The 144179-nt window shown below is 35.6% G+C and overlaps 9 protein-coding genes across 12 annotated transcripts; 5 read left to right on the forward strand and 4 right to left on the reverse strand.

The window, feature by feature from the left end:
* Positions 1 to 21353: 21353 nt before the first annotated feature.
* On the reverse strand, positions 21354 to 42182 carry LOC117327926 (glucose dehydrogenase [FAD, quinone]-like). The gene is made up of 12 exons (XM_033885172.1): positions 41844 to 42182; positions 38358 to 38518; positions 33722 to 33930; positions 31555 to 31744; positions 30097 to 30225; positions 29701 to 29822; positions 28687 to 28854; positions 27848 to 27998; positions 25799 to 25962; positions 25265 to 25442; positions 24665 to 24893; positions 21354 to 24082 (listed from the first exon to the last, which is right to left on the reverse strand). The coding sequence occupies exons 2-12, from the start codon at positions 38476 to 38478 to the stop codon at positions 23914 to 23916; spliced, it is 1830 nt and encodes a 609-aa protein (XP_033741063.1). The 5' UTR covers positions 38479 to 38518; positions 41844 to 42182; the 3' UTR covers positions 21354 to 23913.
* Positions 42183 to 49145: 6963 nt separating this feature from the next.
* On the forward strand, positions 49146 to 55604 carry LOC117327927 (amino acid transporter AVT1J-like). The gene is made up of 8 exons (XM_033885173.1): positions 49146 to 49227; positions 49424 to 49529; positions 51511 to 51679; positions 51776 to 51964; positions 52055 to 52296; positions 53204 to 53410; positions 53826 to 54072; positions 54987 to 55604. The coding sequence occupies exons 1-8, from the start codon at positions 49210 to 49212 to the stop codon at positions 55141 to 55143; spliced, it is 1335 nt and encodes a 444-aa protein (XP_033741064.1). The 5' UTR covers positions 49146 to 49209; the 3' UTR covers positions 55144 to 55604.
* A 5568-nt stretch (positions 55605 to 61172) lies between these two features.
* Positions 61173 to 68740, forward strand: LOC117327928 (amino acid transporter AVT1I-like). Its single transcript, XM_033885174.1, has 8 exons — positions 61173 to 61281; positions 61451 to 61556; positions 62860 to 63028; positions 63120 to 63308; positions 63393 to 63634; positions 64014 to 64220; positions 64528 to 64768; positions 68273 to 68740. Exons 1-8 carry the CDS (start codon positions 61264 to 61266, stop codon positions 68427 to 68429), a joined length of 1329 nt encoding a protein of 442 aa, XP_033741065.1. The 5' UTR covers positions 61173 to 61263; the 3' UTR covers positions 68430 to 68740.
* A 674-nt stretch (positions 68741 to 69414) lies between these two features.
* LOC117327930 (amino acid transporter AVT1A-like) lies at positions 69415 to 75529 on the forward strand. Its single transcript, XM_033885177.1, has 8 exons — positions 69415 to 71300; positions 71443 to 71548; positions 72370 to 72538; positions 73027 to 73215; positions 73578 to 73819; positions 74121 to 74327; positions 74707 to 74920; positions 75100 to 75529. The coding sequence occupies exons 1-8, from the start codon at positions 71283 to 71285 to the stop codon at positions 75254 to 75256; spliced, it is 1302 nt and encodes a 433-aa protein (XP_033741068.1). The 5' UTR covers positions 69415 to 71282; the 3' UTR covers positions 75257 to 75529.
* Positions 75530 to 77758: 2229 nt separating this feature from the next.
* LOC117327929 (amino acid transporter AVT1I-like) lies at positions 77759 to 84616 on the forward strand. 2 transcript variants are annotated; one of them, XM_033885175.1, is made up of 9 exons: positions 77759 to 77961; positions 78062 to 78121; positions 79405 to 79510; positions 80231 to 80399; positions 81023 to 81211; positions 81471 to 81712; positions 81898 to 82104; positions 82533 to 82776; positions 84441 to 84616. In XM_033885175.1, the coding sequence occupies exons 2-9, from the start codon at positions 78104 to 78106 to the stop codon at positions 84583 to 84585; spliced, it is 1320 nt and encodes a 439-aa protein (XP_033741066.1). In that variant the 5' UTR covers positions 77759 to 77961; positions 78062 to 78103; the 3' UTR covers positions 84586 to 84616. The 2 variants fall into 2 exon arrangements, with proteins under 2 accessions (XP_033741066.1, XP_033741067.1); XM_033885176.1 differs by having other exon boundaries at positions 77759 to 78121.
* Positions 84617 to 103999: 19383 nt separating this feature from the next.
* On the reverse strand, positions 104000 to 120666 carry LOC117327932 (malonyl-CoA decarboxylase, mitochondrial-like). 3 transcript variants are annotated; one of them, XM_033885180.1, is made up of 11 exons: positions 120198 to 120320; positions 118611 to 118718; positions 114336 to 114491; positions 113780 to 113920; positions 113356 to 113496; positions 112668 to 112820; positions 112092 to 112256; positions 110798 to 110942; positions 110077 to 110235; positions 109019 to 109252; positions 104000 to 106113 (listed from the first exon to the last, which is right to left on the reverse strand). In XM_033885180.1, exons 2-11 carry the CDS (start codon positions 118665 to 118667, stop codon positions 105905 to 105907), a joined length of 1560 nt encoding a protein of 519 aa, XP_033741071.1. In that variant the 5' UTR covers positions 118668 to 118718; positions 120198 to 120320; the 3' UTR covers positions 104000 to 105904. The 3 variants fall into 3 exon arrangements, with proteins under 3 accessions (XP_033741071.1, XP_033741070.1, XP_033741072.1); XM_033885179.1 differs by lacking the exons at positions 118611 to 118718; positions 120198 to 120320 and adding an exon at positions 120561 to 120666; XM_033885181.1 differs by lacking the exon at positions 118611 to 118718.
* A 233-nt stretch (positions 120667 to 120899) lies between these two features.
* LOC117327933 (decaprenyl-diphosphate synthase subunit 2-like) lies at positions 120900 to 125841 on the forward strand. Its single transcript, XM_033885182.1, has 6 exons — positions 120900 to 121327; positions 121809 to 121946; positions 123270 to 123468; positions 123970 to 124218; positions 124566 to 124703; positions 125066 to 125841. The coding sequence occupies exons 1-6, from the start codon at positions 121047 to 121049 to the stop codon at positions 125219 to 125221; spliced, it is 1161 nt and encodes a 386-aa protein (XP_033741073.1). The 5' UTR covers positions 120900 to 121046; the 3' UTR covers positions 125222 to 125841.
* A 1209-nt stretch (positions 125842 to 127050) lies between these two features.
* LOC117327934 lies at positions 127051 to 131499 on the reverse strand. Its single transcript, XM_033885183.1, has 3 exons — positions 131172 to 131499; positions 127804 to 127984; positions 127051 to 127268 (listed from the first exon to the last, which is right to left on the reverse strand). Exons 1-3 carry the CDS (start codon positions 131340 to 131342, stop codon positions 127156 to 127158), a joined length of 465 nt encoding a protein of 154 aa, XP_033741074.1. The 5' UTR covers positions 131343 to 131499; the 3' UTR covers positions 127051 to 127155.
* A 3298-nt stretch (positions 131500 to 134797) lies between these two features.
* On the reverse strand, positions 134798 to 139595 carry LOC117327935. The gene is made up of 3 exons (XM_033885184.1): positions 139136 to 139595; positions 135820 to 136000; positions 134798 to 135070 (listed from the first exon to the last, which is right to left on the reverse strand). The coding sequence occupies exons 1-3, from the start codon at positions 139304 to 139306 to the stop codon at positions 134958 to 134960; spliced, it is 465 nt and encodes a 154-aa protein (XP_033741075.1). The 5' UTR covers positions 139307 to 139595; the 3' UTR covers positions 134798 to 134957.
* Between the last annotated feature and the right edge of the window lie 4584 nt (positions 139596 to 144179).

Consider the following 144179-nt stretch of genomic DNA (forward strand, 5'->3'; position numbering starts at 1 on the left):
CTGTCATTCATGTTTCGTTCCGCATGGAAGAGATCCAGAAAATTAAAGTAAACGGTTTTAGACAACTGGTCACATAGTTTTTAAGTTAAAAATGTTTGACAACTGATAATATAGTTTTTAAGTAAACGGTGTAAGACAACTGGTCATATAGTTTTTAAGTTAATAGTGTTAGACAACTGGTCTATAGTGTTTAAGTTAATAGTGTTAGACAACTGGTCTATAGTTTTTAAGTTAATAGTGTTAGACAACTGGTCTATAGTTTTTAAGTTAATAGTGTTAGACAACTGGTCATATAGTTTTTAAGTTAATAGTGTTAGACAACTGGTCATATAGTTTTTAAGTTAATAGTGTTAGACAACTGGTCTATAGTGTTTAAGTTAATAGTGTTAGACAACTGGTCTATAGTTTTTAAGTTAATAGTGTTAGACAACTGGTCTATAGTGTTTAAGTTAATAGTGTTAGACAACTGGTCTATAGTTTTTAAGTTAATAGTGTTAGACAACTGGTCTATAGTTTTTAAGTTAATAGTGTTAGACAACTGGTCTATAGTTTTTAAGTTAATAGTGTTAGACAACTGGTCTATAGTTTTTAAGTTAATAGTGTTAGACAACTGGTCATATAGTTTTTAAGTTAATAGTGTTAGACAACTGGTCTATAGTTTTTAAGTTAATAGTGTTAGACAACTGGTCATATAGTTTTTAAGTTAATAGTGTTAGACAACTGGTCTATAGTTTTTAAGTTAATAGTGTTAGACAACTGGTCTATAGTTTTTAAGTTAATAGTGTTAGACAACTGGTCTATAGTTTTTAAGTTAATAGTGTTAGACAACCGGTCTATAGTTTTTAAGTTAATAGTGTTAGACAACCGGTCTATAGTTTTTAAGTTAATAGTGTTAGACAACCGGTCTATAGTTTTTAAGTTAATAGTGTTAGACAACTGGTCTATAGTTTTTAAGTTAATAGTGTAAGACAACTGGTCATATAGTTTTTAAGTTAATAGTGTTAGACAACTGGTCTATAGTTTTTAAGTTAATAGTGTTAGACAACTGGTCTATAGTTTTTAAGTTAATAGTGTTAGACAACTGGTCTATAGTTTTTAAGTTAATAGTGTTAGACAACTGGTCATATAGTTTTTAAGTTAATAGTGTTAGACAACTGGTCTATAGTTTTTAAGTTAATAGTGTTAGACAACTGGTCTATAGTTTTTAAGTTAATAGTGTTAGACAGCTGGTCTATAGTTTTTAAGTTAATAGTGTTAGACAACTGGTCTATAGTTTTTAAGTTAATAGTGTTAGACAACTGGTCTATAGTTTTTAAGTTAATAGTGTTAGACAACCGGTCTATAGTTTTTAAGTTAATAGTGTTAGACAACTGGTCTATAGTTTTTAAGTTAATAGTGTTAGACAACTGGTCTATAGTTTTTAAGTTAATAGTGTTAGACAACTGGTCTATAGTTTTTAAGTTAATAGTGTTAGACAACTGGTCTATAGTTTTTAAGTTAATAGTGTGGAATAACAGGTAATGTGTTTGTTAATGTCGTTTTTTAAGCGTGTCTTAATAAAATTGAAATATATATGAACATCTTGAATATCAACACGAAAGCTTAATTTTAAAGAAACATATATCAACAGTTTGTTATTTGTGTATTGATCAAACAAACGTTCGCATCACTGTTTCAAAATGAACGCATTACACGTACGGTCACGTGATATATCAGAGTGCCATTACAACAGGTGTGTATGTAATAGATACAACACGAATTCACCCTCGCAATCCTGAATGATTCTAAGGTAGTGTTGTAAAGTGGTTTCATGGCATATACATACTTTATAGCAGTGTCAACAACAAAACAAATTTCACTGTCAACATAGATATAAATCAGAACAAGACACACTGACGTGTTAACACAGATATAAACTACCACAAAACACGCCGCAGTGTCAAAACAGATATAAACTACCACAAAACACGCCACAGTGTCAACACAGATATAAACTACCACAGAACACGCCACAGTGTCAACACAGATATAAACTACCACAAAACACGCCAGTGTCAACACAGATTTAAACTACCGCACAACACGCCACAGTGTCAACACAGATATAAACTACCACAAAACACGCCACAGTGTCAACACAGATATAAACTACCGCAAAACACGCCACAGAGTGAACACAGATATAAACTACCACAAAACACGCCAGTGTCAACACAGATTTAAACTACCGCACAACACGCCACAGTGTCAACACAGATATAAACTACCACAAAACACGCCACAGTGTCAACACAGATATAAACTACCGCAAAACACGCCACAGAGTGAACACAGATATAAACTACCACACAACACGCCGCAGTGTCAACACAGATATAAACTACCACAGAACACGCCACAGTGTCAACACATATATAAACTACCCCAAAACACGCCACAGTGTCAACACAGATATAAACTACCACAAAACACGCCACTGTCAACACAGATATAAACTACCACAAAAAACGCCGCAGTGTCAACAGAGATATAAACTTCCGCAAAACACGCCACAGAGTGAACACAGATATAAACTACCACACAACACGCCGCAGTGTCAACACAGATATATACTACCACAGAACACGCCACAGTGTCAACACAGATATAAACTACCACAGAACACGCCACAGTGTCAACACAGATATAAACTACCACAAAACACGCCACAGTGTCAACACCGGTATAAAATACCGCAATACACGCCACAGTGTCAACACAGATATAAACTACCACAGAAAACGCCGCAGTGTCAACACAGATATAATCTACCACAAAACACGACCCAGTGTCAACACAGATATAAACTACCACAAATCACGCCCCAGTGTCAATACAGATATAAACTACCACAAAACACGCCACAGTGTCAACACATATATAAGCTACCACAAAACACGCCACAGTGTCAACACAGATATAAACTACCACAAAACACGACCCAGTGTCAACACAGTTATAAACTACCACAAAAGACGCCACAGTGTCAACACAGATATAAACTACCACAAAAGACGCGGCAGTGTCAACACAGATATAAACTACCACAAAACACGCCACAGTGTCAACACAGATATAAACTACCACAAAACACGCCGCAGTGTTAACACAGATATAAACTACCACAAAACACGCCGCAGTGTCAACACAGGTATAAACTACCACAAAACACGCCGCAGTGTTAACACAGATATAAACTACCACAAAACACGCCGCAGTGTCAACACAGATATAAACTACCACAAAACACGCCGCAGTGTTAACACAGATATAAACTACCACAAAACACGCCACAGTGTCAACACAGATATAAACTACCACAAAATTAGCCACAGTGTCAACACAGATATAAACTACCACAGAACACGCCACAGTGTCAACACAGATATAAACTACCATAAAACACGACCCAGTGTCAACACAGATATAAACTACCACAAAACACGCCACAGTGTCAACACAGATATAAATTACCACAAAACACCCCGAAGTGTCAACACAGATATAAACTACCGCAAATCACGCCCCAGTGTCAACACAGATATAAACTACCACAAAACACGCCACAGTGTTAGCACAGATATAAACTACCAAAAAACACGCCACAGTGTCAACACAGATATAAACTACCACAGAACACGCCACAGTGTCAACACAGATATAAACTACCACAAAACACGCCGCAGTGTCAACACAGATATAAACTACCACAAAACACGCCACAGTGTCAACACAGATATAAACTACCACAAAACACGCCACAGTGTCAACACAGATATAAATTACCACAAAACACGCCAGTGTCAACACAGATATAAACTACCACAAAACACGCCGCAGTGTCAACACCGGTATAAACTACCATAAAACACGCCACAGTGTTAACACAGATATAAACTACCACAGAACACGCCACAGTGTCAACACAGATATAAACTACCACAAAACACGCCACAGTGTCAACACCGATATAAACTACCACAAAACACGCCACAGTGTTAACACAGATATAAACTACCACAAAACACGCCGCAGTGTCAACACAGATATAAACTACCACAAAACACGCCACAGTGTTAACACAGATATAAACTACCACAAAACACGCCGCAGTGTCAACACAGATATAAACTACCACAAAACACGCCAGTGTCAACACAGATATAAACTACCATAAAACACGCCAGTGTCAACACAGATATAAACTACCATAAAACACGCCACAGTGTCAAAACAGATATAAACTACCACAAAACACGCCACAGTGTCAACACAGATATAAACTACCATAAAACACGCCGCAGTGTCAACACAGATATAAACTACCATAAAACACGCCACAGTGTCAACACAGATATAAACTACCATAAAACACGCCGCAGTGTCAACACAGATATAAACTACCATAAAATACGCCACAGTGTCAACACAGATATAAACTACCACAAAACACGCCGCAGTGTCAACACAGATATAAACTACCATAAAACACGCCACAGTGTCAACACAGATATAAACTACCATAAACACGCCACAGTGTTAGCACAGATATAAACTACCAAAAAACACGCCACAGTGTCAACACAGATATAAACTACCATAAAACACGCCACAGTGTCAACACCGGTATAAACTACCACAAAACACGCCTCAGTGTCAAAACAGATATAAACTACCACAAAACACGCCTCAGTGTCAACACAGAAATAAACTACCACAGAACACGCCACAGTGTCAACACCGGTATAAACTACCACAAACCACGCCACAGTGTCAACACCGGTATAAACTACCACAGAACACGCCACAGTGTCAACACAGATATAAACTACCACAGAACACGCCACAGTGTTAACACAGATATAAACTACCACAAAACACGCCACAGTGTCAACACAGATATAAACTACCATAAAACACGCCACAGTGTCAACACAGATATAAACTAGCACAAAACACGCCACAGTATCAACACAGATATAAACTACCGCAAAACACAGCACAGTGTCAACACAGATATAAACTTCCATAAAACACGCCACAGTGTCAACACAGATATAAACTACCATAAAACACGCCACAGTGTTAGCACAGATATAAACTACCAAAAAACACGCCACAGTGTCAACACAGATATAAACTACCATAAAACACGCCACAGTGTCAACACCGGTATAAACTACCACAAAACACGCCTCAGTGTCAACACAGAAATAAACTACCACAGAACACGCCACAGTGTCAACACCGGTATAAACTACCACAAACCACGCCACAGTGTCAACACCGGTATAAACTACCACAGAACACGCCACAGTGTCAACACAGATATAAACTACCACAGAACACGCCACAGTGTTAACACAGATATAAACTACCACAAAACACGCCACAGTGTCAACACAGATATAAACTACCATAAAACACGCCACAGTGTCAACACAGATATAAACTAGCACAAAACACGCCACAGTATCAACACAGATATAAACTACCGCAAAACACAGCACAGTGTCAACACAGATATAAACTACCACAGAACACGCCACAGTGTCAACACAGATATAAACTACCACATAACACGCCACAGTATCAACACAGATATAAACTACCGCAAAACACAGCACAGTGTCAACACAGATATAAACTTCCATAAAACACGCCACAGTGTTAACACAGATATAAACTACCATAAAACACGCCACAGTGTTAAAACAGATATAAACTACCACAAAACACGCCGCAGTGTCAACACAGATTTAACCTACCACAAAACACGCCACAGTGTTAACACAGATATAAACTACCGCAAAACACGCCACAGTGTCAACACAGATATAAAATACCACAAAACACGCCATAGTGTCAACACAGATATAAACTACCACAAAACACGCCACACTGTCAACACAGATATAAACTACCACAAAATACGCCGCAGTGTTAACACAGATATAAACTACCACAAAACACGCCACAGTGTTAACACAGATATAAACTACCACAGAACACGCCGCAGTGTTAACACAGATATAAACTACCACAAAACACGCCACAGTGTCAACACAGATTTAAACTACTACAAAACACGCCACAGTGTTAACACATATATAAACTACCGCAAAACACGCCACAGTGTCAACACAGATATAAACTACCATAAAACACGCCACAGTGTCAACACAGATATAAACTACCACAGAACACGCCACAGTGTCAACACAGATATAAACTACCACAAAACACGCCGCAGTGTCAACACATATATAAACTACCACAAAACACGCCGCAGTGTCAACACAGATATAAACTACCACAAAACACGCCAGTGTCAACACAGATATAAACTACCACAGAACACGCCACAGTGTCAAAACAGATATAAACTACCACAAAACACGCCACAGTGTCAACACAGATATAAACTACCACAAAACACGCCACAGAGTGAACACAGATATAAACTACCACAAAACACGCCACAGTGTCAACACAGATATAAACTACCACAAAACACGCCACAGAGTGAACACAGATATAAACTACCACAAAACACGCCACAGTGTCAACACAGATATAAACTACCACAGAACACGCCACAGTGTTAACACAGATATAAACTACCACAAACTATTCCACAATGTCAAAACAAATTTAATCACAGCAAAACACGGCTCAATGTCTACACAGATAAAAATCAGAAAAACACACCGAATTATGAACACAAATGTCAATTAGAACTAAACACATCTAGGTGTCAACACAAATATAAATCAGAACAAAACACGACTCAGTGTCAACACAAATACAAATTAGAACAAAACACGTCTCGGTGTCAAAACAAATATAAATCAGATCAAAACTAGACTCAGTGTCAACACAAATATAAATCAGAACAAAACACGTCGTGTCAACACAAATACAAATTAGAACAAAACACGTCTCGGTGTCAACACAAATGTAAATCTGAACAAAACTAGACTCAGTGTCAACACAAATATAAATCAGATCAAAACACGACTCAGTGTGAACAAAAATAAATTATCAGAAAAAAACACGACTCAGTGTGAACAAAAATAAATTATCAGAACAAAACACGACTCAGTGTCACCACAAATATAAATCAGAACAAAACACGTCGTATCAACACAAATGTCAATTAGAACTAAACACGTCTCGGTGTCAACACAAATGTAAATCAGAACAAAACACGACTCATTGTCAAAACAAATGTAAATCAGAACAAAACATGTCGTGTCAACACAGATATAAACTACCACAAAAATTCTACAGTGTTGATACAAATACCTTCTTCTGAAGATTAAAACAAGTTGCCAATGATTCTTAAACGAAACACTGCAAACAAGGATTCATACAGCACTATCGACAAACAGGAACTCAAACTATACACGAGAGAAGGATATCTGTGTAAGTACGCACCAGGCGTCACGAAGGAAATATATCCCGGTCGTCTCGTCCTGTCTCGATCGTCTTCCTACACTTGGCACATGTCCATTATAAAAGTAGACGTTGATATACTGACGATGTGACAATGCTCATTCAGCTAGTACATGCGATTTATTTCAACAAATTTTATTGACATGATGATAATATCAATTGGATCGAATAACAGGCAAGCCTATATAAATTCTTTCCATGGTGGATTGAGTGATCGAATATAATTACAATCTTTTAAATTAATTGGTCTAAATATTTTGAAATGAAATACATAATATAAACAAAGGAATTTAAGGGAAGTAACTATTTTTCAGCACAAGATAAACACAGAATATGTTACATAAAGCACTTGCACACACACACACATACACACTTTAATATAAATATAAACAAATATAACAGTGATTCAGTTCCGAATGAAATAAATAACAATTGTAGACATCAAAGTTAATTAATATAGAGACAGTAACAGGTGGCTAGACCTAGTACATGAGATCGGTATGTCACTTACTTGTTGGATTGTTAAATAACAGTCCGAGAAGAAGTAATGTTAGTGTTTGTCAGCGATCCTCACAGTTCATCAGCTGTTGTCATAGTTTGTATTCTAAGAATACGTCAGCTAAACCCAATGATTTTAATAAGCTAATGATTACATTTAGAAAAACAACAATATACGTATGAATATATCTATATTAGGTAAATACTAGGTATCAGGACTAATGGAATATAAATATTATAGGCAACTTTTTATTTTCTTTTTGGATCTTCTCAGTCTTAACCTGAAATACTAAGCGTAAAATTCTTGAACGAATTAGCGCATAACCAAAGAAGGGTTTCTCACAGTATATATAAACTATTTACATTCTCCATTCTGTTGTCATGGGAATAAAGATAACTGTAATTTAACTACGACATCGACCAAGCAGTCACGTAAAACCAGCCAAACATGTTTGACATTGTAAACAAAACAATAGGACTTAATGCTATTTGTCGACGGGAATTTATGTAAATGAACATAATTAAAACGTCATTTCAATGTATTGTTCCAATAAAAGTATTTTGCTTTCTTGTCAGAACGAATATCATTTTACACTGTAAAGCTCTGACATAAGTGATCCTTACTGTAGCTCATTCAAATATTGCATAAGATGTTCCTGGACTAAGATTTACTGACAAAATTTCATGAATTCGTAATTGAGTCTATAAGTTGTATTGAGAGCCATTAGATTTATTGCAAAACATGCATCATGTATGTAGGATATGGGTCGATAGGGAAATTCAAACAATCTTTTATTTTATTTTTCTGTGAAACAGAAGAAACTATCAATTTAATAAGATATTATACCTGAAAACTGAGCCGCCACTAGTGATAATATGTCTTATTGACCAATCAGAGCGGTGCTTTCTATTATCTTCAAAGACTAGGTATTGATTGCTGTGATGCAGATGGGGCGGTAGTTAAATAACTTGTGGCTTTCCTTTATAACTGCCCGATGCAAAACGCTATTACAGCGTGAAGTGGTTTGTAAGTAGTTCTTACCACATAGAACCGTAGACAATGGTAATGCTGCATCGCACTCTTCGCCAAATGGCATGGACTTGTTAAACGTATTGTCATGGAATTGGATGTCTATTATTATACTACAAATACAATTAAAACGGGGTTAAACTTTAAAATCGTAATTACTTCAAAAATGAAATTAAATGAAGTACAGTCGATTAACCATTCTATACTATATGTAATACAATATATATATATATATATATATATATATATAATATATAAAGATAAATTATTTTATATTGAGAGAAATATTAAGATATTTAGAGAACAGGTAAACAGAAGATAAATATGAGTACAAAGGAAGTAAATCTCTGTCAACCCCTTGGGTGTGATTTCACTGTTACCCCCAAGGGTATGACAGAAAGCATGTACAACATCACAATGACGTCACTACGGCAACGTGTTGCATTGGTGCAACACCAACGTTAGATACATGAGAGGAGAAATAGAGTAAGTGAAAATATCCCCTCCCCCCCGGGAGTGAGACATAGCACAGGAGATCTCAACCCTCGGGGTAAGATTCTTATTCTGCTACATACACATTAATAACTACAAATTATGCTCAACATTAAATAGGATATTTCAAAAACATATATTGGATGATTTTTGAGGTGTCATTACGCTGATCATTATTTGAACAGCTTGAACCTGCGTAATGTGATAATGTGAGGGAGAAATCTCTAATGCGAGGGTTGATGTTCCTGGTTTGTTGTCACACCCTTAAGGTAGGGGAATATCCTAATAATCATGGATCAATGACATTATCAATGACGTGGGGATGTCAGCCATCATACAGTCTTAAAACCTTCCCGTAATAAAATTTAAAGTGGGTCAAATGTAAGTGACAATTAAATTGTACCTGTGACACGCCGCTGTGCTGCCGTCAATCATGTTTGGCGGCCGTCTTAATATTAAGTACATTTTTGGAATTAAGATTTTTTTTGTCTAAGCCGGATCGGATGACACATCCGCTTCAACTCCTTTCGTGATATGGCATTTGGATATCTCTTAGCGCGAATGTCCCCGTTTTATACGTCAGGAATAAGGGTAGTACACATGTCTCTGTCCTGTACAAGATGGACATTGCACAGTTTGGTAGTTATATTTATATAATATGACCCCATTCTGTACGACATGGCCATGGGGCAGTTTGGTAGTACAAATATCCCCGTCCTGTACGACATGACCTTGAGACAGTTTGGTATTACCAACATCCCCGCCCTGTACGATATGACCTTGAGATAGTTTGGTATTACCAAGGTCCCCGGCCTGTACGATATGACCTTGAGACAGTTTGGTAATACCAATATCCCCGCCCTGTACGATATGACCTTGAGACAGTTTGGTATTACCAATGTCCCCGCCCTGTACGATATGACCTTGAGACAGTTTGGTATTACCAATGTCCCCGCCCTGTACGATATGACCTTGAGACAGTTTGGTATTACCAATGTCCCCGCCCTGTACGATATGACCTTGAGACAGTTTGGTAGTACCAATGTCCTGCCCTGTACGATATGACCTTGAGACAGTTTAGTAATACCAATGTCCTGCCCTGTACAATATGACCTTGAGACAGTTTGGTAGTACCAATGTCACCGCCATGTACGATATGACCTTGAGACAGTTTGGTATTACCAAGGTCCCCGCCCTGTACGACTTGGCTCCGAGACAGTTTGGTAGTACATATGTCCCCGCCCTGTACGACATGACCTTGAGACAGTTTGGTATTACCAATATCCCCGCCCTGTACGATATGACCTTGAGACAGTTTGGTATTACCAATGTCCCCGGCCTGTACGACATGACCTTGAGACAGTTTGGTATTACCAAGGTCCCCGGCCTGTACGACTTGGCTCCGAGACAGTTTGGTATTACCAATATCCCCGCCCTGTACGACATGACCTTGAGACAGTTTGGTATTACCAATGTCCCCGGCCTGTACGACATGACCTTGAGACAGTTTGGTATTACCAAGGTCCCCGGCCTGTACGACATGACCTTGAGACAGTTTGGTATTACATGGACAGGTACACGTTTTGAAATTGATAGACATAGTTCTCAGAGAATTTTGTAATGTTTGCCCCGAGATGAAAATAATCATTATGCAATTTTGTTGAGCCTTGCAGAAATCATGACCGTACGTGATTCGAAAAAAAAGTGTTATAATGAACTTTTAAAGTTAAAACAAAACAAAACAAAACAACCACTTAAGTTTCAAGCGAAATGCTGGTTAATACATGGAGGGAAACATTCCAGTTGTTATTGGCAAAAAGTCTTGGCATAATGGCATACAGCCCTGAATATATCCTGAACACGTTTTCTTAAAGAACACATGTTTAGACGTAAGTAAAACTAGTGCATGAAGCAGGAAAGAAAAACGATACATTATGCTGTTCTTTGTCAAAACATGACATTTGAATGGATTAAAAACCGCTAAACGAATTGGTTGGTATGCATTGACGTTCACCTGTGTAACTGATCCGTTATTAGAGAGAGCGTTGCGTTTCTGCAAGAGTGTATTTGAAACAATATTTAACTTTATTTCGTATGATGTCCATAGAATCACTGACAAGTCATCGTAGGACGAAATATCTGTATGATGTCCCAAGCATCACTGACAAGTCATCGTAGGACGAAATATCTGTATGATGTCCCTAGAATCACCAATAAGTCATCGTAGGACGAAATATATGCATGGTGTCCCAAGAATCACTGACGAGTCATCGGAGGACGAACTATCTGTATGATGTCCCTAGAATCACCGATAAGTCATCTTAGGACGAAATATCTGTATGATGTCCCTAGAATCACTGACAAGTTATCCAAGATGGAATATATGTATGATTTTAGTTTGACATACATTAATCGGATCAAAATGTATGTACTGTGTTAATGGAATCTAATTCAATATCTTTTCACTTATTATGGTAAATACTATAATGTTTTAAAGCATTGATCAAAACCTTATACATTTCAATAAACAGTTCCCGTTGTAGTGAGTATTAATCAGAAAAATGTACGAACTGACTGTTTAGCATCAAATTGATCAAACGACCTCGTTGTATTCCGTGATATCACCCAGAAGTAGCTGATACGGAAAGGTCAGGCACTCCAATAACACTTTGAACATGTAACAACACTAATTGTTTTTCTAAAACGACTTCCTGTTTAATTGATTATCGGCGGTGACGGAACAGGTTTATGATGGGGGTGAGGTCATGACAAGAGCATCGGGATGGTTCAAGGTATATCAAGGTAAACTAGATGCTGGTCAAGGATCAAGGTAAACTAGATGCTGGTCAAGGACTGGACAGACACACAAGTGGACAACATCCTTGAGTAGGAATTGAGCTATGGATACAATGTACCGCTGAAGAATGCTTTTAAACTGACATCAAACAGGTCCCTTTATGAACCATCAGTGATGTTTAGGGTAAAAGATGTGGGAAATCCAGTATATCGAAAGAGGACATACACAGATTATGTTTGTTATTTGGATTCTATAAACATATAAAATTTGAATATTGAATCAAGACGTTTCATCATTTAACAGCATAGAAAATTACAAGAAGAAAAAGTACTCCCGTCAGCATGAATCGTTTTGGCGTAAGAGTTTAATTGGCATCACGAATCATTTCTCTCCTGTTTCGAAAAATAGTAAAATCGACTTAACATCAAGACTCGTCAACTTCAACGTGCTAGTGGTACATTATAAACCAATGTGGATGTGGATAGGTATTGTAATATGAAATATAGACAAAATGTTAATTTTTTTCGTCAATGAGAAGATTTCTTCTTAACTTAGTTATACAGGTATGAAGAGCAACGCGACCACTATACTGCCGATTTTAAAATGAAGAGATCACGTTGGTAACATGTCGCCAGTAATGCGTGATGATATGTGAATATCAAGTAAAGATGTGTTTATATTATCTTTATTCGTGATTTGTTTTTATTTCAACAGGATTAGTCACTAGAATAACCCTTATGAAAAACAAATCTGTAATTTGGGTAATGTCAGATAAAGGGATTGTATAAGTGTCACTTTGACTGTATATATAATTCTCTCTCGCATAATTGGTAAATTTTCAATTATTCTTGTTTTTTTGTGTGCTGTATTTTCGACAACTTCAACGGTTTCTTCTGTGATATAATAAGTACAACAGAATTCCGTGTAATTATTCCCCGTCCATTGATAAAATGATTCACACACTGATACAAATGAGGTCATTTATATATTTTATATATTCTGACCATAACAGTTCTCTTGTGCGAACGTCCTCATGTATAGGAATGAGATGTTTGACACAGCCATATTAAGAGGAAGCCCTTTTATTTTCTATATTCTTCTCGCCAAGAGGATTTCTTCACCAAACCCACAATTACTAGAACCCCTTTTCAAATTGTCTGAATGATTTAATTATTAGAGGGGGGGGGGGGGGGGGGGGGGGGGGGGGGGGGGGGGGGGGGGTAACAGTTCAGGCCAGAATCGGTCAGTACCCCTAGTAAGAGGACGTACTGATATCTTGTAGTCATGATAGCAAAACATTGAAACAGAAATATGACCGAGTCCAATATGAAGGTTGTTATGCTCAGGAGATTCCAATTTTGTTTTTTTTTCACTAGAGAATAACATCTAGAACAAATTAATACTTTAACAAATGGAGAACATTATGATTCGATCTCAAGTTTTTATTGCTTCGAGGATTTAGTAAATTCACGGAAGTTTGAACCTTGACGGTGAGTTGTTTCCCCGGAGAATGAATTCCCGTATCGAGGTTGAAGCCGACCTTGCGATTGTGGGTAATTTATTTTCTAATATCATTGATTTGAATCTAATTGGTTGTATTGGGTTGTTTATGCTGCTGTCGTTGGCGTATCTCCCAAACACAGTATTTGCACTTCAATATCCAACAGGTTTACACGACATTTAGTTCAAACAGATATCAAAGTCCAGTATTACGGGGAACTATTCCAGAGATCTACCAGGGGCGATCCCACACCGCTATCTTTACCTTTGATGGTTGTTATGTCCACCTAATGAGTTTATTTTGGTTTATGACTAAAGTGATTATTTGTAGTTGTGTTTAATGAGCTACGTTCCTACACTAAGTCCTTCTTCTTTCGGCAATGTTAACGATCCTATTGTCCATTCATCTGAATCAAGGACATACCGGAAGTCCAGTGGAGTTGTTTTTACATTAAAGCTAATATATTAATGTAAACAAAATTGAAAAAAAAAAAAAAAATCACCATGGTTTTGAGAAAGATGGGAAAAATGATATAAATGATGATTTATAAAAACAATGCCGTAGGTAAATTCATTGTAGATAAATTACGCACAAGGAAAATAACTAGTTTTTAACCGGATCAATTTACAAGATGTACAAAAGGTCAGAACACACCAAATCCGATTTTCTAGTTAATTTGACTGTTGTTATAGCCTATTCTAAGCTAGGGGTATTCTAGATCAGTTCGTGTGACCATCATTGACCACTAAGTGCTGGAATGGCCAATTGATTGTTTCTGTAGACGTACTTTGTTCACAAGAGTTCTCCGTTTTGGTGTAATAGTCATTGATTACTACAACACGACATTCATATTTCCCACGGTTTTCTCATCATAAAGAGCGATTTTTCTCTCTAATGCTCCAAGCGATTAAAGAACAATACATTTTTTTTCATTTGTCTCGATTAGCTTTCTACAGGTTTTATGTTTTGAAGACTCTAAGGACAGAATTAGATGAGAAACGCTAACGGCAGCCGCGTGTGATAGCTTTCTACTATGTACTTTTGAATTACATGCACCTAGCACTCTTGGTGATTTATGGTTGAGCATGATGTTTTCATTCACGGTGGGTATTCTGTCCGTTATACATATAAAACAGTTTCTGACATATGTCGGAAAAGGTATGTAAAACGTTATATATATGATGTATGTTCTTGGCACAGATTGAAGCTCTCATGGAGGTCAATTTCGGAGGAAACCGGAAAGCCTGTAGAACAATCATGTTCGAAAACGCGACCCATACCCTCGGTCTTGGTGAAAAGAGAGCAACGTGTTTTCCACTGCCCTAGGGCCGCGGTGGCCGAGTGGTTAAGGTGTCCCGACACTTTATCACTAGCCCTCCACCTCTGGGTTGCGAGTTCGAAACCTACGTGGGGCAGTTGCCAGGTACTGACTGTAGGCCGGTGGTTTTTCCCCGGGTACTCCGGCTTTCCTCCACCTCCAAAACCTGGCACGTCCTTAAATGACCCTGGCTGTTACTAGGACGTTAAACAAAAACCAACAAACCAAAATTCCCACTGCCCCGCCCTGCCAGACAGGTACGGTACATTTAAAACATATCAGCATGATACTATCGCTTATATTAAATACATATCACGAGCATTGCAGAATACCTATGTATATTGGCCACGAGCGGTAAGCATAAGTGAAAAGTGTCAGTAAATCTGTAATACGAGTAAAATAGTCAATACTTTTTTCGGGACGTCTTCACATTCATTTTCTATTGACATCCCGCATATTGTCAGGAAAACGCGTAGGCTTTTTGGAAATTTTTGACTAATTAATGATGATATATATATACCAATTATATATATGTTAATTTCAACGTGAGAGTCCAGTGCCGTGCACCGAATTGACAGTACAAAGGAAACGCAAACGAAGTCGAGAGTGCCCAATCTGCAATCACATAATTTAGGCCTAGGCCTTTCATACTTGAAAATTAAAAATGATGGAAAATGGCTTATTATGCTTTTGTCATAAAGTTAAAATAAAATGCTTATTTATACGATTAACTCTTGTCAGTTTGCTGAAATCACGTCAAAAGAAAGAAAATATATCATTAATAAGATTATGATCAGCTAATTTATATTAGGGAAAGTGGAACGTATACCAACAGCCTGTTCCATTTATTTCGCGATTATTTATAGACATGGAAATAAAGGGCAAGTAGCGATCAAATCTGAGTTTAAACCTAAACAGAACTTTAACAAACTAGTTACCCTTAAAAAAACACCTGGAATAAGTTGCTCAAATAAACTAATCAACAACCTGGCAACTCACAGATAAACAATTTGAGTAAACTCCAAACGTTTCTTCTCAACATATCCATCCTTGAACTTCAACGCTTCAAGGTACCATGACGTTCCCAACACCGATCGTTAACAGTGGACCTTGTTGTCATAGAAGCACCTAAAGCGCATCGAATACCAACCTAGTTTGACAGTGCTACCACATACTTCCCTTAACATAGCAATGATTACCTCCCTTGTCCTCGAATAACTGAGATACTTATTCTTATAAATAATACCTAAAACAAAAAAAACCCTTAAGATGTAACATCAACCTCTACAGCAGAAATATAACGCTGTAGTATTTTCAAAGGACAAGTAGCTGTTTCACCCTTGGAAATTAGCATTTCATGTACTACCTTTCCGATACTTTTTGTTTTTTAATTTTGCAAAATACAATGAAAGATGTCTTTCTTTTAAAACAATGTCTGCACATCTAAGGGAGTTTAACCTCGTCAAAACGCAAAAGACATGCCAATCATGGCCAAATCTCTCAGCAATAAAACATCAATCGAACTATCATATTTCTCACATAATGTAACAATCTGATCTGCAGTCACCATATCTTCTTTCACTACAGGTGAATTATTTTGCCTCCTAGCCGATTCCAATAAAGATTTCGCAAAAGTATTACAAGTAATATCAGCAAGATTGCACATCTTGTGAGCCAACTGTATCCCGTAATATGCGGACTGTACAGAGTTAAATGAATGCTTTATTCTTTGTCTTATAACCAAGTCAAATCTACCGTGCACTTGGTAGTGCACATGTACCCTCTTTGTTGATAAAGTCCCCCATTCTGCGAAAAAACTCTAAAATTGATTGTGTTATCACTTCTGACTCCTAAAAGATCTGTGACCATATTCTCTGTCAGGTTCGCCATCCCTGTAGACACGGCTCCAGCTCTAAACATCTCCACCTTCACCGCCTCACGAAGACTCAGGTCTGTAATCAATAACATTAGCATTCATAGGCAAAGCCATCAGCTCAAAATCATTTTTTTCTAGACCAAAAATTCCATTATTACAACGATAATTTTGAATTACATCAGAATTAAACATTATGTGATCATTCACAAAAGAACAGATCCAAACAGGCGTAATGTCATGATGATTTGCTTCACAACATTCATGGGTTTCCATCGCTAATTCCCGTAAATCTACACTTTTGCTGCCCTTATCTATAATGCTTACCATATTCCTGCCCTACTTACTGTTTCAAGTTCTCTCTACGTGGAGCTTTTCCTTTCCACCACGTCTGATCACATCCCAAATGCCTCTGAAATTTCACTTTCAACTATACAACAACCATAGCATCCACTCGAATCAAGAGAATATACTGTGTATGGTATTCTAACATATCATAAAATTTGATACCATTAAAATGTTTGATATTTTTCATCCAAAAATCCATCTTACATGTAGATATTGCCATCTCGCTTTCCACAACAGGCGCATCCCATCTGTAACGTGTATTCATAACTTGTTCCAGATCACTTGCACCCTATTGCCATTATCTAAAATCATTATAATATAGTCCCCTTGTGATTTCTAGTGCTTGAAAACAGGCCTGCATTTGAAATGTCAAAATGCAATACATTAAATGTAAAATACATTGTACCTTGGACCTTGCCCGAAATTCCATGAAAACCTCAAATAGGTCATGTGATGCTCAAATATGATGGAACGCAGATTTGGGGTCAAATCCAAATCCATAAAATCCCTGCTTGAATACATCTTTTGCCTGCATCAGATCTTCGTATTTGAACTTGATTTTAAATAGATGTAGGTTTATGTGTTGGCAATGCGATACAAACCTTAATTCCTCATTGTTTCGTGCAACTGTGAGTGGATTTATTACCTTGGGCCTCTCTTACAACTTGGGTATACAACCTTTCTCCAAAAGCCTACCTATCTCTTCCTGAACATACATTCCGTTATCCACTGCAGGTTTATCATTTGTCAAATCTGCATCATCAGGAAACGTGAAAAACGGTATTTTATAACCCTCTTTTATCACGTTCAATAGTACCTCTCTTGCTTCTACTTCAGCTCTTCAACGACCAATGGGAGAAATTATATCCCTTTGCGAATCTAAATTACTCTCATCCTTATGTTGACACATATCTTCTATCACTTTTCATTTTTTTCCCTCTTGCCTTCGTCCATCGTCGTCTTTGCACTCAAATCCCCAGTATTCTACACTGGAAACATGTGTATAGACGGACGTTGACGACCGCCTGACTGGCCGTTCGTGTCTGTCGAACTGCGAACTTCCGGCGAGTATGGAAGCGTTCGATGAGCGCTTCCTTCGTAGGTGCTCTGTCGTTGTATTTTCTTTCTGTTGGTCCTATTCTCTGCATGTATCATCTTCTTCTGAACCGCAGTCATCTGCCGAAGACCTTGTCTCGTTTTCCGCCAACGTTCGCCATCAAAGTTCCTACTATCGGCAAGTTTATTTAACTTTTGCTGGTGTTCAATAAAGTGACTTCATCGACGTGGTTTTCTTTCAACAAAGCTTCGGCCTCCTTTAAAAATGACTCTGGTATTCACTTTAAACTGCTCTTCACTGCCTTTTCTATTGAACTTGTAAAACCTTCGTCGATATAACCTCTATTTATTTTAGCCACTTGTATCTCGCTAATTCTCTGCGTTTAGGAAATATTTTGCCGAAACTTAATTCATACGGTCAAATAATTCATTTTGCGAATACCACTCCATCATGAAACCTGACCAGGCACTCCGAGGTCGCAAGTTAGCATAAGCTATTTCACCTGTACACAACACTTCCTGCTTACACACCGTGCAATTAACGTGCATGAGTTACCTTATACTCGTTAAAAGAGACATACATTTCCTGCTTCATTACGAATTACATGAAATTTCCATTGACTACTTCAAACCTGTTTATCTATTTTCATTTATATTATAATTCATGATAATTTCGTCGTCAAATACGAAGATGATACTTAAGACCTATTTATTTATTAAACAATTATTAGAGCTGAGGAAAACAAGCCTGTATCCAGTTTCATTTAGTATTTAGTATGTATTTTATTATTTTCATTTTGTTCATTTTTAGCCACCGAATTAGATTTGAAATTAAAACAGCGATAATATCGTTGAATTGAAAACTGTCGAACGATTTGTACGTTATTTGACAAGTGATCAATCTACAATCCTATTTTCAGGCGACTTTTTCAGTCGTGTTGCAAAAAAACGATTAGTCACCCGATGTTAAATTTAAGCATTCACAGAAATTATTTGAGAACATACAGGACTTGGGACTGGCATGTAGATTTATCACTGTGTGATTATCGAAATATTGAGGACGAGTTACTTTTATTTTGAACATTTTAATTTTCAGATTTACGCATTACATATTTGAAAGTGTAGTCATTGCTGACTAGATTTCGTATACACTTAATATGTTAAACAGTTAACACATTATAAAGTTTTCTTCGGAATATTGTTTAATTATGTAATTCCACTATCCTGTATATCACACAGTTACCTCATACCCAAAATATATAGAGAACACAAATCAAATGAAAAAGAAAGGTAAACAATCACTCATTGCCAACAAAATTAGCCTGTTGCGAAACGCTGATTTTCAAACTAGTCAATTTTCTACAATGCGTAGAAAAATAAACCACCAATTCTTACGGTATGTGATGCGTGTAGGTGTCCGTAAGAGGTCCTGTTAAAATGTCGGAGACCGCTGAGCTAGTCTGCATTATCAATTGATACTTGCCACGGACATCCGGTATTTTGTGTTAGCTATGTAATATTAACTAGTTATGCAGTTGCCAATGTTTTTTAATTGAAGGCAGGTATAACCAAATATAGTTAAAAAACTCAATTTGTAACCAAAATATCATGCAAGTATCAGGTATTATCCCGTTCAAATTTCTAAACTTTTAAAAAGTGCAACACTGCTAGTTTATAGCGAACAAATTGAAAAGTCTTTAGCAGGGACGTTTACGTATGAGAATCTCGTTTTACGTCCAGCACATGTCTAGAGCAATGAATTGACCACGGTAAATGTACATATAGTCTATCGATTTCAAAAAGCAGTTTTAACCACCAAAATGGTGCAGTTGAAGAAAAGAAAATGACGATTATATAACCGCATGACATCTCGACCCCGTATGTAAATGAGGAATCTGGACAGGCAGAAAAAACATTTTGCAAAGTGGTGTTTCGGCGCTGTTTTCAAGGATTATTGTGTTTTGGATGTTAAACTTTTTAGTGAGTGACACGGTAGATTAAAGATGTTTCTTGGTGACGGTCGAATATGCATTTTGTAGTATACATGTACGTCGTGTTAGTTTGAATAAATGTGTTTTTTAGTCGATTGAAGTGAGGTGGGGTACCATTTGGTTCGAGGCGCAATCATCGACCTTGTAGTTTTCACAGTAAACCGACTCCTGCCAAATCAGTTTTTGGAATTAACGTGTTATATGCATGTAATCGCCTGTGTTCGGGTGAGGTGACCTAACAATCATTATTTGTATTTCCGCATAATGCTCGTTAAGGAATTATGTAATGTTCCTTATATAATCTTGGTAAAACGGAAATGCTAATTGTTTGTCCAGATTGATGTGCGCTGTTTTGACGTACTGCACAGAGAAGATGATGAAGATGGCATAATCAGCAGTTTACCGTGTACTTTATCATGCCAGAAGATATCTACTCAAATCATGGTGCACTACATGATCGTAAAGCCTCGCGATTTTATTGTAGACTAGGCACATGTCTCATTAATCGAATGCGACTTTTTATACTGCGTATGAATTCACGCTTTGTCTCTTCCTGTTTACATCGATGTTAAACTTCGTTAAAATGTAGTTCAACTAATTCGGGTGTTCTGAATGTGTATTACATGACGTCTCAACAACAGATTAACAGTCTGGACAGCGGCCGTGACTTGTCATATCTGGTTTCCATACACATGAACCGACCAACCGAACACGACAGTTTCGAGAATCAAAATATGATGAGACGTGGGACCTACTGCTAATGTCGGTACTAAAGTTAACAATACATTACAATACGAATAGATAAAAATATACACACATTTTGAAACGTGTAGGTAATCTATTGTGGGAATGTGTCGTAAGCAGTGTTTTATCAATCAGTGAGAGGATCTTATAAATATACTGTCTAGGACATTATTATTCTAATTTTGTTGATAACAAACTCACAATTTACAACATTAGAAAACATAACATTTTATTTTCAGAATTGTCTAGTACATTTGTAATCACAAGCATTAATACGTCTTCATGTTTTAATAAATATATATTAGTAAAAAGTACTTTCTTACAATACAGGTCGTCCACAACTGTTCTTAAATAATAACGATATAGCACATATAAACACTGTTGTGACGTCATACGTACGTGACGTTACTGTCTCGTTATCAGTACACATATACAACACTCTTGTGACGTCATAATACATTGCCTTACTGTCTTGTTATCAGTAATACAAATATACAACATTGTTGTGACGTCATACATACATGGCGTTACTGTCGCATTATCAGTAATACATATATTCAACAATGTTCTGACACCATACATACATGGCGTTACTATTTCGTTATCAACAATACATGCTAGCACCAATCTACCATATAAAGAGAAGAGGTAGTGAACATACAGCACGCTTCTCTATACTTCATAAATAATTATAGATAAATAAATTTGGGTTGAAGAAATTTTGAATTAGATCGTTTACATATAAACATATATATCTATATATATATTTATGAAATCATATGAACGAGTACAATGTCACACGAACACTTGTTGTATACCATCTCTGTACAGTTTATGGAGACATGACACCATCAATCTAATGAAATATATACCCAACATTAAATTCTGTATCACCCATTACATAGAGGTATAAAGGAATAAAATTGGAATTGCCATACACATGTCTCAAGGTCAAATAGTCGTCGACCTGATTTTGAGTAGATTGTCTTTGCCATACTCTGACAAGCACACACAATAGTCTCGAAGATAAAACAAGTTGTGTTAATAAGTCATAATGCATAATGATAAAGCAGGACAACATACTTCGCGGTTTGTACCATCAACACGTTTTAGAGAACAATATAAGTTTAACCAAGAGAAATAAGACAATCATACATCTGATGACAATCAAGTTATCTAAAGAATATTGATGGTAACTTTCTGTATTGGTATATATAAAACAGAAAGTGAAATGTAACCAAATATTAACAAACTTTCGATATTAAAACTCTTCATTAGATTTAAGATCATTGCTTAATTCCAGTCGGATGTGTCCAAATTCACCTGGAAGGTACCATCTTTCGGGTTCCTGCGCTAGTAACACACCAAGGTTCAAGAAAGGGAAGGTTATTCGGCAAAACGTTACAGGGTATGTATACGTTGTTTGTGAATCCCCTCTAAACCTCATATATTATGTCAGTATTCAGTACTATGTATATCTTTCTTAATTGTTGAGGAGACATGTATAATTGGAATGTGGTCTGTTTAGATAGCACAATGTATAAATGTTACGTAACTATGTAATATACTCTCCTAGCTACCGTATATTTTTATACCTATTATACCTCATATATGTCTATAACAGTGCCTGTGATTAGTCGAAACGTATTACGTTACCGGGAAGTAAAACATCATATCTTCCTGGAGCGCGAGCCCCCATGGCGACCCTCTCTCTGAATCTCAAAAGAAGTGTCGTACTTGTCAGTTTCGTTTTGTAAAATACAGCATGGTTCCTTCAAAATCTGTCAAAGTTTGAAATCGAATGGAATTAAAAATTTGTGATTTAATTAAAAAGCGTATTTAATCTGTTGATAGAATATGACTTATACTTGTTTTATACGATATAAGAAACAATTTATGGCTCTCTTGAACTCAGCAGTCATATTCTCCTCTGGCTTTACCCTGGGTGAATATGACTACTTCAGGTACTTACCACGGCCATGAATGTATAAGCCTAGTCACCGTATATCATGCTATTCTTATACATCGGACCAGTAGCATTATTATGACTTTAATTACAGACCACTGGCAAATTTAAAACGAAAAGACAGCAGTGATCCTAATGATGTTTTGCTTTAGAGTATATTTTGTAAGGCTGGAAAAAATGGCGAGAGCAAAAACAAATAAGTCTAAAATCCTATCAATTGGGGTCACATGTATTGTGTAGCAGACGTATGTCCAAGTGGAAAGGGAGACAACTCTATTGGTCGTATAGATATGTGTCTCTGTTCTTACCTGAATTTTGTTGCAGGAAGAAATGCTCGTGAATAGTGTTACTTGAAATAGATAAACAAAAAATTAAAACCACTGCAGCTTAGATGAAAACTTGATATCTAAAGGTTGTTATTTGATGAGGACTATATTTCCTACTGAGAAAAGATAATAAAGACATCCTTAAATCATAAATACAGAAAAAAAATCGATTTGAAACTAAAGTCAATACAATCAAATATATGTCAACATCTTAAGGTCTGAGTGTCACTTGAGGTTTATGTAGTCACGTGAGAAATCATGACTTCTAATTTGATTTCACCTATACGTTTTATTTATCTATGCTGAAGGCAAATATTCAGCAATACCTTCTGAGATGGATGGATGCAGAAAGTACATATAATGTATTTGTATTCAAACGGTAACTGTGCAATAAGGCATGTGGACAATGATTGCTGTGACGCAACCCTGAGCTGTACATGTGGTTCTCAATACTCAATTTCAACATCATCACAATCTTATAAATGTCCTCTTATTTGTTTTTTCCATTTCTGAACAGTATCTGTACCACGTATCATATCGGCTGCCTTTTCTGCAATCATAATCGACGGGGCGTTTGTATTACCGGACGGCATGTTCCGTATAATAGAAGCGTCTACTACACGTAGGCCTTTGATACCTTTTACCCTGAAACAAAGTGTTCAGATCAAATTCACTAGCAGTATATATGATAGATAATGATCATATGTTACTTATCATCACGAGTTCAAGCTATGATGAATGACGAGTCCCATCGAGTTTCATAAATTCCTTGCGGAATGAAAAACAAGACGTTTCTTCATTTATGACATAGGAATTATACGGTGGTTGAGAAGGGACATTAACAAAAATAGTGCGTACGAACGAATTATTATTGTATCGGAAGGCACTATCCACCCGCAGTATGCTTTTACCTTGTTCTCACGCAATAATATTGCGTTGTACGTAATGATATTCTTTTTATCATGTCCGTTCCCACCAACCGTACACATATACGTTGCTGCATCATGTATTATGACTGAATGTTGTGTTTTTAGTATGCCGTGTTGTCGTTTTCGTCAATTTCAGATTCATAATTACTTGTGAACAATAAGAAGCTATCATTTGGATTAGAAATACTGGTTTCGCGACTGTTTTTTTTTTTTTTTTACATATATTAATGACAATATGACTACGGATGTGTCCTCTTTAAACATTGACGTGTATTGACAAATAGCCTGTATACTTTACCTAAGTTGAGGGTCAACCACAGCTGTCCGGTCATCTGCCCTACCCATCCGACAAGTACCGGTCGGATGGTAGACTGTAGTGGCCATCTGCCGTATAAAGCATGTCCAGAAATCGTCTGACCTGAACACATGCTGTTTACAAAGGTTATACATTGGAATCGAAGGGTCAAGAGAAGCCCCTATCGCCTTCATAGACTTAGTATCAAGAAGCCGCTCAACGGAACGTATACCTGTAACAGTCAGAAAATAACTTCGTTAAGACTTATAATTTACATGCTAGAAAAGCATACTTTCACACAATGCTTACTACAGCTATGTTACAATGTGCAATTGCCGTAGGACATATTCACACTGTAAAGCTGTATTTCAAGTTTTCACGTATTTATCGTTAAAGCCATTTTCAATGATGGTAACAATACAGTTATTTTTATTTTATTTATCAAAAGTTTGATGGATGCAAAATATAAATGATAATGACATTCTCATGTTAGATTACAGTTTAGAGTAAAGTTGTCATTTCCCGCGAGCCAGAGCTATATCATAGTTTCTTCGTTGACGCGTATATAAAGTTAATTAACAAGTTCTTGCAATAACCTCTGACCTTTAAGGAAGGTTTTGATATCCTCCGGGTGTTGTAGGTACTGGGGATCAATGGCTGGGTATTGAAGGGGATCCTTGCTTTTTAACCGAATAGTACCTTTGCTGTTTGGGTGTAAGACAACGGGTAGTATCGCAAAGCTACTTGGTTTCAAAGGTGTAGAGAATACAAGCTTTCTTGCCTGAAACAGAAATAAGAAAGCCTTGGAACACAACCACCATTCCAAAAGTCATGTTGATTTCCTTAACTGACAAAGGTGAGGATGTAATCAAAGCATTATCATTCAAATATCAAGGATACACTATAAAACTATCGGTACTTTTTCAGTTCAATTAACAATCTGAAATATGGATGTTATTTTTACATGCAACTTGAGTTCAACGATCGCAATATAATACATGTTGAAGATACAAACAATGGCGAGAGGAAAATAGTTTATTATAAATTGGAGATATTTTTTTTTGATTCGCACATTCAACATTTTCTTAATTGTTCATCTTTGAAATACATGTTATATAAATTATGATGAAATCAAACCTTTTCATTCAAATTCATATTTTCAAACGATATTTCATTTTCTGTGAAAGCATGAACACTGTTCAGATGAAACTGGATGTCGGGAGGACCGCCATTATCGGATGTGATATTACTGTCTTTATACAGAAATGCCGAACTTTCAATACCCGTAGTGGCAAAAGCACCTGTAATATTCAAGAAAACAAATCAATTCGATTACTTTTTTCTCATACCATATATTAGTGGGGAAATATCAAATTTGTTTAAGGCCTAGATATCCTGACAATTTAAAATCCTTTCGAAAAATAGCAACGGTTTAGAACACACACACGCAGGTACTTAGTTTTCGTAGTATTATTAGGAAATTGGTTAGGTATTCTTAATCAAAACATTGATTTAGTTCTAGTTTCACTCCTAATAGCTGCTTACAGAATTGTCCAAAAAGGAACAAAGTATTATAATGCAGCTAATTATTCCAACTCGCAATGCAGTTTCTTCTGAATGAATTTCTCTACATCGTTCAGGAGTTATTTAGCTTTGTAATCAATGGAAGGGAAATAACCCTAAGAAAGTTTAAGGAACGTTTTGTTGGAAGTATCCACTTTAGAGTCGTCATCCATGAAGTACCGACCATTCGCCAACTTAGAAATTAAATCCGAGCTGAGGATCGATCTGTATCGTGTGATTTTTTAACTGACGGGATATGTAATCGGGATCTTTAAACAGTTCAGGATTCGTTCGAGGCGTTACCTTAAGTGCGTGGTCTGGATTTAACATGTAATTTAGGAAGTGAATGATTTGAATAGAGGTAGAGAGATTAATCAAAATGTCCATGTCTATTTTGGAATTGGGTTTATATTTTATAACAAGTTTAAACTTTCATATTATTTTAAATAATTTATCATACTGCTTATCACAACTGAACGATATTCACATAACGATATTACACATTACTATGATATTTGAAAATGTAACTGACTCAGGTAAGGCACTAGGACATCTCAAAAAGAATAAGTATTATGTGGAGGCTTCCCGAACAAAGAGCAGGTATAACCATATCAATAAGAAAGTAAAGTTAGTAAATTCCATAGGAATATCATTTTCAATATTGTAAGAAAGACAAAATATATTAGCAAGATATAGTAGAACCAAAATGAATTAAACTGCACTGTTTCGTCCTTCTGGGACTCGTCAGTAATGTCAGGGACATCATACATCGACAGTTATGTTAGGGACATCTTACAGCTGTTTCGTCCTTCTAGGACTTGACAGTGATGTTATGGACATATCATACAGCTCTCTCGTCCTTCTAGGACCCCACAGTGATGCTAGGGACATCTTACAGCTGTTTCGTCCTTCTAGAACTCGTCAGTGATGCTAGCGACATCATGCAGCTGTTTCGTCCTTCTAGAACTCGTCAGAGATGCTAGGGACGTCATACTGCTGTTTCGTCGTTCTAGAACTCGTCAGTGATGCTAGCGACATCATACAGCTGTTTCGTCCTTCTAGGACTCGACAGGGATTTTAGGGACATCATACAGCTGTTTCGTCCTTCTAGGACTCGACAGTGATGTTAGGGACATCTTACAGCTATTTCGTCCTTATAGGACTCGACAGTGATGGTAGGGACACCATACAGCTGTTTCGTCCTTCTAATACTCGACAGTGATGTTAGGGACATCTTACAGCTGTTTCGTCCTTCTAGGACTCGACAGTGATGCAATGGAATTAATACTAGGAGACGACGGGCAAACAGGTCGACAGAAATGTCAGAACTTGGATTGGGATGGACAGTTTCAATATTTTATAACGAACGTCACGTACATGATTCGTGAGTAACCTTCGATATCATAGACAACCTGAAATGCTATCAGAAAAAATGGAATATGCCATTTTTATCTCTCAACAACATCGCAATTTTAATACGCATGTTAAAGAACATTTACACCCTATGTTACAAGTATTCAAACCGATAAAAAGGTAAAAGAATTGAATATTTACCAATCAATTTCTATTAGGATAAAAGAGCTATGGTACCCAGTCTAAGGAATATTGTTATAGTGTCCGTACCTTTACGATGTAGGGCATAGTCTGACAGTGTCCACACGTTGAGCAAGTTTTCACTTGATAATGGCATAGTGGTGTTAGTAAGGACCTGCACGAGCAGCATCAAATGGTCCTGTAGGTTATCTCCAACGGGCAAGTCTGCTTTCACATCAATCTGAAAGTATACAAAATAGTGTAGCACCTGTTCGCACTTTGTATAATTGTATTCACTATATATAGATTTGATACGGATAAAACGTATTTAAATAATTTAGAAAATACTGTATCCTTTTTTTTAACCTGAGCTTTAATCTGCATTCTATTGATTTTCTCCCCATCCCGTACCGGATGTTTTTAATATCACACTATGCTTACAACCTCAACCTCCTGCATATAGCAATATTCTTTCGAATGAGGGCCCAAACTGTCACACCTTCGTCAACTCATCGGGAACTGTATTATGTGCAGTAAAATTAAATTCCATTATAAATCGTAAAGAGCCAATGCACATTAAAGATTGTACATTATACTACCGAAGTACATAATGATACCTTGTACAGTATGTACCTGCTTAATTCTGATTGGACAGCCAATTAAACGTATTGTTTTTTCTGTACATGTATATATCAATATACTTATGGGCATTCCGGAATGTTAACATTAACAAGACAGGTACATTGCTAGAAATTTTATGCAATTAGTTTGAGATGAATTTGTGAAAATTATCTTCTACTTCTTGGCGTCGTATTAGTTAGTCTAATTAAATACTGCTGATATACTACTGTTGATTTCACATTATGATATTAGAACATTCTTTACAATAATGTTCCAGTTGTGTACACGAAATGTAAAAGCAATCTTACGTTCATGGCTTTCAGATGATCACGTGGTCCCACCCCTGACAGCATCAGTAGCTGTGGAGAGTTGACCGTTCCACCGGAAAGGATGACTTCCTTCCTGGCACGGACTGTTACAGACCGCTCGTCCCTCATTAACACCACCCCCTCCGCACGGCCGTCCTCGATCAGGACCTGGCAAAGAGCACCAGAGTTGTACTGACCTCTTAAAGATCAGGAGAGACAAGTAGAGAAGGCATAAAGAAATGTTCATAAGTAGTTCAGATTAATATTAAAACTGGTTAAATTAGCTACGTTTTACTTTATAGTCCTTAGTTTTCATGAGTTTGGCCATATTAGCACGGTCTTTACTTCAAATTTGACAACATTTATTTATTGCGTTGATGTTATAAGTCGAGATAAAAATTAATCTATTAATCTATTGATTAATTATGTTTTGTGTAACGATTTTTCTGTATATTCATGAATATAACATTCCATAAAACGACTATTGAATGTAGGACTATATTTTGATTATTCTTGATTTGTCATAACAACTTTAGATTGAAATACCTTATGTAATATTAATGAGTTCTTATTTTGCTTTTATTTCAAATTCCCTTATCAATTTTCCTTTTCTTTGAAAATCTATATATACAAAAATATGGACGCATATGTATTAAAAGACTAAATCAAACCCTATTTTGTAAGTCAGTCACCTTGACACAGGTCTACTTGACATATATTTTCAAACACTCAATACCTACATGTACATCAAATGTTCATGTACGTCAACCCTTGTCAGAAAGCTAACACGTTTTTAACATGTCATCGAATACAAAATATACTTAATTGGTAATCAATATCTAATATAAAAAAATGAAAATATACGAAGCACTAAATTACAAGTCAAACATTTAAACGGTACTCCGACACACCAGCTGATCACGTAGGTTTTTACAACCTCACTGTGGATTTAGTTAAGGTATTATGTGAACTGCGTGTACTTGCTATATCACCCGACACGAGTTTAACATCTACCTTAGTCACCAAACTGTTCACTCCGACATGTAGGTTTTCGCGACTCATTGCGGACAGAAGGAAGGCGTTGTATGTGGAACTTCTCTGTCCATCTCGAACAGTGGCCTGCATTCTACAAAATCCTGTAAGTCAATCACCAAGTATTTCTCTACATCATTTTCAAACGTAGACGAATTTACTAATAAATACTAATCAAATATAGTTGTTTCTCTGTTGCTGGTTCAATATATGCCTCAAAGTTATGAAAAAATCGAAATGCACCGTCTCGAGTAAACAAAAAGCAATTCGAACGAAGCGAATTTCAATAAAGAAGAAAACAAGCTTTTTTCGCAAAATTATACAAAAGTTTGACCAAATAATACTTTAGAATTATAATTCAACGTGAAGTTTGATTACCGATTTGGTCTGGGCCGTGACAGTCCCTAGATTTGAAGCCTATCTCTTGCCCTGCTTGTAGGAATACATTGGGCAGGTTTGTATGCCTCGTGTGCGACACGCCCAACTCCCCTCCGGTACTGTGGAACGCTACACGGGAATAGGAATATATATATCATTATATATATAATATACATACAAACATTGTCCTAATATTTTGAAGCTAGGGAAATAAACATTTGTCATTTTCAACAATGTCCGTCTTATCTTTTAAAGAAATTTTAATCATTACAAGGAACAGTTTTTACACGACTGCTCACGATTATTTCCTGTCTAAGTAATTTGATTGTCTAGCTATGCTGTTAGTATCTGTATCAAGGTTAGCATGTAAATGAAACTTTAATTATTAAAATTAATCAAAACACTGGCATATCCAATGCCTATAACATCATTTACTAAAAACTTTATCCTTAAAGATTCAATAATTTCCGTATGATTTTTACTGAAGTTGATAAAGTAACATTGCGAGGTGCTGATGTTTGCTCGCTAAGGCTAGAACATTTTAAAAATTTAAGATTCGTTTAAAAAACCTAATATAAAGATCCTATATGTATTCCATTTCAAAGTGGAAAAATTTGTATAATTTAACGATTTCATTTCAAAATGGACTCATTGAATCGGCCGCTTAAAGATATTATCTATGAAATAATGATGTTTCCCAATCACCGATACGTAATTATATAAAATGTTGTCGGATGATCTAATGGTAGTAGTCTCTGGTTAGTTGTTCAAAAGGTGATTGGGATAATCACAATTTAACAACCATTTTAAAATCCCGATAAAATCATTTCCGGTAAAACTACCCTGACAAAATTTCATTAACCTATAACACTCGACAGTCTCTCCCTACCTACTTATTTTCAGGAATACATACAGTGAGGTTCTGAAGTAAAGGAGAAATGAGATTTTTACTAATCAAGTGATAAAGCTAATCATCCTTTGAGCAACTGGGCTCAGGTGTAAACGACGAGATATTTAGGTTTGTTGAGGTGTCAATATGACGTCAGCAGCAACCATGTTTCGAAAACTTATTCCCACAATAATGGCTACATCGGAATTTATGGGCGAAAGTGAATGCTTAATGCTATTCGTTACTTCATTGAATTAAACACTGCTCTAGAGTATCATCAGTGCTCTAAAGCACGGCTTAACACCAATGAAATTACTCTCTGTATTGTCGGAGTCTAATGAACAAAGTCGAATCGCGGTAATGGGTTTCTATGAAAGCAATATCGCTAACACATAATATGCTGCCAGTGGTAGAAGGAAGACACTATGTACGTTTGTTATAATTGAGGTATTATTAAAAAACAACAAAAAGCATAGGATTAAAATATGTTTGAAAGAAACGTATTTGGACGTTCGGACAAGAATTATCAATTTTAGACCATGCTGCTTCACTCACTATCTTATATTTACCTGAATCTTTAAGTTCATCTGATAGTACATCCTCTGATTTAAGGAAATATGGGAGGACATCTTCGTAGCTCCATCCCTCACAACCTTCCCTAGCCCAGCTGTCGTAGTCATGGCGGCTACCTCGCATATACACCATCATGTTTATAGAACTGCATCCTCCCAAGACTTTTCCACGAGGCCAGCGGCTTCTCTAGGGTAGGTCACACAATGTTTTATATATAATAGAAATTGGGTTGTATCGCCTTTCACACAATATATACTTATATTTTCATCTATATTGTTATGTATATAATGATCCTTGAAAGTAGAAAAAACAAGATCGGGTATTTCAAAAATCTAGCTTCTTCTTGATCACTGCCATGCGGATCTTAGTTATGTCACTTCCTCAGAATGAGAAGCAAGGTGGTGACAATGGAACCAATAGATACAGTGTTTAACTTCCAGTTCATCATCAAACCCCATGTTCCGTATGATGTTCCGTATATGGGGTCACGATGTGGCATTGCGCATAGGGTCTGCACCATAAACATATTCACATCATGTTGAGTTAATAAAATAAACAAAGCGTGAATATCAATATGGAGGCCGGATTCAGTTTTTGATGTAGTTTAATACCGTACTTTAATGTCTTCGGACTTAGGTTTTATATGAGTTTGGTTTTAAAGGCTTACAAACTAAGATATGTATACACATAAAGCCCAACAAAAAGGATGTATCAGAAGAATTAAGAGATGCGACCGCAGTGTAAAATATCGCTGTGCATGTTAGTACATATACCATCTACATGCTTACAAACCAAGATATTTATATTATATGGTAATTCTCCGGTATACAATACAAGGTTGCCATCATGCACCAACACTCTATCTTTGGGGATATACAATTACAAAATGTATGTGAAACCAAATAGTGCAGTAATGACCCCACGCATAACATCGCCGCCGCGACACATACAAATCGGGCGTTCAAAGGATATATAAAAAGACGTTTTAAGTGATGGAATTAACAATACAAAAAATCAAATTCGTTCCATTAATAACGTTTCCCATAACAATAAGTAACCTTATTTGCTGTCTTGGAAATGCTCTTGTATGATGTTTTATATGATTCACAAAGTGGTGTTGAAATGTCTGGGAAAATAAACAAGCTGATGTATATATCTAGAGATACCTTCCATTCCCATTGGTTTCATACATTTACTGTTTTTGCTAAAATGTAAAATGAGAATCATGAGAGCAATGAAAGAAAATGTCTCGATATTTTCGTTACAACCTATTGCCAATTCATCTAAAGGTGAGATGGGAGGTCTATGCCAGGATCTTTGCTACTCTACTACTATCAGCCTCAGAAAACAAGAACAATTCGGCTACGAGAGGATGCATAGCCTGTTGTCATGGTGCGAAAATAGTCTATCAGAGTATGTGATCATCAACAGAAATTCAATAATTCTCATGTTTTCATCATCAACATACATTTTCATTTTTAGCTTTGTTAAACAATCCGTATATTTTGGATGAAAGATCTCTGACCACAAGAAAATGAATGTAGTCTCTATGGTAAGGTGCGTTGTATTGTAAAGAGCGAAAAACATCAATCATTATGACGAAAAAGACTTAACAAGAAATATCTTTAAAAAAGATAAACGACATAGTTTTAATGCTGCTCAGTGGTGAAATAAATTAACGAACTAAATTAAATGCGTTTCAGCACTGATAACAAAATTATATAAGTTTGAATCATTTTTGGTGATAATAAGACTGCCTTTGCCTTTGAATCAGGAATATAATTTTATTGATTCAGCTTGCATATTTCAATCTTAACTATGTTTCGTTTTTAACTGCATATCTGCATTTTGCATTTACCGCTACATTGACCAATCACATACTTCATATTGACCAGTAACGCCACCTGTCGCGTCATATCCGGGGCCAAAAGAATAGTATACGGCTATGCCGAAAAAAGAAGAAATGCTGTTTACAGGCGATGGTTCAGTTATTTCATTTTTGTTTTCCATAGACACAACGACAAACCCATCATATAGACTGTTAATTGTGGTTTTCGATCAAGTATTTGCTGATAGGCTAAAATAATATTGGTGTATGCTCTGTGTTAGCAAGAACGAGTAGAGAAGCCAAAGTTACAATTCAGCTTCAATAAAAACGCATACCTGTTCCTTCATAGCAAAAGCCGCATATTTTTGGGGCTCTGTGATGTAGTCCCAGTCCACGCTGGACTTCTGTAATAGAGCACTTGCCAGTGGTATGTTGATGAACCAATTGTTCTCTCCAGTATCCCCAGCCTCAAGAAGCAGCACGCTACTTCCACTATCCTCAGACAGTCGAGTAGCCAACACGGCCCCAGAAGATCCACCTCCCACTACAAACAGACGATCAATACTTAACTAGACGTGATGTAATTAAAAATTCATATTATAATCTGAGTGGTCAGCTTGTCTAAGTATTCCGGTATGGACAGGGGTACCCAAAGGCTCGCACGTTTACAAGGGTATATGATGACGAGTACTATTTCGTGACCCAGACGGGCTACATGTGCTTACATGTAATATCCCATTTAACCCTTTCGGTAGTCACATTGTATACATGTTGACATGACGTTTTGCCAGCCTGATTATTCTTACATCTAAATATGTACGCTATAATAGCATTGGATTGTTAATATTAAATCATTAAAGTTGTAAAACCAAATACATGTTTGAATGTGATTTGTGTTGTTATACATAGAAATGTCTGTCTAAATCTAGAGAGTGTGATTCTATGAGAGGATAATAATTAACTCATTCGATATCAGAATATGTGGAGGACACCATCGGGGTATGTAGTTTGATAAAATAACAGAGAATACCGTAAAGGGGCGAATGGTGAAAACAAAATACAAATTAGCATGAAAAGTACAGGAAGAACGAGACCAGGTGTTTTGGAAGAGTTAGCCACCCACCATATGAATATTGGTCATCAGGGCTAGGCCACACATTCCCAAAAGCAGAACTACGATGGTGACAACGGAACCGACATATCAACAAAGATTGAACACGTCTCGTCTGACTTCATATCCCACAACGTTACCGACATATCCACAAACATTACACACCTCTGACTTCATATCGCATAATATATAAATGTTTAAATGTGTTGGCGATGTCGACCATAGAACTTTCCTGTGGTTTTCATTAACCAGACTTTTCCGCCAGAAGTCGGCATCATTTCTACCGCCAACAGCCTGATTATATATAATATCCTGACAGGAAATGGCAGCGTTTACTCTGTCAAAAGTTACTTGTAGGTTCCGACGTAGATACCAAAGTCACAACCGTCTCACTAAAACAACTGTACAGAGGTGATGCTCAACACGGTCACCGTATTGTTAACAGACGTTTGCTTTACACCGAGGGACTGCAGTGTTAATTATTAGGGCAAACCATTGAGACATTACAGATAGTATAACGAGGCTGGCATCGTATTGTTAACTGACTTTCCACCGAGGGACTGCAGTGTTAATTATAAGGGCAAACCATTGAGACATTACAGATAGTATAACGAGGCTGGCATCGTATTGTTAGCTGGCTTTACACCGAGGGACTGCAGTATTAATTATAAGGGCAAACCATTGAGACATTACAGATAGTATAACGAGGCTGGCATCGTATTGTTAACTGGCATTTCCTTTACACCGAGGGACTGCCGTGTTAATTATAAGGCCAAACCATTGAGACATTACAGATAGTATAACGAGGCTGGCATCATATTGTTAACTGGCTTTACACCGAGGGACTGCCGTGTTAATTATTAGGGCAAACCATTGAGACATTACAGATAGTATAACGAGGCTGGCATCGTATTGTTAACTGACTTTCCACCGAGGGACTGCAGTGTTAATTATAAGGGCAAACCATTGAGACATTACAGATAGTATAACGAGGCTGGCATCGTATTGTTAGCTGGCTTTACACCGAGGGACTGCAGTATTAATTATAAGGGCAAACCATTGAGACATTACAGATAGTATAACGAGGCTGGCATCGTATTGTTAACTGGCATTTCCTTTACACCGAGGGACTGCCGTGTTAATTATAAGGCCAAACCATTGAGACATTACAGATAGTATAACGAGGCTGGCATCATATTGTTAACTGGCTTTACACCGAGGGACTGCCGTGTTAATTGTAAGGGCAAACCATTGAGACATTACAGATAGTATAACGAGGCTAAAAATCTCGACTGGCCATTGCTATGAGGTGTAAACGAACAATGTCATGCATATAGAAAATAATCAAGTGATGTTTCAATAAACTTTTCCCTACTACATATTGTCAGTATACAGAGTGGTACCAAAGTAATATGTAACACTACAGTAAGTGTTGTTGAGTATCGTTCCAGAATCTATGATTGCTTTAAATAGTAAAAGAAAATAAAATTTTTCAATAACAAGGTCAAAATATTACACGAAATAATCAGCTCGAAACTTTACGGGACATGACACTGAACACTCGATAAATCACTCTCAGCTCTATCATACCAGTTGTAAGCTCAGGTTATCATTGACTTATAGTTCATACCATCAATATGATTTGTCACGTCATTCCATGTAAATCGGATGTATTACAGCATATAGATTACACTTCGAGGAATAAGATAAATACCAGATTAATCAGATTTTAACAAAGAGCTATACTGTATTGATTATTATCTAAAGGGTATTTGACTACTGATCATACGACTAAAAGCTATTTGACTATGACTACCCGATATTTGACTACATGCCATAAGACTACCCTTTATTTGACTGCTGGTCATATGACTACACGTTATTTGACTACAGATTATGTGACTGCACGTTATTTGACTATTGGTCATAAGACTACCCATTATTTGACTACTGTTATATGACAACATGTTATTTGGCTACAGGTCATACGACTACCCGTATTTGATTGTCGGGTATTTGATTACCGGTTATTAACATTGGCCGATAGCGGATAGTGAAGACGTTTGCACATAAATATGTAACATACGATGGTCGACAGCGGACAGTCAAAACAGCGCTTTACTTACAACTTTTTGTGCATAAACATTTAAAACAATTTAGTACAAACAGCTGTATAGTGACGTTTTTTTGTACATATTGCAGCTAAAATAATCATGTACAAAAATATTGTTTCTTACAATTTTTTTTACCAAATTGTTAAAACATAATTAAGTACAAACCGCTGCGAGTAACAACATTATCTTTACATTCAAATCATTTGATTGACTAAGAGCTTTACAGCTCATCAGTTCATATAACATACAATGCCAGTATCAATATCTATAGAGAATGGATAAATCCGTTAACAAATTCAGACATTATATCTCGTTCTTTCTTTATTGTATGGCTTCATATACATATTTACATATTACACACACCTGTTAGGTACAAAAGGTGTGTCAACATCCCCATTACACCACTATCCCGTTACTAGGTAATCAATACTCTCGAGAAGGAAGCGAGATTCAACCGCGACTGGTGTTGGTGCACTAACTAAATGTATGATTTAATTCATTGTGAATAACTCTATCGTAGATGTGCTCGGAAACAAAGCAGGGCTATATTAATATAACTGAGGATCATTAATCTTCGTTCATTAAAGCTAAGATTGTTTTTTGTATATGCAACGTGTAATGTATACATAAAATTGCGAATTATGAGTAAATCAAATAACTACTGTCTTCCTCTTATACTTGGCCCTAAATGACCCTAGTTGTCGATGGGCCGTAAAACATAAACAAACAAACTTCCTCTTATATGTTTAAAGTTTTGCATACTAATTTAAGTCCGTCTACGTGATGTAGACAGTAACAATTGTGTGCATTTATGTCAGATTTCTGGCGCAATAGTGAGTAAAATGTCACTATAGATGACATTTGACCTTGGGCGCCGGATCTTTTATGTGGTGTCTATTGATGAGGATATCAAACTTAGTCCAGTTTGTTTTACTCCAAACCTTAAATTCCTCGCCGCTGTTGGCGAAATATGGATGATATGTCAGCAACATTAAGCATCTCTATTCTAAGTAACGACATGCTTTCTACATAATTGATTTAGTTGCAATATGTACAAGGAAGCAGTCAATAACAGCTGTTTGTACAAAGCGTTGTAACATATTAATGTACATGTACAAAATGTCGTGAGTCTAGCAATGTTTTGACAGTCCGCTGTCGACCATCGTATTTGACTACTGGTCACAGGACACCCAGTTATTTGATTTCTGTCATTTGACTTATCTGTTCATAATATAACACATTACCTGGAAATAGAAGGTATTGAATCAAAGAAAGGAGTGTATACAGTGTATTAAAAGTGAAAATATATACTGATGTTGGTGTTTTTACAAAACACGGTTTAAACAAACATCATTTAATCACCTGAATTCAGCATTACTTTCATAAAGCATTTTTTTCAACAAGATATATTTCATATCTCAATACACAATTAAAAACGACCAGAAAAGAATCAATGAAACAAATTTAAATATGTGAAACGTAACAAAGATTCAGAACTACATACAAATTAAAATATGTGAAACGTAACAAAGATTCAGAACTACATACAAATTAAAATATGTAAAACGTAACAAAGACTCGGAAGTACATTCAGAAAAAAAAATCTCAAATACAAAGTAGTTTGATTGAATGCATTATATACTAGTACACTTACCTATGATATACTAGTACACTTACCTATGATATACTAGTACACTTACCTATGATATACTAGTACACTTACCTATGATATACTAGTACACTTACCTATGATATAGTCGTAGGTATCATTAAGGTGTTTAGTTGGCTGTGGGCCAGCGTTTTTCATAAACAACATGGCAGTGAGTACAGCTACTATCAGTATCAGTATATATGTTACACTGTTCATCCTGTGTACAGGTCAAGTGGTCTCGCTGATCCCAGACAGACTGAAATAACAATATCAAAGGGTGACTAGTAGTTCACCTACCTATTACAATTTTAAGGGTTTGGTATTCCATTAAAGTGTTGGAGTGTTGTGTTCTGATGCAATCACTTTATTTCCTTTCTTTGTGTGATGATTGTTTCTTATTGCATACTTCCCTCCTTTAGCAATGGAAAATGTGTGGGCAATAAATCACTTATTACCACACTCCATTATATATCCCCTTTCATGGCCAATACTGATTACATAACCATTTTTATATGTTGAAAAATAACTAGTTTCAGAAATTAACTCCATAATATCCTCGTGTTCATTAGGATTCCTGATGGTAGTCAATGTTGTTAGCATTGACTTTGTGTCATTATCCACAAAATCACCCATATTTTCATCCTCATCCGTCAAAACTCCAGTGTCCATTGTGGAGGTTATGTGTTATGGGTGATAATCACCTGAGACTGAGTACTTATCACTTACACAGGTAAGTTTAAAGTGTGAAGCATGCAGTCAGTCAGTTATTGCATGATTGCGGGATGTATTACCAGAAAGCCATATATAACCAAACATGTATTCACATTGTCTGTCACGACAACGAAGGGTAAGTGTGGTATATTATCTCGACACAAAAGCCTCTGAAAATCGTCAACTTTCTTTCATTTTGTCGGATACCTGAAACACAAAAAGTGATTAAAATCTTTGCGAGCTTCGAAAACGTCTATTTTCTGTGTCAGACAAAGAGTGCAAATGACCTAACTTTGGCAACCGTTCACTATTCCCTATATGAAAAAACATAGAGTCAGGTGTCAAATTGTCAAGACGCATATTCGTGCAAATAGCACTCTAGTCCTGCAGTGCAGTGCGAGGGATGGGCGAGTGTTAAACAAGTCCGTTCCTTATTTGTTGTTGAATTTGGGTAAAAAAATTGACTTAGCTTATCTGTTCCTTGCCTCTGTTCATAAATTCATCTACCCTCCTTTTCTAGATTAAAAAAAATCATTTTCCAGTTTCCTCTTCCTCTGAGTGTCCCACTCTATAAATACGCTGTTGGTTCACTGTGTTTCTTTTATTGTGTCTTCCTGATGTTCCTATACTTTGTTTTTCATTGTCTCTATATGTCGTTTTGATGTTCTATAAGCTGCTGCGCAGAATCTTGGAAATAACGCCCATGTCATCTCCGATAGTTACGTCATCCATTGGATGATCTAAAATTTGTTCTGTCGTGTTATATAGACGCATGGATGTGCTAATGTGATGATTTCGAAATGTCCTCGAAATCGTCTCAGACACCGATTTAACGTATAGTGACCATTTGTGATCTCTCTGTTGATTTTTTCCCAGTTTTTATTATTTTTCTCAGCCATGCTGCAAGGTCTGTTGGCGGAAGTTGGCAGGTACCTTCAGTATGAGAAGCTTCAGATCAAGTTCGACTTTCAGGGTTTTCATATCAAGGTGAAGGTCACTGTTACTTTGTTCGAAGGACGGTAGGGGACAAATATTGCTTTAGCAATACCAAGTATACTTGTTGATTTTCGTTTCTCTGTTACGATATCGCTGCTTCTGTCAAAAAGGATGTATATACCCCCCCCCCCCCCCCCCAACTTCTGGAGCAGTGGATGGCGTAACCTGAAGTTGCGAGACTAGTCTGTGTGTATGATTTCTATATTGAAGCAATTTAATCTTCTGATGTAAATTTTATAGGGTTTTGTCATCAACTCGGTTCCGGTACGGAGTCTGTGCCATCAGTCTGGTTCAGGTGAGAGGGTAAGGTTGTCTACTTCCAAGACAACGTCAATATCATCTTGTCCTAGTGTGGAATGACACTCCAGATGCTCTGCAAATAGTTTAGCAAAACACGTGATATATTATGACCCCTTTTAAACAACCAATCAGTGACGAAATAGGAAAAACATCACCGTCCTCCAGCCCACTTGCAGTATTAAAGTGTAATTCGGACGATGTGTTTTGATATTTTACAGCTGACTTTAATGCTTTCTTCCATTCAGCGAATAATGGATGGTCGTCAAGGTTGCGTCATTTTCAATCTAAGTCTCCGAAAATCCTTTACATGTGATTGACCTTCAAACTTATTGTTGTTTGTTGATACAACTTCATATATTTCCGTTGTCATGGTATTACTAAAGAAGGCCTCTGATTAGTCTAATTTATTACTCCATTGTCTAAGAGATTGCGTAATTGGCAACGATGGATGTATCCCATTTATGATAACATCCGTTGTTACAATGGTGCCTCACGATCAGTATAATCGGTAAATGTCATATCAACCCTTCGTGTCCCTCTCAAAGTGGGCCACACATCGACATTAAAAACGATAGAGTTCCAGACGAAACCATACAAGGAAAATACCCTACATTTTGTACGTATAACACAGCATCTGCGCGTTGATTATGAAACCATGGATACCTTGGGTCAACAGTTTGATACGTGACGGTTTTGATACGTGTCGGCTACATATGTACATTGACATGCACATACAAATGAAACACTACCAACAACATTGCGGACTTCACACATTTTATCTTATCGAAAAGACATGTCGTTTAAAACATGTACTCTGCAATAGATCTCCATAGGGTCACAATCTGGGTCGTCAATATATAATGATCAAGGACAACTTAGCTATGTACATGTATTAACGGGCTACCTGGTGTGTTAACGTTGTAACATTACTCATACCGAGGTCGATCTCGTTTTGAGGTATCCTGCATTCGTGAATAAAAGGATCAGTCATGCCGACCGTTATGAGGAAAATTCAGATGTTATTAACTGCTTCTTGTTCAAATAATTAAAAAAGTAGTTATGTCATAGATAACATATACTTTCTAAACAAAACGCAAACAAGCACGATTTTGTTGTAATATTTTTCGTGCATAGCTGCAGTTGTTAGGCTATCACAAAATACAAAATGTTTATAAAAAAACACACACATTCAATACAAATTATAATAAAGTGTTTCAATTACCAATAGTTAGAATAGATAAATCGATAATTTTGTTTTAAGTGTTTCAAATCGATATACATAATGTATATCTGCCAGACTGAGAGTCGGTGTTTCAATGACAGTGTGATAATCGAACGATAGGCCAGTCTGGTCCGCCATTTACACCGAGGTTAGTGTATGTTTGTAAATTATGGCTAGATTTATCGGCGGGATGAAGAACAGATTAACGAGAAAGATGATTACCAATGACACAAACATACAGGCAACAATGTCAGTAGACTTGTGCAGGCGAGAAACATTTACTGGAAGAATCGTTGTCAAGGATGAAGACGATGTTGTTTAAGTGTCGTTTATGATAAAAGTTTGGACTTACGTATTACATTATATAATCCACGGATCACAAAATACCAAAGGGAAGGAATTCTAATCCAGGTCGATACACACTTGTTCCCTGGTATTAAACTGTCAGTTAAAGGTCATCGGACAATCACACACGAGGCCTACAGCACAACTCCAATGTAAATGTGCGATATACAGTATGACAGGCGGTCTAGCGATAACGGGTAGTTCGGTTTGTAGGAGGTTGTACTCTCGACAGTTTCGATGAATTCGTAACTCAATACAGAAAACTTACTTTGACAGTAAACAGGAATTTGGCATCATTACACTGGGGTTTGGCACTATTGTCAACCAACAGGTCAAGATCAGTACACAGGAATTTGGCACTATTATTAACCGACAGGTCAAGATCAGTACACAGGAATTTGGCACTCTAGTCAACTGACAGGTCTGATCGGTACACGGGGATTGGTCACTATCGTCAACCAAGTAGTCGAGATCAGTACACTATGATTCGGTACTAAAGTTAACCGGCAGGTTCAGATCAGTACACTGGATTTTGACACTATGGAAACTGACAGGAATTTAGCACTAATCGCCACCCCCACGGTCCAATACATATATATTTAAGCATTGAGCTGTTTTTGTATGGTATTTATGATCTATTTGAATGCCAGAGATTTGCAAGCAAACAACATAATGTGCGCTAGCACAATATGATTTGTTTGCTTGCAAAGCTCTGGCATTCAAATAGATCAGAAATACCATACAAAAACAGTTCAACGCTTATATTTACATTCCTTTTACTTTTTTAATTTTCTAAATGCTATAATTCATATTTGAAATTCACACTTACCGCCTTACCGACAGTCAGCATATTTTTGTCAGTCGTTGGAACAGCCGGAACATGGTCGCGTAATTTTTGGCAAACAAAATAGTACATAGAAAATTAAAAAATAAAAATAAAAAAACAACTCAATTTTGTTAATCATTTTATTATCAACGTAATGCGCAAATGGCATATTTTTTATAACAAATAATGTAGACAAAATAATTAGTCGTTAAACTTAATTATCCTGGATATTGTAGTTCCGGTTTGTGTTGTATTAATACGCTGATAAGTGTAGCGCGTGATGGATGGCATTTAAACGTACATCATTGCCAGTGCTCTCAAACAGACTATATAGTAAAAATGCCAGACAAATGTTAATATATATATATATATATATCAATCTTCATTAAGTTTCCATTTCATTTGAGATTTCACGAAACACGTTTTAACACGATATACGTAGATCATACGTTTTAACACGATATAGATAACTCATACGTTTTAACACGATATAGATAACTCACACGTTTTAACACGATATAGATAACTCATACGTTTTAACACGATATAGATAACTCATACGTTTTAACACGATATAGATAACTCACACGTTTTAACACGATATAGATAGCTCACACGTTTTAACACGATATAGATAACTCACACGTTTTAACACGATATAGATAACTCATACGTTTTAACACGATATAGATAACTCATACGTTTTAACACGATATAGATAACTCATACGTTTTAACACGATATAGATAACTCATACGTTTTAACACGATATAGATAACTCACACGTTTTTTAACACGATATAGATAACTCATACGTTTTAACACGATATAGATAACTCACACGTTTCAACACGATATAGATAACTCACACGTTTTAACACGATATAGATAACTCATACGTTTTAACACGATATAGATAACTCCTACGTTTTAACACGATATAGATAACTCATACGTTTTAACACGATATAGATAACTCACACGTTTTAACACGATATAGATAACTCACACGTTTTAACACGATATAGATAACTCACACGTTTTAACACGATATAGATAACTCACACGTTTTAACACGATATATAGGTAACTCACACGTTTAAACACAAAATAGATAACTCACACGTTTTAACACGATATAGATAACTCACATGTTTTTTAACACGATATAGATAACTCACACATTTTAACACGATATAGATAACTCACACGTTTTAACACGATATAGGTAACTCATACGTTTTAACACGATATAGATAACTCACACGTTTTAACACGATATAGATAACTCATACGTTTAAACTATCAGGTAGGTGTTTAGCAATAAAGTGATTGCGTTTAAAACTATGTATATTTTTGTTTCGTTTTTGAAGTCTCCGTTGTATAGTTTTCGTAGTTGCTGACATTTAAATATCCTCGATAACACGTTAAATATACTCCAGCCAAAGGTCGATATTATTAGGTAAGCAATGCTGTGACCATGGGGACATTTATCAAGGGATTCTACCAGCTCACTGTGTCAATGCTTAATACTAAACACATTAGCTTCCTGTTACAGAGTCGTGTTCTCAGTTGAAAGTACGGTAGCGAATAAGGGTCAATATTGTACATCTTAGACAGGATAGTATCTTGTACGTACAAGACAGATGCCCTAACGGAAGAAATAATGGACGTATTTATTTAATCATGGTACTATAGCATGTGGGATAAAGGGCGTGGGTCTATGGACGATTCCACATCAGTAATTTACAGATAAATACAATATCCTTAACGAGTGATCTGTACTTGTTAGCCTATTACTCAGTGTTGTTCATTTATCAAACACACGAGCCTTTTATTCTATCTGATATGCTTTTCGGTACAAACAAGAAAGATGAGATTATATAGATTCGTCTGATCTGTTGGAAAGTCTTCAAGTAGTTCTAGTCATTCTGATAAAGGTTAAATATGATTCAATTCCTTATCAACATGTTAATTGTGATTATTGCTGCTAAATATTTCCACCCTGTTGATAATAAGTGTCTGTATTGAAATTAAAAGCCATTAAATCTGAAAACAAGTAAGGGCATAAATATATTAAGCTAGAGGTCTTAAGTTCGAACAGTATAATTATAGTAAACCATGGACCCCAGGGTCGAACCCCAGTGTAATTTTAGTAAACCACGGGTCCTAGGATCGAGCCCCAGTGTAATTATAGTAAAACAAGGGTCCCGGGTTCGAAAAGTGTAATTATGGTTAACCATATGTTCAAGGTTCGAACAGTGTAATTATAGTAAAACCATGGTTATCAGGTTCGAACCCAAGTGTAATCAAAGTAAATCATGAAACCCGTGTTCGAACAGTGTAATTATTGCAAACCATAGGTCCCTGGTTCGAACAGTGTCATTATAGTAAACCATGGGTACCGGGTTCGAACCCCAGCTAAGATATACATGTAGTAAACACGGGGTCCCAGGTTAGAAACCCAAGTGTAATTATGTTAAACTAGGGGTCACAGGTTCGAACCCAAGCGTAGGTATATTAAACCAGGAGTCTCGGGTTCGAATCCCAGCGTAGGTATAGTAAACCAAGGGGTCTTGGTTCGAATCCCAGTGTAATCATGGTAAACTATGGGTCCCGGGTTAGAAGCCCAAGCGTTATTATAGTAAACCTGCGCTCTCTGGTTCGAACCCCAGCTTAGGTATAGTAAACCAGGGGTCTCGGGTTCCAACCCCAGCATAATTATATTTAACCATGGGTCCCGGGTTCGAACCCGAGTGGAAGCATTGACATGATAACGACGTCTATTGCAGTATCATAGTGATGCACAGTATACAAAGTGAATGCACTTAATCACTTAAACAGTTGGACATGTTTTAAATGGTATTGCTTCAGCTTAAATTTGCATGCAATACATATATGACTAGTCGAGCAGCTTACCTGAATAATACTGTATATTTGAAATTTCGTCGTGAGAAAAGTTGATGTTCCCAAAATGGCGTTTTTAAAACAAACCACTGGTAGTACTGTTAGGTAAATTCCGGTGTTTTAATTGTTCACTCAGCAAGGTCTGCCCGATTTATCTGTCACAGCCAAAACAATTGAAGATGTTTTTTTCTGCGGTTGAGCAAACGACTGGTACTGATAGATAGTACTCGGTCCAACGTCACATATGCAATCAGCTGCAATACGTTATACGAGCTAGGCAAGCAAATGGTCAACATCCATTGTTTGTAACTAAAAAAGTGTTTGGATTAACAAATGTACCGGAAACCCTTTGCGCATGCGTACATATCCACAATTCTGCTTATTTCCAGAACGACTTACCTTTACTACCGAACTATATCGATTTTTATGGGGACTGGAGATAACGACAGTCCCTGATACTGATAAAAAGTCTCTGCTGATTTCTTGTTACTGTGTCTACAGCTGTACAATGTACTTGATATATTAACACAATGGCTTCTGTTCCGCCATTCTATCCTCTCCCACGCTGCCAACAAGGTAAGTAATGAAGGATGGCGTTCAGCTGTGGACGTATCAAATATCACACTGTTATGTCACACCTCTGTCCGGTGTGGTACGTAGATACCTAAAATTACATGTCGATTTACAGACATATCGTTATGTGACTCCAGTAACACATATTGCCTTTGTTAGTTCTTCCAGAATTTACTACTCGTAAATAACCCTGATTATACAGATCACTTCATAAGTGCATTTGTGTTATTAGCTTTCCTCTCACGAGCAGAATGATCACAGAACCGAGGCTGATATCTACTGGTCATGTAACTCTATATTATAAACATCACTATATATATTCGTACATTAAATCGCAGGTTGCATAAAACATATCAAGCCGTATGCATTGTTCTTAATTTGGATACCATTATCTGAAAGAATTTTTGTCTTGTCCAGATTGTGTCAGATTATGTTGTAAGTTTGTCATCAGCTTAGAGAGAAGTGGGCTCACCAGTACTGGACAAGTTCTAACATAAACCTTTATCGTTCTTAATTAGTACTGGACAAGTTCTAACATAAACCTTTATCGTTCTGTAGTACTGGACAAGTTCTAACATAAACCTTTGTCGTTCTGTAGTACTGGACAAGTTCTAACATAAACCTTTGTCGTTCGTTAGTACTGGACAAGTTCTAACATAAACCTTTGTCGTTCTGCACTACTGGACAAGTTCTAACATAAACCTTTGTCGTTCTGTAGTACTGGACACGTTCTAACATAAACCTTTGTCGTTCTTAATAAGTACTTGACAAGTTCTAACATAAACCTTTGTCGTTCTGCACTACTGGACAAGTTCTAACATAAACCTTTGTCGTTCTGTAGTACTGGACAAGTTCTAACATAAACCTTTGTCGTTCTGCACTACTGGACAAGTTCTAACATAAACCTTTGTCGTTCTTAATAAGTACTTGACAAGTTCTAACATAAACCTTTGTCGTTCTGCACTACTGGACACGTTCTAACATAAACCTTTGTCGTTCGTTAGTACTGGACAAGTTCTAACATAAACCTTTATCGTTCTGTAGTACTGGACAAGTTCTAACATAAACCTTTGTCGTTCGTTAGTACTGGACAAGTTCTAACATAAACCTTTGTCGTTCGTTAGTACTGGACAAGTTCTAACATAAACCTTTGTCGTTCGTTAGTACTGGACAAGTTCTAACACAAACCTTTGTCGTTCTGTAGTATTGGACAAGTTCTAACATAAACCTTTATCGTTCTGTAGTACTGGACAAGTTCTAACATAAACCTTTATCGTTCTGTAGTACTGGACAAGTTCTAACATAAACCTTTGTCGTTCTGTAGTACTGGACAAGTTCTTACATAAACCTTTGTCGTTCGTTAGTACTGGACAAGTTCTAACATAAACCTTTATCGTTCTGTAGTACTGGAAAAGTTCTAACATTAAACTTTGTCGTTCTGGACACGTTCTAACATAAACCTTTATCGTTCTGTAGTACTGGACACGTTCTAACATAAACCTTTGTCGTTCTGCACTACTGAGCAAATTCTAATATTGTTAACTTTTAAACCTTTACGAAGGACAGGCTCAATGTCAGTGAAATATCAACATTAACCTTAAGACAAGATGTAAAGGAGATGACTTCAAAAGTGAAATTCAACAGTAAGTCATGGTTGAGATAATGAGTTTACGGTTAAAGCTGACAAGCCCGTGTAATAATAATGGACTTTTCATAGCAATCGATTTCAAAAAAGAATAGGCGCACAATTTTAACAAAGAGCTACAAATGGAAACTGCAATGATCATGATATCAATATACTGTAGGCGTTAAATGGAGTACTTGTTTCCTCGTGAAAATGATATGTTGATAAACAATAAAACAGACACAGGTACAGAGATATTTGTTTTCACAATGTCAATGATGGTAGCTACTGAACTGTTATTGCTGTTAATGACGTGTATAAATATAACCAATTCTATCTGAAAATAAGCCAACAAACGAACGAAAGGTAAATTTACGTGGAACTCCTTAAAATGTAATGCCACGTTCTCACAATATGAACAATAAAGTTGTAACGTCGGCTTTCTTAATATCAGCTAGAATTTAGAGCGATAGCTGCATAACTTACTCAACAGAGGTTTTAAGTGTAGATTTAGTATACTATTATTGTAATGTCCTATCAACAGCTACTGCCATTTAGGTATGCGTGTAGTGTATGTGGTCTGGGTTCGTCTCCTTGAGAGAATATGATGCCGTCTTTATATTGTTACCAAACTGAACCATTCTGTCGAAGACATCTAGCATGACACCTCCCCCAGTCATATTATACTGACAACAGGTGAATCTGTCGCCCTCCTCCAAAATGACGACTGTTAAGCAGGAGCAGCAATTGCCAATATACTCAACTAAAGGCCATAAAAGAGGCAGTGTCAAGAGAGACATTAGGAAAGGGAGAGTTGCTTAGAAAAATGCAAAAATAAAGAGTCCCATTTTAGGTCGCTTCTTACGATCATGCAATGGGTGTCAACGGGTACAACTCTTACGGCCTACATACAGGACAGTAGGTTAAGTTGGACGCCTCCGATCTAGAGAAGATGATACTTTATTATCACAAGGACAACGACACATTTAAGCCGTCCAAAATAGGAGGGACAGGTATATTATCACTGAAGGAAAGACATGGAATAATAAATTAATTTAACACATCACATTCGAAATTGTTGTTACCCATTAGTATATACTGTTATGTACACAGTATATACTGTTGTGTACACGTGTATACCTGTATAAAGGAACACGTGAATCCTTATAACATTACATGAATTGCGTAAAAGTTGCTAATTACTTTATAAAAAAAAAGTTACATAAGTTCATCTATGTTTATCTATACCATGGTATACTGATCACGTGGGATGACATCCTACAAAAGCTATACATGTAATTATAAATACATTATATATGGTATATAAATATAAAGATAATGTTGATTAGACAGACAGATACTGACAGGGGTTTACGGCGGTCTGACATGTGGTGTACAGGTAACACAAAATCAGGTGACAGTTAACCTGAGTACTGTCCTGAAATGACAACAACTCCCCTGGTAAGTAGGTATTCATACAGTTAGCATACTGTGATGGTAAAATACTGCCTTCATAATTCTTGTGTCAACAACAATTTAATTAATTAACATGTGTATAAATAAGAAACATTTAGACTTTTAATATAACGCTTACCATTACACTGTATAACTTATAATTATGTAGGACATGCGTTTATATATATATGTTCCCTAATAGATTCACCGAGAAAGGGGTCTGACCATCCCGTCCACCGCTGTATTCATTGCAGGAGAAATCGCCGGAACAGGCATATTAGCTTTACCCAGAGCTGTGGAAGACACAGGTAACGCATATGAAAAAATACAGGTAGTTTATGTAAAAGTGGGGTTTCGAATAACCTATATAGCAATAAAAGGTACAGGTGACCAATATAACAATAGAAGAAATACTGGTAATTTATATCACAATACAAGGTACAGGTAACTTTACACACAATAGACGGTACAGGTAATTTTAAACACAATAGACGGTTCAGGTAACTTTACACACAATATACGGTACAGGTAACTTTAAACACAATAGACGGTACAGGTAACTTTACACACAATAAACGGTACAGGTAACTTTAAACACAATACAAGGTACAGGTAACTTTAAACACAATAAACGGTACAGGTAACTTTAAACACAAGAGACGGTACAGGTAACTTTACACACAATAAACGGTACAGGTAACTTTAAACACAATCGACGGTACAGGTAACTTTAAACACAATAAACAGTACGGGTAACTTTACACACAAAAAACGATATAGAATAATTCAAATACAATATCGGTACAGGTAACTTAACATCCTAAATACATCAAAGGTAACACTGTTCTGGTAACTTCAAATACAGAAGTCGGTACATTGAAATTTTAACGCAAAAACGGCGGTACGTTGAATTTGTAAGCACAATAGACGTTGCAAGTTACTTTAAACATAATTGACGGTTTGGCGGTACATTTAACTTGATGGTTCACGTAAATAAAGCAAATGAAAGGCGATATACATTGTATGTTAATTTATTCACAATTTACTCAAAAACAAATAAGGGATTGTTTTAATAAACGGTACACCAAGCTATCAGCATTGACACATTGAAAGATTATTACACATGAATGCTATAATTTAAGGATTGACTGTTGTTTTAGTCGATTTCATTTAAGCATTGATTTCATTTTTTTTTAGTTTCATCGGGGTATGAAAAATCTTTTGTTTGCAAACTGTATGAATCCGCGTAGCGGATTATTACAGAAGTTTGCAAACAATTTTTTTTCATACCCCTATGAAACTAAAAAAATATTGACATCAACGCTTATATTTATTTTTTGAAAATAATTTTCTAATTTTAAACATGTTTTATGTACAATTTTACTGGTTTTATATGGGATTCTTTTTCTCAAATCAATACGCAACGGCAATTGTCGTATTGTGACGTCAAATTTTTCGCGCCATTCTCGGATTTTTTTTCATTTAAGCATTGATGTCATTTTTTTAAGTTTCATCGGGGTATGAAACTAAAAAATAATTGACATCAGCGCTTGTATTTATTTTTTGAAAATGATTTTCTAATTTTTAAACATGTTTTATGTACAATTTTACTGGTTTTAAATGGGACTCTTTTTCTCAAATCAATACGCAACGTCAATTGTCGTATTGTGACGTCACATTTTTCGCGCCATTCTCGGAATTTCCGATATCGAAGTTTCTAATGCAAAGGAATCTCTTGCATATAATTATATACATATACTTTGTCAGTATGTTATGATCGTTTTTCAATTTGAACAAAGCAGACAGACATTGCGCACTACAGTAGACATGCACTTACGCTAATGATAATATAACACTGTAAATAGGATTCCTCCTCACCATTTCTTTATTCTATCCTCCATACCGCTCTAACATCCTTCCTCTAAACTAATCCCGATCTCCCATTCTTACTTTCTCTCCTCCACTCTAACCCCTCCTACTCTACCCTCCTCTCCACTCCCATTCCCCTCCCCCACTCTAATACCCATCCTTAACTCTTGATCCACTCCCCCAGTCTTATCCCCATCCTTCACTCTGTATCTGTACTCTAACTCCCTTCTTCACTCTTACACCAATTTTAATCCATTTATTGGATATATGTAAACTACAATACACATGAAAAAAATTGACAATGGTTTAGAAAAGAAAATTCAATTAAGATTAAAATTGACATATTATAATATATAACCCAACATGCAGATATTTTAATCGTTTTCTATGTCCGTCATGACATCTTTATATCTTTACTAGGATGGGCGGGGCTGATACTAATTGTACTCTGTGCAGTCCTCTCAGCATATACCGGGATAATCCTTGGTGAGGCCTGGACATTAGCAGCGGAACTGTTCGAGGATTGTAAGGGACATGTACAGAACCCTTATCAAATACTCGGACAGAAAACATATGGCAAAGCTGGCAGGTTTGTAAAAGGTTACATTATTATCTTACTCCATAGTTGTTTTACCCTTTTTATATTTTTTTCTTTAATTGACATCTTATTAATTGTTTATTCCAGGTATGCTGTTTCTATATGTCTCCACATCACCATGTTTGGGGGAGCCGTCGTGTTTCTCCTCCTTGCCGCCGAAAACATGGAGACATTAGTAAAGGCCCTGGGACACGACATCTCCTTCTGTTTCTGGCTATTGATGATCGCCGGATTCTTGGTTCCTTTTACCTGGTTCGGAACGCCAAAAGATTTCTGGTAAATTAGTCTGTTTCTATCATATTCTTAATGGGATTACCCCCGCTTTATCATAAAAAGTAAACACTGAATGCTGTTTTCCTGATCCAGGTTGATTGCTTATGGAGCTACAATAGCCACGGCGTCAGCTGCGGTCATCATAGTGGTCAGTATTAGCCTGGATGCCCCCAAACAAATTTCCACTCAACATCAGAAGGCGGACTTTAAGAAGATTGCATTAGCACTTGGGACGATAGTATTTGCTCTGGGAGGCCATCCAGCTTTCCCAACCTTTCAAATGGACATGAAGCGACAAAAGGATTTCAAAAAGGCAGTCTCTTGTGGATTTATCAGTGAGTTTTTGACCAGTATTCATTGTTAAATGATACAAATTTTAACTTTCTTGCAGGAATTCATTGTTTAATGACACACATTTTAACTTTCTTGCCAGAATACATTCCTGAATGACACAACATTTCACTTTCTTTGGAATTCATTCTTTTATGCTACAGAGGATTGTACAAAAGAATCGCAAGAAAATAAGTCTCTTAAAAACAATTGAGAGTTAGATAAAGTAGAGTAACAATAAATTCAAACAGCGTCATACAGTTGTTCCTTCTAGGGACTGAAGTGATAATAGAAGGCGACTAGACTCGAAACATATCAAAAGATATCAAAATAGGAATGGGGAGGTGCAAAAGAACCATTATTCCAATACATTTCATAACTTTCAATATTAGATTTAAAACGAATTTTAAGCAAGCACATGGACTGTGTCATAAAACCCTGACAAGCAGCTACAAAGTTTAATTATCCGACTAGTATTCATTAATATAACAAATTTTATTGTCCGACCTGTATCCCTTTAATATTACAAAGTTTAATTGTACGACCTGCATCCCTTTAATATTACCAAGTTTAATTGTACGACCTGTATCCCTTTAATATTACAAAGTTTAATTGTACGACCTGCATCCCTTTAATATTACAAAGTTTAATTGTACGACCTGCATCCCTTTAATATTACAAAGCTTAATTGTACGACCTGTATCTCTTTAATATTACAAAGTTTACTTGTCCGACAAGTATTACTTAATATTACAATGTTTACTTTTCTGACCAGTATTCCTTATTGTTACACAGTATACCTTTCTAACTATTATCCTTTAATGTACAATAAAGAATAACTTCGTCTACAATATTATTTTTTTACAGTACTGTGAATAAGTGAGGTTAACCATGTAATTTTATTTTTTGCAGTCGTGAGTCTTCTTTACATACCAGTGACTTCTGCTGGGTATTTTGTGTACGGAAAGTCCCTAAATGACAACATTTTAACCAATCTACCAACTGGAGGACTGTCGAACGCTGTTCTATTGTTGGTCACCATTCATCTTTTGTTAGCCATTGTCATAGTGGTTAGTCCAGTTATGCAGGAGGTCGAAATGGTACTTCATGTACCCAGAGGTATTTGATGTTGGATCATGTTTTGTTTTGTTTATAAGGGTATTTATCATCCGCCTCTTACGACATGCAGTCAGATACAGCAGGCCAGCATGCATATTCGTTCACCGTTCATGCACGGCTTGAAAGATCGAGTATACGGGGTGCAAATAAGTCATGAAGTATGGTATATTTTTACTTTTATGTCTGAAAATATAGAATGATATTTAGAGTACATAAATCATAGTACGGGTCAATCACTTTATCCTATCAGAACAAACAACAACGTAACACGAGGCTTACGTTTATCAGGAGCGACGGATAGTAGTGTAACAGACCTGATTCATAGAAAATAAATGTAAATTTCAAAATGAAAATATGGGAAGCAGTTGAAAGTTAAATACAATCACAATTCGATTTATGCGTGTTTTGCATTTAGGATTTACATGGAAAAGATGCGTAACCAGGACACTTGTGGTCGCTTGCATATTGTTTATGGCTGAGACTGTTCCGAAATTCAACTCCCTCTTGTCTTTGATCGGCGGTTCTTCATTGACAATGCTAGATTTCATCTGCCCTATATTATTTCATATGAAAATGCATCAATTGAAAGCGGAGGCTGATAAGCCAGCAACCCAAAATAAAACTTTAGAGACAGTACAGGCTTCGTGGGATGAACAAACAAAGTAAGTATTATATATCTTCTGTTTACCTCAATCGGTTGAGCATAAGACTAGTAAGCCGGAGGTCCCGGGTTCGATCCCAGCGGAGACAGTGATTTAAGTTTGATTAATAATGCAGTCTGTTACAGTTTGCTTTGTAAATAAACAATTCTTAACAGTCAAACCACTACTTTCTAGAGGTTATATTTTTACCTTAGAAGTATACAAACATTTTCTGTGGTGCACCTAACACTACAGCTTACTTTATTCAATGACCTATTATCCTATGTATCTCTGAAGTATGGTAATGCTCCGTTCGGTTTTTGTTGAGAAAACTATACGTCTCTCTGAAGGTTATTCTGTAGTTCGGTTAACGTTGATATATATGATGTTTACTATTAAGTATAATTGTTTGTTTATCTTCTTGATGCTTTGTGTTTCCTATTTTTTACTTTATGCTATGTATATAATTTATTGTTTTGAAGTGTTTCTTATAGCTTTTTTTTTCATGTTACTGCAAACCAAGAAATTATCGCGGCTATACATTTTCTGGATCATATAGTGGGGCGTAATAATTTTGAAATTACCGGAAATGTCTTCGTTATAATATAATCTTTCGTGCTCACGTGACAAGAACGCTATCTATGTAGTTTAAGGGAAAGTAACTTTGAGGTATGTTCATAAGTACCTGTGTTGGATATTTTCATGCCTTTCATGCTTTACTTTTCCCCCACATTGTCATAGCAATGTATGTACTCAAAATCGAAAGTTTATTTTATTCACTTGAATAGTATATACTATTTAGCTACCATCTTTAGGCGATTTTCATAGCATGCGAACATCGCGACAATGTGTAGCTTGTCAATATGTGTTATTGTATAGTATTTTACCTGTTATACCTTAAGTTACTCCTTATCATGTATACATACATGTTGTAGTCACATACCTCTGTGGAGGAAGGTACTCAACTACGAGATCCTGGCTATAGGTGTTCTGGCCGGAGTGGCTGCCTCAGTATCCGCCATTATCAACATCGTCAGTCCTGACTCATTCTCCACGCCCTGTTACGTCAACATTAGTAGGGCAGCGACATAATCGTCGTAGAAGATCCACCATAGAAAACTGGACAAAAACTTTGTATACGTTGTATAACACGGAACTTGTCAGAATGAAAAGAAGATGATCAATATTCTGTCCACTGATTTTTCTGCATCATGTCAGCTGAGGTAGTTAATAAATTGCGTTTCCATTGTAAAGCTTACCAAAAGGAACAGAATCCAATTAATCAACGTTAAGAGAACAGCCCAATTTTATCTAGTACATTTCAGAAAGCATTGCTTCTATACGCATTAACATCAAAGTGCCTCAGAGCAGAGAAACTAGCATAAGATTGGATTGATCATGAAAAGTCAAAGATGGCAAAAGGAGTGTAAATTATAATGATATAATTGTGTGATATCCTTTTATGTTATTTGATACACAATATTTATCAGTGTCACCATATATTGCTCTGCCAGTGTATTCAGTATAGGACACACGGAACCTCAATGTTGTTAGCTTCCATAATAAAAAAGTTTCATCATAGCATGGTTCAATATTTTCTTTGTTTATGATAAGGTTTGGCCTTATAAAGAATATATGATAATATTTGAATGCAAAATGATCACGTCGTCTAGAACATGCTTTGACCACAAACAATATATACTCAAATAGAGACAGTGAAATGTATTCCAGTATATTTTCTTGTTGTGTTAATATAAATTTACAGTGTGAATCACTCAGTACCAAAATCCTTGAAACGTGCGAAGGAATGGGGTATAAATACATGGACTGATTTGTGTCAATGAAATGATTTCAGATGCATGTAAGATATTTAATCCATTTTGCTATGAGATAAAAGTATGTTCATATCTTAGAACATCAACTCAAAGAACTTGGTAAATTACACACTACCGACTTTGGCCGATGTTACTGTTCAGAGGTCTCTTATATAAAAGTGATCTCTATAGAATTTATCAAAGCATATTGGTGTTCTGTGAAGACTTCTCATATCTAATGGTGTAAGATTCAAAGTGGAATTAAAGTTCAAGCTTGTAACTCTTATTATCATACTTCATAACTTCAGAGTAGAGTTGGCAATGGTGAAAATATTTCCACTCATAAAAGTGTAGGTTTGAAAGGTAAATATTGTTTTCTGGTGATACAAATTTGCTTTCTTGTAATACAGTGGGCATTCATATGCCTATTACCTAACACGGCATGCAATTAAATGCCTAAATAACTATTATGGGAGTGTTATGTTACCAAAAGGATATGACTGAGTTCCTATGTTGGGTGTTAGGTTACCAAGGGGATATACTGAGTTCGTATGGAGGGTGTTATGCTACCATGTATGAGGTTATACTGGGTTCGTTTGGAGAGTGTTATGCTGCCAAGGGGATATGACTGAGTTCGTATGTTGGGTGTTAGGTTACTAAGGGGATATGACGGAGTTCGTATGGAGGGTGATATGCTACCATGCAATAGGTTATACTGGGTTCGTATAAGTGGATATGACTATGGAGAGTGGAATGTAAGCAAGATGGTATGACTATTGTCTTATGGTGATGACCTCAAGGGGATATGTATGAGTTCGTATCGCAAACATATATTTACCAGCTATTATGATAAACATTTGATATATGTTACATCACATCAGTATATCGAACTCGTTACTTTTATTGCATGATAGAGAAATCATCTTGTCGGTACTCAATATCTTGACATGCTTCGTATCGATGTAATCTTTTATCACTTGTTATAACGTCACAGATTGCACAGAGATAATAACACACACCAAAATGTCCCCTAATATTTTATATATATCATCGTTGATAATGGTCGTTTAAAACACACGAGTTAATCTCATTTGAATACACCTTTATGTATATACAGGGTTATTTCACATTATATTGATGTAGGCCTCTCGTAGTTGTCTGTCACTTTTAGAGCTGCATGTCGTAGTACGTCAGGCAATGAAGGCCTACAGCTGTTAATGGTGGCGACGTTTTTTCATGTTCAAGTGCAATTATAAATGCTGCGGACATTCTTTACATCTGAAAATTGTTCAGTTGTTTATAGGAAGATGTTGCCAGACGTATTGTTTCCATATTGTTTGTATGCATCTTTCTCGTTATATTAAAAAAAAAACACATGAAAATACTGAACTATCGTTAGCTTACTGAAGTTCTATGATGCTAGAAAGAAAATCACCAGGTTCTGGACCCTGACATCCACCGAAATAATCCTAGGAGAAAAATAAAATAATTTAAACATTAAACACCGTTCCAACCCTGCTATCAGTACTCGACAAAAATACAGCCTATCGGGGCGGCCTTGTTTGGAAATGTTATTTACTAGTCAAGATAGAAAAGGCAGCCATCATTACCCTTGTTGGTATATCTGTCTCGGGAAAGGTAGTATATTTCGGAACGAAGATTTTGTGATGTGTACATTCTTTCCAAATTCAGATTCATTGTCGTCTGCACTGGTAATTTAGACATCCAGATAATATCATCAAGGGAATGAAGCAGTAGAGTGTTACTATAACAATACAGACTAATATTGACAGGATACCAATTGATTGATTGTATTGTGTTATTCATGATTTGCTTGAGGTGTGTACTTCCGGTTTAAATAAAGTCTGCCTGTGCATTGTCATATTTCAGGAGATAAGTCATACCCTGATTATGGCAGGGAAATGTAAACCAGGTAACATTTTAGTAAATCAAGGGAGAGATACGGATTTGGTTCGGCTCTCACAAACTGATCAGTAATTACGATAAAACATCCCATGCCCAATACAATGATATGCTATTTTGAATCATTCAAATCGAATAGCTTATGATAATGTCATAAGGTATAAACATTTTATTTACGCAAAAAGGAATTTTGAATACAAATTGTGAGTAAGTTTAGACTGGAAAGTAAGCTATCAAGATAAGCTACTGTCAGTAAAACATAAAAGGGTGATGCTGAAATGAAACGTTATCAATACTTAATCATACTTAATTACTTTAGCAGCAATAATGTAATGAAGGCCGAGAAATTAATATATTAATTAATGCTTTGCTATATATCGCTATCTCACGCAATCTACACTAAGCAATGTATGCTAAAGTAACAACTATTAGCTTAACATTTAAACAGGTGGCGTATGGCAAGCCGGAAATCCGGAAACATAAATATCTGTCAACAAATTTAATATGGCTAACATTTAGTAAAATAAGTTAAAAAAAAAACAACTAAGATGATATGAACGGTACAAAATTACTACATTATTATTAGGTAGTAATCCTTTACTGAAAGATATTGTTTTCCAACGGATACATTTATCAAGACGTGTCCGGCACCACCAACAATCTCAGCTGAAACATGAACGCCGTAAGGAGCTGAAGGTATCGATTTAAGTTACTATTAACGCGTCATTGCACAATGTTTTACGTGCATTTACTCGTCGTGATGTCATTAGGAATTATTCTGTTGTGTTAAATGTATCATGTCTGGTAGTTTCGTTAATTTCAAAATGTGACAAAACTTGCATTATCGATTTTTAGTTAGAACATCATTTTCTTGTAGGGGTCAAAGCGTAAAACCGAAAGTTTCAACAGAATATTAATTTTGTGTTTCTACACAGCTGCTTAATGTCTCATCGATTGGTTGTTTATTAAATAGAGTTCAAACAATAAACAATGAAACAATTATATATCCAACTGTTCATTATTACTCCTAATGGTTTTAAGAGAACTACATTGTTTTTAAATTTTGTTGTTATTGAAGAAAAAAATTATCAATATTGATAGTTAATAACAACGCTCAAAGATACTAACACAGACTAAGACTAACAGACATACATACAGTCAAACATACAAACATACAAACAGACGGACGGAGGGACGGAGGGACAGAGGGACAGACAGAGGGACAGACAGACAGACAGACAGACAGACAGGGGTCGGAGAAAGACGAAACAAAATGACTTTTGAATTCAGCAACTTCGGAAACAAGTAACATTGATTATACAAAAGAGTAAAAACTTAGAATAAAATTAATCATACTGCTATTTTGTCCTTTAGGGAGTATCAAGTGATGTTAAGGTCCTGAGGTGTTGATACCCAGGGGGTGACTGAACAAACTCAAAATGGGTTGAAATATGTTAAAATATGGATTTGATGGTGAATCGTGTCCGATAATTACTCAAATCTCATAATTTCCAGTATTACATTTACAAAAATATATAAAGGTGGTTTCAAAACAGCAAATATTTGTATTAAAATGTATATTTTACAATTTGGTTAATATATCTAATTACTATTACACAATTGGTCATGTAGTAATAACGACAGCACAGCAAGTAAATAGTTGAACTGTCGAGGAAATCGGACCATTAATCAAGACAAAAGTAAATTACAAACGATCACATATAGATAGAACATGTTACACAAGTTTAGTAGATAAACAACGAACATTATCGTTATGTTGGTAGTAATGATCCTCTCGGTCGATCATTAAATCGCCGAAAGCCTATTGTTATTGATTAGAAAACGTCTTAGGTGTCGTACATATGGTATAAATACATCAAAATAAAAGGTTTAGCAAAATAACACCACAAGTTGAATCGATATGATGACAGCGCGTGCTATGTAGCAAATGGTTTTTTTTTTATCTCCGCAGTGGGTTCATTGCGTCCCACAATACTCGGCCCAACAAGCCGGCAGCGGCGAGCAATGACAATGTCGGGAGGCAAATCCCATATTCCTGAATAAAATAGTTTGCTTCAACGTAAATTGAATAAATATCTTAATAACTCCAATGTGGTTATATCGAAAAAAAGTAATTTTAACATTAAAGATCTATCGAAAGGGCGGTCGGAAGTCTTATTTTGGGTGACACCATCCGGACGAGTATATATCAGGACGACTCGTTCAAAACAAATTACTTCTACTCAAACAACTGACTTAGCCTATCAGCTGCTGTTTCACACGAAGTGGGTTTTCCCTATATACGAGGATGAAGAATAATGTTTTGAGGTTTGAAAAACAAACATATACACTCCTACTAAAAATAGGATGGCGTAGGACTACATTTGGGAAAGGCGGGGAATTCCGCAGTGGGTTTTTTCCGTCCACTGATCGTATCAGGGACATGGATCTTGGAGTAAACTAGAGCTATTATATCCTGTGTAAATCATCAATTTATTGATGGCGAGAATTTCAAACTATAATTTTGAATAAATATCCGATCATTCGAACTACAGATGAATGACAAAGGCGGTGGATTCGCTACTGACATAAGGTAGGATGTTAAGATGTTAACATATGGGGAATCATGTCGAATGGGTAGCCGGTTTGGAGTTGGTTGATCCAATGCCCTTCCTTATTCTGGCGTTGCTGATCATCTCTTCTGCAGTGGTCAATTGGGACAACCTGCATGACATGCCATGTATGGCTCGGCATGTTAAAATGTCTCGGTGTTTGTTTATCTTCAGATTGAATGATGTTTTGGTCTCTACTACATACTGCATGCTACATTTAGCAGAAGCAATTAGGTGTATTATATGCGGTAGTTGTGTCCGTAAGTCTTACAATTTAATGAATTGTTGCTTTAAGTATACGGGCAAAGTTTACACCTCTTACTGTTACATGTCTCGAAACAGCCAATGACAGTAACATGAAAGGTTGAAGGTAGCTTAATTACCACTGAATACCAAATCTTTGATGATTTTTGCTCTGCGGTAAGCTAGTATAGGTGGTTCCAGGAAAATATTCTTGAGTTTACTGAACGATTGCAAGATGTACATGTACCATTGTTTCTGGAGGATTGTTGACAATGCTTGCATACCGGAATGAAAAGGTTAAAGGTTACTACACAAGGTACTCTTCCAGTTTTCAGTCTGGCTTTATATTCGATCGTCCATGTCGCCTTTCTGTATCTTATTACTATTACATTTATATATTGATTGTATCAAGTCATGTCCTCCATTTCATTAAATATTGATGATTGATATCCACCTCTAACCCTTTGATCCTATTTGCGATATATAAATACAACATATGGCCTCATTCAACAATATCATCACTGCGATATCAACAGAGCAAAACGAATTCCTGGTCGACGTGTCACATACATATTTCTAGACAGTGTGAATTGTACCTTTGTGAAGGAATATTTCTTGAAATGTCATCTAAGTATCTGGTAAGTAATGGTAGCGTACAAGACATTTTTTATTGTTATTTAGAATCATCATTTACATACAATTCGATGGTTTATGTTGCTTGTAAGAGTATAGAACGGCAATGATGAATTCAAGAAAACTAATACATGTATTAATACAATTATAATTATTCTCCATCTTTCTCCATAGATTCCCAAGGAGAAGGGATTAGGTATAGTGAACACTGCCGTATTTATCGTTGGGGATGTTTCTGGGACAGGTATACTTTCCTTAGCAAGAGCTGTGGAGGATACAGGTAATCACCCATATTATTAAAGACAGGTATTCACACAAAATATCCCACACAGGTAATCACCTAAATTATCCCATGCAGGTAATCACTAAAAATATCCGAAAACAGATATTCCTCCAAACTATCCCACACAGGCAATCACCCAAAATATCACAAACAGGCAATCATCCAAAATATCCCACACAGATATTCACCCAATATATCCCACACAGATATTCACCCAAAATATCTAACACGGGTAATCACCCAAAATATCCAAGGCAGGTATTCACCCAAAATATCCCACACATATATGCCAAACAGATAGTTACCCAAAATATCCCACACGGGTAGTTTCCCAAACTATTAAAGACAGGTATTTAACTAAAACATCCAATGCAGGCAGTCACCCAAAATATCCAAAACAGGTATTCACAAAAAATATCTCACACAATCATATATCACTATACAATATACAATATAACTCAAACAGGTAGTCAGCAAATATATGCCACCCTGTCACAAAGTCACCAAATATGTCCAATACAGTCATGTAGTAACAAATTAACCCCACACAATCAAGTAGTCACAAATATGTCCCATACAGGCACGTAGTCACAAATATGTCCCATACAGGCACGTAGTCACACATATATTCCAAACAGTCGGTAATCACTCCAAATATCCCTCATAATCAGCATTTGTGTAAACTAGATTATCATTTGGAACGTCAATGAGCTATTTGTTTTAATATTCTTTTGAGGCTTTGTCAACGTTCCAATCTAAATTCCACTTTTGAAATGAAACCTGATGCTGTTCATCATGCAAAATATTTAAAATATAAAATAATTAAAAAATATATATATAATGGATGTATGTAATTAAAATTAAAAACGAAAGAGCTGCTGCTAGGATAGTCTATTTATACTAAATATATATCGGTTTCAGGTTGAATGAAGTTTCTTTCAAACTATGCAGTTCATGATTTTAAGATATGATCGAGGGTGGTATGTTCTACTTCACTAGTAAAATACGGGTACCCGAGACTGATACTGATGTAATGACATGATTAACAAGGCTGGTCATATCTGACATCGAGGGTGTTTAAGTATATCTAGGTTAGTAATAATGCCAGTAGATTCTCCTATGTTATGATATGTCGAGGGCGATATGATATATCTATCGAGATAGGCGGGTAGATTCACAGTGTCAGAGAGAATGATGCTGGTTTATGTTATGTCGAGGGTGTTATGATATACCTATCGAGATAAACAGGTAGATTCATTTTGTCGGATACTTATACTGGTGTGTTGCTATGATTATCTAGGATGGACGGGACTGATATTGATTGTGGTGTTTGCGATCATCTCGGCGTATACTGGTATCCTTCTTGGTGAGGCTTGGATCATGGCATCTGAGTTGTTTGAAGACTGTAAAGGACACATACAAAATCCTTATCAACTTCTTGCGCAGAAAACCTACGATAAAGTAGGCAGGTATGTGATGAGACAAAGACAAGCTATGTTTGAATACTATCGTAATGCATTTATATGATCCCATTATAAATCCAAGTGTTTCGTATTGCAGATATGTGTTATCGGTAAGCCTGCATACAACCGTTTTCGGGGGAGCGGTCGTGTTTCTGCTGCTGGCCGCGGACAACATGCAAAGCTTAGTACAGACTCTTGGATACGACCTTTCCTTCTGTTTCTGGGTGCTGATTTTAATTACACTCCTGCTTCCTCTTACTTGGTTTGGAACGCCTAAACATTTCTGGTAATCATATCAAATTGAACATTTTCGTTTTTCTGTATTTTAACAAATTGACTTTCATGACAAATCTTATCTTTACTTTTCAAGGTTGATTGCGTACGGATCTACTCTTTCCACCATTTCGACTACAGCTATAATATTGGTTAGTGTAGGTGAGGAGGCCCCAACACAGCCGAAAGTACGCCATCATGAGATCAACGGTGAGGGGTTTATGTTAGCACTGGGAACTATCGTGTTTGCTCTAGGAGGTCATCCGAATTTTCTTACTTTACAAGTGGACATGAATAGGCAGAAGGACTTCCGAAAATCAATCTTCCTCACCTTTATAAGTAGGTCAAATAAAGTTTTTAAAATTGTGCATCGTTAATACAAAGTGTTATGAGCTAAACATATAGATACTACTTCGTAAGAAGTCAACGTTTTAATTACAATGTGCCAAGTTAAATCAATTAAAACACCTGTTCTTTTAAACATTTTTGTTTGTCTTTCTGACTTTTATCTTTCCATACTTCGGCTACTAGAGCAACTTGCGAGTCCTAGGAGGAAGACAGATATATAATATAGTTTTCATTAATTTTGGCATATATTTATCAATTGTTATATTCATATTTAAAGTTGCAATTTATGCACAAGCATCATAATGATACCATAATGATACGAATACCGTTCCCTTTTGACACGTGCATCTTATTTTCCCATTATTTACAGTAGTGAGTTGTCTTTACCTACCCGTGGCTTCTGTTGGATACTTTGTGTACGGAGACTCCCTGGATGCCAATATTATAAACAACCTACCACCTGGAGGACCGACTTACGTTGCCCTAATACTGATTACCATTCATCTGTTGTCAGCCTTTGTTATAATTCTCAATCCGCTTTTACAGGAAGTCGACATGGTACTTCATGTGCCAAAAGGTATACAGTGTTGAATTACGGGGAAATTGTTTTGATATATGTACATTAATTACGTATTTACAATAGTTTCAATATCAGAAATGAACCATTGAATGATAATGTAGTGTTTTTTTTTTGTTATTTAAGTATCTTTTTTTTACCTTTGACCTGTTTTTGTTTTCGTTTTATAAGTGATAAGAATATAAGAATAGTGGCGATGGATGATATGTGAAAAAAACAAACTGATTGATGTGTTAGACATGTAAATAAAACTCATTTGTATCAAACAACTTAACTGAAATTAACAAGAAATTGCATTTTGTTTTAGAATTTACCTGGAAGAGGTGTGTCACCAGGTCCTTTGTTCTCATCTGTGTATTGTTTGTGGCGGAGACTATCCCAAAATTCGAATATGTCTTGTCGCTGATTGGTGGTTCTTCCCTGACAATACTAGTGTTTATATGTCCTATATTATTCCATATGAGAATGTGTAAACTGAAGGCAAACGCTGGTAATAATGTCGCCATGGTTACTATGGATGTGCAGGCTCCCTTGGATGAGAAATTTGAGTAAGTGCTACCGTAGTTTTAAAAGTTAATATATCCTAGTATCACATTGTGACCTTATTTGGGAGGAATGACTTCTGGTACTAAAATTTGATCCACGAAAGGGGTATTTTTGTCATCGAATTTTCCACTCTTTTTAAATTTATTGTTTAACCCATCAAAAGTGTACATACATGTCTTTGTGGTGTCATGGCCTATGTATGTTAATTGCATAGGTGTATGACGTCAAATACCACTTTTTGTATCTTGTATATATCTTATATATAATAAGTATTTATAGGAAAATCCAAGCGTTTTATCTTTATGTCTGGAAAGCCATAATAATGACATAACAATGAAAAAAAGTCTCATTTTTTTTTAAAAGAAAGTACATTTTTACATTTAATTTCTGATATAAACTTGTTACATGTAGTTTAATATGGCTGCACATGTATTACTTTTATATGTTGTTGTTCCTCCTTTATCTTCCTCTTTAATTTGTTTTTCTTGTACTAAATATAGTATACATATTTAGTTTATATATTGTACATATACTATTAGATGTACCAATCCAAATAAAGATATTATAGAGACAAATCAATAAGAGGCACTAAGAATAATTAAAGGATTGAGACGAGGGACACCACACAAAAAGCTTTATGCAGAAACTGGTATTGAATCTCTCAGTTCCAGACGAAAACTAGATAAGGTAATGATAATGTATCAAATTCTAAACGATAAAAGTCCAAAGTATTTAAGAGATATTGTTGAAGGAAACAATGCCAGTAATCTACACTCTGATCTATACTGTGACCACCTGAGTGAATCAGCAGATCAGAATGTAGACGTAACCATGAAAATGCCCAGCAATATATATTTGATTGTTCACTTTATACTAACAAAAGGAGACTTGGTTTGGTTTGGTTTAATTTGTTTAACGTCCTACCAACAGCCAAGGTCATCCAAGGACAGCCTCCCGTGCGTGGGATATGCATGCGTGTGGTAAGTGCGTATGTGTGTTTTGGGAGGCTGCGTAATGTTTGTGTTAAGTCTCCATGTGATTGGCCGGAACTTTTGCCGATTTATAGTGCTAACTCACTGAAGCATACTGCCGAAGACACACAAAAGGAGACAATTGCATCAAAGTATATCACAAATAGCTATATCATGATCACTATGATCTACATACTCTTCTGGACGGTTGCGTAATGTATACCACTAATATCAATACATTTATCCTTCAAAGTATTACTGAATATATATCTCAAACTAAAAGGTGTGATATGTAATATTCCTCAAAATCTAAATATAAGCATTATAAATGGCACTTAACTATTGCTTGAGCTAGAGCATAGAGCTATTAGGTATACTATGATGTGAATTATAATTAAACAACAATAGTATTGATATTGATTTTTGACTGGCTGAACTGGATGGATATTGTTATATGACAACAATATGGTGTTTTGTACTTTATAATGATATATTATAATTTTACTATTTCAATTTCAACAAAATTGTATTGAATTTCTTTATGTCAAAAGGATTGGATATAAGGTTATGGCTAAAGTTCTAATTTTACTATTCTTATTATATCATATGAGTGAACTCAAACATAAGTAAAATTCATTCTGCACATTAAAACGATATATGTCCTATTATAAAATACCATAATATGCTGAGTTACTGATGAACTGGCATCCATCTCTGTTTGGTAAATGGTCGATGTGTTTATACACAGGGGTTTTATTACTTGTTTCCCATAGGTCCGTGCTTGATAACTCATGCGTAAATCTACATCAAAGGTGTGATGATAATTCATATAAAGGATTTCTTCAGCACTCAAAATAATTTGAAGTTCTCTTCCTTTACTTGTGATAGGAAATATCATTGCAAAATAATAAAGATATTGATAGTAATTGTACTATTTTTTTTTATTAATTTAAAGGACTTACATAGGCCTAGTCTGATGTCCAATCCTTTTGACATATTGAAAGTCAATAATTTCTTGAAATGAAATTGGTTGAAGAAAATAAAAAAAATCTAATAACGTGTATACATCAAATAAATCAATACGCAGCTTTGGTGGTCATGACTGATGCATTATTGGCAAAATCTTATTTACATTAAAGTATGACAACTATGTTTTGTTTGTATGTGTGTATGTTTGTGTGTGGTAGGATGTGCGAATTCGTATGTTTGTGTGGCATTGCTTGCTATGCAATCAATATGGAGTTACCTCCCTTTAATTGTTTACATTCACAATGCATCCATACTGTTTTGCATTTTATTTCAAAATAGCTGTAAAATCTAATTATGCTTCTGTTTCCCCCTGAAATATTCTAGCCACAAGGTAGTTGCCTAATATTTAATCCATTTAACTGTACTATGATGTCAATAACATTTGTTTAAAGATGCTTCACCTCCGTCATAGTGTAATAAATTGTAATTTTGTTATTTTGACATTAAATGACATTTAGTCCATATACATATGCCTAATTAAGACCTACAAATAAAAAGAATAATTTTATAACATCGGAATGAAGCCAAGAAGATTCGAACTTTTGAACATTATAATATACTTTGCATACACTTGACCTTGATTGCAGTGCATTCCGGGAGAGATTTACATACAGAAGAAGACAAATATGCTGGACTTATTTGTTTCAGCTTGGACAACTATATATATATTGCCTATTGCCTAATATAACTACAACATTTAATGGCGAGGTTTTAATGCAAACAGAAAATAAAAACTAAATAAACATTTCAATATTATCCGTTGCGAAAATTCACGATCCTGTGCCTGTTGTAGCCCACGAACCGAAACGCATTCTAAGCGTTACCCCCTTCGGCCCCATTTCGCTGGATTGATACAGGTGTGAGTTATCAACAGGTTTAAGCTGGTGAACTATAAATAGTGATTCTGCAATCACTACATATCACAAAAGAAATCCTAACCATTGATTCAATTACATCATAATGCTTAGAGTTTTCAGTAAAGATGACGACAAACCGAACTTTACACTACGTACGTGTGTACGCTACACACTTGCCTCTCCAACAAAAACTCAACTGTGTAATTTCTGCATGAGTTCAGATTCCATTGTCGTTTATAATTCCACCGGTGTGTGCAGTCTCCCCGATTAAAATCCTTCCCTCTTATGTTTCCTTCTGTCTGGAAACGTTATGTTGCCTTCCTCGCTTTGCCATGTGGTTCCTACTCGCTTGTGTTTCTGTTTTCAGATTTTGTAAATGTGCAAATAGTATTTTATTCAATATGAAGGCGGAGCCTTATAATTTTTTTTTTTTTTTAATTTTAAAGATAAATAAGAAGATGAAACTTTCCGAGTGTGGTAATAATGTCAAGTGTGTAACTTTTATTGCTGAAGAAAAATACATACGAGTCTATTCGTGTTTTAAATTGATAAAAAAATACTTTCTGTCGAAGGTGTACCACCTTTAAATGAGAATGAAATAAAGAAAATGTACATTTTGTATTTTACATATGCCGTTTCTATTTTGCAGACCGATAGCCCCATGGAGGAAGGTACTGAACTACGAAATAATATGTATAGGTGTTCTGGCCGGAGTGACTGCCACGGTGTCCGCCATTATCAACATCGTCAGTCCAGACTCATTCTCCGTGCCCTGTTATATTAATATAACCAGGGCCTCTACGTGACAATGACTTCGCTCAAATATATTCAAAGTCGAACGTCACCGCTGAATATTAGACTAATCATTGTCAGATTCAATTATCGGTCCTTTCCTGGATTTCGTATTCTATTACTTGTTAATTTAGGATACCGTGCATTTCAACAAATATTTTGGAAACCGAGCAGGAGTGCTGAGCAATATGCATTTCACGTTTGTCAATGTAGTAACACGAAATCTAATCAGTTTACTGACACGAGACAACTGTTCCAAAATGATTTTTTTCTTACATTTTTGTGTTTGGGAAATATATTTGTATTAAAGGTAAGTGGAATGATAAGAAAGTGTTTCTTCGTTGATTTTTTTCTGTTGGTACAATATCCGTACCTAATGATACCGAACTATAGCTACTACTGTACTAGGAAATGGGAAACTCTACTGTAGGCTTAGGCCTACGTTAACCGATGCAATATCTTGCTTACGTGTATCGTCTATTCTACCATCATCAAATTATATTTGTAGGACACAAACCCCAGATAACTCGACATTTCCATGAGGACACCAATCTCACCAAGTTACCCTAATGTTGACCACCGGCAAATCCACAAAACGTGTCCACGTTGATTTTTTACAGACAGAGGACAAAAAAGAATAAGTGAGAGTAGTAAAAATAATCCGTGGTCAAAGGCCGGAAGTTAGCCAATCAGATTTGTCGGGGGTCACAAATGACCAATCGGAGGCTTAAAAATGGTTACACACCGCGGTGTGTAAACAAAACAATAGTACACTGCTATGAATTTTATCACGTGTCATATCAGTTGTGAAACAAGCGTAGCTATGGGATAAAACAAGAATTACTTCCGGAAATTTGATAAGTTTTAATATCCTGTATACAGTCTACTCTACAGGCTAACATTAGTGGTGGCTTTTTAATAGTGTCTGGATTAATGTCAGGCAACGTTTGAAATTTTACGATCACTTGTCCTCGCGAACACATGTTGACCACCCCAGCCGGCGGAGGCTAATAGAACAGCCATTTAAGTTCATGATTTCAAACAAGTTATTAAATGTTGGAACGGTCTTAGCTGCAGGTGTTATATATGTCGGAACTAAATTAGCACAATTCGCATTTTCCGTTTCATTATCCTGTTATAGTGCTTACCGTTTCCCGTGTGTTGTTACTGGTTTCTAGTTTAAGACTGTGCCTGGCCAAAGGCTAGTTCATGTTATTAAACCTCTTACACACAACTGAAAGGTTCTGCTGGTAGGGACTAGTCCAACAGCATTTCATGCTTATATAAACTGTTAATGTGGGCGTTTATTTTTGCGATTTTGACAGGTAAAGTATACGTGTACGGGTCATTTCTGTGATCGCTGTATCTTTTCTTTTGCACTTGCTCCTTAATACCACTTCTATCACAAAACAATACCTAACTTGATATCCTAAAAGATACTTGATTTGATAACCAATACAAGACATGACCTGATATCAAACAAAAAACCTGGCCTGCTATCAAATAAAAGACCTGACTTGATATCCAATAAAAGAACTGATTTGAAATCAAACAAAAGTCTTGACTTTATATCCAACAAACAACTTGTTGATGTCCAATGAAATATTTGACTTGATATCCATTAAAATACCTGACTTGATATCCGACAAAGACCTGACTTGATATCAAAACACCTACTTAATATCAAATAATAAAAATGACTTGATATCCTAAACAAACCTTTTGAAATATCAATTATTTTAGTATTTAGCCTTCAGCAAAGTCGATGGAAGTATGTTTTACTTTGCCTTAAAACGTTACTCTTTCTAGTTCCAAACTAAGGAAAAACCCTGAAAGTGATATGCTATCATTAATCATGTAACACATTCCGCAAATATTCGGCTACATAGCAATCCTTAGGCAGAGATCCTAACTATAAGTCACATCTACTATGTAAAGTCCGCCACCCTTATTTTCACAACCATGCACATTTATTATAAGTCCCTCTCTTTGAAAGAAAACGATTTTGATGTATAATATGCTACCATCTGTATGCATCTGAGCGGAACGACAGATAAGCTATACTCCTCGACAAAAAAGCACTTTCTTTTTCATCACATAAATGCAGTGTTGATTTAGGAAATTTTATAATTTTCTTTAGCTGTTTTATCTGAACAGATACTAGAAGCTCATTGATTCACCGAGAATTACATCTTACTGATAAACATAGCATATAGCTATGCATTTTATTCTGCAACGCAACACATTTATAACATTTACATATAACATGTCCTCAAACTACCAATATGCCTACGGAATCACTACTCATTCAATTATTTCACAATATATATGAAAATTAAATGCACACGTTTATCATTGCAAGTGTTGCTTTTTCATCATTGGACCAGTGTATCATGTACGTGTTGTTTTTATTGTAATGTGAATGTGTATACAATGTACTTGGACCCACTTATTACACGGAAATACACTCAACTGTAACGGTTGACCTATATTGTGGCTGGTGTCACAAAATTGGTATAGGGAATCCCTATCTAAAATTAGTAACACTATTGCGTTTGTTAGTAACCTTTTTCACGTTTACTTTCATTATTTGTTTTTTAAATTGACCTATTTGTGGCCCAGTCGATGTCCTCCTTATCATTATTGAACTGTGTCATTTATCGTCTCTCTGTCATGAGCAGGTTTGGATCGTCTAGTCCTATTTTGACGTTCATCGTTACTGCATTGTACAATGGCACTGTTTGTATTGACCGTATAACATGAGGACATTTTCCATTGTGTGCTATTTACAACGATGGAAAACTGGCAAAAACCCGGATACATGAATTCTGACTAATTGCTTTAGAAGTATTTCATTTCTACCTAAAATGTCAACTGAATTATTGGTAAGTACTTGTTGGTGGCATATCAAAACTAGGAAATACATGTACATTATTATATCGTTTAACAGATTTCAAGACATATATAATCGATAAAATGATTATGTATATTTCAACGCAATTTTGTTTAATTTATTAATTTTTTAAGATTCCAAAAGAGAAGGGGTTATCAATCCCGTCAACTGCCGTCTTTATTGCCGGGGAGATCGCAGGTACTGGAATACTGGCTCTACCCAAGGCTGTGGACGACATGGGTAATACAATTCTCCTAGTATACAACATGTGCATACTCTATTAGGATGACTGTATCTTGTATCTGTAGCTGAAGTTTCCTATCTATTATGTTAAGTCCATACCGTGTGTGTTTTTGTTATTCATTTCATTAATTTTATTTTTATGCATAGACGATATAGTATTAAAGTAAAGACAGAATATGATTACATTAATCTTGCTATTTTAATGCATCTTCATTTATATTGAAAAATGTCTAGACTCTTTAGTTAAATGTTAAATGGTGAAGAAACGAAAGTTCATGGAAAAACCCCGGGCATTTTTCTATGGACGAATATTATTTCCCGTCGTTGACTTGAGTGCTGTAACAATTTGTGATGTGATACCAGTCGTATAGTATTTATGATTGTAATAGCAGATACTATATTATGAAATACACAATAGTAACTATAGCAACTGTACGAAGACATGATTATTTTTGAAAATAAAAGACATGAAACTATTTGATACTACCAACTTACTGAACTAGACTGAAAACAGCGATGACACTTGATTGATCATTAATCCATTTTTTGTTTGTAATAAATACATATCGGTGAAATATGTTCCCTGTTATTTGGGATATGGAGGCGACCAATGTGAGAAGTCTATATGTAGTGGCGACTAATGTGGAAGGAATTTGCCATTCACTGTCTCCCTGATAACACGAATTCAATGTCTCATACCTAATCTAAACTAACCTAACACCATCAAATATATACTTTAACTGATTTTGAAATGTTATTATGTGTTAATAAAGACGAGACCAGAGAAGTTTTCTGAACTCGAGATATTTTGTTACTAGGATGGACGGGGCTAATATTGATTGTAATCTTTGCGGTCGTTTCGGCATACACGGGGATCGTATTAGGCGACGCGTGGACCATGGCGTCCGACATGTTTGATGACTGTAAAGGACATGTACAGAATCCTTACCAACTACTCGGACAGAAAACATACGGTAAAATTGGCAGGTAGGTTTTAAAAGGAAAACAAACCTGATATCGTATCTATTTGTAATCAATGTTACATTAAAGTTCTTTTCTAGTTCATAACAAGCATGTAAGGAATTAACAAGAAGAACATTGGCTAACGACCACCTGAGTTGTGATAAAGGGCGAATTTTCTGCAAAATTCCAATGGAAATGGTTTATGGGTTTTGGACGAGGGACAAAATGCGACTAAAATTTGATTTCGTCTCCGGTGACCTGAAATAGCTGATGACGCATGAACTCTGACATTTAATTAGGTTACTACTTATTAAAACAAATTAATCGAGAGTTCAAAAACACAGAGTCAACAAAAAGTAACGGAGGTAAGGTAGTAAAGACAAATATAAACTACATAACTGTTTATGGCTATGCAAATATATATCTTTGAGACAAACAACGGTAACGATGCAATATAGTAAACAGCTCAATATCTACAAACCAAACTAAATTACACACGTATTGTATTTTAGATATACAGTATCAATATGCCTCCACACCACCATGTTTGGGGGAGCCGTCGTGTTTCTCCTCCTGGCCGCCGACAACATGGAGACATTAGTACAGGCCCTGGGACACGACTTGTCCTTCTGTTTCTGGCTATTGATAATCGCCGGATTCCTGGTTCCTTTTACCTGGTTCGGAACGCCAAAAGATTTCTGGTAAATCATTTTCATGTGTTATAGAATTAAAAGTCATTGGATTATTTTTACTGTATACCGTTCATACATTGTATTAGTATTTGTTTTCTTTCATGAATGCAATAAGCAGGGATACTACTTAACATGTCTGACTAGAAATTCAATAGTACGTGTCTTGACATTTTTGACCAGGAAAAAGAACAAAAGAATTTCTTACCAGATTTGATATAATCATTTCATAGAAAAATGACCTATGCGATGTCTTATATCACATTATTTCAGAACTTTCACATAGCATTAATACATTTCCTCCGGTTTAAAAGTATATTAAAGATACATCGAATTAATACAGTTATATTACAATGATTTATGTTTGTCTATAGGCTGATTGCATACGGAGCCACAGTAGCTACTGCTTTAGCTGCGGTCATCATAGTGGTCAGTATTGGTCTGGATGCGCCGGGACAGCCAATAGTTCACCATCAAAACGCTGATTTTCAGAAGATTGCATTAGCACTAGGGACGATAGTATTTGCTCTCGGAGGTCATCCCGCATTCCCTACTTTTCAAATGGACATGAGGAAACAGAGAGATTTTAAAATGGCTGTCAGTTACGGATTTATCAGTAAGAGAAGCTACCTTTGATACTTATACTCTCCTCAAAACTATCATGCTGTCGTCGTCCGATAAACTGTTTGGATACTTTCTGATGAATATTCTTGTGTTATAAAACATTATCATATTGTTTTCAAATTTTGACTCTCATGAAATCTTCCTTTCTCGATTGATGTTTCGTATTATGCGTACAGATAATATCATGACAATATACTGGAGGTTAAAAATTGAACAAAGAAATCAAAACATACCACATCCTTTAACGAGGTACATAAACCCTTACAATGATAATGTATTCCGATTGTTTGTAGTTGTGACCGTTATGTACCTGCCCGTTACCTGTGCCGGGTACTTTGTGTACGGACAATCCTTGGAGGCCAATATCTTAAACAATCTACCGTCAGGAGTACTGTCCTACGTTGTTTTGGTGCTCGTCACTATTCATCTGTTGTTAGCCATTATCATTGTCCTTAGTCCAGTAATACAGGAGGTCGAAATGCTTCTTCATATACCAAAAGGTATTCTTTTCTATATGTTGATGTAAAGCACAAAGCCACTAAAATAACCACTAGAACAACGTAATCAATTCACCGAAAATGTCTCCGTTTTGGAAAATAAATGAAATTGGCGAAACGTCTAATGTAACTACTTTTGGTAAATACATCTGGATGACAATACGTTGATATATCCCTGCCGTTACGTCAGTTGTTCAAGTGATGGTCAACACTAACACTAATTGAATTGAAATTGATTTGTGTCGTTACATTGTTTATATCCGTTAAACATATCTTTTCTTCAATAATGGCCAAAGACTATGACAATAAGAAATACAATTTGCGAATAACTATCAGAAGGGATAATGCAATTAATATCACAATTACTTTGTATTGTTTTCAGTTTTCACCTGGAAAAGATGTGTATCAAGGTTCCTGGTTGTCGCCAGTGTTTTATTTGTAGCTGAAACTCTACCAGAATTTAACTCACTTTTGTCACTGATCGGAGGGTCATCATTGACATTGTTAGATTTCATATGTCCTATTATGTTCCATATGAAAATGTGCAAAATGAGTTTGGAATCTGATCGTCGAGACGTCAACAATCGAAGCATCGTGTAGGTATATTATTGCTATAAAAAGATCATTGTTTTCATCATATTTCAATTAAATTTATTTTCAAAGATCATCGATATCCAAAATAAATACGGAATATAATCCTGAGTTCATGACTTTGCTGAATGATGTAAATCTGTTATTAATTATTTGACAGATTCGTTATAAATCTCTTTTGTAGTCACATACCTCTGTGGAGGAAGGTGCTGAACTACGAGATCCTGGCTATAGGTGTTTTGGCTGGACTTGCAGCCTCCGTATCCGCTGTCATCAACATCGTCAGTCCAGACTCATTCTCCATGCCCTGCTACGTCAATATTAACAGGACAGCAACGTAATGCTCCTCTAGACAACACTGACAAGTTCGATTGTCATTTCATATGAAACACATTAGATCCATTGTCCGACTTCTTGATGGGATGGAAATAAGATACCCCAATTTGTATATACACCTTTGTGATCAGTATCTAATCGCCGCAGAGTTTTCCGGAAAGACCTGTTACAGTAAAAACCTGAAAACAGTTATTCGAATCCCTTAATGGCGCAAAGGTTTCCAGAATCGGATGTTATTGCAAACTAGAGCATGGTCTATTTAGAGAATAAAAAAAAAAGAAAAAAGACCACAATGGACACATTCAATGATGCCTCCTTACAAATCTCACGCCGGAACCGACCAATATTCAAAGCTGTATACCGGAAGTTAATGGATAATTAAGATCTAAAACAATCCTTAAACGACATACATCAGCAGGACTAACACATACAGCAAAGAATATTTATTCTTAAATGGCATTAAGCAAACGTAAGCACGAAAGTGTTAACATATTGTTATTGTTCTTTTATCCCAGAGCTACTCATACATCGGCTAAGTCGTGAAGTAATGATAGTCTAGGACAAATTAATGATGTCTTTGTTAAGGCACATGCTACCTTTTGTTTTGTATTATTCATTTGTTTTGAAATATGTTTTTAATCTATGCATAATATTTGTCATCTTAGCTTTCAGTAAGACAGACAATACCTCAAATCATTCTTGATAAATGGGGGTATGAGTAAAATACCTTAACGTATTATATGTTATAGAATTTCATTATTATCTATATCATCGAAATTCCATTATTACACTAAAAATCGCTATTAGGAAAAGCTTTTTTTCAAATTTTGAATATTTTTACATTTGAGTAAGTATTGTTTTAAAAGTACGTTTGCTTGTTGATGAATATTACTTTTTATTATTTATCTGGTGTTCGTGTTTAATTATGCTTCTGTTTCTGCTTATTTTTAAGCATATGTAGTGTTTTGCAACATCATTCTACTAAAATAAACTCTGATATATACTATGTTAGTCTTTTGTTTTGTTACACGTATTTCCTTTTTTAACAGGTTGCACATTTCGTTGCAATCCTATATCACCCGGGATTTTGATTTAGAGTATTTTATAAAACAGATTTCCTGTGATGATACTTTCTAAGTTGCATGGATTGGTTGGATGTGTATTGGTTTACTTTGTATATAGACGATGTTTGCCGTAGCTTAAAATAACAGTAATACATTCAGTGAATCGTTTTTTGAAATTTTTATTGAACCTACCTTTTTCTGAATCGCCGACTTTGTTGATAATAGTACTGAACAAATGTCTACTTCCCATCTTCTACTTTTAATCACAATACCGATTATACAGTGAGTAAACATAGATAAAGCATCTTGCAGAAGATCGGCAACGCATTTAAAAAATAATGATTTTGCCATGAATATCTTTTGTAAGTGAAATTATTCATTTTAAATAATTTCAAAATTGTCCTAATTTTATTCTTCCGTAACATTAAACCATTTATCGAATAGTGAATTTTAATGTATGTTTTAACTCAATTTATTGATAAACACTGATGCGAATACATGCTGTCGATATATCGTAATAAATTGTATTTAATACTTTCTTTTGGTTTGTATGACAATCATCAGGTGGCATTTACCCACACGGACTTGACCCGTTACTGAGACCCAGAATGAGTAATTTAATCCCATGGTCCTACCAAAGATCACTTATAATCAACTTTGTCAATAATAATAACCTTTAGGTAAGACCCGGGGGTTAAATATTCCATTCTCGGCAATAGGAACAAGTCAAGTTCCTGCGTATTTACGAATAAAAAAAGTTTCCATAATCATCACCGGTTTATATTTTAACTATTACAATTCTCTCCAAACTGCAAAAATAGAGCTCGAAACATCTGTATAACATTACTTCCCTGATGATCAATCCAAGTTAGAACCCGGACATGTATATATGTATGCAGCAGGCAATACATATCAATAATGTATGTATGGCGTATAGAATAGACACGTTTGATCATAGGAGTTTATGTCAAAGTAATAGTAGTGACTAATAGTAATTAGAAACACTTTAACTAGTCATGAAGTGACATGTATCTGCTTTTACATCGAATACAAAGTCTGGATATTTACATACAAATCTGATTTATTATACGATATTGAACTCTGTATATCAAATCAAAGAGTGGACTACCTACCTTAATGTCGCATCTGTTTTTATGTTTCCCATGATGTGTACATAACATTTCGCAAATTCATTCATTTACATCAGTAGGATTCGATAGGTAGGTAGCACGTAGACAAATGTGTAATGGTCCCTTTCTGATGTTTCATTCCTTTAAAACAGACGGTGTACAAACTATTGGGAGTCGTTCTTACATTGTAGTATCTTAATATTTTCGTTGGGGTAATGTTTTCGCCGACTTCCAAGACGCTCGTAATGTAATGTGTTCCGCATATTTCTGGTAACCATTATCAACAACTCACCAGCCGTGAGGCACAATGAAATGCCCGGAGGGAATTTCATGTGCGAAACACATACATAGTATATACGCGATAAATTGGCCCATTTAATTTGTGATGATGTCTTATTTGATCACTCGGTGAGACCTTATCATTACCTTCTGCAGGTTTATTTCACTCTAGAGATATCCACATGGTGTCATATACTTACAACATGATATAGGAACTGTTTCGTCAGGATACTTAAGGTAAGGTGACGTTTAAAAACTGGTTATTTATCAATCTTAACGATTATACATTATATTAGCGATAAATGCAATTATATTCAGCGATTTATTAATGTTACAGTAAGACAGCAGTACGAGAGTACCACTTCACAATTGGTCCGTTATGTCAACTGAAAATCTAGTAAGTATGACTTATGTTAAATCTAGAGGTAACACGGTATATCAATAAATACAAGTCGCGGCTTCTACAACACATGCTATTTTAATTGTGCTATCGATTTATTAACACTGTATCACAACAGTATAACGTGCTTCAAGATTAATTACAATACATGTATTCTGTTAATGAATATTCAACATCAGTGCAATGTAGAGTATAACAGAAATTCACGATAACTCTTTCATGCATTTATGTATGTATTAAAAGTCTTTTGATTCTAATTTAGATAAAACTGTCGATAAAAAACAGCGATATTAATTAACTTAGCGTGACGACGAAAGTGACCGTAGGCAAAACCATGTATATACATGTACATTATCATAGAGCTATGAGATAGTACTTCAATTACCTTATCACACCCAACCAATTATGAACCACAGCCATTGCCGCTGGCAAACATCAGACATCTCCCGTTCATTGTGCTGAGGCTTGCAGAATAGTTCACGGTTCTGTTGAAGGACGACATATACATAACATATACATACATATACGATACATAAAGTGTGTCTCTTATTTGAACTTAATTAATAATAATTTACAATCAAATAAATATTCACATGTATATATAATAAAACAAATAATGGTGTCCTCGTTGAAGAAAATATATTGAAAATAGTAAAAGCCGACACAGACAATACTTAAATACGGCGTGTAGACATCTTTGAGTGTGAAAATCATAAGAACCTTTGACTTACATCGCACTCCTTGTAATATATATTTAGAATATTGACTAAACCGAGATCAAATTAAGAATTTGAATCAATTTCTGTACACTAAACCAGTTAAATTAGTATTAATGTGAGCCATGCTGGCCATCTTCAATCACATTCCTCGTAAGGTCATATTCAACAATAGTGATTTGTATTCAAACATATAGGAAAAACAAAAAACAAAACAAAACAAAAACAACAACAACGACAGCCCGAGTTAATAAGAATATAATTTTGTGTGGCTCAGTGGAGAACATGATGTCGCTTTCTCATATAAATGATCAACAAATGAAATGGGATACGCGATTAGCAAACAGGAAGCTAAATGTAATTATGATAAAAGTACATTGACTTTTTTACTTTAGCTGTCAGGTTTTAACTAGTGTGGTAGACTTCTTTTACTTTTTAATTTGTTCATCTAATGATTATCTTAAGCACGTCTTATATATGACGTTTACATCCTTTGATCTACAATAAGATATTGAAATGTAGATTCTGTTTATCGTGTTACCTATTCATAATGTACCTACTCAGATCCACAGGGAAAGGGGATTGACCATTCCGTCCACCGCCGTGTTCATTGCCGGAGATGTTGCAGGTACAGGGATACTGGCCCTATCAAAGGCTGTGGAAGATATAGGTATATGTTCTAGCTCTATAGCTATGATATATATTTAACGGTTATGGTTTCCAATTCATTTCTTACTGTTTATGCATCCTTGGTCAGATAGTATCATGACATGTTAGCATTGTATTGATGCATGTTACGTTTTGTGTGTAAGCATAAAAAGGATAAATTCATAATTTACACACACAACAAAAAAACAAAACAAAACAAAACAAAACAAAAAAACCACCCCTTTTTATCATACAAAAAAATCCCCATTTGATATTAATAACAGATGATTATAAAAAAGAAAACCAACATGCAAACTATAATTGTAGCTCAACATTTACAAATAAAGAGATAATTCCTTTCAAAAAATGGAATGGGGGGGTCCTGGAAAAAGAACCCGGAGAATAAAACAGTGTATTCCGGGGAATAAACGCGTACTCGCCATACGCATCTTTATACAATCTGGATTAAGTCATATCACCAAAGTGAGAGTCAAGCTGATGACAACAGAACCACCAGGCATATCGACGAACATATATTCCCCTATGAGCTACTGATGTCGACCATTAAAAGTACCATGCTCTTAACGTGCTGTTACTATTCTCCCGAAATTAGGTATTGTTGGGTTTTTTTCTTCGGCAGTCGAAAGAGAATATAATTACGTCTTCGTCAAACTTATGTCTCATTGGCTTTGGTATTGTATTAGATATCACGCTTTCTTAAATGCTTCGCTTGTTTCCTCAGGATGGGCTGGGCTTATATTGATGTTGGTGTTTGCGTTGGTGTCGACGTATACGGGTATTCTCCTTGGCGAGGCGTGGGCTATGGCGGCCTCCATATATGATGACTGTAAAGGACATTTACAAGATCCTTATCAGCTTCTCGGAGCAAAAACTTACGGAAAAATTGGCAGGTCATGTATATTCCAAAATATGCACAGTACGGCATCAGGAGACATTAAAAAATTATTTAATTATTACATACACATGTACGTGTTTCAAAAGCAAATGAAGATGAAATAAGTAAATATTATATTACATTAAATAGGTATATAACCTATTTAGAATATAGATGCTGTTATCTCTCTGAATGGATTTAATCAGAATTGAATGTAAAGGGTTTCCACTCCAGATAATGTTAAATTTTGGTATAACTCATCAGTATCATAAGTAAGTACTAGTTTATCAATACTAACATATACTGATAGCTTTCGAAGACATACAAAAAGTCATTACCATTGATTTATAACTTCGTAGATATCTGTCTCTTACAAAGTGTGAGGACTGTATGTCTATATACTGTACATACAGTTGTAGGTATACATATATAATGTACAATAGAAAAACCAAAGTCTCTTGATATATTAGCTTTGTCTTAATAGAAATACAAGCGAAATTATTTCTTAATTTAAATCTGATCCGAAGGATAAATATCCAAATCATGCAGGATTTTGTAAGAAAATTGTATCAAAAGATAATTTGGCTTCAATATGAGAAATCATTTGATATATAACTTTGCAGTTTTGATTTTTTATAGATATGTTGTGTCCACAAGCCTGCACGTGTCCATGTTTGGAACAGCTATTGTGTTTCTCCTCATATCTGCCGACAACATAGAGATCCTGTCCTTAGCTCTGGGACACGACATCTCCTTCTGTTTCTGGTTATTGATAATTGCCGGATGTTTGGTCCCTCTGTCTTGGTTCGGAACGCCGAAGGATTTCTGGTAAGATCCAATCTGTACAAAGTCAGTGTTTAAAAGTATAACCATTTCCGGTCCGGTTAATAGTTGTAGCTGTTTTAATTGAGAGAGGAGTTCCTAGTACTGTAAAATGGTGTGAAAGGACAGGAATACAGGAGTAAAGATGTTGCCTATATTAAGAAATTTCGAGTGACATGTTCATGTTTTACAATCAATTTTACAGTTTGAGAGTAAAATACTCATAGAAGCACGTGAACGCATTTTCGCTCTTCTATTCGTCTAGGTTGATCGGCTATGGGGCCACAACAGCCACTGCTGTAGCTGCCATTCTTATTGTCATCAGTATTGGCCTAGATGTCCCGGATCATCTGTCTGTTCACCACCTAAACGCTGATTTCAAGAATATTTTGGTTGCATTTGGAACCCTTTCTTTCGCATTTGGAGGTCACTCTTGCTTTCTCACTTTCCAAATGGATATGAAGCGAGAAAAGGATTTCAAAACGGCAGTAATTTTAGGATATATCAGTAAGAAACATCAAGTTTAAAATCACGTGTTACTATAACTTATACTATTCTTACAATATGTATATGTACACAAGCAATTAACGAGAAGAGATAATATATATGAATAAAGTGAGTAAAGGTATGTTCACGCTGACATTACCTGCTTTTTTCAATCCTAATAATATATTATTTATTGTCAATTGTAGTTGTGTTACTGATGTATGTACCTGTCACGTCGATCGGCTATTTTGTGTACGGATCAGACCTGCAGCCTAATGTGCTGAACAACCTACCGATCGGAACACTGTCCTACATCGTGCTAGTGATGATCACCTTACATATCATCCTAGCTTTTACCATCGTTCTAAGTCCGACCATTCAGGACGTGGAACTGGCGCTTAATGTGCCTAAGGGTGAGTATGAATAGCAGTCAATTTGTGAGTCAGCATAATGATATCAATGTGGATTTATTGTTCCATGTGTACGCTTGGAGAAATTTAATTATTTAGTTGCAATTAATCTTTAACTAATTATCTTCACCCCATGTCTCCACTGAAATCATCTGTGATGTTTTCTTTTGGCTGACGCTGATAGGCTAGGTGTTTAACTTGTTTTAAGATAATAGAGAAAGCACATGAAATACAGTGCAACTTCCGAAAACCGAACCTTCTAAAAACCGAACACCTCTGAATACCGAAGGAATTGTCATTGTACGGAATTGTTCCTTCTTTATTATAGTATTAAAAAATGTAGTAACGAAATTTAGATACACCAAATTATTAACTATCAATATCTTGTTTTATTTGATATGGATTTTAATCTATTTCTGTTCCATTTTCAGAATTCACATGGAAAAGATGTGTTGTGAGATTCATCATAGTTGCGTGCGTTTTGTTCATTGCTGAAACCATACCAAAATTCAGCTATCTGCTTGCATTGCTTGGTGGATCTTCATTTACAGTAACCGATTTCATATGCCCAACACTATTATACATGAAGATGTGTAAAATAAAAACTGAATATCAAGCTTCATTAATCAATGATACTAGTCTGGAAATACAGGCAGCTTGGAGTAAACCAAAACAGTAAGTTGGGAGGCAGTTTTTGCTTTTCTGTTTTAGTAATTATCCCGTTTGTTACTATAGACACGATGAAGAAATAAAACTGGGTCGCACACAATTTACCCACGGTATCAGATACTGAAGGAATTTGTTCGGTACAATAAAATCCTAAATTTGATTGTTTTATCTCAAAAAGAAGATTAAGTTTATATCCAGAATAGGTCGTAATTTGCAGCGTTCTGCAGGTACGAGGGATGATTGATTTGTTGTGAGGCATAAAAAAGGTTTAACACGTAAGGGTACCCATAATGATTAGCAACACTAAGGAAAGCTGTCCCTTCATATGCTACAGTGAAAATGTGAGTGGCGGAATTCAGGCGCAGCTGATAGAGCCTTGAGGATTACCCCCCGTCCTGGAAGGCCTGTCAATGTTGCAACCCAAGAAATGGTCAATAAAGTTCATGATATTGTTATGACTGACAGACCAGTCACAGAAATATATATAGCCAGTAGACTTGGCATTTCACAGGAAAGAGTACATTCCATTCTGACCCAGGATCCTGCAATGAGAAATCTTACGGCCCGATGGGTACCAAGACTTCTGACATTTGTTCAGAAACAACAATCGAAACAGTGGAAACATTCTGGCTCTCCCCCGCCAATGAAAGCTAAGATTTCCTCCAAAAGGGACAAATGATCAATGGTACATACTATGCTTTACTTCTGAGGCAATTACGGGAAAATATTAAACTTAAGCGCCGAGGAAAACTCACTAAAGGTGTGTTATTTCATCAGGACAATGCTCCTGTTCACAAGTCTGTCATTGTCATAGCTGCTATTCACGATTGTGGCTTTAAATTGATTGAGCATCCGCCTTATTCACCCGATCTCGCTCCATCAGCCTTTCATCTATTTCCAAAACTGAAAACAGCTATTTCAGGCACCCACTTTCAGTCAGATGAGTACGTCATACATGCAGTGGATGACTTTCTGAACAACCAAGAAAAGGAGTTCTATAAAAGTGTATAGATACTGAAAGGCATTATGTTCAAATATAATACAATATTGCCGGCAAAATTCAATTCCTTCAAAAATATTATGAGGCTTACAACATATCAATCAGCACTCGTAGTTCTTATTCGACGCTATATAACATGAACTATTTTTATGTTAAAACATCTACAATTTTGAAGGTTTGTAATCGCGAAACCTGTCTAAGATTTGTTAAATAGTCGTATTAACACTGATTCTATAGCTTGAGCAACTGCAGAAAATACCCAGAAATCTATAATGCTATATTTGTATAATATTATATAGTTTACCAGCTTATGAACTGCCAACTGAAAATTAAAAAAAAAAAAAAAAAAAAAAATAGCACGACAAATAAAAAATCGCAGATGGTAAATATAAGCATTGAACGGCTTTCAGTTGGCATTCATAGTCAATATGAATGCCAACTGGACAGAGGCAAATTGAGGCAAATTATAACAGCTAGCGCGCTTCATGTTGAATTTGCCTCTGTCCAGTTGGCATTCATATTGACTATGAATGCCAACTGAAAGCCGTTCAATGCTTAAATGTTTCCCATCAATGTAAAACAGATTTCCCCATGTATGTGCAGTCTTCTACGACGTACTGTTGTACGCGGGTCTACTCTGACTTCAATTCTACCGTTGTTATGTTTACAGGTTATTACCATTGTGGAAGAAGGTACTTAACTACATAATAATTGGACTCGGAACGCTGGCCGGACTAGCTGCCTCGGTGTCTGCCATTATAAACATTGTCAGTCCGGACTCATTATCGATGCCTTGCTACGCCAGCTTTGCCTGATTCCAATAAACCATTTCTACTTCAATAAAAACTGACTTATTGAGTTATTCTTCACGAAAACAGAGGAAATAATCGCACGTACCTCTGCTTTAACTACAGGGGATCTCTCTTCCTCTACTATAACAAAAGGCGTATCACTGTCACTACCTCTGTTATAACAACAGGGAATCTCACTGTCACTACCTCTGTTATAACAACAGGGGATCTCACTGTCACTAACTCTGTTATAACAACAGGGATCTCACTGTCACTACCTCTGTTATAATACCAGGGGATCTCACTACCACTACCTCTGTTATAACAACAGGGGATCTCACTGTCACTACCTCTGTTATAACAACAGGGGATCTCACTGTCACTACCTCTGTTATAACAACAGGGGATCTCACTGTCACTACCTCTGTTATAACAACAGGGGATCTCACTGTCACTACCTCTGTTATAACAACAGGGATCTCACTGTCACTACCTCTGTTATAATAACAGGGGATCTCACTACCACTACCTCTGTTATAACAACAGGGGATCTCACTGTCACTACCTCTGTTATAACAACAGGGGATCTCACTACCACTACCTCTGTTATAACAACAGGGGATCTCACTGTCACTACCTCTGTTATAACAACAGGGGATCTCACTGTCACTACCTCTGTTATAACAACAGGGGATCTCACTGTCACTACATCTGTTATAACAACAGGGGATCTCACTGTCACTACCTCTGTTATAACAACAGGGGATCTCACTGTCACTACATCTGTTATAATAACAGGGGATCTCACTACCACTACCTCTGTTATAACAACAGGGGATCTCACTGTCACTACCTCTGTTATAACAACAGGGGATCTCACTGTCACTACCTCTGTTATAACAACAGGGGATCTCACTACCACTACCTCTGTTATAACAACAGGGGATCTCACTGTCACTACCTCTGTTATAACAACAGGGGATCTCACTGTCACTACATCTGTTATAATAACAGGGGATCTCACTACCACTACCTCTGTTATAACAACAGGGGATCTCACTGTCACTACCTCTGTTATAACAACAGGGGATCTCACTGTCACTACCTCTGTTATAACAACAGGGGATCTCACTACCACTACCTCTGTTATAACAACAGGGGATCTCACTGTCACTACCTCTGTTATAACAACAGGGGATCTCACTACCACTACCTCTGTTATAACAACAGGGGATCTCACTGTCACTACCTCTGTTATAACAACAGGGGATCTCACTGTCACTACCTCTGTTATAACAACAGGGGATCTCACTGTCACTACCTCTGTTATAACAACAGGGGATCTCACTGTCACTACCTCTGTTATAACAACAGGGGATCTCACTGTCACTACCTCTGTTATAACAACAGGGGATCTCACTGTCACTACCTCTGTTATAACAACAGGGGATCTCACTGTCACTACCTCTGTTATAACAACAGGGATCTCACTGTCACTACCTCTGTTATAACAACAGGGGATCTCACTGTCACTACCTCTGTTATAACAACAGGGATCTCACTGTCACTACCTCTGTTATAACAACAGGGATCTCACTACCACTACCTCTGTTATAACAACAGGGGATCTCACTGTCACTACCTCTGTTATAACAACAGGGGATCTCACTACCACTACCTCTGTTATAACTACAGGGATCTCACTACCACTACCTCTGTTATAACTACAGGGATCTCACTACCACTACCTCTGTTATAACAACAGGGGATCTCACTACCACTACCTCTGTTATAACAACAGGGGATCTCACTACCACTACCTCTGTTATAACAACAGGGGATCTCACTACCACTACCTCTGTTATAACAACAGGGGATCTCACTGTCACTACCTCTGTTATAACAACAAGGGATCTCACTACCACTACCTCTGTTATAACAACAGGGGATCTCACTGTCACTACCTCTGTTATAACAACAGGGGATCTCACTGTCACTACCTCTGTTATAACTACAGGGGATCTCACTGTCACTACCTCTGTTATAACAACAGGGGATCTCACTACCACTACCTCTGTTATAACAACAGGGGATCTCACTACCACTACCTCTGTTATAACTACAGGGGATCTCACTGTCACTACCTCTGTTATAACAACAGGGGATCTCACTGTCACTACCTCTGTTATAACAACAGGGGATCTCACTACCACTACCTCTGTTATAACAACAGTGGTTGGTGGATGAGATCCCCTGTTACAAAGGGGATCTCAGTGCCACCACTACTGCCTATCTTATTAAGAATAGGGGTTCAATACTAGTCCTTGAAAAAAATAGTAACGAGGCTTAAATAATTTTGTTCAACAACTCCAAACATTAATATTTGCCTGTCATGCTTGGCCGGTTTCATACTGCACGAAAGCTTTAAAATATTTTATTAGTTTATCGATTCAACCATGAAATATTTTATGCATAATTATTCACAACGTCTGTCTTTATTCATACGTGTAGATAATAAAACACTGACTATTTTGTAAAAACATATCATTTAAATTGTATATACACCTGTCACATGTAGTTTGTTTTAGTACAATACTATAATCTAGTAGCTACTATATATCAATTGTATCATGATATGGCTCATTAAAGAAAAGACTGAGTGGGTTACCTTACAGCAGATCATTATTAAAATTCACATTTAAAACATTTTAAACTAAAGTATGGTATCCACCAATGTGTATGTCTTTTAATATACAGTGTTCATGTATTTATTTCATTACCACAAATTTTCAGATTGATAGCTCACTAATGTAGAAATAAAGTAGTTACCGCCTATATGTCATCGAATATAGTCAATGTTCTGTAGTTTAAAACCTTGGGCAAAGTGTGGTAAAATCATTCTTGATATAAAGTTCAAAGATAGATTGACCTACGGGTATATATAAGCCGGGGCACATAAAGCTATTTTAAATGTTGAGTTACCTCCCCTAATATGTCTTGTAAAGTTATCTGATCAAGTTATCATATATATTTGATTGCTTTATTTCATTTTTTTTTATGTGTTCCATAAATATTCATAGGGAAAAACGTTACGCTACCTGTCTATTGTTCACCAACTTGAAATACAAGGGTGAGACGAAATGAGATCAACAATACAACCAAGCTTGTTGTTTAGGATTGTACAGCTAATAGTGTTATCTGTAAACTAGTATCTAATGCTTCCATTACTAACATAACTATTCATAGTGTGTCTAAATATATTAATTCAGGAATCTTATATTGGCTGTTAAATGTAGTTTCGTTAGTATCAGGTATTCGGTATGTAGTGTTTTCATCACTTAATGAATATCAAAAGTTGCAGCATATCCCTGTATGCCATTGTAGCAACCTGTTGTTATAATATTTCAAATATCAAAGTAATAAAACGATTTCAGAGTAGAATGGGTACATGTTTTATGATGTTGTTATATAAGTATATTACTATATTTCATTGTATAACTACTCCGTCATTCCAGGAATACTGGGGGCGAACAATTTGGAATCTACATATATTTTAAGGAATCATCAGTTATGCTAACGGTCTAACGTGTTGGTACCTCGGGAGTGATAATATGTGCGATAGCCATATAATTCAATAAATTAATTTTAGTATGCTGACCACACAGCAATCGCAAAGATATCGTGAAACATTTTGGTATGGTTGGTAAGTAAGAATGTGAATATACATAGGTGTCACAAGCAGTATTAAATTTTAAGCGTTACATGTCGATGAATACATTCTGTCAACTCCGAAGTAAAATTACAATCTTAAAAGTAATGTTGAAAGATTCTCAGTATGTTGGATTTGTTGATGTAAATGGGTGTATATATAAAGGATGGCCTAAGTATTCCAAAATACACGACAAATCATAAATTGGATCCTATCTACCCTGATTATATAACACCGTAATGTTGGCCTGTGTTAAAACTAATTGCAAAAGTTGTGAGTACAATTTAGTCCCGATCAGGCACTTATCAACATACAACTGACCTCCGTCATCACGATTAAACTCCACCAACGGAAAATGTGACAGATAAAATATATCTAAATATATTGATAACAGCTGGCACCATGTAGGAAAATTACCGTAATAAAATATTCCCATTTTATTGTTCCATCATATTTCCATATATTTAACAGCTACCTGGAGTATTTTTATACATATTCTCTTTTCCACATCCCAGATGTCTGTGCTGTCAATGACATCAATGTGATCCCAAGAAATACGGATCCTCTCGAAATGTCTTCCGAAAACCTAGTAAGTGACCAAGTTAGCGTTTTAATGGTAAAATGTATCATTTTGCAAAGCACATTCATAACAAGTTAAACATTTTTTGTTCAAACTATAAAAATACAAAAAAAAGAAATAAATACGTCTGTACAGGTAATAGCATAATTAATATTTCAAAATTGTTTAAACATTGAGGGATCTTTCTAGTAGACAAGCGTGTAATCTTTTTGTATATACGTTATATAGACATGCCTCGAACATTCGATGATTTACTTGTCTGTACTGTCGTTATCAATACATGACCAATTACATATATATCATATATGTTTACCTAGATCATCGGGGACTCTAAAGGTTTGACCGTCCTGGACACTGCGGTGTTTATTTCTGGGTCCATGGCGGGAACTGGTGTACTGGCTTTACCGAAGGCAATTGATAACATAGGTAATTACATGTATATAAATCGTCACAAATATATCCACAGCACATTCGGATTATTTTCGTATACACAAACATAATTAAATAGAATGCGAACTGCTGCTTATTTATATTTCTAAGTAGATACTACAGAATAATATGTAAGTCTTACCGATTAAGACATTAACGTACCCTGTATGCGTCAAGATGAAAGTTCTGTTATCACAACATCGGTTTTCTTTGCTGATTAAACTCTTTGATAAACTAGTTCTGAATGAGATTGCGCTTGTCTATATACAATTATTTTGTCGTGTACAGAAAAGAGATTATTGGAATGTAGAGGTCCTTTCAGAGGAGTGAAAAAGTTGAACAAGAGGCAGCCAAGTAAATAGTTTTAATGAATATTATTTAATAAAACAGTTGTACCTGCCACAAAGGGGACCTTTTCATCAAGACTAAAACAAAATATTGTATATAAACACCATTTGTTTCGGATCCAAGTGTAACACAATTCATTGTATCATACACTCTGTATAAAGACCACCTGCCTGAAATGGTAATTTTCTCTGCTTCATTTTGTTGTTCTATGACTCTTCGGTGATGCAAGAAGTTCGAAGAGAGGATACCCAGGTAGAAAGATTGGAAAATAAAAATGTGCTAAATCAATCTGCTAAATTATAGATGTGAATAGATAACAGGATATTGTCGAGGAGAGGAAGATCGAGAACTGAATTACACTGAGAGTAAGATCGAGAACAGAATTATACTGAGAGGAAGATCGAGAACTGAAATTTACTGAGAGGAAGATCGAGAACTGAAATTTACTGAGAGGTAGATCGAGAACTGAAATTTACTGAGAGGTAGATCGAGAACTGAATTATACTGAGAGGAAGATCGAGAACTGAAATTTACTGAGAGGAAGATCGAGAACAGAATTATACTGAGAGGAAGATCGAGAACTGAAATTTACTGAGAGGTAGATCGAGAACTGAAATTTACTGAGAGGAAGATCGAGAACTGAATTATACTGAGAGGAAGATCGAGAACTGAAATTTACTGAGAGGTAGATCGAGAACTGAATTATACTGAGAGGTAGATCGAGAACTGAAACTGAGAGGAAGATCGAGAACTGAATTATATTGAGAGGTAGATCGAGAACTGAATTATGCTGAGAGGAAGCTCGAGAACTGAATTATACTGAGAGGAAGATCGAGAACTGAAACTGAGAGGTAGATCGGGAACTGAATTATACTGAGAGGAAGATCGAGAACTGAAACTGAGAGGTAGATCGAGAACTGAATTATACTGAGAGGAAGATCGAGAACTGTCTACCATCTACAACCTAAGAGGATGGTACTAAAGACACAACTATTTACAAATTGAGAGTTAGATATATTACAGCCAAATAAACTCACCTTCGAGGACTTGTCCCCGGCGCTTAGGGCATAAACTGTTGTTACTTAATGTGTTTTGATATAAAATCACTATACGTGTAATCTCGACTTTAAACAATAAATTGGACGTGGCGCAAATATAAAGATTTTTTTATAAGCAATATGACTATATTTGCGTACCTTTAATTCAAAACATTGCGAAAAGCGTATACATGTATATGCATATATAAATGATTGTAAAAGATATCAAATATGTGTCTCGAATGGCCAGTTTGCCTTGATGCCACTGTTTACCACTGTAATATTTAGATGTGGCATACAAGGAGAATGATTGTTTCTGAATACGATTAGTCACAATGTGAAAAGTTTTGAAGTTAAATTTGTATCTATTTAATAGGATGGACGGGACTGATATTAATCGTGCTTTATGCGATTTTATCGACGTATACTAGTGTACTGCTGGGCGAGGCTTGGAACATGGCAGCTGATCTATTCGAGGACTGCAGAGGGCATGTTCAGAACCCTTATCAACTATTGGCGCAGAAAACCTATGGAAAAGTCAGTAGGTTCGTCCAGAACATATCAGCTTATACAAATGACCGATAGAATCTTCCCCTAACTTAGGAACGTGACAGAGAAATATCTTACCAGGAGGCTGTGCCGGAGGTTAGACAATCGAAAATTTCACTTCGAAGTTTGGAGATTTCTTTGTCATGTCCTCATTGTAGGGGGATGATTATATTCTTCCGTCATACTATTTGATTTGCATATGGTCCAAATATTTGAATACTTTTGATCAAATATTGAAGTGCAACACAATATTGACGTGATGTGATTAAACTGTCGCCGTAACGTCATTGTATTCTTACAAAAACGTGTTATCTGTCATTTCCTAGGGATGGACAGAGAAATTACACCATAGGGGTGACAGAGAAATTACACCCCAGGGGTGGACAGAGAAATTACATCCCAGGAGTGACAGAGAAATTACACCCTAGGGGTGGACAGAGAAATTACACCCCAGGGGTGGACAGAGAAATTACATCCCAGGGGTGACAGAGAAATTACACCCTAGGGGATGGACAGAGAAATTACACCCTAGGGGTGGACAGAGAAATTACACCCCAGGGGTGGACAGAGAAATTACCCCCTAGGGATGGACAGAGAAATTACACCTAGGGATGGACAGAGAAATTACACCCCAGGGGTGACAGAGAAATTACATCCCAGGGGTGGACAGAGAAATTACACCCCAGGGGTGGACAGAGAAATTACATCCCAGGGGTGACAGAGAAATTACATCCCAGGGGTGACAGAGAAATTACATCCTAGGGGTGGACATAGAAATTATATCCAGGGATGGACAGAGAAATTACACACCAGGGGTGACAGAGAAATTACACCCCAGGGGTGACAGAGAAATTACACCCCAGGGGTGACAGAGAAATTACATCCCAGGAGTGACAGAGAAATTACATCCTAGGGGTGGACATAGAAATTATATTCCAGGGATGGACAGAGAAATTACACCCTAGGGGTGGACAGAGAAATTACACCCTAGGGATGGACAGAGAAATTACACCCCAGGGGTGGACAAAGAAATTACACCCTAGGGGTGGACGTAGAAATTACATCCCAGGGGTGGACAGAGAAATTACACCCTAGGGGTGGACAGAGAAATTACACTCTAGGGGTGACAGAGAAACTACATCCCAGGGGTGGACAAAGAAATTACACCCTAGGGGTGGACAAAGATATTACACCCTAGGGGTGGACGTAGAAATTACAACCCAGGGGTGACCGTGAAATTACACCCTAGGGGTGACCGTGAAATTACACCCTAGGGGTGACAGAGAAATTACATCCTAGGGGTGGACATAGAAATTACACCCCAGGGGTGGACAGAGAAATTACATCCTAGGGGTGGACATAGAAATTACACCCCAGGGGTGGACAGAGAAATGTTGAAAAGTTAAAACTGGAGACAAATCTATGAACTAAAAATAATTGAACATCAGTAATACTATGGGTTGTATACGTATTCTAACTGTCTATTTATCTATTTACAGATATACAGTATCATTTTGTGTTTACGTTAGCATCTTTGGATCAACTGTTGTGATATTGTTGGTAATCGCCGATAACTTGGAAATCCTAGTACGAGATCTAGGATATAGCATCTCAAAATGTTATTGGCTTTTGGTTATTGTTGGATGTTTAACACCTGTATCTTGGCTCGGAACGCCGAAGGACTTTTGGTAAAAATTTGAATACATATGATAGCATTATAAGGCAGGCTCGTCCATTTAAAACCATGTGCAAGTATCGATATTAAAATATTTCGAATAAAATAACTTTGATTTTTATGATATTGCGATGTCATACTTTTATCTGCACGTGTGAGCAGTTTTTATAATTCATTTTATAACGCAACGATAATAATCAGTCACAGTACTTAATCCAGACTCCCAAAATATGTTATGGCTTTATAGTCATTGTAGAATTTAATAGTTATGATGTTGCGATGCATACATTTCCAGTTTTTTACGCAGTATAATTTGGGCTAGATCCAATATGTTAAACTACAAACATTGAACGTATTCTAGTATAGTCAGAAGTCAGTGTAGTTTGTGTATGCTGTTCCAATGAAAGATCTTTATTCAGTGTTTCGTCTACTCAAAGACATGCTGGTTCACAATTAATATGTAAAGCGTTGCTTGGTACTTTGAAATCTGATCTGAAAGCGTTTTGTAATAGTTTCTGTGTTATATTTAAGGTGGATGGCTTATGGTGCTGTAGTAACCACAGTAATCTGTGTTGTCGCCGTAGTGATCAACTGTTTCTTGGATGCTTCCAATCAGCCGAGCGTCCAACATCAAGAACCTGACTTACAGAAGATTAGCCTAGGAATAGGCATACTTATATTCGTAAACGGGATTCATTCTCTCTCTCTTACGTTTCAAATAGACATGAGGAGACCGAAAGATTTTAAATCAGCTACCACCATTGGCAACATAAGTAAGTAAATGCATACAGCACAGACATAATTTTCTACTGTATATAAATGTGTTAATTTAAGCGGGTTAATATTTCGCAGTTGTCCAAGTCAGATCTGGTTCTGCAGTAAACATACATAGTTATATAATGCGTTCATTTCACGCTATATTTAATGAATCACAGTGAATATTACCAAGTACACAGTATATATATCACGTTATAGCATTGAATAAGCATGTTTATAGGGCGGTCACATAAATAAATCCCTTGAAAATATTGTTCTTTGTAATAAAGATTAAAGATATGATATTGGCAAGTACATTTTCAGGATAAGTTCATATTCAGACCTGCTTTACAGAAGGAGCATGGTTGACGCTAAATATAGCTGTTATTACAGCATTATTTCAACTTAATAGCTATTTCTAATAAACGCTTTCCCTGTGCTATTGTCTTTCTTTTTTGCTATGATGTAAAATAACACAAAAACAAACCAATCACTTGACTAGAGTTCAGTAGTTTCATACGACTAGGAAAACAAGAATTCAAAGAAATAAAATGCGTGAATATGTTAATTCTTGATCTAGTCATGAAAATATAGATAAAATATGACGTTTGGGTTTCAAATTTTATTATGTAATATTGTTAGTTATGTTAGTGTAATTTAGTTGTGAGAATGAGCAGCCCCTAAGAATGCCAAAACATTTAATAATTAATATGAGCCTGAGCAAGTTATTGGTTCCATTCATATAAATTGACTTTCATACTGTTTTGTTATGTTATGTATAAAATGTATATTTAGCTTATTAAATATTTGTTTATACACAACATTTAAAAACCCCGTCACAGTCTTTATGTTAGTTAGTATCTATTTCTAACCTCGCACCTTTGATCACATGACGTTGTTGACCAACGGAATTGCGTTATGGGGATAGCGCCTCCTGCATTCATTTTCAAGCAGTGTGATTATTTGTAGCAGCAGTGTTTTATTCATCATCCACCATCGGCCCCACCTCCACCTTTAAGAATTTGCAGTTTTCTTTACTGTTGTTTGGGTATAATTGTCCATATTATATTATAATTACCTTTTAATATTTATATACTGTTGTTTTGTTTTGATTATATGTACTTTTATGTATATATGTTGTTGTTATTATATGTGTTTACTTATAATATTTCTATTTATTCCGTTTTTTAAAAACTTGTTTAGGGCTCGTTTGTTTAGGGGTAGGTAAGGCCTCATGGTGAGACAACACCTGGCCAGCTGGTCTGAGCATTGGATAAACCTACCTCCCTTGATTCAGGTTGGGGCAGCCGGCTCGCAGCACCTCATCGTACATCTGTTGATTTTAAGCTTTAATTGATTCTATTACATTTGTCGTCACACGTTGGTTTTGTTTTTTTTTTTTTTTTGCTGCTCTTCTTATTACGGAATATTTATAGAGGATCTTACTCAAAGTAATACATTTATTACACGCCGTGTTATTATCACTCTGAGTTTATTCGATATGTAAATTCGGGGAATTTCTTGCCCCCAATTCATTATATCATATTTTGTGTATTTATTTCTTATGTAGATTAAGCTACTTGGGATCGCTCAAGCTCGGGGGCCGCCCCGTCTGAAACAGTTTTAGCAGAGCCGCCTGCTTTAGCTTCCAACTGCTTACTCTGTGGCTTGAGGTCGCTCAAGCTAGGTTTACCTCCTTTCTATATTCAGTCATAGCTAGCTATGCTTATGATCGCTCAAGCTTGGGGGTTGCATGCCCCAATAGTATCATTAATATTTTAATTGTTTAGGTGTATCTTTTTAGTAGTGAGTCAAATTTTATTATGTAATATTGTTAGTTGTGTTGATGTAATTTAGTTGTAAGAATTAGCAGCCCCGGGCTGTTGATTAATAAGGTTTTTTTTCTATTTGTTTTATTTTTAATCATTTTAATATGACACAAATACAATATGACACATTCATCCATCCTTTCATCATCATCATCATCATCATCATCATCATCATCATCATCATCATACACGAATCAAACACAACGATGTCCATCATCTTCATAACACCATCATCATTCTGCATAATAATCATCATCAACGTCATAACATCATCATTTTACAATGTCAAAAAAGCATGGTCTGGATGACTGATGTTGTAACATACGTTATGTACATTTGTAAGGAAAATAAAGAGCATATGCACCATCAGGGTCAAGAGAATATGGTTGAAATTAGTTTATATGAAAATATCGTAAATGCAGAGTTGAATCAAAATTAAACAGCTAGGAAATCAATAAGCCTCTTCCATTTCTTCTATTCATTATCAAATGTCAATGTTTCCTTCTTTATTGGTTGCAATATATTTTTGCATAGTATAAAAGATAGAAAAAATAAGTGCCTTTAAGCTTAGCATTCTACATGTATGTTGACATTTGGTTTTATAGATATAAGATTTTATGATAATTAAAATATCATTGTCAAGACTGTTATCAGCAACACTTTCATTGTCAGCGGACAGCCCAAAAAGAAAACTAATTTTATTGAATGAAAAAAGAATGAGAAGAGCCTCTAAAACAAATTCCAAATTTTCAAAAAACTTTTGGACTTGAGAGCATTCCCACATAATATAGACTATAGTTTCTCTCTCTAAATTACAAAAAGAACAGTTTGGATTATTTGATAGTCGTATTTTGAGCATGACGAATTTGTTGTAAGTATATGCTGTACTATTCTGTACTAGAACCATTGTAATTTGGTATTTCTAGTCGCTGAAAAAGAATGTCGATAAACTGTTCTTCAATCAGAATCATCTAATTATAATAATTCTTCCCAACTTTTTTCTACCTGCTGGAATTGCACATTTTTAACCATAATATTATATTAATCCAGGGTCCCTTTCCTGTTTTGTGTTTAATCCATAGAAATGGCTAAATTCTTGAAATGTTTAACAAGTACAAGAAGCAAAATCTTTCAAAAGGTCTTCACTACCGTGACACCTCTGTTATACCAATCCTCATAGATATATATAATCTTTTTGCCAACAGGCAAATCCCTATTAAACCATAAAGTAATTTTCCAAATATTCCTAATGTTATATCTTTTCGTTAAACCTTATCCAAGCCGATAAACCATCCTTCCAGAAGATAGTCCTGTTTTGGTTTAGTGAAACATCGTGTATTACTATTCCTTGAATAGACCCCAGGCACAATCGGTGACATGTCACTCTTTTCCTTCCACTGAAAATACACTGCCAATGTAATGTATGTTAATCAGGTTGCATACAGATATTGATGACGTCTGTTTATTGTTCACAGTTACATTCTTGGTGTATATATTGCCATCGATCAGTGGTTACTTTGTCTACGGAAAGAATCTGGATGATAACATACTAAACAACCTTCCGTACGGGGCTCTTTACTACACTGTGTTCATTTCATCACGTTACATCTACTGTTGGCTGCCACCTCCAGTATCAACCCTATCCTGCAGGACGTTGAGCTGGTGTTCCATGTACCACAAGGCGAGTTCTTTACTTCTCAAAATCATTATTGTTATATATCGTTTTGGGTTGTCAGTATTTTTTACGACAAAATAGTCAGTTCAACAGCCTTCTCCGAACTCCGTCATATTGTAGTATCACTGCTGCAATTATACCGTATACCTTACAGGTAGTGAAGTAAGAAACCAACAGTCAAAATAAATGTTCTAGGATATGTTTTGGTGTTATACCCCTTCCTCCGCATCACTGAATGCCTGTCTGTCTGACTATCAAATGTGTCTGTCTGGCTATCATATGTGTCTGTCTGACTATCATGTGTCTGTCTATCTGACTATCATATGTGTCTGTCTGACTATCATATGTGTCTGTCTGGCTATCATGTGTGTCTGTCTGACTATCATGTGTCTGTCTGTCTGACTATCATATGTGTCTGTCTGTCTGACTATCATATGTGTCTGTCTGACTATCACATGTGTCTGTCTGTCTGACTATCATATGTGTCTGTCAGGCTATCATATGTGTCTGTCTGGCTATCATGTGTCTGTCTGTCTGACTATCATGTGTCTGTATATCTGACTATCATATGTGTCTGTCTGTCTGACTATCATATGTGTCTGTCTGACTATCATATGTGTCTGTCTGACTATCATATGTGTCTGTCTGACTATCATATGTGTCTGTCTGTCTGACTATCATATGTGTCTGTCTGTCTGACTATCATATGTGTCTGTCTGACTATCATATGTGTCTGTCTGACTATCATATGTGTCTGTCTGTCTGACTATCATATGTGTCTGTCTGTCTGTCTGACTATCATATGTGTCTGTCTGACTATCATATGTGTCCGTCTGGCTATCATATGTCTGTCTGTCTGACTATCATATGGGTCTGTCTGAATATCATATGCGTCTGTCTTTGTCTGTCTGTCTGACTATCTTATGTGTCTGCCTGACTATCATATGTGTCTGTCTATCATATGTGTCTGTCTAACTATCATATGTGATTGTCTAACTATCATATGTGTCTGTCTGTCTGACTATCATATGTGTCTGTCTGTCTGACTATCATATGTGTCTGTCTGTTGACTATCATGTGTCTGTCTAACTATCATATGTGTCTGTCTGTCTGACTATCATATGAGTCTGTCTGTCTGACTATCATATGTGTCTGTCTAACTATCATATGTGTCTGTCTGTCTGACTATTATTTATCTGTCTGTCTGACAATCATATATGTCTGTCTAACTATCATATGTCTGTCTGTCTGACTATCATATGTGTCTGTCTGACTCTCATGTGTCTGTCAGTCTGACTATCATATGTGTCTGTCTGCCTATCATATGTGTCTGTCTATCATATGTGTCTGCCTGACTATCATGTGTCTGTCTGTCTGACTATCGTATGTGTCTGCCTGACTATCATGTGTCTGTCTGCCTGAATATCATGTGTCTGTCTGACTATCATATGTGTCTGTCTGTGTGTCTCTGTCTCTGTCTGTCTCTGTCTGTCTCTCTCTGTCTCTCACTGTCTCTCTCTCTGTGTGTCTCTCTCTCCATGTGATTAAGCTCTAATTCCATAATGTTTATCGGAGTTATGGCCCTTGGCGTATTGTGTCCTTTGATGCCACAAACTGAAACAGTCCTTGTTGTAATGGCTAATTATCTTGGAAACAGTTTTGTGTATACATATGGACATTGGGGTATTGAAAGCATGGATTTTAGTCAAACAGCTGACAAGTATAAGAGGTCATGGGGTCAAATGCCGAAGGTCATGTCATGGTGACCAGGTCACTATACACGTTTTGTGTAATGGCCAATAGATCTTCAGATCTTGGATCAGTTTCATTCAAGTGGTGTTTCCGGTATCTTTACTATGGAAACATAATGGGTGCTCCTGTTTGGTCAAAATTGAGATATTATCAAATGAAGCTGAAAATATTGATATGTAAGGGTTTTCAGGGATAGCAAATACAAAAGTACCCATTTACAAAATAGATTTAATTTAGTTGCTATGGTCGCAATGGCTGAGTTGCAGGGGTATAATTTAGCACGTCCATAAATGACCATGGCTGTTAAGCAAAATAAACCAACTAAAGCAAAGGAAATATGAACCGCAATAATAACCAAGTCATTGCAGTCTAAGGACAGTTTACAAGGTCTGTCAGATGGGTCGTAAAATGTATGATGCACAATTTGAGGCATCAATCTTATTTCTAACTTTTTAATTACAGATTTTACCTGGAAGAGGTGTGTCAGCCGGTCCATTGTATTCTTGTGTATGTTATTTGTGTCGGAGACTATACCCAAGTTTAGCTCCTTACAATCCTTGATAGGAGGGTCCGCGTATGTAATATTATGTATTATTTGCCCTGTACTGTTCCACACCAAGATGTGCCAAATCAAGGCTGCCGTGAACGCTCAGACCAATAATGGCAGCATGGAAATGAGTTTTTTGAAAGATCATGAAGAGTAAGTGAATGGTAGCAACCATTACATTTGATCCAATTATAAATGTTAGATAGAACAACAGGGAATAATAATAAGGAATAGTCAACCTATTATAATAATTTACTATAAATATATGTACAAATATAGTGAAACCTGACTTTACCGATAACTGGTTTTAACGACATCCTGTAATATATGACCATACCAGACAGAACGGTGACATGCCCACTTACATTTCCGACAATGACCTATACAATGTAGTCACATCTGACACACTGACTCGGTCTCATATAGTTTTGATAAAGTCAAGTTTCAGTGTGGACAATATCCATTTCATTAATCAAAATATATTGTACATGGAATATCATATTTGAGATTCAGTACCATTCGTGCATAATTTGAGATAATTTATATGACAAAATGATTTACTTTGACAGATTCTTTGTGTTGTAGAGTAATACCACTGTGGAGGCGAGTGATGAACTACGAGATTATTGGTTTAGGTTTGGTGTTTGGTGTTGTTACCTCTGTTTCCGCCTTCATCAACATTGTCAGTCCCAACTCGTTCTCCGTGCCCTGTTATGTCAGTGTGATCAGCACGTGAGCGATTATCTACGTCATAACAGTAGTTAATTACAATAAATGATACTGACTAGAAGATTTAGTACAACACGGAGAAAGACCACAAGTCGTAAGGACGATGACCGCATCAATGTCCCTTCAGATCGTGCCGGTAGATAACCCGAGTTTCCTCTGGCCCTAACACCAGACTTAGACATTCTGACAGAGAGATGTCTGATGTATGACTAAAGCACACTACCAAATGAAAACGTGGAACTCCCAGACACCCTTTTGTGTTCCTAAGATTTTGAAGCAGACAAATAAATCAGGTATGACACCTACCTTACGTACACGGATACGTTGATTATTGTTTATCCATTAGACCTGTTTAGTCCCATATTGATGTTCTTTTCGATCCGTCAGAAAGTTTTGTGTCAGGGTCAAATGAATCTAGGACTAGCCAGTAGATGCGTGTAGTGGTCGTTATTTGACGAGGTAGTAAACAACTGTTATTTTTTAACTGATACACGTGGTATTTTGTTTAAAGGAAGGAATAAAATACTAAATACATATAAAGATTCATATTTTGTATAAGTTTTGCATTTTGCCTTTTTACAATGTATGTTCTTGAAAGATAACAATGAAGCACAAAGTATAGATTCATATTTTATTTTAATCAGCATAACGCCTTCAGTGACCATTTCGTTTTATTACATTATGTTGTAATGAAATGTCCACGGAACTACATTATATGGTCCCGGAAAACCTTTAGAATTCCATGAACACCTAGTTTAACCAGATGATTTTTCTGGATTTAATAATAAGTCGATTACTTTTTCTGAACATCCTTTGAAAGGATATATTCGTCAACCTTCTTATAAAATTATATTAAAAACATCTTATATGCAAACATATCTGTTATCAAACACGCTCTCAAAACTGCTTACAAAAATCATATCTAATGTACATATAATTTATATACACAACATGCACCGCTCCTTATAGATACAATTCAAATTCTGTTATTGCATTAAGGTTGACAGTTCATCTGAATACAAATACACGATACATTTTGTGTACGCGTGCCGCGTACACAAAATGTATCGTGTATTTGTATAACTTATGGATGATTCATGTTTTACTCAAATTATTTGCCTCGTAAACAAACTGGTGTTTTTCGTCCAATAGTATATTTTTATAGCAGTCATTTCTACTCACAAGAGGTCATGGAAACGAATTCATCCGAATCTCCAATTCCATTAAACAAAGAGAGTGAAGAGGCTAATATGTGATGTCAAATGCATGCCAAAAATGTGATTAACTATATAATTAATAATCAAAATATTGACTTATCACTGTTACGTAGATGTTTTAACAGTGTTATTTTAGCGGTTTTTTTTACTGCAAGCATTTTGAGTAGGCTAATTCATGGTTGCACTATAACCTATTTATTTGACAGCGCCAAAATATTTACAGTATATCTCCATGACTTTTACAGAAAGTATTAAACAAACGTAAACGCACATTTAACGCACACAATTTAATTGGTAGCTGTTGACATAGAATTAAATACTGAAACATTAATTGGTAGATGTGGGCATAGAATAAAATATTGAAACATTTATTGGTAGATGTCGACATAGAATTAAATATTTGAACATTAGTTGGTAGCTGTTGACATAGAATTAAATACTGAAACATTAATTGGTACATGTAGCTGTCGACATAAAAATATCAAAACATTACTAGGTAGGTGTCGACAGGTGAATATCAAAAAACATATTTACTATAACGAAACAGAACATTGAAAGGGACTTTCATATATAAAAAAAACCCAACATTTTTTTAAAATATTGTTGTGTTTGGTAAATAGTCTGTATTCACACAAATGCAATCTGGTAAACGCTACGTTTAATATTATCTTTATAACACATTCGTCGTTGCATACAATATTGACATACAAAATGCACATACACACTGACCATCACCAAATTATAACTTTTTACCCCCAAGTAGCATTCTTCTCGAGCAGTTACATCTTCGCTTGCCAAGAGTTACGATCTGCCTACTCTTCAAAAATTAGGAGGAACGTAACCCTTGGCTAGTGAAGATGGGGCAGTGAGAAATTACTGTATCTTTTCTTGTTATATAAAAGCTAATTATATAAGGTTTCTATATGATTAAATTTGAAGTAAACTGCACAAGCCATAAACATCAATAATGTATATGGATGGTTGATATATCCTTAACAACGTTAACGTCACTAGTTTTGTTGGAATAATGGTTGACCTTTCTGACAAATTGAATTAATTTCAGAGTTTTGTTTATCGACATCCCTGGGTCATGATATCCAGTACAATGTGTATTTAATCATGAGTACATGGCTTTATAAAAAACTTTTGTTGAGAGTAAATAAAACAATTACATGTATTAATTATGACAAATGTATTTGAGGGTAACAAAAAAAGGTCAACATGTCTCAGAAAGAAAAAACAATGACAAAAACAAAGAGAAAATAAATAGCAATCAAAACAGCATAAGGTACTAATTAGTTGAGACATCCGTGTAAAAATATTGTTCCGGAGGTTACAGAAAACTTCCTTATTCGTCTGTTGACAGACGGATTACATAAAGGCTAGGTGCATGTATTTCAATTGGTATATCTCACCTAACATTGAAGGCAAACTTTATTAAATCTGTAACATTTAAAGTCTGAGAAATCTATCTAATGCTTTAACTTGTTTGACATTTTGTAGACTCTAGTTTCTTGTTCTTAGACAAACTCATATCCACGGACGCGTACTTTAAAAGTCCTAGGGGTCGTATCAAAGTGAAATATTTATGTTTGTTAAAATTGTGTATATGTGCATATAACATAAAGATGAGACAAACGAACAGTATAATATAGAATTATATTCACTGGCACTTGAACGTTTCGAAATCACTTCACACGGTACTTTCAAACTACTGTATATAAATAGGTCAATACAAATTATCTGGTTACATTGTAAGTAAGAGAATTTAGTTCACTTTCCGCTAAGGAGAAAGTGGTATGGGTGGTCGGTAGCAAAAAAGACACAGAGTCACCTTCCCAACCACGTTAGTTTTCCGTAGGGAGGAAACCGTTCCTCCCATATTAAGCCCCTTCCCGTGCTTCCATTGAGGCCAACAAGGGTGATTAATATGTAACTCGATATAACTTAAGGAATCGATTTAAACAGCGTCAATATTGAACATCCTAACAAATGTCAGAGAGCTGACAACCAAACGGAGGAGAAAGTAAACATAACTACGGAGCTTGTACCATATTTTAGAGCATTAGGGGAAACTCCAGATATAAATGCCACATTGAATATCTACAACGCCGCTGTAATGACAGTACTGTACTCGAAGAACTTAAGAGTCCTGGTTAATCCCACGATACCGGATACGAACACGGCATTCAGTATCGCCAAGGACCAATGTCAAATTGAATTAAGATTGTTAATAGGACGTTAAACAAAATAAACCAAACCAAACCAAACCATAGGATACAGAACTGTCCCCAGCCATATAATACACAGTCCATAGGATACAGAACTGTCCCCAGCCATATAATACACAGTCCATAGGATACAGAACTGTCCCCAGCCATATAATACACAGTCCATAGGATACAGAACTGTCCCCAGCCATATAATACACAGTCCATAGGATACAGAACTGTCCCCAGCCATATAATACACAGTCTACAGGATACAGAACTGTCCCCAGCCATATAATACACAGTCCATAGGATACAGAACTGTCCCCAGCCATATAATACACAGTCCATAGGATACAGAACTGTCCCCAGCCATATAATACACAGTCTACAGAACTGTCCCCAGCCATATAATACACAGTCCATAGGATACAGAACTGTCCCCAGCCATATAATACACAGTCCATAGGATACAGAACTGTCCCCAGCCATATAATACACAGTCTACAGGATACAGAACTGTCCCCAGCCATATAATACACAGTCCATAGGATACAGAACTGTCCCCAGCCATATAATACAGTCTACAGGATACAGAACTGTCCGCAGCCATATAATACACAGTCCATAGGATACAGAACTGTCCCCAGCCATATAATACACAGTCCATAGGATACAGAACTGTCCGCAGCCATATAATACACAGTCCATAGGATACAGAACTGTCCCTAGCCATATAATACACAGTCTACAGGATACAGAACTGTCCCCAGCCATATAATACACAGTCTACAGGATACAGAACTGTCCCCAGCCATATAATACACGGTCTACAGGATACAGAACTGTCCCCAGCCATATAATACACGGTCCATAGTATACAGAACTGTCCCCAACCATATAATACACAGTCCATAGGATACAGAACTGTCCCCAGCCATATAATACACAGTCTACAGGATACAGAACTGTCCCCAGCCATATAATACACCGTCCATAGGATACAGAACTGTCCCCAGCCATATAATACACAGTCCATAGGATACAGAACTGTCCCCAGCCATATAATACACATGTCTAACCAAGACACTTTTAGAATATTGGCGGAAGATAGCCGCGAACAACAAAACTGAAACTAGCAACATCTACACCACAATCACAGAGAAAGCATCTCAAGACGAACAAGGCACGGCAATGGGAATGAATACGGCACCGAACTATACGATAATATTCATAGACTTTTGGGAGAGGAAGTTTTTGTTTTTGTCTACATGTTCTAAAATTCCTTTAGTATAGTGTAGATACATCGATGATGTTTTTTCATTTGGACCCATTCATGAGAGGACCTTTCCTCCATCTTGGATTCAATGAACTCGTGTCACGCTACTGTTAAACTAACCACAGAAACAAGTACCACGTCAGTGGACTTTTTAGACACCACGTACTGTTTTCTTATGAGAAGACAACTCTCTAGGCACTAAAATGTATAATAAACCCACCAATGCTTTCATGTACTTGGATTATGGGAGTTGCCAGTGCCAGCCTAAACACCAGAAGAACAATATAACATTTGCACAAGTATTACGAGTGAGTTAGATATTTAGTGAAGATACCGATTATGAAGAGGAGTGTAAAGAGTTATTAAAAAGACTCATAAACAGAGCATACGCTAGGAATTTAATTTTGGAACATTTTAATTTTAGAATGAACATTTTAATTCTATAATGAATATTTTAATTCTATAATGAATATTTATTTAATTTTTGTTTATTATAGTGTATATAGTATATACATGTAGTTGCATTGATTGTACACTGTTAACGGATGATTACCTCCCCTTATAACAATAAGCATCACATGATATGTGTACCACTTTGAGGGTACTTCAGGGGTTAGGATTGTTGTATCTTTGCACTGACAAACCGTAAATGGCAAAACCGGTCGACAAGAAATAAAAGTTTATAAGCTTACGTATGTTTTTCGAAGCTGTTGAATGTTGAGAAACACTCCTTCCTGATGTCTTCGTTGTTGGGTCGCACTTATTACTAAATCAATGTTTGATTTAAGGGAGAAAGTAATAAGTTAAATGCCTTGAAATAAAGAAAATCGCCGCTGGATATTATAAACAGAATCACTTAAGATTTATGTATTACATATACAAATAAATGTACATCTTTATATAGTCGATGGCCATTACATCCCTTTCCAGAGAAAGGTGACAACAATGTTTACAATTATGGTTGATGGCACATTCTTTTCCCGAGAAATTAGGCAATATTACACGGTTTATGGAACATTAAATCACAATGTTAGTGTGGCCCATTCTTTGACTTCCTCGGATGCCGTTATTTCTCGAAGTTCTAGGTATCTGCGACTATTTTCCTCTGTGCTCTCTAAGAAATAGCGATAGTTCACCATCATACCACATGACTGGTTGATACCACGCATTGACATGTCACCTAGCCAGTTAATTCTCCAGAGGACAGCACCATTACTTAAGTGGAAATTCGCTGAAATAAAAAAAAAATACATCTCACTGCTATTATAAAATTGACAGAGGTATCAGCTTTAGAAGGTAATCATATAAATTTGACTCTTAGTTGAACATTTTCTGAACACATAACAACAGTGTGCACATAACAATATATGTAACCAATAAACAGGAGCAATATATACCTTGTATATGGTATTACAATTATTGTCTATACTAGTACTCTCTTTCCCTTAATTGATAATAATTTGAACCTAGCTATCATTAAAGTTTCAAAACTTTATTTCAAAACTCTTTCTTCAGATGCCAGAGTATTTGTGTTTTCAATAGTATATAGTATAGTCTCAGGCTAATGGTATAACGTCAACATCAGGGAGATATCATCAAAGTCAATGTTGACGTCAACATCAGGGAGATATCATCAAAGTCAATGTTGACGTCAACATCAGGGAGATATCATCAAAGTCAATGTTAACGTCAACATCAGGGAGATATCATCAAAGTCAATGTTGACATCAACATCAGGGAGATATCATCAAAGTCAATGTTAACGTCAACATCAGGGAGATATCATCAAAGTCAATGTTAACGTCAACATCAGGGAGATATCATCAAAGTCAATGTTGACTGCAGCTAAAAATGTTTCACCTTATTTTTTGTTATCTCCTTTTCTATGTATGCAAGTATTTCCATTGAAATTGATTCACTATAGGGTTTTTGCACAAAGAACTCCAATGCTAAGATTCAGATACTGTACATGCATGTACATTTGCATCACTATTAGGTTGAAAATCTGTGTCAATGCCCTGTGATTAATCTTTCTGCTTTACAATCAATACATCCATAGATCTCTGTGACAAAGGCGTTTTATTCAGGAAACATAAAAATATATATCATGAAAAAGACTACAACATGAATGTCCCAGCCCCTATGTTACAATGCAACAAAGGATCATTGAGCTTTTAACTTCAAATTACTACCACAATGTGATCAGGTATAGAATTTGATATAACAATACTATATATACTAGATCTATTCAGGTGTTCTCGAGATACATTGATGGCAGAATGTGACAGAACGCAATGAGACATCATTGGAAGTGATACAACAGGAAATGATACAACAGGAAATGATACAACAGGAAGTAATACAACAGGAAGTGATACAACAGGAAGTGGTACAACATGAAGTGGTACAATAGGAAATGATACAATAGGAAATGATACAAAAGGAAATGATACAATAGGAAGTGATACAACAGGAAGTGATACAATAGGAAATGATACAACAGGAAGTGATACAACAGGAAGTGGTACAACAGGAAGTGACACAATAGGAAATGATACAACAGGAAATGATACAATAGGAGTAATACAACAGGAAATGATACCATAGGAAATGGTACAACAGGAAGTGACACAACAGAAAGTGATACAATAGGAAATGATACAACAGGAAGTGATACAACAGGAAGTAATAAAACAGGAAGTGATACAACAGGAAGTGATACAACAGGAAGTGGTACAACATGAAGTGGTACAATAGGAAATGATATAATAGGAAATGATACAACAGGAAATGATACAATAGGAATTGATACAACAGGTAGTGATACAATAGGAAATGATACAACAGGAAGTGATACAACCAGAAGTGATACAATAGGAAGTGATACAACCAGAAGTGATACAATAGGAAATGATACCATAGGAAGTAATACAACAGGAAATGATACCATAGGAAATGATACAACAGGCAGTAACACAACAGGAAGTGATACAATAGGAAATGATACAACAGGAAGTGATACAACAGGAAGTGGTACAACAGGAAGTGATACAAGATGAAATGATACAATAGGAAATGATACAACAAGAAATTATATAATAGGAAATGATACAACAGGAAATGATACAATAGTAAATGATACAACAGGAAGTGATACAACGGGAAATGATACAACAGGAAGTAATACAACAGGAAATAATACAACAGGAAGTGGTACAACAGGAAGTGATACAACAGGAAGGGATACAATAGGAAATGATACAACAGAAAGTGATACAACGGGAAATGATACAACAGGAAGTAATACAACAGGAAATAATACAACAGGAAGTGGTACAACAGGAAGTGATACAACAGAAAGGGATACAATAGGAAATGATACAACAGAAAGTGATACAACGGGAAATGATACAACAGGAAGTAATACAACAGGAAATAATACAACAGAAAGTGGTACAACAGGAAGTGATACAACAGGAAGGGATACAATAGGAAATGATACAACAGGAAGTGATACAACGGGAAATGATACAACAGGAAATAATACAACAGGAAGTGGTACAACAGGAAGTGATACAACAGAAAGGGATACAATAGGAAATGATACAACAGGAAGTGATACAACGGGAAATGATACAACAGGAAGTAATACAACAGGAAATAATACAACAGGAAGTGGTACAACAGGAAGTGATACAACAGGAAGGGATACAATAGTAAATGATACAACAGGAAGTGATACAATGGGAAATGATACAACAGGAAGTAATACAACAGAAAGTTGTACAACAGGAAGTGATACAACAGGAAGGGATACAATAGGAAATGATAAAACAGGAAGTGATAAAACAGACAGACATGGGGAGCACAGTGTTCTCATCCCTGTATGATATAGGCATAATCATCAGATTAATTCTCCTGTATCAATGTACATCTCCTTGACCTTTTCTATTTTCATTATTAACAGTAAAAATGTATTATGGAGTTCATATATCCTGTCTATGACTTTCTTACTCTTCAAATAAATAGATAAGCAATCTTCCAGAGTAGACAGTACTGGTATAAAATATCACACTTTCCAATAGGTTTGAGATCGACACCACCACAGAAAGTTTTTAACAATAATTTGTACATACCTACTGGATTAAGGGCATATCCTCGTCGTTTTTCTGTGTACAGATACCGAGCACAAAGTCGTGTTAAAGGTCCTTCTAAAACCTGACACACATGTTCATTAGACACCCAGGTGTGATTTTGTAATACTCCCTTTAATACAGTCATCATGTTAGCATTCTCTGGTTCCACAATTTCACGTAGTTTCTCAATTTCTGACTGGTACAACAGCGGTTGGTCTACACATTCAGACAGACCTGTGTACCACAAATCATACAGCAATCAAAATCTTCATAGGAAAGTACCGATCAAAAAACACATACTCTGATAAAACATGTTCCTTATCTTGGTAATAAGAAATAACTGAAAACATTTCCAAAAAAGGATTCTTATGAAGTCAATATACAAAACTCTACAAATCTTGTTTACGTATAGTGCAGAATTTGACCCGCCAAAAATTTTACTACAAGCATTAAAAAATTTCAAAAACTAATAATAACAATTTTTGTCTGATGATCCCAGAAAATTTCTTTAAGTCATGTACATCCCCGCTCATATTCATATGCAAACAATTAGGGGCTATGACAATATAAACATGTAAACATGAGCCAAAGCTTTTATCAAAGAATGATATTATGCTTTGGGGAAATGTACATGTACCCTGCAGAAGAGTTCAAAGACCAGTGATCAATTAAGGTGACCTTTGACCTGAACCCTGAAATCTTTTCCAATGACACCAGAATATGATCAGTTTTAGAACGGGATGTAATGATACTTTATGTAAATTTAAACCAAATTTGTTGAAGATTCTAAAGATATGGCATTGATTTTAAAATGTGTCCAGTGCAGAATGGGGTCACAGGTGACCTTTCACCCTTTAACTTTGACGAATGACCACTAGAATGTGAACAGGTGTAGAATATATGAACCTTATCTATTCATGGTTCTGAGATAGGTCAATGATTCAGAATGCCCTGGGACAGGAAGGGTAAGGATGGACAGACATGGGCATCAGTGTATGCCTCCTCCCTCCATAAAATGGCAAAAAAACCCCATTTATTTTCTATTATTGTGAACTTACTTTCAGCTTTCTGAGACTTGTTGATCTCCATAATAAGCCAGTCCTTGAAACCAGGTATGGGAGAAAGGCTGGAAAACTTTTGGATTGATGGAAACTCCACTTGAAGTTCTTGAACTGCTTTTTTGATTAGATAATTACCTAGGTCAACACTTTGTAAACCTGTCAAAATCATTAATCAATTAATGTAAATCAGAAATTCAAAATACATTCTCATATAAAGGGTTATAATGGATGACACTCAAAATAAAACTATTTTCTACAATATTGGTCATAGGGAAACACAGTCTGCACATTATTTTTTTTTCATTAAAATATTGACATGAATTTTGTTTTCTAAAACAGCCAGAAAATGACTCATATTTGACCTTAAGCTTCATCAGCTTTAAAGCTATAGAATTTAAAATGAATTGTTTTAGATACAACTTTCCTGACCTCTACAACCTCATCATACTGTGGCATTCCAGTCTCTATAATACTTCATTTCCTTCAATCTTCTTGGCATTTCTAATATGTATATGTAGTTGCACTCTCCTCACAATTTGACTTACTCTGGGTAGATTATTAAAATTTAATCTAGCAATGATCATTGATAAAGCTACCATTTTTTTCTCCAAATAATTTTAAATGCAAAGGATCTAATAATCAAACAATACCAAACCCTGACAGTTTAGATAATTCAATTTAGAATATTCGATATATTTATATGTATGTGAACAGTAACCTTTTTGTGTAGAGGTGATGGAGTAGAACACAGCAGCAGATATTTTTGATGGTTCCTCTGCCTGAGACTCAACCTCCATTTCAACTGCAGGAGGACTCTCAACCTCTTGTCTGACATGGCCTAGAGATGGTGTACGAATGATGGACTAAAACATACAAAAAAGGACAACTTCTATATCATACTACACTAAATACACTGCTTTGTTTTATACAAGATATCCATACAGCTATTACCTATCATACTGAACACGCATTCTGAGAGCATTGCTAAAACAATACATGTCCCCTACCAGCCTCTGCTAAAAATAGCAATAGTGACCTTGACCTTGACCCAAAAACCCTTAAACCCATGAATATGTGTCATTAAGGTAAAAATAACTTTTTCGGGCTGCATCCCAGTAACCTAACAGCCAAATATCTTGATTCTGGGAATTTTAGTTATTAAGCTGTTTAAAGGAAAATGCAGACAGACAACATATGGACACTGCACCGTGGCATCAACTCACTTGCCCTTTGGTTATGGTGAGCTAAAATCGACAATGATCAGATCAATTAAATCATTTTGCGTGTAAGAAGAAATGAAGAACTAACTTTAATCTATAAACAGTGTATGGTTATCGGGTTGTTAAAAGAAAGAGAGTGGATTGAAGTATATTGTACAGGAGGTATATATCACCTAGATGAATTTGATTGAATAAAACCACAGCCTCTGATACCTTTGTAGGCTACAGGTGCAAAATAAAAAGTAATTCAACAGTTCATTATCAAGTGTTTTAAAATAATCTTCTTTGACCATGAATAAGGGTCAAGGTCATTTATTGAATTAAATTAGGTAGTTCTTCACGCATGCATGATACAAAGGAATGATGATGACTTAATGTAAATTTTGGATAGCTTCATAATTTGAATAGCAGTCAATGAGATATCAACATGAATAAAGCTTCATTGGACTTTCATAAAATGAGCTGAAGTGGTAGTTTAACAAACATGAATGATTCACATGACATTGCTCACTAAAAACTTACTCAGGTAAAATTATAATTAACAATGAAACAAAAAACATCCATATGGTAACGTTTGAAAAATCACAGCCAAGTCTAAAGCAGCTAGTGCCTAGCGATGATCAGGTATGTCCTGTTTAATTCAAACATATTCTTACTGTCATAAAAAGGGATAATTAGAATTGGGCACAACTTAGTAACATCCTCTCCTCAATATATCACTTTGTATATTATCAAACACAACAGAAACAGAGAAGAAAGTACAAAAAAGTATGTTAGCTGTGATCTACTCACATGTATTGTTGTGGATATGTCTTGTGTGAGAGCTGTGTGTAGAACCACAACTGGTTCCTTGGGCATGCTCTTGTGTGTGAAGACAAAACATCTACGATATGTGCCTACACGTCGTTTCAGGTCAGCCCAGTTTCTTATTGGGTGGACAGCTTCATAATCTGAAATCTGAAGTCGTAATAGATCCTTAAATTTCTCATACATATGACATTCTGCATTTACACTTGTATGTTTACACAGGGAAGAGTCCGAGATTTAAAACAAGAGAATGTTTAGGAATAACATAATGTTGTCATTCCATATTGAAAATCAAAGGAAGATGTTTCTTTTATTTTGTCAGTTCAAAAGTGGGATTTTCTTCCTCCTTACTGAAAGCTCTATGTTTAGAATTATTGATTTGGAGTACATGTAAACTGTAACTAATCCAGGTCATCAAAGAATTCAGATGATGTAACCTTGTCAGAAATTAATTTGTTGTAATTAAAATAGATAATACTAATAAAATAAAAAAGATTGATACATCTGTTCTACCGCAATCATTCCAGGAAGTTGCCTAGAATTTTATAATAGAATGCTAACCTTCTGAACCATGTCACAAGACGACTCCCATGTGATACGTTGCAGCTTGAGAAATCCAACTGAGAACCAGAATGTCAACAATTCCCTGATAGAGCTTTGTAGTACCTTCAGTCTAGCAAACTCCTTCTCACAGTGGATCGTTGAGGCTCTGGTCTGTGATAGACATTTATAAACCAGTAAAATCATCATAAAATATATTACAGCTAGATTGATGTTGTTTCCCACTTGTAACCCTGTCAGGTCTCTAGTATATCTTACAGGTATTGTAGTCATCAAGGTTATTATTTTAGGGTTAAGTGGCCACAACTATAACAGCTTATATAATGTTTTATAAAAAAAGCTCTTTAAAAAAAACCTGTCACGTTCCAGAAATATTGATACTGCTCCCTAGTTCAACTAATGGTGCTCTTGACTATTAATTATTATCTCAATTTATTTGAAAAAAATTGGCAATGAATGACAAATGCTGCACCAATATATATACATTTTCTGTAAATGTATTTACCTATATATACCTGTTGCATCACATATTAGTAAACATCACTAACTTTCCTTTGTTGTAAGTCATACATACACTCTATCTTTCCAGCATTCAGATGTATGATCATGTTCAGAACTCTCTGAAACTGGATGCATTTCTCCTATATTTTATCATTTCAACTTCGACAATATGTCTTCCCAATCTTACCAGTATGTCTGCTCTCATGTTGACTAGAAATTTGACTCCGCCCTCAATCCTGCCAATCTTTTGGAACAGCTGTTGGTAACGAGGTACGAGAACGCTGCGTAACCTCTCCTCCGAGTTCAGTAAAGCTGCTTCCCCTCTTCCCTAACAACCAGTGTTTATAAACATGTGTGAACTCTGATTTTAATAGATATTAAGTCATTTCAAACAGATGGGATATTATGATTATTTATTCTACAATGCGTTTGTCCATGCAAATTTAAAAGGTAGCAAACTGCACTGCATAATTATGCACATATACTTTTGTATGTGTACCATATTGGCAAGATTGCTTTTTCCTGTGATAACATATAATCATCCATTTAACCACATGTCTTTAATGGAAATGAATGCTGACAGACCAAGCTGCCATGGTGACATATATTACCTGTGCTGTGGTGACTCCTTTTGCAGCTAGCAAAACATTGTCCTGGTTCACACTGTACTGCTGTGACAAGACTTTTAGGAATATCAATTTCTCCTCTGCATTAAGGTCATTGTAGTGTTTGACAAACCTGTGACATTTAGCCTAAATACAAAATCATCACAATAAAATGTTAACCAAGCAAAATAATAAGAATATCAAACTTTCAAAAATGGTTCATGCAGTAATAGTGAATCCATTTCTCATTATCATAATAGGGTTTCCTCCCTTTGACCTGCAAACGACACTAGTTTTAAAACCCCGATAAAAAAACAGCCTGAACAGGTTTATTTTTAGCCTACCTGAGTGATAAATGCCAAATGTGATTTTTATATTTCAATTATCAATATCATTTTTTTCACTACCCACTTACCCAATAGTAAGAAGGACATGTACACAATCTCATATCAAAACTAATAAAACTGCTCTGAATCGGAAGCATTTTTAAAAGAACCTGGCCATTTACAACTCAATTCAAATATCTATCTCATAAATAACCAAGCAAAATAGAATGAACTACCTCTGAAGATAAAACACTGATTTCAGGAGAATTGAACACAGATTCTAAAAATCTGGAGGTGCTTTCGGCATCCTGTACAGTTGACGGGTCACTCCCGCCATTCATACTTCGGCATCGGGGAACTGTAATGGTTATGCCTGGCATGTATTTCAGATGCTGAAAAACAAAATACACATAATCTAATTGATTTAAACATATTTTATTTGTATCAATATATACAAGAGGATTGGGCACAAGTTTTCAAACTTATATGAAGCCCTTTCCCAATTATCATGATTTTTTACAATTTTTATACAAGATGACATGACATTTGAAATATTAACAATTATATTGGGGGGGGGGGGGGGGGGGGGGGGGGAGAGAGAGAGAGAGAGAGAGAGCCAGGGAGAGAGGTATTACGAAATTTAGTTTAATTTTTTACTAAGCAAACAAAACAAATCCGATTTCGATAGCAGAAGATTAAACTGTTCGCTGCACACAAACACACTGCTATTTCTAATGTTCGTTATATCCTGTTCCATGGTAAGCTTTCTCCGTTCGATCCATTGCCTTCTGGAAAAAAATATTTGTTTCTCTTTCGCTATCGGAATCGGAAGAGACTTTATAAATACATTTTCTTTTTTTTTTAACTGTCAATATATATATGTATGTATAATATTTCACGATATTGATTAAGAAAAGAGAAAACGGGCAATTAAAATCTTCTTGAGTCTTGAATGTATTTCTGAGTGATTTGGCTTATCATAAAATTATCTTCAATGGATAAATCATTGTTTCCATATAATAACAGTTGCAGGTCTAGTGGCATGAAATTGTTTAGATTTCGGAACAATTCGATTCTCTGTTCAAAGTAATTTTGACAAATAAAGAAGTAGTGGTATGCATCCTCAATAGGATGTCCACACTGATAATGGCGATAATCAATAAGATGTGATTGAAAAAGGTCATTTTTTAGAATACTACATTTGTTTCTTAATCTCGCATGCAATATATTAGATTTTCTATTTCCAACTGAGTAATGGGTAGGTACTTGTGTTCTATTGGAGATAGATTGTTTAAATACTGAATATGAGATACTATGTCTAATCTCTAGATCAAGTTGATTCCAAAGTCGAATAGTAGATGGGAAAAACGATTTGTTTGTTAGTTGAAGTCTGAAGTTCGATAGAGAGTAATTATTTGCATCATGTAGGTTATAATGTGAGTTTTCAGATACCAAGGGAGGTAATAAAGTGGATAAGTAACTAGGAGTGAGTTGGTTAGTAATTTTATAGAATAGTTGTAGTTTTCTTCTAGAACGATGATTTACAAGAGGTTCTAATCCACTTTCAGAGTATAATGAGAGCCTGCTAGCAAAGGAAGGTAATCCGGTAATTATTCTTGCAATTTCTAAATTTAATTTTTCCAAATTATCTGCATCACTGAGAGAACATCCATCCCTAACCTCGCAACAATATTCAAATAAAGGCATAATCTAATTCCCAATATCAATCCATTTTTGTTAAAATGGACTCTTTTATCATATCAGAAGTGTCATAACATTAACTTAGGTAGATATTGTCATGAAGAAAAAAAAAATGATGTACATGTACCTGTATTTCCTAACTACCATTTTAATTATTATCAAATACGAGGTATAACGAGAGAATTAAGAACTTTTTATAACAAGATTTCATTTATGGATAAAAATAACATAAATCCATCAATGAATAATCACATAAAGTTTATGATAAACAAATTCCAAATTTCTGCAATTTCTAACCCATTTTAAAGTTACAGCACATGAAATTGAATTTGATCTTTAAGAATCAGTTATTTTATCCAAAATCAGCAGGCTTCAAAACACAGCAATCTTATTCTTTCTTAATATTCCTGTGAAAACAGACACTAATATCAAAATATTTACAAAGTTATAAAAATTCAAAATATTGCAGTGTTCCTAATTATCACATTGACATCCAAATATCATTTAGTTATGGTGAATATAATAACAAGAGGCCCATGGGGCCTGTATCGCTCACCTGGTTGGATTTGACCAAATGTCAAAATAATGTTCATGTTCAATTCCTTTTGTTTGTTAACCTCAAACAATGCTATTTATGGTTATAGCGTGGGGATCCCAACTGCTTTAAAGAAATAATGAAGTCCAGACTCTCTGAGTTTACAACATGCATTTATAACTTTATGACTAGTAGTGATTTGAAGGAATTACCTCTATTTCCCATATGGGGCCCCGCCCCTTTGGCCCCTTGGGGGTCAAAGTCACCATTTATGCAAAATCTGTTCCCCTTCCCCCAAGAATGCTTCTGACTAAATTGGGTTCAAATCCATTCATAACTTTATGACAAGTAGCGATTTAAAGGAATTGCCTCAATTTCCCCTATTGGGCCCTGCCCCTCAGGCCCCTTGGGGGTCAGAGTCACCATTTATGCAAAATCTGTTCCCCTTCCCCCAAGAATGTTTCTGACCAAATTGGGTTCAAATCCATTCATAACTTTATGACTAGTAGCGATTTGAAGGAATTACCTCTATTTCCCCATTAGGCCCCGCCCCTTTGGCCCCTTGGGGGTCGGAGTCACCATTTATGCAAAATCTGTTCCCCTTCCCCAAAGGATGTTTCTGACCAAATTGGGTTCAAATCCATTCATAACTTTATGACTAGTAGCGATTTGAAGGAATTACCTCTATTTCCCCATTAGGCCCCGCCCCTTTGGCCCCTTGGGGGTCAGAGTAACCATTTATGCAAAATCTGTTCCCCTTCCCCAAAGAATGTTTCTGACCAAATCGGGTTCAAATCCATTCATAACTTTATGACTAGTAGCGATTTGAAGATATTACCTCTATTTCCCCATTAGGCCCCGCCCCTTTGGCCCCTTGGGGGTCAGAGTCACCATTTATGCAAAATCTGTTCCCTTTCCCCAAAGGATGTTTCTGACCAAATTGGGTTCAAATCCATTCATAACTTTATGACTAGTAGCGATTTGAAGGAATAACCTCTATTTCCCCATTAGGCCCCGCCCCTTTGGCCCCTTGGGGGTCAGAGTCACCATTTATGCAAAATCTGTTCCCCTTTCCCAAAGGATGTTTCTGACCAAATTGGGTTCAAATCCATTCATAACTTTATGACTAGTAGCGATTTAAAGGAATTGCCTCAATTTCCCCTATTGGGCCCCGCCCCTCAGGCCCCTTGGGGGTCAGAGTCACCATTTATGCAAAATCTGATCCCCTTCTGCCAAGGATGTTTCTGACCAAATTTGGTCAAAATCCAATAAGAACTTGATGACTAGTAGCGATTTGAAGCAAATGTTGACGGACGGACGACGGACGACGGACGACGGACGACGGACACCGGACGACGGACGACGGACGCTGCACCATGGCATAAGCTCACCGGACCTTCGGTCCAGGTGAGCTAAAAATGTCATCAAGCTGATGAGACATCAAAATATCACTCAGTTGACAAAGATATTAAAATATCACTATTAAAGTTGATGATATTAATCAAAATATCACCAATCTGATGAGACATATCAATATTACTAAGTTGATTAGATATCAAAATATCACTATATTGAGTTCTAAAAATATCACAAAATAGCAAAATATTACTAAGTTGTAAATTTCCCAATGTGTTTTATCACGTATCACCAGATTGTAAACATCACACAGTGCTATACCGCCAAGATAAACTTATTATAGTATGTACACTGTAGCAATGTATTACCAAGAAATCATACTACTGATCTTACTCAGAAAGATTACTAAAAGATACCACAAACTTGTTAAGACAGAGACGCATTATGTGCATTTGTTGGTTTGACATGTATGCATGGATGGCTTTAGTACAGGTACTCGCCTGCAGGGGAATATAAAAACTTGTCTATACAGTCCACAATCAAACCACCAGAAAATAGTGTAGAACAAAACAGAAAATCATCAGTGTTAAAATCATAGATACAATAAAAAAAAATATATGTTTATTTATTGTCATTTGAAGGTCTACTGTTCTTTTCTGTGGTTTGAAATTCAATCCCTCTACGGATGTTTCAAGAATTCAGGAAGTATGTCAACAAGCTAGTCCACTATCCAGACAATTGGATAATATATACAGAATTGCACATTATGATCACTAGTCTATTTTCATGTGGTAAAATATATAACAACAACAGAGACGCCACGCAGTCCAAGCGTTTGATAGCATTGCGTCAAGTTCATGGAAACAGTTCTATTTATAGTAATGTAGGGAAAGAGCAGTGATTTCATTTTAAGTCTAACCTCTTCATGGCATTTTTCTTTCAACTCATTTTTTCTAAGAATTATCATAATGGTCATTCATTCAAGTAAAACATCAATTCACTTTTAATCAAAGCATAAATTCCATACCTAAAATGAAACAATACTTGGGTCATTTTTGTTTAGATTGAATACAATAATAAAATACATACAAATCAAAGAACCCTGATAAATCGGAAGTTTAATTGGCATTTACCATCAATGAGTATTGGTAATTTCCAACACAACATACTGTTAATTTTCACCTGATTTACATTAATTAACAGTACATATAAATGCACTAAGATAACTTTTCTCACATGTACAAAACAAAATCAGTTGATTTAACCAGAGACATATTAATTTAAGGTCTTTTATTTAACCTTATATGGTAAATATTTGAAGTTTTAATTCTATCAATTTAATAATATAACCTTTAAGTTAAATTTTATTTCAGATTGTTTGGTCAAGATTACTAAATCAACAAATCAATAAGAAATTGAACCAATTGTCTAAGACTTGGAACTTCACATCAATATTCTGTATGTATAGCCTTGTCATAATCACTTGTTTTTATTCATAATATGTCAGTCACTTAAGAGACAACATTGTCTCTGATTCATGACTTATATTGATAATGAATAAGTGTGGTCAACCATGATAACTTATAACACATTTTAATATCTGAACTGTGAATGGCAGCTTTAAAGGTGATATTAACATCAGAACCCTTCCGATTAAGGTCATCATAGCATGAGTTACCATTCTTTTGAAATCTTAAATGAATAGTAAAAAGAAATAGAAAATAACTGCAACTGCTTTAATATAATTTGGTGTACAATAAAGTATCTAGGAACTCAACTGAAATTAAACATTAAGTTAAAAACACTATATAAATTAACATTGAAGGTGCATGATCTAATGTTAATTTCATCACTTTCTGAAAACAAAAATCAACATAAAAGAATCACAATAATTGAAAACTTTGTTATATAAATCATGCAATATATTTACATTCATGCAGAACTTAGCAATTTTGTAAAAATAATGATGATTTAAGCTGATATCAAGAATCTATACATGTAACATATTTCACATGTTCAATATTCAAAGAAATTTAAGCTTTATGTAAACCTGAAAAAAAAGTGTAGAAACTTACAAAAAATGTTACCTGAAATTCATTAATCACTTGAGTTTTTTGCTTATAAATAGAACAAAAACAAAATGAAATACAAATACTATTTTCAATTCAGGCATATGGATACAATATGCAGCCAACTAAAATTAGATTTGTAATGCTACATTTATGCATTAATTACACATATTTGCAACAACTCATACATAATCTTTTTAAAAAAATCAGTCTTTCAGCTAACGATATATCATTTATAGTATATTTAGTTAAATGCAAATATATGTTACTATATATATCTAGAAACTCCTACAGTACATGGATCAATTAGCAAACATTAAACTGTGCAGATCGATTAAAATCATCCCCATGAGTATCTAGTTTACTTGTATATATGTTATCAAAATGTGTTTCCAGTGATTATTATTCTACCTATTCAATGAAGATATTTTACTTACGGTTTTCAAAAATTGTCCTTAGTTTGTTTTGAATTTCTATATATACATCACATTGATAGAAGAATTTTAGTGTTATCCTCTGAACGTGAGAAACAGAAAACTGTTCAGACTTCTGGCGAAAAGCAAGCCATACCTTGAATTTAGCTACACATACACAATTTCTGAGAAACGTCCAAAATAAAAAGTTCAAGCATTCGTGGAACAGGAAGGGAAAATGCTTGCTGGATTCCCCGAATAAGTTATCTTACACAGTGACCTACTTTCGGTTTATCAATTGACATGTATCTCACCGTGACGGACTTTGTTTTACATAAAATGACTGCATAAAAAAAATGTCGCGAATAATGTCCAGTATATACCAACCGTCTTAATGGCAAGAAGTCGCTTAGTAGTTGACCCCATGTTTACTAGTACTCGTAAAGCTAACAATTTACTCATCTCACATTCTCAGTATGACAGCAGGAACGAAATGACCTGTGATTTTGACCTTTGACTGTGAAGTACGTCACAAAAACTGTGTAAAAGCTAACATCATTAAAAATAAATATAATAGATTCAGGTTGTAAATACATTTCATTCTAATAATTATACATAAACTTTATCAATATGATAAGTTACAGCCAATCTATTAATTTTGTCAAAGATCAGAAACAAATGATTTATTTCGTAATTTATTTTTCCTTAAGCGACGGCCACTATGACGTTTTTCACAGAGCAATGAGGACATGCGAATGGAAGTTTCGTAAGGTTATTTTCATTATGCATTATATGTTGTTTATAGTCTCTTTAATCTAAATTAACTAGCATGGAAAAGGAAAAGTGAATGGACAAAATCTTTAGGCCAAGAAAATGTTCACCATACTCCCCAAAACGGTTCGGTATGCGTTTGTTCAGTCAAGATCGTTATGCCAAAGACGTCAGCAGGTTTACCGGTATGCGACATGGCCATGGTCCGACACACCAAGCACATCACCGAGTTGGAGCAAAGCTGTCTCGGACGCAGAAAAGATTGTGGGTTATCCAACGTCGTTTATGAGTCTGCGATGCTTACTAAGCGATGAAATTTCCAACGTGGCAATGCTGATGAGAAAATTAGTTGGAACAAGACATCCTCTTCTGAAAACTGCAAGGTGATAATTTTCTGTTTCAGCTAGCTACAGTAGAGGCATTTGGAGTCTGTTATGAACCAGCTTAAGTCTGTTTTTACACTATCATTCAGCAGTGTTAACTTTAATGTATGCAATCCACAAGATGGAGCTAATAGCAAGAATAATGATCATGAGTTTATGATTTTTTATGAGTTTTTGTGATGAGTTTATGAAGGCAAATATCAAATATTCTTTTAAAGCCGAGAAAATATCAGAAATCTTAGAAGTATACACCCAGTAGCCTCATTAATATTTGATGCATTGCTTAATTTATAGATTGACATGAGATGGCCCAAAAGATTAATTTTTATTGGAAACTACGTATACGTACCTTTTGTATGTAAGGTATCATTGTATAATCTCTCAGTTTTAATTCCTTAATGCTATAGTATCTGTGGTAACCACTTATAAAATAATATAATATATATATTATAATCAATCAGTATATGCTTTATGTTTCTAGGGGCCTTGTCGTTGATGGAAAATACAACATGCAGACCAGAGGACTCCTTGTACTTCTTATATCTAAATCAGCTGGTGCCGCACAGAGTGTATTCAATGATTTATCAGATCCAGATGTCGTAGATGGTATTCACAAAAGGTTTGTAAGCTCTCTATACTTGCATATATAGTGAATTGCAATAATAATTTCAGCAAAAATTATATGTATACAAATCTACAAATCTTATCCTTGGACTGCACAGACAAATAAATATGCATTATCAACAAATACAGATACAGGAAGACATTTACATGATAGTGAATAAACAAGTGTAGTGACTAGTTTTTGTCCTCATGCACACATGCCCTTTCATTAAGAAAATGATTCTGTTCCCATGTTATTAGGAATAGCCCATCATCATCAGATGGTGAGATAATCAAATCACCATGTGTCTGTGGTCCATATGTTGTTGTTCCGTCAATGTGTAGCCTACAGGCGACCATCTTGGATTTAGAGAATTGAAGTTTGTTGTCGCTATTTCTTGAAAGGTTCTGGAGGGATATTCCTAAAGCTTCATGTGTAGGTTCCCCTTGTCCCTAGTTGTGCCATTTGAATTTAAGATTTTTGATCAGAAAAATAAAATGGCCGACAAGTGGCCATCTTGGATTTTGAAATTGAATGTTGTTATCGCTATTTCATGAAAAGTACTGGAGATATATATCCTCCAAACTTATGTGTAGGTTCCCCCTGTCCCAAGTTGTGCCAATTGAATTTAGATTTTTAGTCAGAAAAAAAACAAAATGGCCAACAGGCAACCATCATGAATTTTGAGAATTGAAATTTGTTTTCATTATTTCTTGAAAAGTACTTGAGGGATATTCCTAAAACTTCATGTGTAGGTTCCCATTGGTCCCTAGTTGTGCCATTGAATTTAGATTTTTGATCATAAAAACAAAATGGCCGTTGATATTTCCTGAAAAGTATAGGTATTGGAAGAATTTTTCTCAATCTATACACGTAGGTTCCATGTGTTCATGTTATCAGATTAGTAAGAGGGAAACATAGAGAGAAGATCTTGACCGTCTGACATGTAACCTTTCAAGATCATCCAATGGTGGGCGCCAAGATCCCTCTGGGTGATTGAAATCCAGATTCTTTATTTATAGCAAATACATCTAACTGATATGAAATCTGTAAAGTAAAATACGTATTCAAAAGAACAGTCACTCATTGTATTCATATATATTGAAAATAATATTGTACTGAAATTATTACATGGTAAATTCAATAATTATTTGGACAGTATTAGCCTGTACTTTGCTGTCAGCCTCATTAACAGAAAACATCAGTGTAATTATATAGCTTTATATTGTATAATTACATGTACTTGTAAATGCTTTATTTCTTTTCTTACACATTTGTTATTTGAACAAGACTTGCATATACCTGGATATCCCTAACTTTTACTCTATAATTCAACAGTCAGCGGACCTTAGCAGAGATTACAGAAATGATCTACACTGCAAACCTTATCCATAAAGGTGTTATAAACCTCTCGGCGCTCACCCCAGAGGATGGTCCCGCACAGGATATGGAGTTCGGAAACAAAATGGCTGTCCTCAGTGGAGATTTCCTTTTGGCTAGTGCCTGCACAGGCTTAGCAGAACTTAATAATACTAAGGTGCTATAATATTTCATACATCAAAATATATATGTATATATCATTAGATTTTTACATCTATTTCAATTCTTTAAAAAATCATTTCACAAATATTGACTTAGAAGATACAAGTTCATCATTGCAGATGAATAATTTTAATAAGAAAATTATCAAGTACTTAATTATATGAATGATTAATTACTGCCACAAGGACTTTATTATTAGTTCCAACCTTCAGTCCATATATGTATCATATATAACCCATGGCTTAGGTATGTTTGGCTTGTCCCTGAGATTATGACATTGTAAGGATGGAATAGCTGTAGTCTGTTCTTGTTTTAATTGAATTAAGTTAGCACATAGTTAAGATAGTTTGTTCTTTATTTACTACTACATGATAAGGGGATGTTGTTAGTCAAGTCTGTAGTCTATATTTTGTTATTTTCTAAGTAGTAAAAATGGATGAGCCTGTTGTCTGTTCTTGTTTTAATTCTTTGCATGCTTTTTTTATATATTGTGTAGGTTGTTGAAAACATATCCTTGGCCATTGGTAATCTGATGGAGTCTGAATTCACAGAACTGCGAGATACTGATGGAAAACCTGTGCTTCCCTCAACTGTTAAGTTTGATGATTGGGTGCGACAGACATTCCTGGCATCAGGGAGTTTACTAGCTAGGAGTTGTCAGTCAGCCATAGAACTTTGTAATCAAGATGATGATGTCCTAAAAGCTGCTTTTGCCTTTGGTGAAAATATGGCATATGCACACCAGGTAGAGGTTGGGTTTTTTATACAATAAATGCGGCAATCCAGAAAAGTTGTTTATTTACACATGAAGTGAAAAATATAGGTAGTACACAGTTATTAAATAATTAATGTAAGCGCTGGCTATGTGTTCGGAAAAAAATAATAAAGAAACAATAACATGTATATTAAAGATGTGTCATACTTACTGAAATTTTATGGAAACATGAGCTTGTCTACCTAACATATCAATCAGAAATGGTGTATATATTTTGTCCTCTTCAATTTTCATCTTAAACCAAGTCACTCTTGCTTTAATAATCGTGTCTTTTAGAATAAAACTTGCACCATACATATCATTTTGATTTGTACTAGATGCAGGAAGACCTTAAACCTTTCCTAAAGCCAGAGGATCACCTACAAGAATTAACACTGACTTCTGCACCTGTCATCAAGTATCTAGAACACAAGTCTACACAACAAAGACCCTTAGGAGCCATTAACTTTAAAAAGGTCAGTTATATTGATATTTAATTAGTTTCCATGGGATTTTGTGCATATTATTATATGTATTGATGTTTATTGACAGTTACAGGCATCACATCTGTTTCTGTAGACTTTCAGTTATGATACCTAGTAGGCAAGACATATTTTGGCCTTGAGTGACACTTTGCAAAAATGTTTGCTGATGTCGACTCAGATATTTCAAAATGTGCTTTTTTTCTAAATCATAAGTTTGTGTGATTTGAACCAATCAAAATGAAGTTATGTTTTCTGTTTATTTTTTATATAGGATATGTTTAATTGCATATTAAAGAGAATATGATCTGATATAAAATGTCATACTTCATTATCAATTTTCATTATGTTTTCAGATTGTAGAATTAGTGAAGGAAAGTCAGGCTCTGGCGGAATGTGAACAGTTGTGTTTTGAGTACGGACAGAAAGCTAAGGCAGCACTACGTGTGTTTCCTGAATCGGACGCTCATAATGCATTAATAAATATTGTGAATGCTACAGCAGTTTCATAACAAATGTAGATGTTTATGTGAGAGAGAGTGTATATGTATGTTTATGTGAGAGAGAGTGTATATGTATGTTTATGTGAGAGAGAGTGTATATGTATGTTTATGTGAGGGAGAGTGTATATGTAGGTTTATGTGAGAGAGAGTGTATATGTAGGTTTATGTGTCAGAGTGTACATGTAGGTTTATGTGAGAGAGTACATATATGTTTTTGTACAGAGTGTTATATTTTCTACTTAACATTTTCAATTAGAAGATTAAATGATGGAAGAATTAGTTTCCAATACCTAGCTGTGAAACTTCATTACAGTTCTGAACAGTTTTCCGTCTGAGAATTGGTTTTACATGATATTTTTGTTTTCTATGAATGCGAAAACCTTGATTCACCGAGTAGATATATAGTTGACATTAAATCCTGGCCATTTCATTTTCTTGTCAAATAAGTTAGATAATGTTTTTGTATTTCCTGGTCCAACAGTGCATTGTATCAAAAATAGATATTAACTTTCAGGGACCCTTATGTCTGTTTTTAAAGCTACATGTACACACATAAAATTGTGAATATAAATGTATAAAATTCATTTGTAAAACAGAAGTGGTTATCCTAATAAAGATTTTACGATTGTTATTAAAGTCTACTTTGTTTTTTCTTCATTTTCTACCATTTGTCATATTAACTGATTTTTAGCTCACCTGGTCCAAAAGAACAAGATGAGCTTATGGCAAACCATTGTCAGGTGTCCGTCTGTGAAAAATTGACTTCTTAACTGCTGATGAGAATTTAGACAAATTTGGTAGGAAGCATCCTAATGTGACTGGGATTAAATGTATACGAAAGATGAGGCTGATCCTCCAGGGGTCTAAGGGACTGGGCAAAAAGGGGTCCATTTAGCAATATTGATATTAAAGACCTCTTCTCTGGAATCAAGCAATGTATGACATTGATATTTCATTGGTGACATCCCTAGGTGGCTTGGATTCAAACTTATACAAATGCTGGATTTGTCTCTCCGGGGGCCTGAGTATCGGGGCCAAAAGGGGTCCATTTGGCAATATTGATATTAAAGACTTCTTCTCTGGAACCAAGCAATGTATGACATTCCTAGGTGGATGGATTCAAACTTATAAAATGATATACCTGACCCACCCAGGGGCCGGGCAAAAGGGAGCAATTGGACCATATTGCTACATTTATAAAGGACTTCTTGTATTTTTGAAATTATTGAGATCCCCACCCCCTAACCATATATATTAAACACATCCATGTTAAGTATTGACTTTATTTCTGGGTTATATCTTTGAAACATTTGAGATCCACACACCATAATTATATATATAACATTGTTAGACATCAACAAATAAAGCTACAATGTATTAACAAATGAAATATGAACATTATTTTGAAGTTGGCTCAAATAAACCAGGTGAGCGATAAGGCCCGGTGGGCCTCTTGTTTTTATGAAAATTGGTGTTCAGCTATCAAATATTTGTCAGTATAGAACAGGACACGGTAGATAAATAATTTGCTGCATTCATCGAAATAAAATACATTTTAGATGTAAATGTAAGGATTAAGTAGCTTTTTACCTCATTACCTGGTGTAGGAACAAGAGGAATGTGACACGGTATTATGATACTGTAATGTGTTTACTACATATGTAGTATTTAATGTAAACCTATCTGGTCTTGATGTTTAAAAAAACAGAAGAAAAAACATTTAATTGAAAAAGTTTAGGCATCGATTTATACAATTAAAAGACCCACTCTAGGTTACAGTGTAGTTTAATAGTATTTGTAATTTAAACATGCAATATACAAAATAACAAGTTCTTTTTTATTTTGTTTTATTACAAAAAAAGGATAATAAAATCTGTATGTGTAAACGATTGACAATCATCGATGCAATGTTGTTTTGTAATCACAAGAACCAACGTTAATATTTATGATTTCATTGCTAGGTATAGAAACGTGAAAAAGGCGGCGCTATCTATGAAGGTCCTAAACATATGGCGATAGTTCCATCTGTCTATGGCACCACGGACCCACATCTCACCTGGAAGTATACAAATATTGTTATAAAATGAAAATTGCATCAAAACGTAATAAAAAGACGGATATATATTACAATAACATTAAGACACCTGTTATCTTTTTATCTCTTGATTAATACTATTGTTAAATAAATTATGATAACTATTAAAATTGCACAAATGTAGCACGCGAAAAAAAAGTTAGTTGGTGGGAAAATATATTGAAAAACTTCCATGTATATTGATAATTATCACTAATGATAGTATAAAAGAATAGTAGTATGATGCTTAATTGATACATGTTTCCACTATTAATATCACCAGTTTGTAAGACTACGATGTTTTTATTGTTTTAAGTAATGAATTATATACAATTACACCAGTTTTACTGGCATGGATCACTGTATTATAAGTGTTTGGTATTTAATATCTGACTGATATAAATGTATGCTAATGACTAAAGATATGTACACTAACAGCTATATCCTACTGATTTCCTAGTTTTACGATTTCATCCTGTAAACAACACCCACATAATGTGTATGAGTTTACCAGTACCTTTCTTTTCGACTACTTCCTTGTCCAGGAGGATATTTATCTCCGGTAACATCACTACCACCGAGTAGACGCCTCCGAGTAGGAACAAAACGGGCCCAGACAGCCAGTAGTATTTGTACTCCGAATCTTCCTGGAAAAACAGGGCAGTCGCACAACCCGCACCTATCAGGCCGATAGACGGCTACAAGTAGGGGGAAAAGAAGAGGAGACAATATCAAGTGTATAAGTGACAATGAACAAATGCAACTTTAAGAGTAGATATGCAACTAAAAAGGAGAATAGAGGACATCAAAAAATCAACAATCAATTCAGAAAATAATGTGGAACCATAGGAGCTTAGCACGTTTATAAGTCCAGGACCGATTATAGACTAATATATACACTGTAGAGACTATATTAGTCTATAATCGGTCTCGGACTTATAAACGTGCTAAGCACCTAAAGTGGAACTTCTTTAATCAACAACAGGTAAGTGACGCTTTCATTATTCTCTTTATTACAGAATATATTTTACAGATTTATCACATAAATGATTCATTATTTTCACACCAACACATGAGCTAGTACACCTAGGTTCAGGATAGAATTGAGCTGGAATCCAGTTCTGATTCCTTATTATGTATAGATTTGTAAGTGGATAGCATGTCAGGATTTCATCCCGCTTATTACAATACATTGTCAAAACTCTAATCTGGCTTCAGTAATGTGAATGGATACATTCTATAAATATCTAAATCCACGGTGCATTTGTTGCATTTTAACTGATGTACATATTCAATTGTGTTACTTACAAAACTTTTCTTTGTTAAAGTTGTGCTGTTATGTAATTGTGAGCCGTTAAATAAAGAACATTTTCATGTGTAAAAGTTCATTCCAATCACTGTTTTACTTGAGGTAATAATAAGAATAACTGATTTATAGTTTGCTTTGCATATATACATGCCACCTGTTTTTTATGAGGTACATTCACATGCAGTTTTTATTGTTCTTGGCACGAATAGATGGAATTGTTTAAATCCTATTATTCACAAATTGATAATCTAGCTTATTTCGAATTATTTATAATCAAAAGACTGCAAGATAGAATACATAACGTCAAGATTTGGCGTACATTTGTGAGCCGTAGACATGGGAATTTTAGGAGAGATTGTGCTGCCTATTCAATGTAATAAACAGAATATCTAACAGTATCTTCAGTAATACCAAATATATTTCACGAGTGTGGCTAATATTTTTTGATATTTATCACGATCGCGTAGCTTGAGTGAAACATATCAATATATTTGGTATTACTGAAGATACTGGCAGATACACTGTACCCTCTATATCAAATACCTACTCTGTTATGCACTCTTTGCAAATCCGAGTCATTACAACGTTAAACAAATATAGCAACTGCTAAAAGTGATGTTTCTCTTGAAAAATAATAATAAAGAGTGGGAAGAATGAGGGAAAATGCTTCTTTAGACTTAGAATGACAAGATTTGTATATTTATATCAATTATTAAATATATTATATTGAACACTGACAGTTCGTGTTAAAAAAACTATCTTTGAGTAAGTTACATAAATAGAACAATTGTCAATGATTTAGTCTCAATGCTTCTAACCTGTTTTCCCCCCTATCAACTGTCTGTCCTTGTCTCTGTGTCTGTTGGGTGTGGTGTTTGTGTTTTTCTGTTTTTTGTTTTCGTCCGTCTGTGTCTTTTTAAGTGTCTATCTGGCAGCTCGTCTGTCTTGTCTTTCTTTCTATTACTCTTATCGTCGTTTCTTTATTTGTCCGAATTTACCTAACTGCACCTGACTAGTATTTTCAGTTTTTATTTTCAAAGGTGTCGTGTAGGAAAGTCCTATAAAGAGTGTGGCGTGTGCCTAATATGAATGGTTTTCTGATACAAATGGTCATAACTTATTTGAGTGTATATGCAATGTTGGATAAGGATGTTTCCATAAAGACGTATGATATGAAATGTCTACGATAATGTACAAAATGTTCAATATTCAAGGTCAATATAGTTCTATGTTTTGTGTGAATTATGAACATGAATGTTTCTATACAGATAATAGTGTGTATAAAATGTTTAATATGAATGATCTATACAGAGTTATGATGTGTATGAAAAATCTTATATAAATGGAAGTTTGGGTATTCTGTGTATGAAAGGTTCAATATGAATGCTCAATACAGATGTGTGGTGGTGTCTGTGAAAGATTTCATATGAAGGTATGCTGTATATCAATTGTTATATATGAATGACAATGCAGTTGTATGGTGTGTATGAAATGTTTGATATGAATGGAAGCTTGAGTATTACGTGTATGATGTTTTCAATATCGATGATCTCTACAGATGTATGGTGTCTTTGAAATATTTAATATGCAGATATGCTGTATATGGAATGTTAAATATTATTACTCAATATACAGATATATGGTGTGTATGAAATGTCTGATATGGATGGAAATTAGAGTATTCTATGTTTGAAATGTTCAATATGAGCACGCAATACTTTGTACTTTTTAGTTTGTGAGGTAGCCAAATTTTGTCATGTGTATGTATTTGAAAACTAAATGAAAATATAAGATAAAAATGAGTACTTACTCTGATGGGCGGATACGTGTAATTACAGGTCCTCATTACATGTCAATATAAGCTTCGACACATGTGACATATGTTGGAGGTAATTTAGGAATTTTGTATTTCTGGTGAAAAGTAGATTATATCAATGTTTTAAACTTTGTAATTAACAAATCATAATTTAATCAAATATGTTAAAGATATTTACGCCAATTTAAGCAATAAGCAATATAACATAACATTTTATTAATGCCGTTTAAGTTTAGTCTACAAGTATGTCTATTTTATTCGGCTAAATGATTGTAGATGGACGAACAATATATTTTTTTATATGTTTTATTCTTTAGGGTTCTGACTATCCTACAAGCGCTTGTTTTACCCTATTTCGTGGCGGATAGAGTTTGTTGGATTATATCTGTTTACACTATATATGGGTTCTAACTAGTATACCGGTATGCTAAAGAAAATACACGCCTAGTTTAATACTTCATTATGAACAAGTTTTCTCGAATTCACACTAATTCTATGTATTTACATAGTGTACCTTACGTTGATTCGCTCGAGCTGTTTTATGACCTTGACCTCTCTGTACTGTCGCCATGATAAAAGCATACATAGCTTGTAATCTACATTCAAGTATGATAACGTTCGGTGGATAAAATATAAAAATAATAAAGTTATTAAAACGTCTTATAATACAACTTCAGCTTGTATTTGATACAAAATCTTTCTAAGTACACATAATTCAGACGAGCCAGACACTTTTTAAGTACATGTAACTCAGACATACCAGACACTTTTTACCCATGTTGAAGCTGTTGGCCCATTGTTGTCTCTGGGCCTTAACTGGAAGTGTTCGCCGACTGTGATGCTCCACTGTATTGATATATAATGCTCCTCCAGCAAACAAACCCATCGCTGATGTTGCTCCAAACTTTAAACCCTCTATTAAGGTGAACATAGTTCTGGTTTGTTCTGTATATCTTTGTAGTCTGCCTCCCCTGTAATAATACGTTTATTGATACAGTGTACCACTAGCCAGGTCGAACTGTACGTAGATGAATGGGGAATGTGGGCCGTTTAACAAATACCAGGTGGTTCTTCGTCGACATGATCTGCTGCACGAGAACACTTATCAGACTAAATATTTAATCAGATTCGTGTAGCGTCATTGTCGATTATATATTTTTTAAACATGGTGTTCATGTAGGTCATTAGACTGGCCACCAGACCCTAAGCTTGTTTTGTTAAGAATTGCCAAGCTAAATTCTAGATTATCTGCCCCTAGTTTGAAACTCTAGAATCAGACATATCCTAGGGATCAAAATCAGAAAGCTCAATTTTATTTATAATTTTAATATTCTAGAGACAGGGGGCCAGTCTAGTAGGTCATACTCAGGCGGATTCCACGCCATGATGGTTGACCCGGTATACTCAGGTAGATAGTAGCTTCACGTATCGCGAGATAATAGATAAATCTGTCAAGTCACTAAGATATTAATTTTGATTAATTTTATATGTTGATGGCGTTACGATTTTTTACAAGGCATCTCAATCGATACAAATCCATTAGCTATTCAACATTGACCACTTAGCAACTAAAGATGACAAGAATGATCGTAGCCACAACGTTGCACATATGTAAATACTGCTAAATATCATAAAAATATGATAGTTGTGAGTAAGAATTTGAAATAAAGAAACTTTATATATCCGATCATTAACGAAGTTTGTAGAGTGAGAACGACGAAAATCTATTTATAGTAAGAGTGACCTCAAATTGAATACCAGGATATTGATTTGCAAATTCATTCAAGAGATCATAGTTGTGAGTAAATGATGGAAGTTAAAGGACAATCAAAGTAGTGAGTATGTCAAATATCTATTTATAGTAGCAGATTAGCAGTGACCTCAATTTTGCCTCAGGAGATTTAAACCAAAATTTGTCTAAAGACGAAGGTTGTGAGTAAGTATATAGAGTTAAAGGACCATGACAATTTAAGTTTCTGATGAGGGCAATCAGGTAAACTGTGAGGTCTATTTAGTATGGGCTTAAAACAAATCTCGATTTTTTATGAAGTTGGTAGAGGGAGGACCTATTTTAAAGTAACAGTGACCTCAATTTTGACCTCCGGTGGTAGAAACACCATCTAACAGATGATGGTTGGTGATCATGAGTAGGTGTATGAAAAGTCAGGAATATTGGATTATTAATGAAATTGGAAATAGTAACAGTGACCTTATCTTTGACCCCGAGTGATTGAAACGTGAACTCGTACAAGAATGATGGATGCAAGTGTATGAGGTTTGAAGACAATTGGATCAATCACGAAGTCGGTAGAGAGAAAATGTCGCTTGTTTCGCACATATATCCCCTTGCAGACTCTTCGCGAGTGGATAACAAAGTACACGTGACACTAACTCGATTTAGCAGATAAAGACATGCGTTCCTTTATCCCACAATGATCTTTTGATCTTTTACTTCTGTATGAGTGCACTCCATATATACGACAGATGTTTTTGTAATAAAATACATGATAAAAGACTTTCATGTCAGTCGCGTGTAATTATTTAGGTAATGGTGAAGTGGTAAGAAGTTATTTTCACTTCATTTCTAGGTAAAGGAAGAGGAAGCCTTCATTATTTTTCCTTGAAATCATACATGGCGTTACAGTACTTGAAAACATGAAACAACACCTGGTCAAAAATGCAGCTTGTAATTTTCGTATTGAATGTCGTGAAATTTGAAAATGGAAATAGAGGCCCAGAGGGCATGAATCGCTGATCTAGGCATCTGAATGATTTATGTAATTTAAAATTTCCTTCAACCAGTAATGCTCGATACAATTTAACCAAAACCGCTATCCGTACAGATTTAGAAAGACTTTAAAGAATCTATCTCTACTTACCTGATACGGCTCGCCTCTCCACCCGAATGAGACAAGCGGAGACAACTCTTCCGTTTGCTCATTATTGACTTTTAATTGATCAAAATCGATTTAGCTGCCCCAGAAGAAAAAAGATTTACATATGTTTCCCTACTTAGCCCCACCCGTCCACCCCAGTGGAGTCAGACTATCTATTTATACAAATCGAGACGTCCTTGCCTTATGATGCTCCAGACAATGTCTGATCAAAATACATAAAGCTACTAAGAAGGGCATTGATTAACCTCCTTTACCCTTACTGGACCCAACCAATCTGCACCTAAGGGACCCACATTCTCCATAATCAAATCACTTTTATCTATACAGACGAAAATATGTTTAGGTGCGCCCCTCAGTCTTATTTTGCCCTGGAAAGTCATACTCTCCATAAAGTACAGCAATGAGTCTATTTCACCAAATATAGCAGCACCATATCAACTTTGATCAAAATCCGATCGGCCATTAAGGACTAGTAATGAGTTAAGGGAAATACTGATAGACGCAGGACGGACATGGAAGGAGTTCACCACGCTCTTGGGCCAAGTGAGTCGAAAGGTGGTCGTAATGCAGAAAAGAAACCATACTCTATCGCTTCATTTTCTGTATCGATTTCATAAGGACAAGATTCCAAGAGGGCTTGTATCACTCACCTGAATATCTATGTGACCCTATTTTGAATAACAGGTGTATTTCAAATATTTCTCCTTTTTTGGATCCACCTCTCAGTACCTTGTATGGGACTCAACGCGTTCTGTATCTAACTTTCTGGTTCAAAGATGATTTGAAATAAATTCACCTGAAGAAAGCTCTATTTTAATAACCAATTTTCAATTTCTCTATTGGATTGCTTCTCATTCGAACCGGATGGGAGGTAATTAAGACAATATTCAGTTCCATTCGCTGACCTTTGATCAATATCTTATGATCTAAATAGAGTAAATATATAAGAAAAATGTCCACTATTTCAAATCTTGGTCCACTTCTCCTCAATTCCCTATGGAGCTAAACCTTCAATCGGTATGATATTGAGTCTCTTTTTAAACAAATAAATGACGCACCTGAAAAATCAGTATCATTCCGGCTAGACAGAATAAGGACCTTACACTGTACCCCTTACTTCTCATTGGATACACAGGAAAACTATTAAAAAAAAGTTCTTAAAGAAGGATTCAAAGTCATTGACTTGGGTTCCACTCTATTTTCACCAAAACAAATCTGTCCTTCCAGTAGATAATGAATGATTTTGAAGAATTTTCTTTTTTTCCTCTTATGACAAAACGTTTAAATTCGCTCAATCGTCGTTGATAGAAAAATGTTGATGGACGGACTCCGGGCGATATCACATGACCAGGCGAACTTAGAAAATAGTAATTTCAAGCAAAATGGCGTAAACCACACAGACTGACAGACGCATCATGACCTCAGATTGGTCTTAATTACTATAATAATGTATGCAGATTTTTCCTTTGTTTTATTCTTAAAAAAATGATTCTCATGTTTTAAATTGCTTTATTACGAAGAACAAGTGTAGATAAAATCCATGTGCTATAAATGAAATGTTGATACAGATGTATAATAATTACATGGAGTCAACCATTGTAACATTATGTAAAGGTATAGGAAAAATGATATTCCTTCATCCCATATGTTTATGATTTCATTGCAAGGTACAGGAAGAGGAAATAGGTGGCGCCATCTATGAAGGTCCTAAACATATGACGATAGTTCCATCTGTCTATGGCACCACGGACCCACATCTCACCTGGAAATTAAATGTACACATAGACTAAACTATTGCATTATCATCTTTTTCGAGTTTTCTGTTGCAGCTTAAATTGTAGTAAGGTTTGTATACCGAATTTATGATAAGTATAAGTGGAATAGATAAAACAACCATATACACACATGTATTAAAAGTGCCATTTTAACTTTTACATTTACTTGCCTTGTATCCCAATGAAATTTGTTTCAGTGTATTTCCTTAACGAATGCATTGTTTTTGCTAATTATTATTATTTAGGTGGACTGAAATATTTCAGAAATGATTATCTGAATTTTGATGTTGCTAGGTTTTAATTATGCATCTGTAATATGAAAACTGTATTGAAAAGAAATGTTATTATTATCGATTTGTTTCAGAACTTTATCATTTTATGCAGTATTTGTAATTTTTTCTAATTTCGGAAATTCTGCACCATTTAAATCAACATTCATGACAATCAGAGAAAATAAGGATGTTAATTACAACGCATTCTATCATATTCTCACTTAAAAGCGGCGGAAACACAGGTTAAAACGCATTGTAAGTTCTTGTCGAAACATTATAAATATAATATCTTAGACCACGCTAGAAATGAATTTCCACTTTGGTGCTGAAACTTGTCCTAAATGGACGAAATGGTCAAGACCGTCGTAAATAATTTCCCAATTTCTGTCTATAGTGATATTATGCCTACGATAGAAACGTACAGATATCGTATGACATAGTAAACTAATGATGTTTATTGTTACCTTTCTTTCCGACTACTCCCTTGTCCAAGAGGATGTTGATCTCTGGTAGCATCATTACCACTGTAAAGATACCTCCGAGTACGAACTGGACCGGCCCCACCAGCCAGTAGTACTTATACTCCGACTCGTCCAGGAAGAACAGGGCAGTCGAGCAGCCTGCACCTATCGTCCCGATTGACGGCTGTGCACATGGAAAATATAAAAAGGTGAAAAAAAAACAAATCAGTGGTGCCATAAGGAGGATTAAATAGAAAGTAACATAATTCTGCATCTAGAAAGGGTGTGTTTTAATGTTAAAAACAAAAATGTTTCCATTATTTCATTTTCGTAAAAGATCTAACATCAGACCCAGATTAGTTTGAACAATAAAAGCAAGAATGCAGTGATGTTAGAATGAATGTTCATGTCATATATAGTATATATAAGAAAGCTAAGCCCCTGTACACAGAAGTAGTGAAATCATGTTCACAGCACAACACCTGTGAAATTTACTTCTCAACGTCGACTAAGACCTTCAAATAAAATGTCACCAAGAGTAAGACATCAGCGGGCGACGTCAGACAACCATTTTAAAAATACAATACCGCTTTCATTGACCAGGCAACACAGGTTTGGGAAGAAAGGTAAGAAAGGTATGAAAGGAAGAGGCAATTATGTAAAACAATAAGAAAATTCAAATATTTTACCTAAAAGTTATCAATATATCATGCAAAATTTTAAACAATGGTGGTATTAACATTTTCAAGAAAGGGTTGAAATTTTGCTCAACACCAAATTTAGTAGTAAATAATTAAAATGTGACATTGCGTAATTTTGTAGAAAATTGCGTTTAAATGAAAGATTTTCTTAATAGTGAATATATTTCTTTGTTAGGCCCTAATGATCTCAAATTTATACCCATTGTTTGAGGACCACAAAGCGGACTACAACGCTTGAGCCATTTTTTATATGATTTTAAAACCACTATGCTCGTCTGTGGAAAGTACGTTACTTTAGTGTTAGGATAACCAGAAGAAATGCTTCTTGAAAGTACCATTCAGAATGATAAGAATTTGCTGATTTTTTAGCGAATTTTTTTTGCAGATTTTTGGATGTGTGCTTTTTAATATGGCCTCCTGATAAGAACTTCACAATGAATTAAATAGCTTATATCCAGATATCAAATACATTTTTGAGTCAATTGAGAATGCATTGCCATTTTTGAATGTTTTAGAAGAAATGAAAGACAACATTATTCTAGTCATCTATATTGTAAACTAACAGATTCTCACAGTTAATTAGATTTTTATTCTAGTCATCCAAAGAATACAACAATTAATGTGCCATTTAACCTCGGTTCTAGATTCGTTACTAAGTGATGATAACAAGTAAGATGAACGGCTTTGTGATTAAGATGTATTTTTATTTGAGAGAAAAAAACAGCATTACCCTACTGATATGATTTTGAATAAGAAATTTAAGGAAAAGGGACCTTTTACATCCCTTGTCGCAAGCCAACAGAAAACAGAAACTTTACCCTTTGTTTCTACAAACAATCCAAACAATTTTGATATTTTTCCCGGTCATTAGAATTTGTGAGATCAACAATATCTCTTGTAATGACCATGTCGTCACAAATAAAACCTTTCATATCACATGAAGAGCTTGTTCTGAAAGCAAGTGAAAGCGCTAGTGATTCATGGTTTGTGTTTCTTATTATCATTATATATGCATGTTTATATATATAATTGTGTGTACTAAGTCCAGTCTAATTCGCAGAGTTACAGATATACCGAAATGAGATGATACTTAAATGTCAATTAATATGAACATATATTTTAAGATAAACAATTACGAAATAACATACATGGGTAAACAGAGACCTGTACGACGCACATATGTACATTCAAAGAGGAGTAACAGTGCCGATATCTATCGAGTAAACTATTTAGTTCCTGGAAAAATTGAACGCATTTCCGGGAATGTTACGACGGAATAGTTAGAATCCTGAAGTGTCATTATTAACATAAACCCGGGAAAACCTGATTGGTGGTAACCGAGTTATTTTTAGCGATACTAAATCCCCAGCGATAAACTTTCAGTTCCTGTTATAGATACATACACATATACAATAGTCTTTTCCATGTGAAAAAAATATCCCCTAAATCTTATCTGACGTGTACATGGAGCCAGAAACACGCCACTTCCACATGAATATTTTCCCAGAATTTCAACTAAAGTTTTGTTGGATCAATTAAGATATATCTTTTCCTATTTCGATATTTATATCAGTTTGAACAATACATATCATGTATCTTAAAGTATATGATAAAGGCGTACATATTTACACTTTAACACTTGTAATTGATGATCCATTTTAAACAATTTTATGAAATAAATACCTTTAAATTCAAGACAATAAAATTATGTTTTTATCAGTGAATCCATTATAAGGAACAGTTTATATAAAATCATATTATGTTCGTGTGGTTTATTACTTTTTCTACAACATAAGCCTGGATACATAACTGAATTCATTCTATTCTATCTGTTACTTGTTACCCAAGTTAAAAATGGATGGAAATATCTGGCAATATACTTTCTTTATTATTTTTACCTGATGACAATTTTAGTAAATAAACTATATGTACATTTCCCAAAATGATTCCAATAGAAATTAGGTTTGGATACATAGTTACCATTTAATCTAGTGTGACATAACTAGTAAACAGATAAATCATAAGCGTTGTGCGTGGTCAGTTATCCTGATTTTTGCTGAATTCTCCCTATATTCGCTTACAGTGAAATAATAGGAATCAAAACTGCATGCTGTATGCATAACATAATCTAGATCATCGTTTTAATTATCATGCATCACCAAATTTCCGTAATTTTCTTTTGAGGTGAACAACTAGGTTCTCGGAAGTAATTACTAATACTAAACGCGTACATCATTTAAATGATAATGATTTTCATATATATGACGTTTGCTTTATATCTATAAAATATTACAGGATGACTTAAGCAAGTCTATGATATACCCGTACTGCACGCTATGTAACGACTACATTATCTGGAAAACCGATATGTGCCGACATGTTGATTCGCTCGACCTGTTTTAGTAAATCCAATCCCTGACTTTTTGTTTTGTTAACGTGGCTAGCAAATATATACGTACACAACACTATGTGTTACAGATGGTTACTGCAGCTCTATAGAACCAAATATATGTAAACATGATGATCAGCCTTTACAATGTTAATGGTCGTTGAACATGTAATTGCACTCTACAGCGTTTTATGTTCGTGTGTATTATGCGACTCGTTCGCCTCCTTACCAGGAATATCTTAGCGGTATTGAAGCTGTTGGCCCATTGCTGCCTCTGAGCCTCCACTGGAAGTGTTCGCCGACTGTGATGCTCCACCGCATTAATGTATAATGCGCCACCCGAAAACAACCCCATTGCGGCTGCTGCACCATACTTTAGACCTTCGATTAAGGTGAACATCGTTAAACTTCTTGATACGTTCTGCTAATTTATAATGAATTCCTCATATATTGGCCTACGTGAGAAAACACCTCTGAAGTAGACAGACCGGATTTCACAGGAGTGCGTCAATAGGGGCAAGGTATAGACAGCATTTACCGTATGTAGGTCATTCACAAAATAGTTCTTTCACCGCCGACGGAATCTGCTGCACAAAATAAACACTCAGATTACTTTTAAAATATGTGATTCGTGAGTTATAAATAAGGACAAGATGATGGCTCTTATCGTGCGCGTACTGTGTAATCTCAATCTGTCATAATCATACCTCGTGTTTGCTCATATATGACAATGTCGCCCCTCATGTTTGCCCTTACATGCCAATGTCGTCCCTCATGGTTGACCTTTACTAACATTGCAATCTTTCCTCACAGTTGACCTTTTGTGGTAATATCATCCCTGATGACTGACCATATATGGCATTGCACTAATGGATAATTTTACAGTTCAATGTCACCACTGACGGTTGATTTAAAATTGAAGTGTCACCACCCATGGTTTTCTTAATATGGAAGTCATCACTCATTATTGACCATGCATGGTAATGTCATCACTCATTATTGACCTTACATGGTAATGTCATCACTCACTTTTGATCTTACATGGTAATGTCATCACCCACTATTGACCTTACATGGTAATGTCATCACTCACTATTAACCTTACATGGTAATGTCATCACTCACTTTTGATCTTACATGGTAATGTCATCACCCACTATTGACCTTACATGGTAATGTCATCACTCACTATTGACCTTACATGGTAATGTCATCACCCACTATTGACCTTATATGGTAATGTCATCACTCATTATTAACCTTACATGGTAATGTCATCACTCACTATTGACCTTACATGGTAATGTCATCACTCATTATTGATCTTGTTAAATTGTAATGTCATCACTCACTATTGACCTTACATGGTAATGTCATCACTCACTATTGACCTTACATGGTAATGTCATCACTCATTATTGATCTTGTTAAATTGTAATGTCATCACTCACTATTGACCTTACATGGTAATGTCATCACTCACTATTGACCTTACATGGTAATGTCATCACTCACTATTGATCTTGTTAAATTGTAATGTCATCACTCACTATTGACCTTACATGGTAATGTCATCACTCACTATTGACCTTACATGGTAATGTCATCACCCACTATTGACCTTATATGGTAATGTCATCACTCATTATTGACCTTACATGGTAATGTCATCACTCACTATTAACCTTACATGGTAATGTCATCACTCACTATTGACCTTACATGGTAATGTCATCACTCACTTTTGATCTTACATGGTAATGTCATCACCCACTATCGACCTTACATAGTAATGTCATCACTCACTATTGACCTTACATGGTAATGTCTTCACTCATTATTGACCTTACATGGTAATGTCATCACTCACTATTGACCTTACATGGTAATGTCATCACTCACTATTGACCTTACATGGTAGTGTCATCACTCACTATTGACCTTACATGGTAATGTCATCACTCACTATTGACCTTGTTACATGGTGATATCATCACTCACTATTGATCTTTTTACATGGTAATGTCATCACTCACTATTGGTATTGTTACATGGTAATGTCATCACTCACTATTGACCTTACATAGCAGTGTCATCTCTCACGGTTGACCTTACATGGCAGTGTCCCAACTCATGATTGAACCTTCATGGTTGTGTCACCACTCACGATTGATTTTACATGGTAGTTTCACCACTCATGGTTGACCTTGCATTGTAGTAAAACCACGCATGGTTGATTTTATATGTTAGTGTCCCACTCATGGTCGGCCTTACATATATAGTATTTATAGCAAACTCGATTGACTTTACATGGTAATGTTACCTCTCACGGTTGACCTGACATGGTAGTGTCCCCGCTCACGATTGACTTTACATGGTAGTGTCCCCATCCACGATTGACCTTACATGGTAGTGTAACGATATTGCATGGTACTGTCATCACTCTCGGTTGGTTTCTCACGGTAGTGTCATCATTTATTATTGACTTTACATGGTAGTGTAATCGATGTTTGTTGACTGTACATAGTTTCACTGCTCACGGTTGACCTAACATGGAAGTGACATTTTATGAGGTTGATTTTACGTGGTAATGTCACCACTCACGGTTGACCTTACATGGGAGTAACACTTTATGGGGTTGATTTTACATGGTAATGTCACCACTCACGGTTTGCCTTACATGGGAGTAACACTTTTTTAGGTTGATTTTACGTGGTAATGTCACCACTCACGGTTTGCCTTACATGGAAGTAACACTTTTTTAGGTTGATTTTACGTGGTAATGTCACCACTCACGGTTGACCTTACATGGGAGTAACACTTTATGGGGTTGATTTTACGTGGTAATGTCACCACTCACGGTTGACCTTACATGGAAGTAACACTTGATGAGGTTGATTTTACGTGGTAATGTCACCACTCACGGTTGACCTTACATGGGAGTAACACTTTTTTAGGTTGATTTTACATGGTAGTGTCCCCATTCATGGTCGACCTTACATACTGTTTTCAACTTATGGTAAGAATCACACTTCTTATTATCTTCACAAGCTGCGTGTGTGTATATAAATGTGCTATTGTGTTTCGTAGCATTTTGCCAAGTAAGGTAACAGAAATGATTCTATAAGGTTTTAAAAATCGTTGCTAAACTGTGATTGGCCCAATCACAACTGGGCCCAGGCTGTCATTATTAACGTCAAAATATCGGAATACTACATTGATACTAATGGTGGCGCTCTGCATATTATAACAGCTCGACGTCACTTTTGTATATCCCGTGATATCGTCACAATCCCCCATTTGTCGCATAAACACAATGAATATTCGTTAATGTATGCAGGTGCGATATAATGATATAGAATTAGCGTCGTGTAGGATAGTTATGTACTAACAGAGATAATTCTCAAGCTCCGACATCCCCCAGAATACACAGATGTGTTCTGTATGCATATATCTCCGGGATATTGAGAATATGCATCAACCTTCTATCAAACCAAAAATATTAAAATGTATACGGAGAAGTCACATTATCGTGAGCAACCCTGCATACAGAGGGATGAGCTATAATCTTCTTTATGGCTATTCGCGGAATGTGCCGACCTTTGTCAACAAATTGGATTAACAAACAACAAAGAATACCGACATAATAGCAAAATTATAATTCCAAAACAATGTTGATAAAACGAGTGAAAAATATGAACACAAATATTGATTGGCATGGAAACTCTTTAAAGAGTACAAGGGATAATAAGACCAGGTGCTCAGAAAATGTAAGCGTCTTGTGTGTTATCGACGATATCCACTCTACAAATCTAGGCCAAGTCCGGGTTACGTCACATTCTCAAAATGAGATTTAGGGAGGTGTAATATTATAGCTTATTAGTTGACTATTGCATTTGAGAACATAGATGTCAACAAATACGTTTTTGTTTTATATTTACATCTCTCCCTTCTTCAGCTTAGAGAACTCTGACTGCGAATAAATTAGCGTATACGCAGTGAAAAAAACTCAGCGGATTAATCAGCGCGGAAATTTGTAACATAATCATGACATCGTGTCTTTGTGACGTTGCTGGAACGTCAAAAAGACAGCGCCATTTTAAAAGGACTTATCAACGCAATTTTAGTGTTTTCCTGTTACCCGACGATCTCTGTAAAAACAATCTAACGTTAACTGAGTATTGTGTAAAAAATCTAAGTGAATATTGCCGAAATGGATATATATTTAACTTCTCCACGAGGTAAGCTGACAACAAATGGCTGAAGCGAACAGTTCCTAGAGAACATTTGACTTTGACCACGCTCTAACCATAGGCAATGTTCGTTGACAACTGGGGGCATGCTGCCGTATACAAAGTCAAAATGAGGTGCAATCCTTGATTATTGTTCAGTAGATATACAATAGTACGCACTGTTGCCCTAGCGTACACAGAGATAAAAAAAAAAACACATTAACAACGGAAAAACTAATTGTAGAATATGTACGTGTATGGTTGATGTATGTATGTAATTTTCTCAACAATAGTAGGAATACACTTGCTGGCCAAGGACGCTACAAGCACCATATTTTGCCATATGTCTCTCCATTAATCGGATAAAATTTCATTAGTTTAATATTATGTATATACTTAAACATCACACCCATTCCATTTATACTATCGCCGTAGTATACCTTATTGAACAACATGGTACAATACACCATCGCAATATCTTACCACTGTAACAGTGAGTATAGTAGACCTTTTCAGACAATGGTACTGCCTGAACGCTCACCACAATTAATTTATATCAATGCCCATTTTATACCATGGCCCATAACAGTATGGTTAATTCACAGACACGTGATAATAGATTGGCTCGCTATCGATCGTGAAATTACGAGCCGGTTGCATAAATTGAGGATATTTAAAAATGCAGTAGTTCAATTAAGTGAGCTATGGAATCAAGTTCTAAACTTGCGTGTACTGATAGGAAGGAAGGATTAAATGAACATTCAAAGTGAATCGGGGAAATGGAGTAGTGGAGATGGAAGTGAAGTGTTTTAAGTTGCACGTGTCATTCGTGTTGATGCTGATTACAGTAGATGGTAAGTAATAAAAATGGTAATAATGACGTAATACTTTAGTGACATCTCTGTATTTAATCCTCTCTATCTGAATCATATGCTCCTTTCACTGACAAAGAGTATGCTTGTCCCTCAAAAGTGATTTTTTATATAGCATCTGAAATGAATAGAAATTGATTTTAAACTCAACAGAATTGATAACGAATTA

This window comes from Pecten maximus, chromosome 5, assembly GCF_902652985.1.
Source record: "Pecten maximus chromosome 5, xPecMax1.1, whole genome shotgun sequence".
Lineage (NCBI taxonomy): Eukaryota > Metazoa > Mollusca > Bivalvia > Pectinida > Pectinidae > Pecten > Pecten maximus.

Bases quoted from the DNA above. Each gene is read 5' to 3' on its own strand.
- LOC117327926 (XM_033885172.1), bottom strand. From the start codon at position 38,478: ATGAACAGTGTAACATATATACTGATACTGATAGTAGCTGTACTCACT. The intron at 33,931-38,357 runs GTAAGTGTACTA...GTCTGTTTGTAG, and splicing joins TACCTACGACTATATCATAG to TGGGAGGTGGATCTTCTGGG. The intron at 24,083-24,664 runs GTAAAGTATACA...ACTTTGTTTCAG, and splicing joins GTGGTTGACCCTCAACTTAG to GGTAAAAGGTATCAAAGGCC.
- LOC117327927 (XM_033885173.1), top strand. The intron at 49,530-51,510 runs GTAACGCATATG...TATCTTTACTAG, and splicing joins CAGAGCTGTGGAAGACACAG to GATGGGCGGGGCTGATACTA. The intron at 52,297-53,203 runs GTGAGTTTTTGA...TATTTTTTGCAG, and splicing joins AGTCTCTTGTGGATTTATCA to TCGTGAGTCTTCTTTACATA.
- LOC117327928 (XM_033885174.1), top strand. The intron at 61,557-62,859 runs GTAATCACCCAT...ATGATTATCTAG, and splicing joins AAGAGCTGTGGAGGATACAG to GATGGACGGGACTGATATTG. The intron at 64,221-64,527 runs GTATACAGTGTT...ATTTTGTTTTAG, and splicing joins GGTACTTCATGTGCCAAAAG to AATTTACCTGGAAGAGGTGT.
- LOC117327930 (XM_033885177.1), top strand. The intron at 74,328-74,706 runs GTATTCTTTTCT...TATTGTTTTCAG, and splicing joins GCTTCTTCATATACCAAAAG to TTTTCACCTGGAAAAGATGT. The intron at 74,921-75,099 runs GTAGGTATATTA...TCTCTTTTGTAG, and splicing joins GTCAACAATCGAAGCATCGT to TCACATACCTCTGTGGAGGA.
- LOC117327929 (XM_033885176.1), top strand. The intron at 81,212-81,470 runs GTAAGATCCAAT...CTATTCGTCTAG, and splicing joins GGAACGCCGAAGGATTTCTG to GTTGATCGGCTATGGGGCCA. The intron at 82,777-84,440 runs GTAAGTTGGGAG...TTATGTTTACAG, and splicing joins GCTTGGAGTAAACCAAAACA to GTTATTACCATTGTGGAAGA.
- LOC117327932 (XM_033885179.1), bottom strand. From the start codon at position 120,635: ATGAGTAAATTGTTAGCTTTACGAGTACTAGTAAACATGGGGTCAACT. The intron at 113,497-113,779 runs GTAATATATGTC...ACTGGTTGTTAG, and splicing joins AAGGAGTCACCACAGCACAG to GGAAGAGGGGAAGCAGCTTT. The intron at 112,257-112,667 runs GTTAGCATTCTA...TTACGACTTCAG, and splicing joins CTTGTGACATGGTTCAGAAG to ATTTCAGATTATGAAGCTGT.
- LOC117327933 (XM_033885182.1), top strand. From the start codon at position 121,047: ATGTTCACCATACTCCCCAAAACGGTTCGGTATGCGTTTGTTCAGTCA. The intron at 121,947-123,269 runs GTTTGTAAGCTC...ATAATTCAACAG, and splicing joins GTAGATGGTATTCACAAAAG to TCAGCGGACCTTAGCAGAGA. The intron at 123,469-123,969 runs GTGCTATAATAT...TATATTGTGTAG, and splicing joins CAGAACTTAATAATACTAAG to GTTGTTGAAAACATATCCTT.
- LOC117327934 (XM_033885183.1), bottom strand. From the start codon at position 131,342: ATGTTCACCTTAATAGAGGGTTTAAAGTTTGGAGCAACATCAGCGATG. The intron at 127,985-131,171 runs GTATGTCTGAGT...CCCTACTTGTAG, and splicing joins ACATGGGTAAAAAGTGTCTG to CCGTCTATCGGCCTGATAGG. The intron at 127,269-127,803 runs GTACTGGTAAAC...GTATACTTCCAG, and splicing joins GGAAGTAGTCGAAAAGAAAG to GTGAGATGTGGGTCCGTGGT.
- LOC117327935 (XM_033885184.1), bottom strand. From the start codon at position 139,306: ATGTTCACCTTAATCGAAGGTCTAAAGTATGGTGCAGCAGCCGCAATG. The intron at 136,001-139,135 runs GTAAGGAGGCGA...CCATGTGCACAG, and splicing joins ATACCGCTAAGATATTCCTG to CCGTCAATCGGGACGATAGG. The intron at 135,071-135,819 runs GTAACAATAAAC...TTTAATTTCCAG, and splicing joins GGGAGTAGTCGGAAAGAAAG to GTGAGATGTGGGTCCGTGGT.